This window comes from Lichenostomus cassidix, chromosome 3, assembly GCF_008360975.1.
Source record: "Lichenostomus cassidix isolate B80296 chromosome 3, HeHo_3.0, whole genome shotgun sequence".
Taxonomy (NCBI): Eukaryota; Metazoa; Chordata; class Aves; order Passeriformes; family Meliphagidae; genus Lichenostomus; species Lichenostomus cassidix.
In genome coordinates, this window is record NC_139483.1 from 34653767 (window position 1) to 34774383 (window position 120617).

A 120617-nucleotide genomic window follows, 5' to 3' on the forward strand; every position below is an offset into this window, starting at 1 on the left:
AAAACTAAGATATGCAGAGGAGTAGCCAAAGGTTCACTGATTATCTTCTCTTCACAATTTAAAAATAGTATTTCTGACAGAATTTTTCAACCATTAGCATTTTTGTTACAAGGTTTGTTACAAGGAGACTCTTGTTATTGGTTTGCAGACTGGCCATGTACATGTTACCTTGGCTAATAGCCAGTCAAGGGCATATTCTTGGCTAATAACCAGTCAAGAGCATATTCTATCCACGAATTCTGTAAGTTTTTAATTAAATGACCTCAGTATGCCCACTCTTTGAAGTTGAATCTATCCAATGTCATTAAAACTTACTCACATGCTCTTACTTTGTTATTAAATTCTACTGAATACCTATGAAAGCCTTTCATTCTTCACCCTGAGCAAGAATTGTAATTACCTGGCTATAACAAGCAGAATAATTAACAACTTAGTCTGCCAAAATTTGTTTACTTACCCATCCCAGCAGGGTAGCTTCCAGTATTATGCATATTTTCTCAGTTGTCTAGAAATAAAATTAAAAAAAAAAAGTAAGAGAAACGGTATTCTTGAAAATGCTCAGTAGAACCATGTAATTAACAAGAATTTAATTTGTTTTGCTTCTTAAAATTTAGATAGTAGTTTTTTGAATAAGTGCTTTTGGACCTTCCAGTAAAGTCAAATATTGCATACCAGTTTGATTGGGTTTTTTTCTAGGATAGTAATTTAACTTGATTTTAGTGATCTTAGTAAGTGCTGTCTTGTCCCTTTGAGACTTAAAGTTCTGATTCATAGCTAATGAAGCATAATCAAAAGGAAGGCAAAAAGCCACTTTTTTACAGGTAGCTAGAAAATAAAAGCAAAGATCAAAACACTCTCTGCATTCAGAATTCTTTGAAACTAATTTGACCAGTTGTTATGATATATTAGTGCCTGTGAGCCCTAACTGTACAGTGGATTGTGTGCTTGAATGCTTAAGCAAAATTTCAGATGAGTTGGTGTTTTTTAAGCCATAGGTTTGAATGCTTCAGCTAGGGTTACAGGCTCAGTTTATACAAGTCTCCTGTAACTCTCAGGTATCAACAGACTGAAACAGGCTCAAATATCTGTTCTAGGAGTTACAAGTAGCATTCAAGTACGATAATGTGTACCTTTCATTTCCACAAATGGATGATGCCTTTCAAATTACTTCTCCTCTGTTCCCACAAATACCGTCCTAAAAAGGTGAAATGATTGCAGATGAGACAAAACTTCCATTAAGTAAATTATTTTATAATTCTGTTGTATATGCCGTATGCAGGAGAGATATCTGCCATCATTGTATATTCTGACTAAATTATCTATTACAGCACAGTTGCAATCAAAAGAAGAAACTCAATTTTCTTTGTGACTGTGAACACTCCTCTGGAGTAAAATAACCAGTTAATTAAAATGTAGATAGGCAGTGCTATTGAATATTCTTCAAATTCATAAAATCCCACTTGATATCAGTGTTGATTGAACTGGGCATTATGAACACTTTTTATTGACTCCCCTCTCTGTGCAGAACCCCAGAGGGCATTCCTGTGGGCTCCTTTGCCTTGCAGTAGGAGTGCATGAGAGCCTGTTGAAAGCTGAGATGCAGATTTCAGACTAACAGAAGGATATATTGCTGTGTTGAACAACAAAATTTCCACTTAAAACTCAATGAATACTAGTTTATTGAATTCCTTCAAGTAAAGATTATGGAATACTCCACAAGCAGTCCAGTCTTAACCCTTTACCCACCACTCAAAAGAGAAATTTCCAACTTTGCTTTCTTCCTAGAGGCAGTGTTTTTCATGGTCTCCAAAAGAAATCTCCTCAGTGACTCTCAGATTAATGCTGTTTACTAAAAAACTGTTCCAGGTGCTCCTATATCCTGTCTATCTACAACACCATGCAGCTGTCACTAGGACATAGCTGTAATTACCCTGCCTCATTAAACAGCGTTCAGGTTCCTGGCAGCAAGACAATGTAGTTGAATTACCCAGAAATTTGGACTGGGCTGGAAGTCTGCAAACAAGAGACTGCATGCTTGGTTCTTTCTGTTTTCTCTGGAGAGTCATCCACTATTTGACATTTAAACCAGAGTGGAAGCGACACAGAATGCAGCTATTAGAATAAGTTACTTCACTGCTACAATAGTGTGATTTGCTTACTGAGCTGTAGGACCTTACCCCTCGGCAGAGTCTTCTCTCAGAGTTCCCCATCTTTCTTTTCAGTGACCACTTCAGCACTGGAAGTGCCTTTCACTAGAGCTGGGGTATTTTCACCACTTGCAGTACATGAATTCCTCTAAAGGGGTGCATGAAACAGACTGTGGACCAAGGTCTGAGACCTGCAACCTGCCTGTGGACCGCAGCTAATTCCTTGTGGGTGCAGGTTGGGGCAGCAGGGCAAACACTTCCATGCAGGCATTACTGCAGGGCAGCTGAGGAGACCCTGGGCTGGCTGAACCCCTGGCATGGAGTGAGAACTGGCTAGGAGCCTTTCCTCTTCTGCCTATACATCTTCTGGCTGCACAGATGGCCCCATGCAAACTGAAGATAGCAGTGTCAGCTCTGGATTATTTATAAACACTCCTCACCATGAGTTTTTGGCTTTATTAACAGGAAGCTACATTCCTTTCATTGTAGTTCTTAGATGAGTTTCTTGATACACATGGAAAAATCCCGTCCTTCATGTGCACATGTGGGAGGCATGTTTTACTTTTCCTTAATCTTATTCTGGGCTTTGCTACTTGCATATAGGACATATTATACTATTGCCAGCAAAAGATTTGTGTGACATGTGAAACACTGAATGGAAAGGGAATAGGAGCTAAAATCTGTTACTACCACAGGCCATCTGCTCAGGTATTGACTCTCAGAATCTTTAAATCTCTTTGACTGATGAGTTCAGACCAAGGAATAGTACTTGCCTTTAATGTCATGTTTTGACTTGTCCCTGGAGGATGGAAGACACGGTAGTTTGAAACAGCACTTTGAACTGCACTTGAAGACCAAATTGTAACACTGACTGACACTATGAGTTGCAACCCTTAGAAGAAGATGTGATTATCATTACATCTGCAAGTCCTGGCCAAATTCCAGCTTTAGCACTCCAGCTGTGGGGTTTCTTTGTTTTATGTTTTCACCAAAAGTTCTAAGATTTGTTCTACCTCAGTTATAGATACTACTAGAAAATTCTTTGGTGCACATTTTGCTCTCTGTCATCCAAGACAAACACCTATCAAGGCTTTCATTCCTTATAAATGGGAACAAGTAGTTTGTCTTTTGCCAGAAATGTGATGCTATCAACATATCACAAAATCTACAAGCAATTCACTTGCCCATATGTTCACCAAACACTTTTCAGCCCTATCTGGGCACCCTAGATCTGTCTTAAAGCCATCTGGAATTATACGTTGCCAACTTCTGATCTTCAGTTAACTACAGTAGGAACTTTCTGAGCCTCTAGTTGCTACAATGACTAAATTTGGAAACAGGGTAAAACTGCACTGAGCCTGTTGAATGTTTTAGAACCCCAAAAGCATACTCCAGTGTTTTCTTTTAGTCTTTTTGAAGAGGTATATAAATAGTAAACCACTTGATTTGCATCAATTTCAGAATAACTTCTAAGGAAAATTTTTCCATAATATTCACTTTTTCTAGATCTGCTTTTGCCCATTCTTTATGAGTTGCCTTTTCAAAGAATCTTACTGGCACTTTTAATTTCAAGCTGTCATCTCCCTAACCCCACTTCTTATCCAGTCTTGGTTTACCCACGGTCTATTCATCCACTGACTTCTGCATTAAACTGTTGCCCACATATGGCCCTTTCTATCAATCAGAGCTACAGTCATTAACTTTGAAAGGCATCTCAGGTACTTGTATTTCCTTTGGAAATAACATCCTCTGAAAAGATTTGCAAAGCTCACAAGCCTGTACATGTCATGAGGAACCATAGTTTGCTGGATTCCCCAGCTACAGCCAGTAACTGAGTTATCCTGTCTTTAGCAACTGGAAGCATTTGTGTTTGTAACAACAGCATGAGCAAGTGCTGCTGCTAAGTGATGTTTTGCTTAAATTTTGCTCTCACAAAGCCAAGCTGAAAACTTTGAAACAGCTTTCCAAAGGCGTTGCCATCAAAAAAGTCACTGCAAACTAATGCTGCAAAATATTAATTTTGTCAACATTTTGCTGATGCTGAAGTTTAGTGTAATGTTAATTGAAAAGTTTTTAAGAAGTAAAGATTGTGAGTAGAAAGTTGTGTAGAGAAGCCTATTATAAATGGATTTTTATTGAAATACATTTCTTTAGATCAAGGTCTGTGGTGAGGAGACTTGACTTATTTTGTCTGTAATGCTTCATTGAATTATTATAAATCTGTGAAGATAGAGTTGTAGATAAACAAATAAACAAACAAAAAATTTTTAAAAACTTAAACAGGATTAACAAGTATCTATCCAATTGTCAGTAGCACATTATGTTATGTAATTTATTTCTATTGTTTTTTCATGTTCTGAAAGACTTCATTCTTGGCTCTCTGGAATTCCTTTGGCATACTACCTTTTGTCAGTGAAATGAATGCTGAAAATTTGCAACAAACATTATTCAGCATACGGAGTACATTTCAGGGCTCACTCAGTGGCTGTGCTTGAATTTGGATTTACTCCACTGGCAGAAAAGCATCAGAGTGGAAGGTTCCTCCACTGTAGCAAATCAGGAAGTGCTTTTAATGTCAGTGAGTTGCACTAATTTACAGTGTCTACAAGTTGTGCTTCAAATTTTGTTTTCCTTTTTGTTTTCATGTCAGTGTTTTGAGGACAATAGAGACTATCAATAAACCCAGCCCCAGATCTGTCTCACTGAAGGAGTACATAGAGCTGCTCTAGTCACAGGGGTCTGAGCTTATTTATTCAAAATATTTTTCAAAGACACAGTCATCCCTCCCTCTTAATAATTTTTATATTTAAAAAGGAATGTCGCAAAATTAGAGAATAACAGTCCAAGCCTGTTCAGGAATGCCATTTCTAAGGCACAGATCTCAGGAAATACATCCTGTCCCCAGTCTCAGTTTCCAAAACCTCTTTTCTATGTTAATATCTTCTTACATTTCCTGTAGTTTTTTTCCCTGCCCAGATAACCTCATCTTGTATTTCCATTACCTCATGAGTTCTGTTTTACTCTGACCTGTTTTACTCTATCCCTGGCCTTCATTATGTTTTTGTTAGGGAACATGTATGACCATAAACTCAATTACACGGCTTCTAAGTTGATGATTTCTACTGTTTCTTATTAGAATAAAAATTCTATTTAAGCACCAATTCAGCCAGACTAGTATTTAGGTTTACTGCATATGGAGAATTCCTCCATACACAGTATTCCTTTGGAGGATTTTAGCTGTTTTCTTTCTTCCTGACTCTCGCGGGGGCTGTAGGTAATGCAGTGCTCCAAGGTGGGTAGGGCAAGTACCAGCAGATGGTGCTGAAGAACACGCAGCACATTCCCGAGCTTGGGGTGTTGCTTCCAGCAAGTGGCTGCTGGTGGTAGAGCATACACAGTGGAAGAAAAAAAGCAATCTGGACTTTCATCTTGCCAGAGTAAATTAAAAATCATGCTATTTTCTTCAAGTACTGAGCTTTAGCAAAAATTAAAAAAAAAACAAAAACAAAAACCAACCAACCAAACAAAAAAACCCTGCTTTGTCATCAACGATAGGCTGTTTCTTCCACTGCAGACCTAATGTTAGAACCTTCACCACACTCTTCTTTTTAAAAAAAAAAAATAGACATTTTCATATCCTGACACGGTTTTTTTACTCAACCACTGCTTCCTTTTTAATTTCTTTACATCTCATTCCAGGATATGAGACTTCTAAGCATGCGGCAGCCACTGTGCACAAAATCATTTTGAGAGATTCGTGTCTGCCAAGCAGTGAGAAGAGGAAAGTCCACCTTGGTCAGACCCTCACCCCTTTCCAGCAAATTAACACTGAAATTCCTATCTTTGTGTGACTTTCACTTTGTGACCCGGTTAAAGCTAGAGACACACTCTTTAAGTTTTCACCCATACTGAGCTGGAGGAGATCTTCACTTTAAGAGATAGAAGAGATAACACCACTTTTCTTTATTCAAAACCTAGAAGCCTTGAGGTAGGAGGGTAGGTTTTGGAAGAGGGTGAATGAAAAAATGGGGAAGGAGTACACTTGAAATAATTTAGATTGCTGGTGGTCAAATATATAAATTTGGTGAATGTGATTGAGGCAGTTTAAATGAGTGACTCTTGCTTTGTCTTTTATTCTATTAAACTTAATGAAGAAGAAATTCAGGGGGCCACTTCACCTGCATCTGTTTTTTTCTTGATTCTAATAATTCTAAAATGAAGGAAGCCAGAAATGCTACCAATAAATTATTCAGCTCCATGAAACCTTCCTGTTGTCAGTTAGGGGACATGGTGTCATTTGGCAAATTTAGATCAGTTAATTTCAGAAAATTCCTCTATTCCTGTCTGTCAGAGCTGCCCCCACACACACCCTGCATCCCGCTAGGGAGACAGCACAAGGGAAAAAGCGTGTCATTAACTCCCCAACAACTTACATGCTGGCTCAACAGCACAACTCCCTTTTCCCAGCTCTAACACATTGCCCAGGTTTATAACATACTGCAGCTGAGAGCAAGGCACATGTTTATTTCTGCTCCGGGAGTGACAATCTGTGGAAGATTCCCCAAAAATTCTCTTTGTAGTATAAAGATCTCAAAGGGCTGGCAGTTTCTAGACAATTTTCTGAATTGCCTTCATTTCAGAAGACATGTTCAGCTGTATGAGTGAGCATTAAGGGGACAGATGCACAGCCAAGGAAACCTCTTCTTTAATTCCTCCAATATGAGATGGGCCATCCCCACCAGCTTCTGCCCACTGGGCACAGGGCCAGGCACAGCTGCTCTCCAGTTCCACCACCTGCGCTGAGCATGCCATGAAGTACAGAGAGGCCTTAGTTGAGCCTCAGACACTGATCTATACTGCTCTGCTACAGGATTCCTGGGTGCCAGGGCAGCAAGGGTACCTCATGGTGAAATGCTGTATTTCGGCATTTAGATCTTGGGCTATCTCAGGAGTGCTTGGGGGATGTAGCAGTGTTGCACATGGCCCCTAGTGCTGTTGGGAATGGCACATTTCCCACCCCAGAGCCTGCAGCACTCCTGGAAAGTTCCTCTAGTGCTTGACAGTGATTTGTCAGCACCACCCACATCTGGCAACCCTTCTGTGTAGCTCTGCATGTGCAGTGTTCACACCATTATCCTTCATCTTAGAGCCAAAAGGAGGGGAGGACACACATGGGCCAAAGACCAGACCTGAAGATAAACAGCCTTCCACATTCCTCATAGTTTCGTAACTGCTAAAATGCCTGGAATTTTCAAAAAATACTTAATTTATGCTCTGAGGGGAAGAAATACCTATTTCATCCTTTGTCTGATGAAAGTGACTTAACTTACTCTGTCAAAAACAGTCCCCTGAATGCATGAATATTTTCTGTTTCTGTCTGGTTTATAGTGCATTGTTTGTAAGAAAATTCTGCAGTGGCAAAAAGCATGGTCTTGTCCATAAGCTCAGCCCATTAATAAGACACAAAGATGCACTGTATTCTGCCAGGCAAAAGCACCAGACAAGCTGGAAGCCAATATGGAAATATTTAATGAATTTTTCAGTAGAAGAGCCAGCTACTGTATTTCATTAAAAGGGAGTAGTATTTTAAATGAAATACAGATAGATTTTGTAAAACATGGGTATTATAATTTACACTGGAAATAGTTTGGGTTTGTGTCACTGAAGCTAAGCTATTATTGAAAAAATGAATGTATTTTCATATATGATGGCTCAGAAAATCATGTCTGGATTAAGCTCAACTTAGCACCTCCCTTAAATTTATATACCTGTGCTCTGATCCTGTTCTCATTTTATAATCTATTTAAAATCTCAGGTAAAAATATGGGGAAGTTTGGAAGAAAGTGTCAATTTAGCTGAGTTTTTTTCTTCCTTGAATGAATTTTAGAAGATGCTGTATTTTAGCCAGGAAGATCTACTGACAGCTTTTCTGATCTTTGGCAGTAACAGAAGATACGGAAAAACTGAGTCAATCCTGCAACTGAGAGTTATAACAGTAATCTGAGTCAAATTGTAAACTGTTCTGGGGGTGTATTGCCATCAAAGAGTTATTGGTCAGAACAGCAGAGACTAAGTCTGTGGGAATTCCCCGGGCTGATCAGATCCTTGGGTAATCTGTAAGAAGTGATGACAAAATATGACCAAGCCAAAAGAGCATACATCATCTCTGCTTTCTACCACTGGAAGTGACCAGACAATTGAGCACAGTTGATTTTGGACTTAGAGAGCTGGATATGTTTGGCTTTTAGAGCATTTAGGACATATTTAGAGCTTGATACACAAATTCTGCCCACTCTTCTGCATGTACATACACAGACATACCTTGAAGCATGCTTGTGCAAGCAGTCCTACATTGTTACATGAAAGATTTCTCAGTTATACGTGGAATGATGCTGGCTGCACCATTTGGCCTAATTTATATAATCAAGTGGTATAACATTACACTAAGAAATAACCAAACAATCAATATACCTTTCTTACTAGAGGTAAGTCTCTCTAAAATGGAGGATAATTTTAATTATTTAATGGCATCATACCTTCCACAGGGCAAGCTGAACGTATCTTTTAGTTTTAATGTGTATTCTTCTCTTATGTCTCAGGTACACTTCTGTGTTCACAGTATGAGGATGATCCTCCTGAAGATAATTTAAGACCTTCTGTATTTCTCTCAACACACTTTGCTCCTTGGGAAAATCACTCTTGAAAGCTGTCTGAAAGACAAAATTTATAGTTTCAGGTTAACATGTGCCAAACTGATTTGTCTACAAAAATGAAGTAGGCATATGGTGTAATGGAAGAGGGTTTCCTGGCAACCAAGTGTCATGATAACTGAGTGACTTATAGTGTTACACAATCTTAGGGGCACTAATGCACTGCAAGATAAAGTCCCACCCTTCACAACTCTCAGGAAATGCATATTATATGTGCTTCACAATCTCTCTCTGATTTACTGCTGATATTGTAAAGTGCTCTGTAATCTACATCCAGGCTCCAACTGTACTTTAGGAGTACCATCAAGGAAATTAGCATTAATTAGATAGAGGAAAGATGAAAGACTCTAGGAAGCATTTAGGACCCGGTAATCTTGTTTCCTAAAGAGAGAGACGGTGTGGTCAAATAAAGCTGCTGAATTATTAGGTCAGAGGCTCCTTCTTTGCAAGGGCCAAATGCACTGAAAAACACTGAGCAGCCAGAGCTGAGAGAAGGGCAGCCCTACTCATGATTTACATCTGAACCTGCTCCCTTTTCCTCCCCTACCTTTACCATAGCCACGGTCACAGGCTGTGAATTGGAGGCACCCTCTGGTTGAGTTTGGTGCTCCTCAAAGAAATGCTTTGGTCACACATAGTGTCAGAGGTGTCCAAAATCTGGAAGTAAACAGTAGAAATAATTGCTTCCCCTGGGATTGTATTCTAATGGTTTAATTTCCAGTACAGTACCGTATTTCCCTGTACTCAGTCTGGCTGCAGCCTTGGGCTGTATGTAGCTGTATGGAATGTTGAACAAACTGAGCAGCAGTTCACCGGAGCTTTTCCTGCAGCAAGAGGAGAAGTAAACACATACATGAAACAAGACTTTTGTTGAAACTTAATTTTGTAGATTGTTCCTGCAGTGGTATACAAGAGCTCCAATCACCATAGAAACGACGAGCAAGCTGCATGTATCCTGCAGGAAGGACTCCAATATTTAGTGATGGTCAAAGGGATAAAAGTCATGCTGAGAGCAGAAGAAAGGAGAAACATAACATTTACAGATGTTGAGATGGCTCATGTGAAGTGTCTCCCACTAAATGCAGAAAATGTGCTCAGAAATTTGAAGTCTGATCCTCACTGCATCATTGAATCAGAATGTAGTGTCAGGTAAATCTGATCCACCCAATTACTCCACGCAAAAAATGGAAGTCCCTTCTATGTCAGAGAGGATAAATTAGTAAATAATTGATAATCAGTAGATAATTAGTTGATAATCAAGTGTGCTTTGAATCAAAAAATGCAAAGTATTATCAGCATTTAGCTCTCCAGTAGGATATGACTTAGACTTCAATGTCTAACAGTTCATGTAAGTATATTTGATTTTAATATTTTAATATAATTTTCATTTTGATTTTATTAGACAAAATAAAAAGAGCCCTTTAGCAAACATAGTTTGGTCTAACAATAGAAATGTGACTTTGGCACCAAACTTTAGAATTAAAAAAAAAACCTATTCCCATTACAGTTTTAACATTAAGGCACTATAAATATTTCTACACAGTATTAGAAATCCTAGCTTACTTTGCCTATTTCCATGCTAAGCATGGTGTATATGCCATTCTAGGAATGACGTATTTTCTAGGAGCTGGAAATTTAAGATAGATTGTTTTGCTTTTTAATCTTTTTTTTCAGTCCCATATTCCTTCTTAATTTAAATTTTCTCACTATGTCTTTAAGTACATACCAAAATGCATAATCTATACTTAAAACCACAAACTTCTTTTTGCAAACTAGACACTGATTTTGTGACAGTTTCTCAAGCACTTTTTAGCCAGACTGCTCCATCTTTCCCCTTACATCACTTTGGATGTCTTTACATATGGCTGGCAGGGTAGGAAAGCAGGAATATTTTAAATGATGCTACAATGGCAGTATAGCTGCCAACATAGCCTTTCACTCTACATCTATGAAATTTACTACATTTCATAAAAAATGGTTTGTGTAATTCTGTGCTGCAAAAAGAATGAACATGTTACTATTAAATAAGCTATAAAGATAAACTATAAAAAAGACACACACAAAAAAGTACATTTATTTATTTTTAATACCATGATTTGTAGGTTCAGCTCAAGGTTCTACTCAGATTTTGCAAAATGTTGGGATTGGTAAGGCTAAATGAAGAAATACAGTACCAAGTTATGCTTAAACAGCATTTAGCATGAAAGCTTCATAGTAGCTAATGCTAATATGTGTCTGAGCAAACAGACACCACACTTATGAGAAAACTCATGCTGATTGACTTAATGCACATAAGGAATGATTCTTACCTACAACTATTTTATATTTGAGTAAAACTGCAGAGGAACTGATGATATGTCAGAGAGACCTGCTGAATGTCCAGGGACACAGTGGACTTTTAAGAAGAATGAAATACAATATCATGTGCTGTTTTTAGTGCAAGTTATGACACAGACTAGGTAGAAGGTCACACAGAGTGTATCTAACATCAAAGAAAAAAAACCAGCCTCAACATTTTTATTACTTAGATTCTTATGATTCGGGGAGAAATGATCTTATTATTTTTGGATGCCTGAGTTCTGCAACTACATTAAATAAATTGCACAGTAAACTAGCTCCTGATAAAATTTTAATTGTTATTAACTGTTTTTCTGACTGCTTTTACAGATTTCAAAGTAGCTTAGTTGGGAAGGGAGCTGGTGTGTTATAAAAGCAGTTACTATTTTAAATAAAACATTTTAGTCAAATAAGCTGACTAAATTCCTTAGGATATATGATCTTGGCAAAAGATAATTCTTCCTTTTTAATGTTTATCTTTATTTCTATATGATACTGTTTCTGGAAAAGAATGGATGGAGAACCCCTTTTTGACTGAAAATTCAGAATGAAAGGGTTAATGAAGCAAGACCATGTAATGAGCATAAATACAACCATGATCAAAAGCTATATATATGTATTTAACAAGCTCACATATATGGAAATTATAGCAAAAGCCCTATCTAGGTACAAATCTATCCCATACATCCATAAGCAAAGGGCATTGCACAATCCAAAATGCAAAGGGCTTTTTGTTTTTTTTTTCCACACCAAGCACCAGATAAATGCATCCTCAGCCATGAGAAAGCCATGGGGCAGTATGTGCATTTTGCATAGAAGGCTGCATTCCATTCATGCACTGAAATTAAAGCTAAATAGAAACCGGAGTTCCTCCAGGCAAGAACCATAATTTCTAATTACCAAAGGTAAAAGATAAACTGAAAAAAAACAACATTCTTTCAGATACTGCTAAAATTATGATGTGAGTATTAGAAATATTTATCTTTCCATCCATGAGTGAAATTCTTCTGGTAACTTGGAGTTTTTCTTGGATTCTTGTTGCTGTTTCACAATCATCTAAGGCTTTATTTGTAGTCTTAGTGGTGCTTATATAATTACATAAATCTAAAAAAATAGAATGTCTGATTATTCTAAATTCCAGTTGAAATGAGTCAATTGGAAAAGGAACTATACCTCAGTATTTCAGCTACACTTCAGAGGGTCATATATTCATGTACTCAGCAGGCCACAGAATGAATGATCTTGTCACAGGAGATTATCAGGAGTTCTTTGAGATCTCAAGTATAATTAAGTGTCTAATATGGATTCACAACAGGCCAAAAAGGTAGCAGTGTCCAAATGTCTGGTAGTTCTGAAAAAACCTTAGAGCTGGATCAAGTGAGAAATGAGACTATCTCCAGTGAGAGCTTGTCTTTGAGAAAGCATTCAAGAGAGCCAAGTCTAATTAACTGGAAGTACAATTTTAAAGGTGATTAAATATGTAATTGAGGATAGGAGCAGCTAAACTCTGCCACAGATGCTTTATCTCTGTGTGGCACCACCATACATATTTCTGGGGTTTCCTACACCTTCTGCCTCCCCACAAAGCCCAGTAATCAAAACTAATTCTTCCCATAGTTGTCAAAGTGATTGCCCAGGTCCAAGGAAGCTCTATAACGCACGGGGGGTATATCCCATGCAAACTACCATGCACTGTGTGACTGACATGATGTATAGATCCATACTCTGTGTCCACGCATGGTACAGCTGTGTTTGACCTCTCTATACAAGCCAGGTACAAAACTGCCAACTCACATGTCAGTTCAGGGCATATGCAAAACACCATCTGACCTTTCACCATGGATCTCTAGGAAGGCTGAAAATCCCAGACAAATATAGAAAGTGATAAAAATTTGCCCAGGCAAGATTTCCAGGCAGAAAGAAAGGGGGCACATGCTGGGAAACAGAAAGCAAACAACAAAAAAGGGAACATGCTAGGAATGGCAGTTTTACTGTGTCAATCACAACAGTTTATGCATTCTGTTGCTGTTGGAAATTACTTAAATAAAAATTTCGAAAGTCCTCCTGCAGAAGCATGTCCTGCTACTGGTTATTTGTCACAAATGGGTGTTTTAAGGTCGCATAAGGACTCATGATTACAAATCATGTAATCAAAAGTCTATACTGTATATTAATGACAAGAGTTGGATCAAACTCAATTCAGATTCATTGCATATTTTTGCATGATTACAGTCACCTTCTTCTGTTGATCAGGTCAGGAAGGTCTTATTAAAGGCATACAACTGTAGTTTCTCTTGTTTGAGATTAAAGGAAACCTTAGGAGGAACAGCATAAAACATGCTGAGAAATTCTCTCAGTAGTTGTTCTTTACAAAAACAAAACCCTTACAAGACATGATACAAAATACTGATCATAGTAAAAATGCATGGTGTTTAAAACCAGACATAATTTTCAACCTTTTTGGAGAAGTGGTGGTACCAGTGGGATAATGAATTTCGTAGGCAGAATCCTTCACAGAGCACAGCAAATCTGACTCAACCTTTCAAGATTACAAACTGAGTAACAATAGCTCACATCTTTTCCACATGCTCTCTCTGCTGTGCTCTACAACAGACTCTTGCAGGTGAAAAGTCCCTGAGCTTTTGGCTGGTTTCCAGTCCTGGGATGTTCACTTTCCCTTTCAGTGTAGGCTAAAGGCAAAAATGGCAAAAAGAAAAAAAAAAGTGTAGGAAAATATTCAAGGCATCTCTTGGTACTGGGTCCCACTCACTAGTGTGTTATTGTGTTTGGACTGCTAAAAAAAGAAACTAAGGAACAAAATCAAAGCAGATCAGAAATCACTGTATTTCCATGCTGTAATATGCACTATATGCTACCATGAGCAGCTTGGCCACCATGCCCTTCTCCTTTGGAGAAAGCATTCTCCATCTAGCAAGAATTTGCTGAATGTTGAATGCCTCCCTACAAATTTTGAGTATCTGGGCCAAGAAATGTGCACCTGCGGATCCCAATACGCAGCTGGAGCAGCATTCCAGCAGGCTACTGCAATGACTCACCAGCTCTGATCCTGTTCACCCCTCCAAATAATGAAAAAAAATAGCTTCAAAGTCCAGTTTTTAGCCTTTTATCCAGAACCACTTGGCCACTGCTAAAAAAATTAATTACTTCCTCTGATATGTATGAAGATTCAGGATGTTTTACAGAGAACACTTTTAAAGTATATTAATCTTCACCTAAAAGTTGATTTTCATGTCAGTGCCTTAGCTTAGTCTGTTAACTTAAGCACTTGCTTTTAAAGTGCAATGTTATCTACTTAGTGCAGACTCTTCTATTTCCTTTTTTTATTCATTAGTTTGCGCAATTATCCAAATATAAGGTAGAAGAAAATCTGTACGTACATACCTACACACACACACACACACACATATATATAAAAGTAAAAGAAAACAGTAATTAAGTGATTGTCAATCTGAGACTTTTGGTCTGCACCTTCTTATTCAAACTAAACTGATGTAGGATGGACATGAACACTGTTTCTTATAAATATATAAGATCCAGATATTATCACTGATGGTTTTACATTTCAGTTCCCCTGATGCCCATGGGGTTTCCTTCTGATTTGCACTATGCTTAATGAAAGCAGAATCAGCCCTTTAAAAGATCATAATTATATGAATTTGGCCTATCCCTATACCCTTTTTCTCCTTAACCTCATAGTAAAAAAGATGAGTTCTGGGTAGAGGCCTAAAGCATGAGATTTTTAATTTGAAGGCTAATGAAATGGTAAATTATCTCAGCCTTTCCCTCCCATCAATTAAGCAATACAAAATGCTGCATTATTTGATTATGCCATTTTTTAATGAAACCTATGTTGTGGAAATGAATACTAATCGTCACATTTGGTTGCTGACAAAAAGCATATTAGTGAAAGACAGTTACTGTTGGAATCTTGTCCCCGGAAATCATAGGAAATTCTCTTTTCACTCTTTGAAACTTGGAAAAACAAACAGTGAAAACATAAGATATAGATGACCTGAGAGGAAGAACAAACAGACCTGATAAAAGTTACACAATTATTGCATACAAGAGACATTTAAGAGAAAACACATAAATGTCTGCAGTCAGCCACAGATTTGATCCAGCCCCTGCTTCCCCTCCAAGGTGCCCACAGCACAGCCCCAGTGGTGGCTGATACCAAACTTACCCCCATCTCTCAGCAGGTCTCTCACTCTGCTGCAGGCAGATCCTCAGCACATGGCCAGAGGGATGCCACCATGTGAGGGGGAGTCCTGTCTGCTCCAAACGCCAGGGCTGCACACCATCAGTGCAAGGAGTCCTCGTGCAGCAATCAGGCAATGCCCTGTTCCTACCCACCCACTGTCCCCAGTCTCCCCCTAATCACAGGCACCAGCTGTGGAGAGAGAGAGAAAGGCTGGAAGAAGATAATTTCTGCTGGAAGGTCAAGAAGCACTGTATGGATGCTGTGAAAAGAGCTTGGATGTGAGATGCAACAAAGGTGAAGTGGCTGGTGTTTTGCACCATCAGAGGGATGGCTCTCACTGTCAAATCAAGCAGTTGTAGAACCAGCCTGAGGTCTTTCTGAACTGGTGGATCCAGAAGCACTCCTGATTCCCTGAGTCAGGGCAGCCCAGTCACTTCCCAGCTGTCTACAGGAGATAAACTCAGACACATGCTGTCTCCTCCCTGCCCTGGGTTCTGCAGGAAGCAACATGGAAATGGAGCAGAGAGCTGCCATGTCCTCAGGGCAAGAGGACAGCGCTGTGTGGAGACCAGGATCCTCACTGGATACCAAAGTAGGCATTTGCCCTCAGCCTGGACACAGCCAGATGTGCCAGATGCATTTACCATGGATACTTTTGTTCCCCCGGGAATGGGAAAGATCCTTGAAAACAATGGGGTGAGGTTGGTTTGTAGCAGCTTAGAGCCCAGGGTGACCTAATGGTGCTGCAATTTCACGTACTCACATTCCTCGATTCCAACACACCATGAGCTAATCGATGATCCATTTGTATCCCCATTGGATAGCAAATAATAGGGGTTTAGATGCAAAATAGGAATGCGGCACAACAGGGGAAGTTTAAAGCTTCTATTTATTTGGGACTTCCCATATTGATATCAGCAGTGATAGGAGGGCCAACTGAGCAGGAAGGATATTATGGGCTGTTGCCTGCTTTTTTGCAACCAATTCCTTTCAAATCCGTGCAGGATGTAGCCTTGTCATCCTGTTTGAAAACATTCTTTGCATGTTGGACTTTTCAACACTAAGAGAAAAGGTGGCCAAAGGGTTTCTTATGGCCACAGGGATCAAGAGACACATATATTTGTGAGGATGAGCGTCACAGAATAACTCTTTATGTCATCCTGCTGGCTCACTGCACCTGTGCAGGCATTGTGTTTTTAGGAAGTGTTACAGTTTACAACATCCTGTACTGTGCTGCCGAAGCCACAGCTATTTACAGCACATGGAAATACTACAACATGAGAAGTGCTGGAATCTAGAAGCTCAGTGTTTCTTGATCCTTCTCTCGTGTTGATTGTCATGTCTGCACCCACAGAAATTATTCTTTAGCAGTAAGCGGATTAAGTTTGAATCAGTAATTTCCTTTCAGGTAATTCCTGCTGAGTAGAGTAAAACTCTTATACCTTGAAGAAAAGGAAGTCCCACAACAGCAAGGCATGCATAATAATGTCATTGGCACTATGTTTTGGTGAGACAATTTGATGCCCAGGCAGGACTTTCTGTTTAGGGCACATTTTGCCAAATCTCAGCAGCAAAGTACCAGTAGCACATTACACAGGAGCTAATAATGAACTATAAAGCCACCTGCTTGCATGCTGCATCATTTTAGCAGCTTGGTTTTAATGGCCTTTTCCTTTCTACATTTTTATTTCTAGTTCACTTTGAAGAGACTGCATATTTCAAAATTAATTTCCCTAACTGTTAATACTGTTCATTTGTCCATATCAAGGGGGTCTATTTATTCTAAATAACAGTGTAATTTAAAATTAATTATAAAAAACTTGCTAGTCAATGTGCTCCAAACTTGTAAATCATATTAGACATATTGCCAGGCAGAGGCAATCAACAAACCGAAACCAACAAACTTTCCTTTGAACTCAGGTGGGCTTAAGATTACCTCTCCCAGGCAAAATCCCTGGGACTGCTCCACACTAGGGAGTGCTGGAGATGGTGATTGACTTTACAGACAAAAGCTCTAATTTTGAAGTTTGCATTTTAAATATCCAACAGTTTTCCACATAACTTGAAATATTACCCCTTCTTTCTTGTTGGTCAGTGTGTGTGGAGGGATGGACTCTGTGAGGCCTGTGAGCACCCCCAAACACTCAGGAAGCCTTGTAGGGGGGTGAACCCATACTCCGACAGAATTGCATTAGAAGGATTTGTCAGCACTTGTTCTGTTTCACAACTTGGAAGTGCAGTTCCATGCAGAGAGGGTATTATTAATCAGTGTGCAATTTCTGCAGGATGTCATGAATCACAGGTTGTGGGATATCCTCCTGAAAGGCTCCATAAATTCTGACTCATTTTTAAAATAAACACAAGACAATAGCAAGCAAGACCAAACAAAGGTAAATATGAAAACACTGAGATGCAGAAATTTGTCTCCTCCCAGCTGCTCCCATCCTCCCTTCTCCTAGACACTGGAAGTGCTGAGAGCTCCGCATCCCTTCAGGAAGCATCATCTCTGCATCTTCATGTGCATATCACCAAATCAGAGCCTGAGTAAATCTTTGTTCAGGACTTCAGGAACTGGTTGGCTGTGAGTAAACACTGAATAAGACTACTTCCTTTCTTGATGGAATTCACTAAGGAATTTATTGTAATCTGCTCTGGCATTTTTCTTCAATGATGCATTTATTAAGTTGAACATGTCCTGAGAGAGTCATCACATGACATTTTTCCTCGGTGCCAAGGTCCTGTTTTCCAAAAGCTGTGCCTGTACTGCATAAAATATACAACTGAGATTTGCATATCAGTTAGAAGTCCAGTTAAAAATGGAATAGACTGAGTAGAAAAGTCATCTCTTCAAGGACAGAAATACAAGACAGCCACACATGGGTGGAAATCCAAAGCCGAGCACTAATATCCTAGCTTTAAGTTGATGTGGCTCAAACATTAAACTGACGATTAATGAATGCACCTGAAATATTTTTGAGGAACTTTAAGGTGATGGGAAAAAAGACACTCCCACTTCTTAAAAATCAGGTCAAAATGGAGGAAAATTAGATACTGAAAACAATTTCATTTTTCTGATTTATAGCCTTGAACAGACACACAGAAATCAAATATAATGATTCATGCAATGGATTTTATAAGTATTCAGACAGACTGAATAAACAAACGGTTGCAGAGCAGTGTGGTTTTCTGTTCTCTATGCAGTGTGAGCTCAGATCTGGAAAGGTTCGTTACATTCCATATTGACTGCATTTACAGGATGGCCTGTAACAAACTTTTGCACATTTTTTTAATTCCTCAGATGGTATCAATTCAAACCTATGATCTGGTTTGGGTTGACACATACGTCTGTGTAGCAAACTGAAAATTTAGACCAAATAGAAGTAGCTGGTTTTGGAGGTTTCAGAGCACTGGCCACTGCAAGTAATGAAAATCTTGTAACAAAAACACTCTGTGTGTTTCTAGTAAACTGGCAGATGTTATTAACTGACTCTATTTGTTCCACTCCAGTAGTTTTGATAGACTTAAGTTTAATACACCTATAGTAAACAACATTATTAAAAAAAGAAGACGTCAACATTTAACATACCTGATTCCAAATGAAAACCTCTAAGTGTTGTGGTAACTTAAGAAAAACAAATTATGCCAATCAAGAGAAAGAGTGTTGATTAATGTTTGGTATACACCTTCACTAAAATATGTATTCCAATCATATCAGTTTTCTTATAAGGTTGCTCAGGCCCAATAATTTAGCTAAAACAGAATGGGATTAAAAATATTTGCTAAGTGACAAAATTCCACTGAAACATAAGCACCTGATTCTGCACTAAGCTAGTGCAGACAAAATTCCTACGAATTAATGGGTGTTTTCTTATTACACTAACAATGCACTATTTGCATGTAGTTAATGGCCAGTTTGTAGGCTGTTTAGAAGATTGGTCCATATTTTTCCCAAATGATCTTCCAGGATGACAATATATTTATGTATGTGTGGGATGGCAAGGAAAGGAGAGAAGGAGTTAAGGACAGTTTTATTCTTCAGATAAAAGTATTTTTGTCTGGGGATCAAAACCCACCACTATTTATCACTAGCAAATGAATTTTTCGAACACTGTTACATTATTTCTGATTCAATTTGATCAGTGTTTTAATCACATATGGTATGTTGTTTGTTTAGACAGACGTTGGGTCATCTAATTATATAACAGAAGCATTGCTAAAAACATTACCATAACTGATGTGAAGATTATGGAAATTAAAACATACATAACAGTTATATTTGTTATTAGGTTTCCAGAAACTTTTCTGCAAATGCACTAGGTATCTTATGAAATGGAAGTTTGTTTTTTTTCTTTTTTAATAGTTCAGATTTTGCCATGCAAACCATTTTTAAGGGGTTTTTTTGTATTTTGTTTCTACTAATACTTTTCACTCTAAAATAAACACTAAATCTTTTCTGTGTGTAAGAAAAGGAGTGTAAGAAAAGGTGTGTCCTGAATTAGCTACTTCCATCTTCCTCAAATTGCAGACTCCTAAAAATTTTCCTGTGCAGATCCATACCTACTGACAATAAGCATTCTTTTCTTAATTACCATTCACAAGACCCTCAGACCTGGACACCAGGGCCCCACAGATAATGAGTTCAAAACAAGTAAAAGTAAGGTAGCAACTAACTTCTCTTAACCACTTTGGAGACACTGGGGAACAGAAAACAAGTCAGATCTTCACAGTCTTGGTGGTTTTGGTGGTTTCAAGTTTGGTTTGTGACTTGTGTAAATTGTGAACTAGGAAATATTTGTGGAACTGTGGAATAGGTAATTTTATTTTGCATTTTAAATGCAGACTTTGATATAGCTAATTCCCATTTGTGAGAAGAAATAACTGGAGGCAGACTTGGTTCGAATCTACAAGGCAGAGGACAGGAGCTGCATATGTTAACATCGTTAATACATAGAAAGGCAATTTTATGAAGTGCATTTATTTAAGTGACACCAGCATACAATTTCACACCAGCATCATGTCATTGATATTAATAGCTATTCTCAATTTACAGTAAAATCAGCTGAGAATCAATCTCATAGTACTTAAACAATGTGCGAAAGCCAACACAAGAAAACATGAATCATTCCTGTGTTTCTGGTAGAAACGGGATCTCAGAAATATATTCATGGCAAAAAAAAAAAGGTGTAATTGTTGATTTTCAAGTTCTAAGCATATGAACAGCAGAACTCTGCTCAAGTGTATCTACTCTGGTTCTGTACTGAGTTATGGGACAGACTGTGATGTCTGAGGTTGTATTTCCTGGTTTTAACTGTGTGCTCAATTGCACCATTCCGTGGTATGCTGTGGGAAAACTGGTTTGGCCTTTGTGAGTACCTGTACAGATGACACTTTGTCACATAAACACAGTAAACTACTTTCAGCTTGGCATGTTGAAGTTTTCTCTCTGCAACCTCGGTTCCAATCAGTGGTAAGGCAGGAATCCAACTTGGAGCACTGATCTGTTCCAGCTGTTGGCATTAATGCAACCTTCATTTTGGAACCAAGAGGTAAATGCAAGGCATGAGACATGTTTGAAGGCATTTTGTCAGTGACTTCTTTTTAGCCAGCAGTGTGCCTGGCTAACAACGTGCAGACACAGAGGCAGCTGATACAGATTTTCATAGCTGTGAAATCCCATAATGCTGATCAGTGATGCTGTGGTAAGGCAGTGAGCAGGAAGCAGTGAAACAACCCTGTCCTGCAGACTAGAAAGATTTCAGTCAGAAGAGTCAGATTTACAAGTAGAGGATGGTCCTATGGAGGTGTTGGAAGAGCTTGCCTCTTTACTTATCCAGTTAAGATGAAACTCCCTGCCTCGCTCGGCAGCCTCTTCCTTCTAGCACTATAAACCAGAGTAGAGCTCTAATTCTAATCTGTATGAAAATTAAGAATATGACCCAATTTCGGTTGTCTTGCTGGATTTGCAAAGTGTTTACAAAAGAGTTTAATGGAAGTGAAACTTGGGGAGAAATTGTTTAGCTGAGTGGGAAGGGTATGAGGAATATGGGATGTGCACGTGATATCTGGATTTGAGACTGAAATCTACACTGTTACCTTTGCTTTATCCTCTGTGAACTCTCATTTTCAGTAAGTAAAGGTCATGTAAAATTACTCTTTCCCAGCCCACATCCACACCCAGTCGACTTCAGCATTTCCTAATTAGGTTATATTCAATCTTTATAATGTGCTTGTAATAGATGTGGTACTTTAGCGTAATCTCAACTGATATTATTCACTTCCCAGGAATGTACAGCTGAAGCTGCTCTGCAGGCTCTGACTGAAAACAATGGGTGTGCAGCTGACAAATAGAAGTAGCTATTTTACATGCCCTGGTCTATTTGGATGCCATTGTTTAAGTCATGTCTGCTGAACAGGTATTCACATTAGAAAAACAAGCACCATTACAATTTTCTGATGTGGCAGCTATTTTTGAAACTCATTAAAGTTGCTGGTGCTTTTCCCATGCAATGAAAAACTGGAATTGCCTGTTGTAATATTGGCTGGCAGTTATGAATGGTTTCAGCTCACATTTTATAATGAAGAAGTGAGCTCATGCTATATAATTGTGGGCTATCCCCAAGAATATTTTTATTCAGCGTTATTGTCAAACTAAATTAAAACCGCCAAAGAGCCTGATTTCTCAAGATGCCAGGTGCTCTCAACTCCCACAGTAGTTAATGGAAGAGAAGAGTACTCAGCAGTTTCAGAATTGGTCCCTAAATGCTGATAGTGATGCTCAAATTTTCATATTAAGCAAGATAATTTGCAGAGCTGTTGTTCTTTTTCTTTGTGAGCATTTATTGCTAAAAGTAATATTTATTCTATATCTTATCAGTTCATTACATTTATGCGAGCTACTGCCATATTCTTTCAAATGACTTGCGGTTTACTTTTCCCCCTCTAAGCTTAAAACAAGCATTCATATCTTTTTATTGAAAATTAATTAGTGATGTATTTGAAGCTGCACTAGACATTTGTTTGCATGCCCTCCCACCAAACACAGTGGAATTTTTGTCCTCAACTCCCCGAGGTGTTCTATAAGGAAAAGTGCTCTAAGCTTAGAGGACCAAGAGAAAGCAGATTAAAAAAGGAAAGGAAAATCCCTTTGAGGCAATATGTGAACTACCACCTTCCTTTACTGGCTGAATCACCACTTCACCCCATGCAGTCCTCCAGGCATTACTGGGCAGCCTGGGAAGACTGGGGATGTGGGGGGTAAGATTGGTACCTGCACACACTCGTGCTTCCACTTGGCATTTCCCAATGCAGTAGGAAAATGCAGACTAGGGAAGCCAAATCTTGTGCAGTGTTGGAATATCCAAAACGGTTGAAAGTCAAACATCCATCACTAATGTGTACAAGGTCAGGCAAAACCCTTGCTCAAACTGTAGGTCAATTAGTCCCTCTTTTCTCCCCTGGGTCCAAAGTGTTACCACTTTGAGGATAATGAATTAAAGCCAAGTAAGGTCCTCTGGAAATCAGAGGTCATGGAACATGAGTTGAAAAAATGGGTTCCAAATAGTATAAGTCTTTCAACACCGTTTTCTAGGTATTCTGTTAAATATCCCGCTGGGAGGCTTCTTTTCGTCAAACCAAACCACATTTCTTTGGACTCTCTTCTCTGAGTGATTTCAAATATATAAAGAATTTAGATGAAAAACAGATCTGTATTTTTTCATTGTTTAAAACATGGTAGTAAATGCTCACTTCTCAGAAGAGTGATAGTGATTTTATTTATAGAAATTCCCAAAGTGACAGTTACAGAAATAATCTGTAGCAAACAAGTTGCAGAAGGCTTTTTCCCTCAGTCAGATCATATCCTTGCTTTCCAATGCTGTGTAACGATCTCCAGGAAAAGAAGCCTTATTATGTAGCTCTGATCATTGTTTTCACTTGGTAAGAGCAAACAGTGAGCATAAAGTTGGGGAAAATAACAGCCTCTAAATGGGATTGTTGTAAAGAAGATGGTCTCACTGTTCTCTGGGGTCAGTGAGAGAAGAAATTAGACTAATTTGCAGCCAAGACAGATGTAAGTTGTGTGTCTGTTTGGAAAACAGAAAAAATACAGATAGTGGAAAAAATGAGACTCTGGGGCTACCTTAGGAGGTTGTGGATTTTCCACCAGTGGATGATTTCAGGAACAGATGATAAATGAAGATGTGTAGGAATATCCTGGGTATGTGGTTGACCAATTAACCCACAGCGCCACAGGGATCTGGGAGAGGCTGTGAAAGGTGAGATTTGTATACACTATAGCAGCCATTTTCAGAGAACTCTAGAGGGGCTACATCTCCCCTGGGAAAAGAACATGGCAATAAGAGCTTGGTCCTCTATCAGGGCACAATGTGGAGTAGATTACACCAAAGTCCTTTCAGTTCTGATCCTACAGTTCTATAGTAGTCTATAGTATATTCACCTTCTGACGTAACTTACCAGAAATGTAGTGTGTTTGGACATGTGTGCATTGTAATCCACGAGTTACTAAAACATAGCCAAATATTTAGACCATTTCTAGATAGTATTGCTAAATGCTATTTAGCAATAGTGTTTCAGAATGCAATCTTCAGGAATACTGGAAAATGGAGCTTTTGAAAAAGGTCTTAGTCACATTTTCTTGTTTATGGTGGTAGTATGAATTTTTTACATTACATAATTTAACTTATTAGCTTCCAGAGCTTATGTTAATCATGTGTACTTTAGGGATCATAAAACCTTTGTCGAAGTACAGCTTTTAAACAGACAATTTCAAAGCACAGCGTAACAGATTGCTTAACAATCGTCACTAAACTCATGGTCTAGCTGTAGCTGAAAGAAGAGCAAAAGCACCACACACTTGAGTTGGCGTATATAAATAAACCCCATATTATGACTAATAGAAGTTGTCCTGATTCAGCAAAGCACTTAAACAGATACTTACATTCTCTAGATATCACAGGAACATGAAGTATTCAAGTATGCCTGCCATTTAGGAATCTTAAGACCATGCTTTAAACTCCAGTTCTAATTCCTAATGAGAGAGGTTTAAAATTACAAGGAGAGAGGGCATAAATCTGAGGCCAAAAGAGACAACAACAAAGGATTCCATCACTCCTTCCCAGTGATCAATCCAAAATCAGTATGTTTTTAATAATGCTGATGCTTCAGCTCTTAAGAAGCTGAAGAAATTCAGAATTGAAGTTCTCATAGGAACCTTGGTTCTTCCTCTGGCCCCTACATGTCTGTGCTTCAAGATTTCCCCTAACATGCTTAGCTGGGGAAGGGACTGGCATTTTTTCTGCAGAGAGACTGAAACTTTGCTCTAAACCATTACTGCCTCGAAACACAAATGGTATTGTTGTGTACATATGTAACTTTCCTATTAATATGTCCTTTGACACTACCTAAGAGAACAAACCAGTATCATTATGGCCTATGGTGGGACACTTGGGCGCAGTGCAAAGGATGTGGTCCTTGTGCTGGGGGCTGCAGCCTGCCTTTGATGACCTTGGGATGGCTAACATGGAACTGGAAAAGGTAAGAACAATGATACAAGACACCAGAAATGGCATGGCTGTGTCTTCAGGCCGAATTGTCTTTCAGGGCTAGAGTAAAGCAGTGAAAACATGCATGAATCTCAAATAGGATAAAGACAAGGGGAAACTGAAGAGGAAAAGCTGGAACAGGTGCCACAGATCAAAGGTGCAAGAGGTCACAACATGAAAGGGCACAAGAGAGAAACTTGAGCAAAACCAACTGTGGCACAGTACTGTGGCCCACAGGTTTGAAACCCAGCTCTGAAGAGAAGAACCAAGGAAAGTATTCAGAAAAGGCAGGGATGTTTGACATGACTGGAACAAACTTTTGAGTAAGCTACTGTCAAGTGTTGCCAGCCTGCTATAACAGCAAATGAATCCATGTGTCTGTTTCCTTTGTCCTCAGAAACAGTTGTGTGGATTTTCTTCAGCTTCAGCACTTGGCGCCACACACATGCATGCCCACACACAAGTCCTCTCTGAACTAAAAGGAAGCATGAGCAATGTCATCCCTTCAGTGTCTCTTTTAAAAAGTTTTAAACCACGTAAATTAGGTTCCTAAATGAGAAAGTACTCTCAAGAGTAGAGTTGGTGGATTAAAGGTAGAATGGAGTGCACTCGCACAGGATAAATAATTGAATAATTGCAAAGTTGGAAACATATCCAAAGAAGCCAGGAATTATTACAGAATTCTTTTTTCTTTTGCTTACACAAACTTTATAATAGCTATTTTCTCTGACTGTCCTTTTGCATAAACTGCGAGCAGCCTCTGGGCTGCTCTCAAATTTACTTTGGCTTCTGCAATAGCACTTAAGAATTACTGGAACTGTGCAGTCTCTTGCCATGCCTTCAGTACTGTCGGAGGCTGGGGCACAGAGCCATCCCAATCCCCTGGGCAGCACAGGGGCTGCTGCCTCCAACCACCTGCTCGGTCACTGCCTGCTCCCACCTGGGAGGCTGCACACCAGGCACTGGGAGGGACTGCTCGCACAAAACCCTTGCTCCTGTGGAGCAAGCAACTTCATCCTTGGCTATTAAATATGTGGGTTTTTTCTTTTTCTAACATAGTGATATGTAAATCAAATGGCTAAAAAGAATTTCATAAATTGAAAAGAGTTCAGCAGTTAGAGACTGTGAAAAATGTGAAAGGGTATTATTTTCTCCATAAGTTTTATTTCAGATAGCTGGATTGGGCAATGCATGGCATGATGCTTCCTGCCCAGAGACATCACTCTGGATGCATAAGGGCACAGAGGTCTGTCGGCATGCTTAATATTACAGTCTCAACACCTTGAAATGAACATGTTCTCTAAATTTGGGTACTGTATTTTCAAAAAAAAAGAAAATACAATTACCCTGTGGTAATGTGCTTTAGTGTCAGAGTGCTCCAATGCAAAGAGAGCAAAGGGGAAAATTCTCTCACCCAGATGTGGGTATGTAAACGTATTTTAAACTACGTCTGTGTTTACATACAATGCATCCACTGTTTACACTGATTTTAAAATGCCATATGTAATGAAAATTATGCAAATATTTAGAAAAATACCGTAGACTGGGTAAGGTATATACCACACTTAATATTTCAGTTAAGGGCACATGCAGTGCTTGCATGGCAGTGCCAAAAGTAACATTTTGAAAAATGACCCTTGGATGAAACTGTCAGGCACAGAGTGTTGAGTCCAAGTACCTGCCAACAGAAACCTTTGGGAGGATGTCACTGCGAGAAGTGAAACAATACCGGGGTCTCTATCTGGATTAACCAGGGAACTTGTTAAAAATTTGGCATCAGCGCAGTATTTATGGGCTTCCTAGTCAGTAATCTGCTGGACTGCCAACAGCTATTTTGAGCCCTTTCCCGTCGTGGGCAAGGCAGTTTCACTTGTATAAAACACACGGGCAGGTGCCCTTAAATCTGTCATTAAAGGGCTCTTGGCCGAGGCTGGATGGTCCGCGCCCCGCGCTGCACCTCCGCGCTGCTGTCCCGCTCCGGCCCCGCCGCTGGGCGGGACGAGACGCCCCTGCGCCTCGCCGGCTCTCGCAGTGTTTGCCGGTTACCTGCAAATCGCAGACCGCCGAGTCGTGAAAGCCTGAGCGCTCCGTAACAACGCGTAAATAATGGAGGACAGGCAGGATGAATGAGCACGGCGGGCGGAGAGCGGGCTGAACCTCACCCCTGACGGATCGGGGCGCCGAGGAGGTGAGGGGCAAGAGGGTTTGGGTGAAAAATCATCAGCTTTAAAGCACACCTCGGAGCTGACCGTGCTCGGGGGACGGGGCGAAGGGGGCTGTCCACCCGAAGGCTTCAGCGGGACACTATGGGGGTGTAGGGAGGGCCTCCCGGCGCTGCCCCCAACGCCCCCACCCTCACAAAGGGGGAAAAAAAAGAAAGAAAAAAAAGGTGAGGGCGAAGCCTTTATTGTTATTCTGGTCGTTCCCGGCTTCCCTGCCCGCCTCCCCGCGGCGCTCCGCGGTGCCAGGATTTCCCTGCAGCCCGCCCTCCCCGCCCGCAGCGCCGCCGGCAGCGCCGCCTCCCCGCGGCAGCCGCTCGCCGCCCGCGGCCCTCGCCGCGCCCCCGGGACACGGGGCGCCGCCGCCCGCGCACTGACAGGCGCTCGCAGGTGCCGCGCTCGCCCCGAGTCGCGGAGGGGCGGCCCCGCTGCCTCCCGGCTCCGCAGCCGCGGCAGGGAGGAGCGGCGCGGGAGCAGCGGCAGCGCCGTAAGTCGGGGAGCGGGGCGAGGAGCGGAGCGGGAGGGACGCCACCGCCGGGAGTCCCGCGTCCGGACCGCGGGACTGCCCCTCCTGACCTGCGGAGCGGCGGCGGGGCCGCAGCGCGCCCGCTCGGGGGGCTGGGAGGGAGGGGACGCGTTTCGGGGTAGTCAGAGAGAGTACCATTAATGCTCGTGTTTGGCTAGTCGAGAGGTTCATGCCCGAGCTATCGCTTAGAACGACTCGGGGTGTTTCTACATCACTGAAATTTCGAGCTGAAATTCGCCCCTATATCGGTTTAAATTTCCATACCAGTGTATTTTGGCATGCCTGATTTTATGCCCTTGCCTTGGAGACAGAAGGCATACCCAGCCTACACGCCCCCCGAAACAGGCTGCCCTTCTTTTTGTGCGGCGTGTCCCCTTTCTCCGCGCCCTCCTGCGTGCGGCTAAGAATAACCATGAGCTTGAGTGCGCTGCTCCCTGCCCGGCTGGGGCTGGGGCTGCACCGGGGGCAAGCACGGCGCTGGGGGCAAGTCAGGGCCCGGTGTGATGCTGGTTGTCGAGCTAAGAGTTCAAGTCGGGAAGTCAAATTTGAGAATGTGTGTTGGGTTGCTGATGAATAAATGCGGCCTGTAAATTAATAAGAAGGGCTTGATTTATTTTCAGTTGAAATTTAGAAGAGACCAAAATAGAGGAAGTAATTAATTTAGGATTTGCGTCACTGTAGATTGTTGCTATGTTTTAAAAATAGGAAGAAGACTTATTATGAAATGTTTAATGTAACAAATATGATTCTGATTTCTTATTTTCCTTTGAAAAATATCTGGGGAGGGAGACAAGGACTCCTGCATAGACCATTATTTTCAGTTACATATAGGTTGTAAGAATATAACGTTGTTGAGGAAAATGTAGATGAAAAAATCAGAAGGATTAAGGAATGAAAATCTAAAGCTGAACAATTCTTTAGATACACACTACCAGAAATCTTATAATCCACGTGCCATGGCTCAGATGTCTAGAGGAATGACAGAGATACCAAAAAAGGCATCATGATACTCAGCACAATTCTAGAAACAGAATTTTCTCCTTCCCTACAGAAAAGGAAAACACATTTCTGGAAGCAAAGAAGTGACAGATGTGGCATCTCAGCAGCTGGCTAAACATAAAAGCGTGTATCAGCAGGTGATTACTGTTGCAAGGATTTATTTTTAAAGTGTCTTGTACTGAAAGGCTTCAGCCTTTTTTAGCATTAGCATTAAGGTTTGCTTGCACTCTATGGCATGTTAAAAATAGTGTTTCAGCAGAAACATTCAGAAAAGCAAGAGAAAACTCCTGTGTTCAAGGCACTCCTTGCTTTGAGCATTTGTTTTGCATTACAGCATGCAAAGGAGAGGAACTGAGCAGGTTCTTTGGTGGGTAGATAGTACTGAAGGGAATGATTTTTCCTGGCCTCAGCATAAGCCAACGGTATCTGGGAAGGAAACAATGGAGCCTATCTTCTCCTTAGATTATAGATAATCACAGTTACTCTTCTCTGGGAATCACCTTCTACATCCACAGAAGTAAAAATCAGGCTGCAGAAACTACGTCTGTGGTTCTGCCTCTCTTCTGTGATTGGTAAAGCCAGCCTGAATCACCAGGAGGTAGCCTGAGTGAATTTTAGAAAGGAAAGAGATGGATATCACCTAAGAGGCAGCCCAGAGCCACTCTTCCCCTGAGGCAGTGGCAGCGTGGGCCTGCACCATCCCTATTTGACTGCTGTGGCTAAATGTCTCATTGACTTGAAAGAGGCATCTAAAACTGTTCCAAACCACTTATATCAGCTTTACTGTAACCAAAGCCACGTTCATGGCAAAACATGTTTTGCTGGCAGCTTTTCATAATTAGGTAGGCTGCTTTGGTTTATAGTCTTCTAAGACAGATGGCTTCTTATAGAAGAAATTCTGATCCCCTGCTCAAGTTTTGAGAAGTAGTGTGGGGCAGAAGAGGGAACTTCATTAAAAAAATTTCTTTCTGCCATGCAGAATTTGCCATCAGGTTGTTCTTCAGTGAGGCTGTGTCCCAGGGGCTCAGCAATGCTCTCTGACCAGTTCTTCCTCCTCACCCTAGTTAACAGAATTGTTGTGGATCAGGTCACCTGATGCCTGTTTGGCCTTTCATAATGATGTAAACCACCACAAGCTTTCATCCTCCTGCATGCAAATTTTACTTTATTGTAAACAAACGAAACCATTACTGCTTCCCCCCTCGCCATCCGTCATGATCACGTCAGAGTAAACATATTTTTTCAACATCTGAACCATCTCATGGAGAACTCTTCTTCCCCCAAGTGGTACAACTGAACTAATTGGGTGGTCTGTACCTAATAACCACAGTATCTCCATGGGTGCAGTGCTTACAGGGAAGGCAGTGGGCTGAAGGTGTGTGTCTGTTTGTTTGTTTGTTTGTTTGTGTGATAGCAAGGTGAATTCCCCTAAAAAACTTCAGTCTGAACTTTAAAGGAGGATGTGGGAAGAATTGTGTTCAGGTGTTGGGTGGAGGACTGTGCTTAAATTATTTCCTCTCACTGCGAAGCAGACCGGTTAGTAGGCAGTGAAGGCAGCTCGCGGGTGCTGAGGGATGTGCCTGGGTAGAGCAGTGAGAGCAGATTTGAAGCACTGACAGGCTGTGTGTGAAGCAGGATGAGGTGCAACTACTGAGTAAAGCTCGTGCTGAAGAAGAGACACACTTCTAGAGCTGGGTTGAAATAAGGAAGATTTCTGGATAACATTCATGCAGATAAGCATTGCTTACAATATTTTACAACGTTGTGTATTCACATTCATAATCTATGTTCCTAATGTTGTTAAGATGTTGATCCAGCATGGTGGCTGCTGGGAAGGTGAGTCTGATGGAAGCAGCTGGAGCTGGCTGTCAAGACTAACTTCCTCATAGTTCAAGGGTTAAATCAAGACCTAGTAAAGCCTCAGAAAACACACTGCCAAGATAAAATGAGATGATTACGAGTGGACAAAGTTGTCCAGGGTGACAAGATATATTTATACCTTTACTTAGTTTCATTGATATTTGTGGAATAAATAGTCAAATGTAGAAACAAACATTTGTCTTATGGTTTTACCACTAGTCAAGTCCACAAGAGCACAGTTAGTCATTAATCTTTGTAAGCAACTGTGAGATTTTTCTTTTGAGAGGCTAGTGAACTGCTGAATATATTTTACTCCTTTTTGTGTTGTGCTTTTGTTTCTTAAAGAGGAGAAATAAGCCATTTGCAGGCCATTTACAGACTGAGCCTACAGTCAATTAGCACTTTTAGTGCCTAAAGCTCTGAAAATGTGAAAGTCGTTTTTGAATACTCAAACTAAATTGTATTGTCATGATCTTAGTAGCTTTTTATGCAAGACTATTTTACTGAAATGTACATTTAGCACAAGTAATTTGAATTACAGTTATACTTATCTTTGAAATTAGCAAGTTGTGCAATACCCTTGAAGCTTGATGACCTAGTATCTCATGAATGCCAGGGAGCCACATTAAGGGTTTCAACCCCCACTATGTATGGTAAAACAACAACATACAACTTAACTATGTAAATGTTGTGTTCACGCTGTTTTTACTTGCACTGAATAATAGAAAAATGTTCACCCAATCTAATACACTGCTTTGATTTCTATCATAAAGGTCAACGGGGAGCTAGTTAGATAAGAAATTAAATGGACTGATACTGTGAGTTTTCGTGCTGGGTCTCATACTGAATGATCTAAGTGAACTTTCCTGTGGTTACATGTAAACAGCAGTTGACCTGAAGAGATACAAGAGCTGATGTCAAGCTGAAACTAGGTATGACTTGCTTAGTCAGGTCTGCAAGCTTGTTTAGGTGCATTTACATGGCAATTAATTTTTTTAAGTCAACTGTAAGAACTTTCTAAAAATAAATACTGCTTCATGTCTTTGCTTGGAAGATCTAAAATGTAGGTGTATTTTTTTTATTGTCCCTTTGAAATACCAGATGTTTCAAGTCCCTTTCTCACTGTTTTGCTGTAGAAATTTTATATGTATCTGAGGATTTGTGTTGTGCCTTAAACAAAGGAAACAGGTGTTGAGTCTTCATTCCAAATGTGGGGTTTTTTCCTATTAGAATATTAGGCACTAGTATAAAAACAGTAAATAAAAGCAAACTGTTAGTCTGATAATTTGGTTTTTTTTCCCCGTTAACTTTTTAAGAAGTCTGTACAGTATAACATTAAAGTCAAGCAAACACAAACCCTATAGCCTGTTATTCTGGCAAAAATCAGAAAAAAAAGTCAGAAAAAGCTCTGTCATAGTCCTTTTGGGTGGTGCAGATGGTGAAGGAACCAAATAATGATTGCACAAGTAACCTAATCTTGGCATTTTCTAACTTTGTGTTCTTTGAGTTTGTAACCATAGTGCTCTACATATGATATTTCTAATTATGGGGTTCATAATTCTCAGTGATACTCTGTAAGGAAGATCAAAGGTGCTTTGCTGCCACCACAGTCAGCATCTCTGAAGCGTTTCTCCAGAGGTTGTGAAACCAGCTTTCTAGCCAGCAGAGCTCTGTCATGATCTTCACCAGGAGAAAGCCTGATCCCTGTAATATTTTGAATAATCTTTAGTAAAGAAGAGGCTGATGGATTTTGTTGCTTGGATAAACACTTTCTGTTTTCCCTATTCTAGTGAAGTTCCTTAATTTCTTTATAAGAAGGTGGTTGTCTCAAACCATATGGGTGGGTCAGTTCCTGTGTAATAGACAGGGTTTTTGTGTGGTTATTTTTTCCTGTACTTGAGTGATGCACTAGTACCAAGTGATGTACAGAAACATAATGCCAGTGTTGTGGGGACTCTTGCCCCATATTTACATTCTTGCATTTTTTTGTGTATTTTTCCTCATATTTAATTTATATTCTCAAGAAGTATATGACAGCACTGATGGATTCTTCTCACTCAGAAAGCTTTGAAAATCTACAAAAAAATCAATACTTCAGTAATTTTGAACCATAAGAATCCTTATGATCCCAGAACAATTTTTTAATGTTCTTCATTCTAATACTTCTTGAATCTAAACTTTTAAATTTTTTTTCATCAAGATATTTTGATCAGAAATAAGTTCCATCCTTTATTCTTTCTTATGTGTATCTGCAGTCCCATTTAAGTCTGAATTGTGTAAGTTTATGTACATCTTTTTCATGAAGGCCTACCTATTTATTAGAAACCTCTAATTTTACCTTTTTGACTCAGTTAATATGATTCAGTACATATTGTGATTTAGTTAAATTCTGGTTATTAGTGAGATTGGGTAAATTAGATCTGAAACTCAAGCAAAGATTAGTCCAAGGTCTGCTGGAATTTAAGGTGAATGTTTCAGTTTGTTTTTTCTCTCTCCTTTGCTGTGCTCAAGATGCATACCATAAATATCCTGTCCTCAATGTGGCAGGATCTTGTTCAGGTGCTCTTGCCACTGCTTTTAATGAAATTCTGTAGGGGAATGGCCATCAATATTAATTTTTGGTATTTATTTTTGGATTGTTTGATAAACTGTCTTCTGGGAATCAAAGTATAGTTTCAGTTTGGTAAAATTTGTTTCCAGAGGATGGTTAGATCAGTTTTCTCAATGTTCAGATTTCATATGACAACCTAATCAGTTGGAATTTTAAGAACACCCTGTCATTTGAAGCATTAATGTGACTCACTGGTTCTTTGAGAATTCATGTTTCTGTAACCACAAAGAATAAAAAACAAAAGCATCCCTCACACCAGAAGTTGCACATGCCACAGTGAGGGTGAAGAAAAAGAAGGTGTAGGTTCTTCCTGTTGCAATGTGATGTAAAGGCTAGTCATGCCATTTTCTCCCCAGTGCTGTGGTCTTTGCAAAGGCACTTTTCTTTAGGTTTTCCATGACTTGTCTGTATTCATTTGGAGGATGGTATGTGGCTGTGTAGTGTTTGGTGTTTCCCTTTTAAGGATGCATGGCTCCTACAAATAATGTTAGGGGTTAGCCCAATTTAAGGAAGGCTTGAACTGTAGCGAGAGCTACATGGTGAGTGAAAGAGGGACAAGGGAAGGGTGCCATTAATTGTCCTGCACGTCAGATGCAGCTCACATGTTTCTGCTCCAGATACCAAAGATTACTGCTCTTCATCAACTTTAAGCTGGTTCTTTGCTTGCTCATGGCTCCTGTAGCAGATAACCACAGTTTGTAAGAGGGTAAGATGGGGGTCTCTTCTGCTCAGATGTTTAAAAACCAGATGGGCATACTGGGGTGAAGAATGAGTACCGTGTCCATCATATGTATGGCATACAGGATTATACTTTGCTTTAGTCCAAACAGTTGGCGTTGGAAGGTGAAATAGGAGGGAGGTCATGCTCCTAGCAGTTACAATTCTGTTGTAAAGCAAGGTATTCCTTGCCCCAAAAGATGCAACAACTGAAGAACTGTCTTCTGTGAGATTTTGTTGTCATTTTATGTCTGCATAATTCTTAATATACTAGATAAGTGGCTTGTGATTAAGGGGGTGATGCGACAGTAATACAAATTTATAGTAATTCATTGTTCAGTTTGGTCATCCTGCCTAGAATGCAACTGTAGCATCTAGTCAGTTTGATTAAAGCCTTAAATGAAAAGGTTTGCTTGTTACTGTTATCATATCTGCCTTAACTTGTTTCTTATTAGTGCTATGCAAAGTAATCGGGGGTACACAGAAGATGTACAGGTTGAATAGCAGATCTATTGATAGGAACAAGACAGTGGACTGAGCAGACCAGTAATGCTGCTGGCAGCTGCTCTGTTCTGTATGTCCCCTCCCCACTTGCTTGGTATGATTTTAGTGGCAAGGGAGGCTTTATTTCTTCTGGTTTTCTCTCTGTGTACCTTCAGGCATTATGAATACCCATCTCAGCCTCTGGAGTCTTTCAGATAAGATCCCCTGAGGTCAACAGCAAAGACAGCAAAGTAATCCATTTGATAGCAGTGGACTGTACAGCTCTCCTAAAAAAGCATATTTCATGTCCCAAAGAAGAAAGTTAAAATAGCAAGAATTCAGGAAGGTCATGAATCTGTAGGGGTTCCTAAAGGAGTTTGTGAGGAGAAAAATAAAACCTGCCTTTCCAAATGTAAATGCTGAACAATCAAGTAATTTATGCTGTGGACAGTTTTCACATTTTTGTTTGAGAATTATTTTCACTCTTAGTTGTAGTAATTATTTTACCTTGAGACTACAACCATACCTCTTACGTGGGCACAGGCATATACATTGTAAATAAGGTATTTTGTGGCATGGTATAAGGTTTTGATTACTGGGACATGCTCTGACAGCTGTACAGGAGGAAATGACAGAATTGTTATCTAATGAAGCTACAACAGAGAGGTTGGAAACTTTTTGACACTGCCTTTGGTGTGAACAGTATATCCATTCAAGTGTAAGTCATCTCTGAATATACAAAGCTATAGTCTGCATATAACTGAAAAATCTGCAAGGAAAGAAGCAGGTTTCAATGCCTGAATGAACAATCTAAACATGCAAATTACTCCTATTGCTAAATTCCAACCAATTTTCCTGCATCAAACCTGTGTAAATGTCTGTGTTCCCTGCATCTATGCATAAACCTTAGTCCCTTCCCCACATCCAATGTCCTCCATCTCCTGGTTCCACATCCCTGGTTCTTACACAGAGCTTCTGTCATGGATCTGAATTTGGGTTGATGGTTATTCCTGCCAGCTGAGTTGTTTGTGGGGATGGCACAATGTAAGCATGAAGGCTGGTGTTTTTAATAGAGAGGGTTTCAGAAGATTCCAGGTGGCAGACGCTAAAGCTGCTGAATCTTGTAAAAATTACAGTTTAACACCTTAAAATTGCCTATCTTGGTAATTCAGAATGACAGGAAAAAGACACATTTCCAGGTATGAATTTTAGAGTCAGAACTAGCTTGAAAAGTACAGAAGTGCCAGAACCTGTTAGCAATGTTGTGGATTTTGATGTATTGTGTATCCATGGGAGTAAAGGGCATTATCGTACAGATGGGGAGTAGAAATAGATCATTTTGTTTTACCTCATTAGAGAACAGTTTAAAAACTTTGGTTAAAATTCTCCCACCTCCTTCTAATCCTCCCATTAAACAAACATACACAGATGGCTGCAGAAGAGGATAGAAAATGTTGAATGGCAATGTCAGATATTGATCAACAACTCTGAAAATAAGCCTTAAAATGAAAGCTTCCAAGACAGCTGAAGTGTAGGTGGACGTGTTAAAAAGGCATCATCTGAGAAATGGGGTGTATTTTTTCTGTAATGAAAGAGGTATCTGCGGAAGTAGGAGCAGCTGTCTGTGTGTATGTGTGTGTACATTAAAGATCCATGACTGAAATGGTAGCAGATGATTTTTCAGGTGCTCTGATTCAGTGTGTTCTTTCAGTCCATCTGGTGAGGTAGCTGGCAGTAGTTTCTGGGCTTTCCAAATTTCAAAGTTTGTAGTTTTTGTATAAATATCCTGAAAGTACAAGGGTGGTCCCAAAGTCAATTTTTACAGTAGTAACAATATATAAGAGATGTGAGTTGAAAAGAAGTTAGTTACATTTTCAAATTCAAGAGCTATTTGAATTTTTTTTTTTAGTAAAAGTGAATGAAACCACTTTTATTTTTTTTGAATTGTGCTTTTCTTCAAAACTGAGTATCTGTAGTTGAACATGGATTCTGCTTGGTCATGATTTCAGATACCCTTTTTAGACAGTTGTACTTTAAAATGTTATGTTTTTCGTGTTCATTTTGAATAGGCTAAGTTACTGTGAATTGGGTGCCCTTTTACTTGCACAGTGTCAAAGGAGAAACAGCTTTTAAAGCTTGCAGATCTCAAACTGTTCATGGCGATTTGACAGGAAAGAATTTATTTGATTCTCCATGCAGGATTTGAAGTAGTGGCCAGCACAGAGATCTACTTTTTTTCTTCTTTCTATTTTTTGCTGAAAGATGAGAACTTTCCAAACACAACAGTTTTTATGAGAGCTCTGTTTTGATGACTTCCAGGAGATTTGTCCTTTTAACCTTCATAGTCATCTTGATGGCCAAGGAAACACAATCTATGGACAGAAAGCCTCTAAAAATTTAGTATGGCTTTCCCTAGATAAAAATGCTTTTCCAAATATTTAATTCTTAAAAGAAATGCCATGAATTTAGGGGGAAAATACTGTTCATAGCTGAAATGATAAAAGTCAGAACAGACCACTGGGAACATGTCTTATGACAAGCTGTAGGCCTTTCCTCAGTTGTGACTCAGTTCTATGTCAGTGTGACTCCTGGCTCTGACCAAATTGTTTGAATTAGACAATAGTAATTTCTTTTAAAAAAAGAAAAAAAATTACCAAAGATGCAAATAACAGAGAATCTACCATAAGCCTGAGTAAATTTTTCTTGCTGTTACAAAAAGGTATGTTTTGTTTTGTACTTGCTTTGACTGCCTTCAGTCTAACAAACTGAAGCTAGATAGTTGGATTTCATCTTAAAAGGTCTTTTCCAACCTTAACAATTGTATGCTTCTATGAAATGTAAGCGATAATATCAATCTTGTGTCCTTTCTGGAACTTTCTTTTGTTTAGTGATATCCCCCTGGAATGGTGGCTACAGGGACTGGACATAGTGATGATCAAATACAGAATCACTGGGCCTTTCTTTGCCCTTGCCAGTGCCCTCTCACGCAGCAGGGAATTGAAGTAGCCCCTTATGACTACAATTCAAGAGGATAAGGTTCAGCCTAGTTGTCTCTTCCGACCTCTTATTACTGTTTCTGAGCACAATATTCTTTCCTGGAACTGTGGCCTATATGATTTAGTCTTCCATTTTAATCTTGAATGCATGACTTGGGCTGCTGTTAAAATTCAAGTAGCTTACTGATGTTCTGATACCAGCTTGAAGTGGTTTAACCCAGCAGGTAGCTAAACACAGCTGCTTGCCCACTCTTTCCCCCACCCAGTGGGATTTGGAGAGAATTAGGGGAAAAAAAAAAGGTAAAATTCTTATGTTGAGATAAAGACAGCTTATCAGGAGAGGAAAGAAGGGGATAATAATTAAAGAATTAAATGTACAAAGCAAGGGATGCACAGTGCAATTGCTCACCACCTGCTGACCAGTGCCCAACCAATTCCCGAGCAGTGGCCACTGGCCACCTCTCCCCCTAGTTTATATATTGACCATGATGCCATATGCTGTGGAATATCCCTTTGGACAGTGGGGGTCAACTGTCCTGGCTGTGTCCCTTCTCAGCTTCTTGTGCCCCCCAGCCTACTCACTGGTAGGGTGATAAGCTGAAAAACCTTTGCCTTAGTGTAAACACTGCTTAGCAACATCTAAAACATCACTGTTACCAACATTATTCTCATCCTAAATCTAAAACACCACACTGTACCAGCTACCGCAAAGAAAATTAACTCTATCCCAGCTGAAACTAGGACACAGTTAGTCAAGGTCACTCTGTCCTTTATTTTCATTATCTACCTTTTAATTTTTCCCCTTGATCCTCAGTCTTCCAGTGCAGATCATTGTAGGGTAGTTCTCCAATTGAAATGGGTGAATTGAAGGCAATGAGTTTAAAAAGCACCCCTGGCAATGCAGGCTGCAAGTCCTGCTGAGCAGAAAGCTCACACAAGTCCTAATACCCAAAGAAAAAACCTCCAATTTCTCTTTGTAACATTAGGCTACCTTGGGAGTGGCACTACTTTTTAAGGCCTACAAATGGAGAGAAACTCCAGGCGTGAAATCAGGCGTGTTAAGCTGCTGTGTAAGAGCTCATAATTTGTATTTGTGTTACTCATAATTGTATACAGTAGATCTGTATAACTCAGATCTACTCTGAACTCCCATGACAGGAAAAAAAATGATACTTTTGGTTTTCAGTGGATGTACTGGGCTGAAAGAAGAGCTGTATAAATTGCAAGTTGTCTGTACTTCCATTACAGATGTACCAGTTTTGTATCTTGTAATCTATTTAGTAAAGCAAGAGTTTTGATTCTGATCTGGTTTGCAGTAGTAATAGCCTCCAATAATTACACTGATTTAATTACTTTAGAAAGAGGAAAAGAAAAAAGGTGTAAACTAATGACTCAAAAAGTTCATTTTAGTTGTTTTTAAAGGAAAGTGTTTGAGCTAGGAGCAAATGGCTATTTCCACGTACATAGCAAATTGCAGAATTTCAGTGGAAAGCTCAAGAATATGCTGCCTGAAAAAACAAGTTAAAAATGTTCCATCTCTTCTGCATAAGAAAGATGACTAGCAAGAGGTATTAAGGGAGTTACATTAATTATCAGCCTTAATCAAGTTCCAAAGCAGCACTCCCTTTGTTGGATAGTAAGTCACTGGGAATGGAATAGTACAAGTGCAAGTCAGATTAAGAGTCTCTCTGGATTTTTCAGGTATTCACAATTTTTTGTTTTTTAAAATTGAGATTTTGCTTTAAGATGTTTCAGCCTGTATTGGCACCCTGAGTGAAATTGCTGCATTGTTTCAGACAGTCTGAAGCACTCACTTTGGGAGGTGTGAACTCAATCAGCAGCCATTAACGTGGGAACTTGATGACTATAAAAAGTTAACTGTTCTCCTGCAAGATGCTAATGTGTTGTATTTGGTATTTAGTTTACTGACTAGGTGCAGGATTTTTTTTCTTTTCATTGTTGTTTGCACCTTTTTCCTCTTCCCATGATAAATTGTCTCTGCCTTCTCACTTTTGTCCTCTGAAGTGAATGGGTTATGGCCTTTTTAGGAGCAGCAAAAGTTTAACAGAAGTATCTGTGGCTGGATTTTTGTTCAAGAATATATATGTTTAATTCAAATTATTGTAGGATAAACCCTATCTAGTGCTGTTTTCTGAGAGAACAAACAAAACAACAACAAAATCCCATTTTCCACAAGGATGTGGTTTAAGTTAAGAAGACTATGACTAGACCAGTGGAGGTGAACTACTTTTAACATTGATCTTCGTAGCTGTTGGTGAACAATTTAAAACTTTTGTCTGGTAATGATTTCCTTGGGCTCCTAGGAAGAAGCTCGGGAACACTGCCCACTGCTTCTGCAGCCAGAAGGAGCTTATCTGTGGTGAATCCAGGTAGCACCAATGTATAGAGGGAAAGAAGGAATGCCAGTTGAGTAATACCTTTTAGAAGTTACTGTATGTGTCTTTTGCTGGGATTGTGTTTCAGTTATGGTATTTCTATTCCTTCCCAAGGGAGCTATGTCCATAGAGGCTGTGGAACAGGCCCTACATTATCCATTAATTTTTTGTGGTCCAGCACTGAAGAAGTAACACTGAGATGTTGATGCCCTACTTGGATGCAAGTTCCCTCTTAAATTTCTTGAGTGTACTGTCTCTGCTCTTGTGTGATTCAGGGAGTTAAAGTTTGTTCCTTGCCTGTGTTTCTACTGTTTAATCTCTGTTAAAAGAAACGTAAGGATGAGAGAAGAGAGCCCCACACTGTGCTATAAATTAATGCAATCCTGATGCATTGTTACACTATTATATGTTGTGGGTTTTTTTTTCTGGATATGATTTGGAGTTGCAAATCAGGACCAGGAAATTGACCTCAGTTTCTCTTCCTTTGCCTACACTAAGCAAATCAGGAATACCTGTCCATTTACTAAGGTGGCCTGGTTTCTGATCATCTTTACATAGGTTCTGTTTTCTGAGTTGATGTTGTGGTGTTTGTTTTGTTGTTGGGTTTCATTTTGCATGATTTCCCTTCCCCCCAGCAGAAGTTTTTGTCAGCACTGTAGGCGTGTGCCCTGTACTCTACAACATGTCATCTTTTCTTAAATTTTTGAAGGGTGGTAAACCACACTTAGCAACATATTGCCCCTCCCATGGCTTGAATTTTGACTCCCTGGAGCTTGCAAGAGCCATTAGAATTTGCTTGAAATAGCCTGCAGTAAAGGTAGAATTTCATCTTACCTACTTATTAGAGGATTAAGTAAATAAATATGCCCTTTACACAGGAAAGTAGGTCCTGGAATGATGTTATTTTATTTTTCTGCCTACACGCCACTGCTTTCCATACCAGTTGTATGAATTGGTACATGAAGGACTTGCAGCATGTGGTAACAGCTCATTCTTGGTCAATACCGAAGTGCATCCATGCCTAAAGGCATTGCTGCACCTCATTTCTGTGCTGCTGGAGTTGTATAAACAAGACAAACAGAGCTTTAACAGTCGAGCAGCAAGTGTCACAATGCAATATAAAACCTTGGTATATTGTGTGCTCTGTTTCAGAACCAGCTTCTCTCAACTCTAAAGTAATTACTGCAACCTGGATAAAGTGCAGGCTCCATATACCTAGCTGGTGTTGGTTTAGTCAGACCTAAACATGTGCCTTGTGCAACGCTTTGCTTCTCCCCCGTGTCCCCCAGTACTGTTCATATTATGAGGGGCAAAAGGGTGAGATTCCTAAACGGTGAGCTGAGTCATTACCAAAAAGCCAGCGGTTGTTAAATTTGGGTTGAATTTGGCTGTCAGACACCTGGTACAGGTCTCCTCAGTATCCTGAGAGTGGAATGCCACAGCTGATCAGTCTTAAATCTATGGGCAATGGTTTTGGCAATGGGTTATATATTTAATGGTCAACTTCGGGATCTCTCCCCTTTGATCTCCCTTGTTGGAAGTTCCATAAGGAACAAAGTAACTGGTGCTGAGGAGCATGTTTGGCAGTTACTTGGCATTTGTAAAGGCGTGAAAGGGACCTGCAAATATAGGGCTCTGCTTCTGAGGTAGGAGAGAGGGAAAGGAGTTGTCTTGTTGATGATCTTAAAGGTCTTTTCCAACCTAAATTATACTGTGATTCTATCTGGCCTGTGAGGGCTGCAGAGAGGTGCAGCTGGGTGTTGGCATCTGTTACCTAACGTCTAGCCTAGTTTCTGTTGAAATATCTGATTAATTTTGGGGTTTTCATTAATGTGGGTTTTGGAACAAATTAAATGTGACCGAGGTCCCAACAAGAATCTGAAATTTATTTTCTGCTGAAGAACTCTTTATACAAATGAACAGCAATTTGCATCATTAAGTGAACACTTGGGCTGCCCAACAGGACAGAACACGGAGACAGAAGTTGCCTCATGCAGTGCTTTTCTTATAAGGTGAGAGCCATTTAAGCCCAACTTTAGCCCATGCTTTGCCCCATTTGTATGTTCTTTAACGGCATTTTTGGGGAGGAGGTGGTTGTTTTATGGCAGTCTGAGTTTGGTGTGATCCTCTTCAGAAGGTCCTTGTATCTTGCATTTCTTTAGATACTAACTAGCGACTAGATATTACCCTCCCTCTCCCTAGGCATCTTCCCAGGGATTTACGGTGTCTTAAAGGTGTGTGAGAGGGTTTGTTCGGGTAGAACTCATCATAAAAACTTGTAACTTGTTTCTCGCAACAAAGCAAGTTGTTGTTTTGGTTGGTGTTACGCCACTGTGTTTGTCAGTGTCGATTTATGTCAGGCTTTAAATAGGATACTCTGCAATGAGTTTGTTTTCTGGTAGTTTGTAATCCTTTCAGGCCAGTTAACATTAACGAGCGGCAGCATTTCTGTGGCTGCCTTTCTTTTGATCATGCACAGCCCTAGTCAGGAAATGGGTGAGGAGCATGAGTCATGATTACATTACCCTAATGGGACTGCCCACTAGAAGCCTTCTTTCTGCCGCCAATACGCCTTCCCTTGACACTGCTTCTGAAAACAAAATGTCCATTTTGGAGCACTTTGAAATACTGACCTTTGAGCAGAGAGATTTATGTTCGCTTACAGTCTTGAGGCAAAGCTCTAAGCAGGAGCCCCTGCAGAATGCAGAGAGAAAACGAATACCTGCAAAATGCTTTTCCAGAAGGCTGCAAAGGACAGGACTTGACTTGCAGTACACTGGGTCTGCTTGGGTTCACTGGATACAACATGCTTCCCTGACCCTTTTGTTTTTTCTGTCATGTTGCCTGCACATGCAAGCTCAAAGTCCAGTCTTCTCTTATACATGGGCTGTCATCTCATTCACCATTTGGCTTAAGCTTTGTCTTAGGTCTGCACTTATCTTTTGAAATATGGCTACAGTAATTGGAAAATGAGTGATGAGTACTGGCTGAGGTAAACTCTGAGTGTTGAGAAGGTAGCTTTAGTGGGATTTGAGACAACAGTATTTTGGACAGTTTAATTAAATACATGGGATTTAAAGTTTGAAAGAAATATCAGCTGCTAATCAGTAAACTAGCACCAAATTGCCACTGTGCACTCTGAATATTCAGACAGTACACCTCAGTACAAGCGCTGAGTATATTAATTTCTTTCAAATTAAATTCATTAACTCTGGTAGGTTTTAAGAGCAGTATGTGAAATATTACTATTGGCACAAAGGGTGAATGCACCTGGATACTGCTCGATATATTCCAGAAAAAATGAAGTTTGATCAGCTGAGTACAAGCAACTCAAGCTAACAGAAGCAAATGTCTGTGGTAGAGAGATCTCAGGAGGAAGTGGAGACCCCTGCACTGCTGTCCAGTGTGGTGCATCCCTGTCAGCTGGGGCATGTTGCAGGTGTTACTGACATACTGCAGCGCAGCTCCAGAATATGACGTCTCCCAGTTGTCACTTACTGCTCCAGATTCTTACCTCTGCTCAAATGGTGCCTTCAAATAGTGGAGTTGTTTTGTTAGAAGTAGAATAGAAACTCACAGTGAAGATGTAATTTCTATTTTTTTTCCTTTTGTTTCATATAAAAGTGATAAACCAGTTACTTTAGCTGTGCTAACAATATACTTGAGATGGAATATAGATAACAAAATTTTAGAAGCCCTGTTTGCTCTGTGATTTCAGCCCCATTCTTTCAAGAGAGCATGAGTTGGACCAAAAAAAGTAATTCAATGAGGGTTTTTTAATCTATTGAAGCGTTTCCTTTCTTCCATCTACCCCAACCCCATAACCTTTGATCTCATCTTGATAACCATTCACCTCTCTGAAGGAGGCAGAACTGCAACAGAGCAGAAGGTTCATCCTTCTTCTAGGTAATAAAAAAATTAGTCCTGTGCAACTTTAGATTTTTCTGTATCTTTATATCTCTACCTCACTGTTAGTCTTTGCATATAGAGGGCTCTCTGGCTTTCAAGTTTGTTTTAAAACTAGTTTATCAGCCACTTAAAGATGGTCAATACTTATTTAAAGTGAACCACTCTGAGAATTGAATAATAGAACTGGTGATTATGATATGCCTATGTCACTTGTGTGTTTCAAGGAGATGATAAGGAGTATTTGACTTAGAGATGAAGCATATTTGAGAATTGGAGGTCAGGAGTTCAGGGGAGGGTTTTGTGGGTTTGGTGGTTGGGTTTTTATTGAAACCTTGCAAGATCCTTGTGGTTGAGATTGCCTTTTGTCAGCAGCTAGCAGTTAAGGAAATTTTAAGCTAAGGATCCTTTCCAGAAATAGTGTTAATATCTTAACTATTGTTAGAAAAACTTAATTTCAGTATGACAGCAGTCTTGGGAACCTTAAGGCAGAAACAAGTGGAGCTACATAGCCATTTTTGCTTCAGAAAGTGCATAAAGTCTGGATGTAATTCCATGGGCATTTTTACTTGCAGAAGAGAAAGGATTGCCCATCCTTTCTGCCAGAAGTCCTTGCTTTCTAAGAGTGATGTCTCAAGAGAGCAAGTGAAAGAACTTTTAGCTTAGCACAAGCTTAGCAAGTGAAAGAACTTTTTACATCTGAACGTAGCAGCCTCGCTCCAAGCCTTGTGATTTTACACCCCTTTCCTAGTTAGTTTCCACCTTGTTGTGTGCTGAACTGGCCTGTAAGGGGTCAAGTGTGTGCAGGCAGTTGGGGGGAAGGAGAGAATGCCTTTCTGACAGCAAGTTATATTGGGCTTGAACTCTCTTGAAGCACTGCCATCGGGCAGCTGCAGCTGTTGCTAAGCCTGTCCTGTAAACTGAGTCAGTGGGGAGAACTGCGGCTGTGAGCAGTTTGAAGTGTGGCTTGTTGGCCCGTCTGCCTGCAGAGGGTACAAGGAACTGCGGTGCAGAACCAGGAACCAGCTATGACGAGTGAGGAATCCAAGGTGGGAACTTCTTAAACTGGCTTTGAGAGCAGAGTTGGGCTGAGCAACTACACCCTCTGCGTCAAAAGAGAAAGCCATCTATGCTAGCCTGCTCAGAATCACAAAGGATGTGGAGTATGGATTCATAATCCACTTAAACTGATCTGAGTGCTGCTGGCTGACATCAAAACGGGCAGCTGAGATTTCAGCCGGAGCAGTTAGCCAGGCTTTTAGGTGGTACATCGGCTCAGGTTGTAGGGATTTTTTTTTTTTTGTCCCATTTCATGTTTTTTCCTTTGGCTGAAGAGAACTGATGGCCAGTTTTTTAAGCCTGTCCATCTTGTGGCTTCTGGATTTATGGTTCCCAGCTATTTGCTCATCTGGTGTGTGAGTTGGTAGGAGGAGATGTGTGTCTGTGCTTCAGCGCACAGTCTGTCTGACGTAGCATAACCTTCCCTTGGCTGGCTGCATGAGGTAACGTGCTGCTCTTTGTACTGACATGTACCTCTGCCTAAAGCTGCATGGGCTTGCACTCTCCCAGGTTTTGGAAGCCAATGAACTCTATGGAATTAACTCTGTATATATGAATGTACCAGCCTACAAAGCTAAGGAGAAGGTAATAAAGAAAGACCTGTTTCTGTCCATGGAGCTGAACAACAGAATACAGTGAGCTCATTAAATCCCTGTCTCTGGAGAAGAGGAGAAAAGAAGGGAAGGTTTTTATTGTTCTAGAAAAGATGCTAACTTTTCAAAGCCGAAAGCAAGCTGTGATTCAAACCTGTTGAAAGGTGAAAGAAATTGCTTGATAAAAAAGAGGGAATTATTTAAGATATTCTAATGAGTAGTCATAAGCACAGTTACAAAAACAGACTGTATAAGGCATTTAATTTCATATTGCATCACAACCCGATTTTTAAAATGTTAGTCCTCTACAGTGTCAGCAAAGCATGTATTAAAAACATTTAGAATCTCAGAGTAAATGTCAGAAGTAAGTCAGCATCAAAGAGGGATATATTTCTACTGAAACAATGCAGAAATCTATTTGGACAGCATTGGGCTGCATATTATTTTTATGAAGAGCTTGCAAATAAAAATTGTTATAGTACTATTGTTATAGTACAAATTTGCAAGTGATGGACATTGGTGAGGAAGATGAAGGAAGCTCAACTGATTTATTGATTCACAGCAGTGTTTCTCTTTCTGAAGTATGGCATTGTGTTTTATCCTGAAGGATATAAATCCAGTTTATTTGCTGAAGAATGATAATTTGGAAAGCCTTCCTCCCCCGCTCCCCAAAGGAGTAGAGTCTTACTGGACTGTGTAATTTGAGCGCCGCCACTGGCTGTACTGGCAAAATTTGTTGACTAAATGAATAAATGTGTATGTTGATCCTAAAAAAAATAAAATGGAGATGCTCACTCTGAACCAGTAACAAATTCTACTTTTTCCATTATAGTTTATTCTGCATGGAGAACTTGTTTTTGTTATACCAGCACAAGAATTCTTAAATAGTTTGAAATTTAATGCTACCCTATAAATACAGGAAAATTCCTGTTGTAAGATGGTGAGAATAAGAGCAGAACTATGATCTTGTTTAAAAACAAGGCAGAGATAATGGGAAGAAAGAAGTGATTTTTGTCTTTATATATGCTGTTAGGGAGAATCATATTAAAATATTGTCACTAATTCCAATCTGCTTGGAAAAGGATCTTGGAAAATTGGAGGTAGTTCAAAAGGGAGAGAGGGAAAGACATATCTGAAGGCTTAGAATTATTCACCCACTATCACCACATGAGGAATTCCCCCTGCTCACTTCGATCAAAAAGGATGACTGAGAAACAACTTGGTTAGCATTCAAGTACCTTAACAAGGATGAAGGTTTCTGGTTGATAAAGGGCATTTGTAATCTCAGACTGATAAAGAACAAAATAATAACTGGAGGCTGAGGCTAGTTGCTCATATTAGACCTCTTTTTTTTTTTTTTCTTCCCCCCAAACCAGGTCGGTTCTCCATTGTTTCTTTTTGTTACAAGCTAAGATAAAAACTCTTAAATAGATTATTACTTCATTTCAATATAAAATACAAGTACTTTAGTGCTTTAAAGTTAGTTGGAAGTGCTCCCTGGTTAACATGATTTATGCCAGCTCAATCTGTTTGAAAGGCTGCTAAGCAGAGTGGCAAGATTTAAAGGAGTCAACAATTAAAAGTCATGTCAAGAACTTGTTTTTTCTGTGTTTGTGAACTTAGGTTTTAGGGAGGGGGGAAGAAGAGGAGGGTGCTGGAGAAATGGAAGATCCTTTTAGAGAAAGACACTATGCAGCCTGTCCCTGTCTGTGGTTACACTTAGTGGCAATTAACACTTCTTCAGGTGGACAGCTCACAGCTAGTATACTATTTGTCTTTGATTTATGTGGGAAAAAGTGTTTTATAGCAAGGGAAATGAAAAGGTATCCTTATGTGATTTTCCTTACATTTAACTTTCGCTGTCAAAGAGAACTGTTCATTTAATATTTACTTTGCTTTTTTTTTTAATTAACTCTTCACACCTAGAATGCATAAAATAATTAATTGTATTAATCAGAACCCAGATTGGAACAGGGAAGACTTCAGGTGTATATTCTCTGACCTCTGTGAAGTAAATTCATGTATGTAGTCTGCATGCATGTGAAATTTTTTAGAGCAGGGTGGACAAATACCTTCCACAACTACCACATGAGATCTCTGTCTTTTCAGGACAATGCAGAAATGAATGAACTGCACCATAGGGTCAGGTCCTCTCTTGACCTGTGCTTCTGTAGCTGTGGGAATGATTTGGGATTTTTTTCCTTCATTTTCTAAGAAGTGTATGTGATGACACAATGCAATGGGTTAGATTTGATCTAGGAGAGTCAGCTGAGTGCAGTCGAGAAAATTAGTTGACCTGAAGTATGTTTAGCCTGATTGTTTTCATACAGTAATTAAATCTGTAACTTTAATCAGGAAGGTGCCAATTCTTTGATGAAAGGAGAAGCAAAGGAGACAAGGACTTCTAACCTGATCAAGGAAAGTTGATGTTAATACAGATTCATTCAAAGGCTGTGCCTCTTACAAACAATGTAAGTTTAGATAAACAATCTGGAGGGAGAAGTGGTAGCACCTGGTGTGGTTAAAGCTACTTAGAAGGTGGTGGCTCTGTAAGGGGAGAGCTGGTGGCCTGGTATAGAAGTGGACAGACCTGTGGCCTCTCATCTTCAGAGTCTGGTGGTTGATATGGATACCTAAATCCCCAGGAACATGAGAGGTAAGCTCTGTTGTGCTTCATCTGATGCTTTTCTTGTACCTGAGGACTTGATTAAACTGGAAGTTTGTTTTTCTAGCATTCAGGAATTGTGACTGCATGACTTCAGGCCCTTGTTATAAAACCAGTAAAAATGTGTTTTACACTTGATGTTGTTTCAGATATAGTGAAAGTAATAACATTGACAGGGATGTTCTTAACAGTTTGTTTGTACTGCTGAAAGCTACTGGTAGCTAAAACCTAAAATGAAGCCCTAAAGCCTAATTCTTCTATGCTTGCAGATACTTCATCACGTAGAAAAGTTGCAGCTGCTTGTTTTGTAGTTTGTGTCTGTCTTTTGCTATGTCACTGTTTTCATTTGGACATTTAGATAATGTACAGACTCAGTTTTCTCTTACTGACTTGCTCCACAAGGTAATTCAATGATATTTTAAATTATGCTTTGGAAAGGCCTTTCACATGCTTCTAGTCAGTGATGTGTAAGGCAGAGCCTTTGCAAGGGATTGCCCTGTAGAAAGCCCATAGGCTTCCCAGCACACACAGTTGCTTCTGGCTCAGCTCTGTGGAAATGTGGTTTTCTCTCTATAATTTCTTTGCTTAAGGATCTAGGTCTCTTGGGATATGTGCACAAATAAAAGTTTGCACCTTGACCCTTATTTGTCTCTGGGTTTGCAGGTTTAGCTGTTGAGATATTTGCTGATAGTCTGCCCTTTTAAAATGGACCATGGAATAAGTTAAGGCATCCATGGAAAACTTTGAGCTGTGTGGAAGGTGATGATTGCTGAGCGGACGGAAGGCAGATTCAGAAGTACCTCTAAAAATATTAGTCTTTGTTACCAAGCAAAACACTTACATGAGAGTGTGAAGTGATAGGAATGAAAACGAGCAAGTGCTACAGCCAAACTAAAACTTTAATTTTCACTGGGCTGAAATTTCTCTGGTTTGGCTCATGTTTGGATCTTGTTAGGAGAAGGATATCTTTTCAACTGGAATAAAAACCCTTTCATGTTGTTTTTCACTTAAATTAAGGTCTTCCACTTTAGGCTGGCAGTCCAAGATTATGGACTTCTGGTTTTCTGGTAATTTCTCATTCTGCTTTCCAATTTGGCTATACAATCTCTTAGTTACTGAGCTGAAATTAGTCAAAACAGAGACTTTTCTAGCAGTAAGATCAGAAAAAGGTCTCATTTTAAGACAAGGCAAAATTTTTTGTGTGGTCTGATATTAGGATTTCAGTGTGTTGTGTCCTTTCTCTTAGCCCATGTGCACTTGGGATGCCATTACATCTTGCTGAGTGCAGGGAATGTGTTAAAATTCTTGTGAAAATGTTGTGGACTAATTTTTTAGTTTTCTAGGATTTGAGCTGGAGGCTTAGTCTTGTTAAGCTTTTCTTCATTTGCCAAAGTTTGATTTATATATTTTTTTCTTTCTTAAAGAACTACTATATATGTGTGTGTCTGTATGCTGTATATTATATGTTGACATAGGTTCTTCTTTATTTAATTGCAAATTAAATATGAGCAAAAATATTATTTTAGGCTAAGTGAATATTTATTTGTTTGGAGTAGCTTAAAATCTGTACTCCTTTAGGCAGTAGTTGACCAAGATGATAGATATGCAGAAACAAAATACAGTTCCTCTGAAGCCTATGTCATGTTGTACATGGAAGGCCTGTCCATTGAGAAGGGAGCCCTTTTATTTAAAAGGTGTAATTTGCAGATTTCCAGTACTGTGGCTACTGAAATCTTCAGTAAGAGTGGCTTTTGTTTTCAGCAGACAAAATGGTGCTTGCACTAAGCATGATATTGTGAACTTGCTTCTGCTCAAATGTCAAGCCTCTTGCACTGGACTGCTGGAAGGCAAGGCCTTCACAATTAAAGGGACTGCTGTATAGAGAGGGATTATAACTCTTAATAGTGGAGTCTCTTGTAGCCTCCTGTCAGGCAGTGTGGTTTTACACTGCCCCTTACTGGGGTTCTCTTACAGTGCAAGAAATAAAGGAGATCTGGGTGCCCAAAAGTTTGCACTGCTTTCAGGTTTTGTACCTTTTTCTCACCTGAGCTATGAACTAAATAAAATAGAGTGCTTTTCTTGTGGGTCAAAACAGCCTATTTGTCTAAATGCTATTTTATGTTTTCTTTTTAGCATTTCCTGATGTTCACATGTTTCACTGTGTCCTTCAGGTTTTTTTGTAAACCTATGTGTGGAGTTTGGTGATAATGGTTTTTGATACACATCCTACCTAGTGGAAGCCATGAAAACTTAGAATAAACAAGCATTTGTCTTTCATTTTAAAACTAGTGATCAACAGGTGTGACTTTGTCATTACATTGCCATTCATTCCAAATTAAAATACTTGAAATAATGAGAAATTAGAATCAGAGAGAATTTGTCCTGTTATTTCTGGGAAGTGAGATAGAACTGAGTCCACTAGAGAAACATAAAACAACCTCACCATTTGTCTTTCTTTGATAATAGTCTTCTCTATAGAGTTGAGGTAATTTTGTTTAGTTAAGTGGGTTGCTTGGACAGAATGATAAATGGGTAGAAACAATGCAGTGAATTTTAGAATTTAAAATTGCAAGGTTGATTTGACTTAAAGAGTTCTGTTGCCGTTGCAGGTGGCACAAGTAGAGATCTTATTAAGGAGTTACTTTTGTATCTTGCTGTACTCACATGGAGAAAATGTAATGTGAATCTCCTACTATACTGTAGATTCTACTGAATTACCATTTTGTTGTGTAGAAGGAAGCTTTGAAGTGCTTTTAATAGATTGATGTGATCAACTGTGTTTTCAAAATTGATCTTATACTATAAAATGCCCTTATAAATTATTGAATGTTGAGCTTATTTTGTATTTCAACTTTCATCTGTTTACGTCTGATATATTTTGGTGTGGGGAAGGCTTTTCAACATTTTTTAAGTGCAGTAGATACCTGGTGGGAATCAAAAACCCAAAGCACTGAGCTGGCTAGACTCCCAGCTCCCCTTGTGACGCACAGTTAAGTATCCCATTGTAGGAACTAATTACTGCGGTTAAAGGATTTGTTCAAATGCTTAAATGCTTCTTGACAACCTGGGTGTGTACCTGTACAGTGTTGAGTTTTAAACCTGCTGATTCGTACTGGGCTTAATTTGGTGAAGGAAAAAACCTGCCAGGGCATGGATAAAAGGCAGCAAAAGTAGCTCTTGTTACAGACAGCTTCCCTCCACTTCTGGTATAGAACAGTCTTTCTGTGTAACAGCTGTAATCTCCTTTACACAGTGAGGGTGGTGATGGACAAAGGCTGACAGATTTGTAGCTGAGTATTCTGATCAGGAGGGGTGTTCTGTGGTGTGTGGATGTGATAGAGGAAAGTATAAAAATGTCCAGGAGAAAAAATGCATTTATTCTGAGATTGTCCAAGGGTTAGGAACTGGCACTGTAAGGAAGAAATATACCATTAAAGTATTAACAAAGAGTGTTTTTCAATAGCTTGTTGACTTAATAGCCTGTTGGCCCTTGTTAGCTCTATCAGGCCTGTCAAAGGACAACACTGTTTGCAAAAACTGTTTCAACTGGTTGCACAGAGCAACTTTGAATCACTGTGGCCTCATGGTCTGCATAATTCATGAGCTAGCCTATAACTAATTGCTATGAAGAATTCATGTAGTCTAAAGAATGTAGTCACAAGAATCAGTCTCCTCTAAGGTCTGTGAGTTTGGATGTTCCTAACAAATTGTATAGACCTGGACTAGCTCTTTTTTCTAGTACCTAAAACTATCCATTTAAATGGGCACAATTATCAGAAATGTTATTGGTGACAGTTTGTGAGTGTTCCAGCACTAATTGCAAGTATCTGAATACTTACCTAATTATCCAGTTATTTAATTCAAGGGAGTCTACTCCACATCCTAAAAGGTTTCCTGAATGACTCTGTCAGTCTTCCTGGATCTACCAAAAACTTAATGTTGTTGAATGTTATAAATTTGTTACGCATGTGCTCTCAAAGGTCAGCACTTGGAATGCTATAATAAGGAGAAGATTGAGATAGTGATATTTATCAAATGAATTGTGCTCAGCAACTGTGTCTAAAAAACTCAGACTTCAAAAATAAAACTATGAAGTCAGAGAAAGGTTAGCTAGCCCTTATTAATCTGAACTCTTTTATGCTGCCTAATGAAGGGAAGCAACATCATCAAGCTAATCTGCAGGCTGGAACTGTCAGTACCGTTACTAAGTTGGGAGTTTGGTAAAAACAAGAATGAATGAACCATGAAAAATAAATTAATGATAACCTGATTTTGTGTCTCATGCAGGTTTTCTCAAGTTGTGGAAGTAGCAGGGCATTTGGTTGCTAACTGACTCCAAAACTTGTGCTCTACCTTGCGAAGAGCTGACGTGGAAGACATTTACCTTCACAATTCCACAGTTCTCTGTATCAGAAGAAAAAGACTTTGTGTGCAAGAGTGGTTCCAGATGATGATGTAACATTGTTAACGCTGAAGATCTCGTGAGAATAACTGGCTTTGTAAGAGGCTTCTCCTTCCCTCACCTTTTTTTTTTTTTCCATAACTACTGCTCTCAGAAAGTACAAGCAAGATGCCAGCCAAGACGCCCATCTACTTGAAAGCTGCTAACAATAAGAAAGGGAAGAAATTCAAACTAAGGGATATCTTGTCTCCTGATATGATCAGTCCTCCACTTGGAGATTTTCGTCACACCATACACATTGGAAAGGAGGGACAACATGATGTTTTCGGAGACATCTCATTTTTGCAGGGGAACTATGAGCTATTGCCTGGAAATGAAGGTGAAACCAGAGTTAGCCAGCTTGGTCTCCACAATGAATTCTTAAGGGCAAACAGCACTTCTGAATCCATGTTTACAGAAACTCCATCACCAGTGCTCAAAAATGCTATTTCCCTTCCTGCCATTGGTGGTTCTCAAGCCCTTACATTGCCTTTATTGTCACCAGTGACATTTAATTCAAAACAAGAATCCATCAGGTCATCAAGAAATCCTAGGCTTAGCTGTGAGCCAGTAATAGAAGAAAAACTGCAGGAGAAAAGTAAAGAGATGGAGGATGAAGAAACATACAAAGATGATATATGGGAACAAAATGGTTCTTCTTCACATTTTACCAACGGTAGCGACAGTCACTCATCCAGCTTTTCCGAACGATGCACTGATTGGCAAACAGTTGATTTATTGGATGACAGTCGGCTTTCATGTGAACTAACCAAGACAAAGTCAGAAGAATCCCTTTCAGATCTTACAGGCTCTCTTCTCTCATTACAACTTGACTTGGGGCCCTCACTTTTGGATGAGGTCCTCAATGTAATGGACAAGAATAAATCTTAGAACTGGTACTCCCTTGCTTCTTTATAAGTGATTCACTTAAACAAAAACCAACAAAAGACCACAGTTCAAAAGTAGATGTTTAAAATTCAGCTGTATTTGCAGTTGTTTGACGGGTTTTCTAAAAATATTCTTAAAATGCTATTTTTTTACCTATTGTTTTTCATGATTTTTATTACGCTAAATTCTCATATCAGGAAGGTAAATTTTAATAATAATTTTCAGCAAATACAAAATGTTTTTAAGTACCAGTATTAATGATCAGAAACTTAAGAAACTGCATTTGAGGATGATACTGATTGTGACATTTGGTTAGTTCACTTCTACAGGCTTCTGAATAGGTGAGAATCTGTTAATGTCAGAAAGGAGACTGATATTGATTATTCACTTTTATAAATTATTGCAGTATCACTTTACATGTAGGCCTCTTTCTAGAACCTTGTGTTTGAAGGTTTTATAGTGTTTTTCTTCATTTTCCATAGTACCATTTCTGTTACAAATTCACCCTAACTACTTTCTCAGTTTTATACTACCACTATGAATTCACATGTGAAGAGTTTGAAGGCTTTTTCAGCTTGAATACTTGGTCCAGAGTCTCAGCTGCTTTAAATAAGTATGCACAAATTTACACAAGTTGAGGCTTGGGCCTGACATTGTATATGAAATGTTATGTTGTAAACAGGTGACACATGCAAGATATTATGGTTAAATTATTTTAAAAGTTGAAATATATTTTCTGTGTGCATATTGGCTTTTTACTGCAGAGCCTACACATACAGTATCTCATCAAAATAGTTGCTTGGCATTATTGGTGCTCTTCTGAAAATTGTATATTTGTGTGTTTGAAGAAAAATATGTATTAATAGTCCTTGCTTTTTTCTTCATTTATTTCCACAACATGCTTAAACTTGCAACTGATTATTTTAATTTTTGAAGAAGGCACTGGTTATTCACAATGCTAGTGATGTGTGCAGCAACAGCCAATGTTTGCGAAATGTGGATCCTTCAATACAGTACCTACGTGGATTGCATAAATACCTTGTGCAATACAATAAAAAACCCTTTAAATTGCTATGTCTTTGTGATTCACTACATAGCCTCACCAAAACACAACGTTTTGTTTTCTGCTGTAAGGAAACAGACTAGCTGCAGAAATATGAGACCAAGGGGCAAATCAATTCTAATTTAATTCAGTTGATTTCTCCAATTCAGTTCAGTTCCTGAGGTTTTAAGGGCAAACTCCAAGCACATAGGACCCTCTGGGATATATGTACTGATTTAAAGTAATGGTAGATAGGAGAGTAATACTTTGAGCTCAGTGAGTTTAATGGCAGAGTTCCAGTAGCTTTCACTGAAGTGTTCAGGTAAAATCCCAGCACAGTATGTAGACTGTTCTTCATTAGATAACCATATTTATCTCTATCTTCCTATAAGAACATGCAAATCTTGGATTATTTAATATATAGTATATTTATCCTTAAAATTTCTAGGGCATCAATACCAAATAATAGTGTTCCTTCAGCATGTTTTAGGAACACAATCTTTACCCCTGTTAAACACATTGTAGCTGCATGTCTCATTAATGCAGTCTCCCATATTATTCCTGTAAATGAGGAAATGAGACATAGAATGCCCAAGAACTGTGTTTAGTTTTAAGATAATGTTTAAGTGCCTTAATTGCCTTTAACTTCATATTCTCTGTGTGTAAGCCTGGATCAAATTTTCAGTGCACTCATAATCCAAGAAGAATGGTGATGACTGTAGTGCTTTTTCTGTTTTAGAAAGCAGGTTCAAAGCTCTGCTTGGCCACATTTCTTATGGGACCTGGGGATTTAGAACCTAAAGAGAAGGCCAAATTTAGGCCAAAACTTTTGCTGGAAAATTCTGTCACTCATTAGTGTAGGGGAAGTTTGGTGAAATAGGGAATCAGACATTTTCTGTGTAAACCAGCTTCAAATACCATGATTAGAACATTAAAAGTATTTGCTGAATGGCAAGTCATTATCCTGTAGGGCTTTCCAAGAAATTATTCTCTAGAAAGCAAAACCAGATTCTGTTAGCAGCTGTTGCAGTCATGTAATTTTTGCTTTGTCCTGTTTTTTATACTTTATTTCCTGGCTTAGACTGCTGAAAAGTGTCCCACTATTACAGGATTTTTTGGTCTGTGTTATCCTTTGTATGTCATTGCTCTTCTAAATTTATAAATCCTCAAGTCTTGTGATGAGGGTGGGTGGTCTGAACTAAAATAATAGCCATTGCTCCAGGCAAAAAAAACGACTGTGTTGGGGAGGAGAACAGGACTTACGCACTGGCAAAGCAGATTTTGTATTTCTTTAAAGCTTTCTTGTTACCTCTTTCAGAAGCTGGATCCCTGAATTGTTCAGGTCTGCTCAGCCTGACAATGTAAAGACCTAGAAGATGCAAAGTTGAAGTGTGCTCAGCTTCTGTTCTGACATGGTCTTCTGTAAAATACTGCTTTGTGTAATCCGATCTGGCATCTCATCTGTCAAAATACAGCTTGTCAGATCAAAATCTAAATTTCTGGTTTGTGAAAAGTTCTGCCCTCCTGAAGCCTTGCTAAAGTTCTTAACTGAAATTAGGCTTTCCAAGGAGGAGTGACATGGCAATTTCCTGAAAACCAATATCCTGCTGCAAGTTTACCTTGTGGTCTTTGCATCCAGTGGATATATATATATATCTATAAACACCTATATAGATATATATATATCCAAGTTGCCTTGTATATTGCATTGATTTCATGTCCATGGGAAAAGTGTGCTAACTATACAACTGCACAGAAAATTCCACAGCTGCTTCACAACTCTTCTAGTATGTCAGAAAACACTTCCCCATCACTTCTAACTGCAGATCTACTGTGGAGGCTTAGGGGTGTAATCTAAAGGTGCCAGAAGAAGAAAGCAGAGGCATATGCCTACTTCCTACATGGTTATTTGCTAAGTTTCACATCTGTTCAATCCTGCAAGCTGAACTATACACAGTACAGTAGAAAAATATACCTGAAAGTCCAATAATCATCTAATTCAAGAACCTTTGAATGCCTGTCCCTGTTAACCCTGCCAGCCTAACTGAGGTGATCAGTATTGTGGTGAGGGTGCCAGTGGGAGGTAGAGAGCAGGTCAAATACTGGGAAGTGCACAACCCCACATGGATCTCTGTCAGTTTCTAAGAAGGATCAAATCCAGACACAGAGAAGCAAAACGAGCCTCCAAGCTAGATCTCAACTGAAGGATAGAAAAGCAGCTTGGCAAGGAGGCTAGCAGAAACCCTGAACTTGAATTCACACTTGAAACTTCAGTGTACTGAAGGTATCTGTTTAATTTCACCTGTTTACTTATACCCATAGAAAGTGTATACAGGATGGCACCATCTGGATTTGCTGGCAAATGGATATAAATAACTGTATGTTATGTGTGAACGTAACAGAAAAGGGCAGAAAATCTAAAAAAAATAAGTCCAAAAGCAGTCATAAACAAGTCAAAATCTTGTTTAAGGATGCTTTTAGTCATTTTTCCTTTTTGCATTTATTGGTGTTAACAAGGAAGCTAGTTAAGAAGGTTAGAGCTGAAGGATGTTACCTAATTTGTTTTGGAAATTCTCAACAACAGGAATAGACTAAGGCCAAGTTTCAAAAAAGCTCGGGAGAGAGTGGCTCAAGGTTTTTTTCCTTCTTCCTAAAATTAGTGAGAGAAGAGACAGATTGGGTGGCTCCCTTTTTGAGGATGTCATTCATGAGCAGAATCGGAAGCAGCTGTTTGAGATGCCAAACGTAAATATGCAAGCCTAGCACAGAAGGTGCTGCATCTGGCATAGTGAGACCAAAGAAAGTTTGAATGATGCAAGAAGAAGCTAAGAGACACACAGGACTTCATTCCAAGGAGAGAAAGAAATGGTTGTTGTAAATTAATAAATCAGTCACCCAGCTGGACTGCTTGCATCCATTTGCTTTTCCCTATTAACACAAAGTACGTCAATACATCTGTTTCCTATAATGCTTTCATTTTATGTTTTTTTAAAGAGGTTTCCTGACCCCAAACGTAATGCTGGATCCATCACTAACTGCTTCTCTCTAATTAGCATTTTACAAGTGCTAGAAAATCAAGGAAGTACCTTTCTGTTTACTTTTGAATATTTTAAGTTATTTTCTCCCTATAACAGTTATAAACTGATTGATTGTCTCCCAGTATAAATTAATATTGCTCCAATAACGTCACGGATTCATATTTTTACCAGGGTATTCCCACAGAGAAATAAATTTCCCAGAATATTTATAGCAGAGGGAATGTTCTTTTTCATAGGTACATTGTAGTATGACTTTACACATTGTCCAAGCTATTTATCTTCCTCATTGCCTAAGATATTTCTAGTTTGTGCTCAGAGAAACTAGGACCTCAGGTTTGTGGGTGGGTGACTTCTAGCCTGTGCTGTTTCCTTTGCTTCTTAAGATAATGACATTTTTAGGAACCTTTCTTTGTTAGAACCTCCTGTCAGGGTGAAACATGAGCTGTGGCAGGGAGGGAGACCAGACATCAGTAGGGCAGGGACTGTGGGCCATGGGCTGAGATGAAATGGGGCTCCTGAGCCAGTGGATGGGGTGGGATCTGACTTAAGAACCCTGACAACCTCCGGCAGAATTTTGTGAGTAATCCTTTTGATCTGAGAGATGGAGTTTAATTTTATCTTCAGTGAGTCATAAATAGTCACAAAAGCCATCTAACACACAATTAGATTTTGGTTCAGTACAAATGAAAGAGCCTTGGGCCATTCCCGGTTTGCTATGTAGGATGGAACCATCAGTCAAGTCAAAGCCTTTTGCTCACTTAGCAAATTGCCAGTGCTATTCCAGGGCACTTAACTGCCTTACTAAAATATGCTGCAGTTTTAACAGACAAAGTGCTGGACCATAATACTACTTGATAAGAAAGTTGCATCCACATATTGCAAAGGTAGCTGTATTTTGGTAAAACTCACACCAAGTTAGATACCACATGTCAGCATTTAGCCAAGTAGAGTTTTCATCAGTCCCTGGTGGCCTCCTTTCGGCTCTAAGAGCTTTGAGGTCACAGTCCCCAAATATTCCCCAGATATTGTCACACTATAAGATGGTCTCATGCACTTGTGAAAGGCCAGTGGACCTGGGCCTTTCTTAGCTTTTTGCCAGACTTCTCCATATATACTGTCAGCTCAGTTGCACCTAATGAATGCACGTCAGGCCCACACCCAGAGCCACAGCCCAAACTCAGAGCCACAACCAGCCGTAGTGGAAACTACTCACTGTCATTTGGTCCTCAGGAGCTATGTGTTGGCATATTAGCTGGAGTCAGACAGATCAGTGGGGACTGGAGGGAATAGACACCCAGGAATGGGCCCATCACTAGGAATGTGAAGAATAATGCCATCAATTGTGCCAAACACATATCCTGAGGATCTAGACCCAAGAAGAATAATGACAAGTCCTTCAAGATTCACTCTGAGGAAAGTCACCTTTCTTCAGCTTGGAGGAGATGGTCCTTGAAAATAAAATATTTCTCCTGGATCTCTCTTCACTCCTAAACTGTATCCTCTGGGTTATTTCCGAGCATATCCCTGACAGGTTTGAGTGTGCTCTTCTGAAGTTTAGAGTTGTAATCTTGCTTTTGCCTGTCTCCCTCCTCTCAAGATCCAGAATTTAACCATGTCATGATCATTGCACTTCAACCAAGGCTGTCCCCTAACCTTCAAATCCCCAACAGGCTGTGATCCACATGGACTAAAAATGGACTCTGTATTATAGCATAGGATAAGCTCTAGGTTACTCATTAGCTGCCTACAGATATGGTGCACACTTATAAAGAAAAATGTGCATCAAGAATAATATTATGAAGTACATGCTCACTGCCACTATGTTTAGACAACTGGAAGAAAAAAAACCTTAAATGAAAACCTCCTAAGAAACCTGTCTAAAGGCAGTATCAGAATAAAAAGAAGTAATTTTAAATGCTTGGAGTCCAGAACAGATATCCCTGACATCTGTTTTATAAGGTAATAACTGAATGGCTTGTTTTCTAATATCAATTTTCATTGTAGGAAACAGAGTGCCAGCCAATACTTTCAACTTCTGAATTATACTGTAAGATCTTAGCTCTGTCTCTCAGGGCATCCACCTATTTCTTTTTGCTCAAGCACTGTGCTGCAGTACAGAAGAATTTCTGGGGATACATTCACTTTTTCTCCGCCTTAATTTCTAGTAAATTTCATCTGGTGGGTTGGAAAAATTGTGGGAATATGCTTAATCATAATATTTCTATTTCCTCTCCTGGCAGATGCACATATCTGCAGTTCATGGTTCATGTATTTATGTGTAATCATCAAATATCTTCTAAATTCCAAAAAGCTTCGTGTCACTTGTTACTTTGTCCAAACAGCTCTCACTAGAAAAATGCAGATGGAGACAGTAAATTAACAAACCAACTGTAAATGTTAACCTTCTGCATCCACAGGTTGCTGCATTTGATGTATGAAATTACTTTTGAAAGTAAGCTTCAAATATGCTAAATTTTAACTAGGGTTCTATAGTGAGCCCTATACCCCATGGCAGAGTTGTGGGGGTCCCAGCCACACTAAACAAGTGCACACTGAGGAATACTGTTTCTCATACTGAAAGTAATGTGCTTTCCAGCACTGACAGTTGTGCTTGCACTGTCAGTGTGAAGGGAGTTTCCCCTGGCACTTCAGGGCAGACAATCAGGCGAACAAAAGAACAAAGGGAAAAAGAAAGATTTTTTTTACTACAGCACTTACCTGAACTTCTGGGCTCTCTTGGCTCTAGCACAGACTTGGTCTGTGTCATGAACTTGGGCAAATTAGTCTCTTCAGAGAGGAGACTGACACTACTAGAATAAGAAAGATAACACTGTGCTTCTAACTGGGTGAAATTCTGTCAAATTAGGTGAAAAAATTTACAGGTAAAATGTTTGGAGGACAATGCTTAGCCTAAGAGCATTAGCTGGGGTATCTAAGGAGTACTGTTATGTGGAACTGCAGTGCTTTACTAGACTCTACACGAGATGGTGTTAGAAGTACCTATGTTCAACAGACTGTACAGGATTTCAATGATAAATGCCATAAATGCATATTTTCTCTAAACTCCCATGAAAAGCTGTACCGTTTAAAGGAAAAAATCTAGGCTTTGCTTTCAGTTTGAACAATAATCAACCATAAGGCAATATGATTACATGACTTGGAAAAGAGGGCAAAACAAGATAGTGGTAGCTTCAGGAAATCTAATATTCAAGGATTACAAACAAGGCATCTAACTTATTTGTTTGACTATTATTGTTTGTCTTTTTGGAACTGTGGTGGGGAACAAGGACTATCTCATCCTATGTCTGGAGAGCAGTTAGAATAACCTGGCTGTCATCACAATTCAAGAAATAGTACCACACATGGCCAGCAACAGAGGGATATTTACTGCACCATGACACCTTAGCAGAGGTCAAATTTGTGCAGAATCAGTTAAGGGTGAACAGGTGCAATCAGACCACCATGAAATGGCTCTCTGGTTAAATCATTCTAAGTGAGGCATGGGACACTCTACCCTAATGGTATTTGTAATGTTAAACTATCCTGGAGCCACAGAGTATCTGACACTATTCTTAAAGCAAGCCAGCAAGAGAAACAGACATCCTCAATTACTGCTGCATCATGAAAAATATTTATCTTGTCAATATTGTGGATTGCCCCCTGATGTGGGAGTAACTAGAAAGTATTTTCCTTTCCTACAGTAATTGAATGAAAAGAGGGAACCTATAAGTAGTCTGTATGTGGGGTGGTATTCTTTCACCAAATAATTCCATCAGAATGACAGACAATCATAGAAAAGGGATTACTTTGTATTCCATGCAACAAAAAATTGGCTCTGACATAGCTGTCCCATAACCAGTAGGACAGTTAAACACTGTTAATGAAATCTCAATGCCCTTAATCAACTTAAAACCCCTGTAGGTTTTTCCACTTAATTTAGAAATTTGTTGAGACTATGTTGGCATTGAGCAACAGAGACAGTGCACATGGAAGCAAAGAGCCTTCAGTGGAACAGCAAGCATCAAGACAAAGCTAAAGCATGCCTAGCTCCTCTCTGCCACCTATGTTCTGTTTCTTCTACTGAAAACTGAGCATAGCAAGGGAAAAAGAATGTCTTGCTCTGATCTCAAACAGGATATTGCCAGGGCATACCATAGCCAGAAACCTAAGAGGACACCAGTTTATGCACAGTCCTAAAGCTTTCTCCTGCTGGAATTGTGGGCTTTGCGTCTTCAACCCTGCACCTTGTGAAGTGTTGCAGATGAAATTGTGCCCACTGTGCCTTGCTTTCTGTGAAATGGCACACTTTGCCATTTGTAGGGCTCCTCTTCCAGTTCTAAAAATGGAACATAGATTTAAAAATGTCCTAGTACCTCTCTCTCTCCACTCGTAACTTGCATTTCCAAGGTACATTCTGAAAGCTTCCTTACTACATTAAATCCTAACCATTTAGCCCTTGGCATGTTGGAAGATACATCAAGCCAGTGGGCAAAGCTGAGAAAAGTCATGTGTTGGTGGCTGACCCACTGAATAAAGCAGCTTTTTCTGGTATAGAATAGAACACAATCCCTAACATTATATGCATTTTAAGACAGAAGTATGCACACTCATACAAATAAACCAACATTACTAATGCTTTAGGGTTTTTAGGAGGTTTCATGTCTTTGGGAACAGAAAATCCTGTTTCTGTTCCCAAAGAACAGAATCCTATGTAGATTCTCTCGTGTCTAAAAAGGGCTCCTTTCATGATACATCCTTTTCTGCATTGGGAGAGTACAGGCATACTAGAAGGGTCTCTCTCTGCTGTGTAGCTGCTTATTTTCACTCTGACTGAAACAAGCCAAGGTTTCCAAAAGTACATCAGGATCCCATACATATATGAATCCATACTGAGGCTTCCAAGCTGCATTTCTTTAGAAAGTCAGACTAATTGTGTACTGTGTTGTAGCCCACACAAAAGTCTAGGAAGTCAGGCAAAGTATAAATTGATGCTGAAATTGACTTGCTGTTTTGATATTCAGATGTGTGCTAAGCGGAAATAAATTTAAATACTACAGAGTCCAATTTTGGACTGTTTGTTCATTGTTTCTTAACACATCTTTTAATCTGCTGTGGACAATTCTATCTCTTCCTTTTTAGGAAATGTCTTGAAGATGTAATTTAAACTATCTCATAAAAAGTTCATTACTGTCAGGCAGAGATATGTGCAATTGGGCTTGCGCATGGCTATTTTTTGGATTCTGTGAACTGTTTCCTTTTAGGGGTAAATCTATTGTCAGGGCAAACTTCCACTTTAATCTTCATTCAAGGGAGATGAACATATACTCTTATTGGCATTCTACACCGGTATGTTCATATTCATTATGCTTTCTACGATGTTAAATTTATATCAGAATTATTAGTTGGTATGTCCCAGCTTTTCAGGTCAGCCAGCTTTGTTCATTTTTGTATGCAAAGCATCTGCACATGAAGGAGTCAAAGTAGGGAAGACACACAGTCTGAAATATTGAACTTTGGTATTTTCCTTCTTTAACTCATGCAATAGTTTACTCAATCACATCTGATTAAAACTACATTTCTTTTGAATGTGCTTTCCTATTCAGTTAGTGTTTGCTAGTTACAAATGTGTGTATGGTGTAGGAGAGTTAAAAAAGATGAGAAACTTTTTTCACATTTAGAAAGCTGTGTTAGGGGAAATAGCCTTAGACACTCTAACTGAATAAACCGAGAGTTCATATCTTAAGCTGCAAAAGAACATTTTGAAAAGCAAAATATGACATAGTTTTGCTGGTTTTCCTTCTCTCCACCATGTAAGTTGCTGTTTTAAATAGCATTTTAAATACATTCTATAAAACTCAGTGATATCCAGACATGATGAAGAAAAGGAAAAAAAGAAACAATGAAACATCTCAAATCCATCCATAAAGCTGTAACAATTGACACTTGTGAGGGATTTTTACAGTACCAGTTAGGCTTCAAAAAATTAGAATTTTTTTACTGTAAAAGTGTTTGACCAACTGAAAGCTGTAGACATGGACTGAGGATAAGCTGAGTCCATGGTGCTCCGTGAACTTTCTTTTGACTATCTGTCAACTCATTTTTACAGTGAAATTACATTTAGCTCCTGTGGAATGAAGGAACAATTAACACTTTAAAATGTATTATCTATATGTCTGAGTAGTTGCCAGAATGCACTCAGAAATAGAGCTCTTTCTGGGAAGCTATATGAGTTTATAATGCTCCAGTGATTCTGGGTTTTTCCCCTTCCTCTCCCCTAGTTCCTTGTGTCAAGGCCACAGTAAAGTACTAAATGTGTCTTTCTTCTGGCCACCACCCCTTGAGCAGAATAAGGCACAAGAAATGTTTGCGGAAATGAATACTGAGTTGGGAAATGTTCACAGAACCCCCAGTTATATTTCCAGTAATACATAGGTGGCCTTGGAAGTTTTCCACTCAGCCCAGTTAGGCCATGGATCTGAAATTTATCCATGACAGGATCCTACTCTGGAATGACATCATTTAGTGTACCTCAGAAAGGTTCAGGTATCTCTTGAATGCATAGATAATCACCACTTGTTTTCTATGGTAACTTATTGCTGATGTTTATCTTGGGGAAATTTCAAGATGATCTCACAAGTGTTCTTAATCTCATCCATTTATAGGATTGTTTTTCCCTTCTCTTCTATGCACTGCTAGATCCAACTGGCCCAAATCCTCCCTACAGTAAGTGTTTTACACCAGAGATCATTTTTAATTGTGTTTTATAAATAAATAGTTTAGATCTTTTGGTAAGATTACCCATTAGCTGAATACATTGAAAGAGAATAACTGATATTTTTACAGTCTGCCTACAATCACTTACTGTACCAGATGAACAGTTTCTTATTTCTGATCATGCAAAATATAACAAGGAATTTAAAACCAGCAAATCTAAACCTGAGCATAAAGAGATGTGGCTCCAACACTTTGCTTCTGTCTGTTTAAGATTTGTGAAGAGCCAGTCATTTTAAGAAAAGCCACACACCCAAGCAAGGCCTCATTGTGTTGCATAGAAATGTGGCAGTCAAGCAGACACCTCTGGATCAGCAACACAACAAGAAAAAGACACTGTCTTTAAAGACCCTTTTAACCTGTTCTGACTAGAGGGTTGGAAGGAATTTCATCAATAGCATGAGAATTCTAGGCCATAAGAGAAGTCTAAGATATGGTCTCTGGATGTAGAATAACAGAACAAGTATTCTAGGAACAGCCATGAGCCTGCTAATATGTGAAGGCAAAGAGTTTTTGGCAAGTTATTTATTAATACAGCACTGCAAAACAATGTAGCTTTGAAATTATTTTTCTAAGTTCATAAGATGTCTAAGAACACATATCCTAGGAGAAACAGCTCTGAGGAAATGGTGACAAATCCTTCATTAAAGGTAGATACCTGTCTACATTTCTCAAAAAAAAATTTTTAAACACTTTACAACAGTTATGAAAACCCCAACCACACTCATTCTCCACTCTCTCTCTCTCCTCAGCTGTAGAAATAACAAAAAGGTCATTAAAATCAGAACCTATGTGCCAATAACACTCGCTGTGGGAAATCAAGCAAGTTAGTTTTGTATTTAGTTATAAATGCAGTGAGATCTGAAGCTTGTCCTTAGTTCTACAAGTAACAAATTCCAAATGCAGTAAAGCCAAGTCCATTTTTCTCTTGCTCACAAGGGAGCCTGGATTCATTTCATTGTTCTTGTGGAATTCATCTGCTGTGTGAAGGTCCTGCTCACTGCTGGAGAGGCAGTGGCTGGAGTTACTTCAGTACATGTTTGTTTGTAGACTAGGTCTTAAAAAGATAAAACTGCAATAAAGTGAAGTCCCATTTATAGACTCTTTCATAGCAAGGTCAACCCCATCTTAAACCCTTTGTTTTCACTGCTGCTGTCATAGTTCCAGCATTTTACTCTTGCAGCAGCTTTCTGTTTTCTCCATTCTAAAACCATTCAGGGTCAGTTTGTACCCTTGTGCCAGTGCTGTCTTTTACCCTAAATAGCTTTTTCTCCCAGTGTTTACCCGTCTTCACCAGTGTATTTGTCGTCAGCTTTCATTTTCTCCCTTGATCTTAATTTTGCTAGACTAAACAAGCTGCTCTATTTAAATCTCTTAAAAGGCCTTTCATTCCTTAATGATCCTTCCAGCTCTTTTCTGCAAACACTCCAGTATAAGTTCATCCTTCCTGTACACAGATAACTATACAATTTCCTAAAAGAGATTTCACTAGTCTTTGGACTTCCCAATTTGCACTGGTAGAGCCTGCTAGAGCCTTGGACCTTGATTAGCATTAGTGATTTCCTATATCCTTCCAGAAGTGAGAAGCCTCTATGGACTGCAAATCAGTGAAGTGTGATGCTAGTGCTGACTTTTGTTGAAAAATAGGAAGTGTGTCATGTGGCAAACCAGTTAGAGGCTACAACAGCTGATGTGTTTTTATTTCTACCTAACCATTCCTGAATTCCTGAACTTAGAGATTTCTGTGATCAGACCTACTTCTTAAAGGGAAGTCAAGCCTCAGGCATAAGAAGACATTATTTGGATACCTAATAGCACTGAAATGCTTTAAACAACCTAAAAGTTGTCCAGCACTTGTGTGAATTAAATGTGTTTCCACAGCACTTCCCTCTTCTTGCTAAAAGGCCATGTTTGTGTCTCCCTCATTTCCAGCTGGCTGTCCTCAACGTGGTGGCTTGATCAAAAAAAGCTTTGATCAAAAGCTGGAAGGCTGTGCATTTGAAAGGACGACCCTGTGGACATAGATACTATCCACCAACTATTAGTACAGATGCTACTTTGCTGCACATCCTCCTGACCCAGACTGCAGCAGCAAAACAGATGTTTCTCTGCAGGTCTGTAATGGAGCAGTAGCTCTTGTCTCCAGTAAAGTCTTATGAAGTAAAAGGATGAATCTGAGATACATCCCTCCTGCACATCCATGGAGGCAAAAATCCCTGAGAGTTTTTATGCAGTTTCCATCTCATCCTTTATTGATGAGGTGTTGTGAGGTCCCACAGATCTGGGAATATAATATAGCTGAGCCACTACTGAGGGCTCTCCTCAGTACTGGCCAAAGTGGAAACATATCAGAGACATAGCCACAGAGGCTATGAATGTATTGTGTGGATATGGTTCTCATTTTCTGCAAGATTCTCATTTCCTGACAAAATTTCTCATTTTTCATGCCATTGTGAAGGGGCAAAAAAATCTGTCTTGATTGTATCTAGGCAGATGTAGTTGCAAAATCTGGTGAAAACTCAGCGGCATTTACAGTAATCGCAAAACTACTTTTGATTTTCTTGGGGCCAGGTGGCCTCTATGTTAACCATAAGAAATAATATCACAGCTTTTATTTGTCATCCTCTTTGGTAAGGCCAAAAATTCTGCACATGGCTTATTTTAATGGATTTTAATAGCTATAATGCAAATATTATCATAGAGAAGGTGAATTATTGCAATATGTGACAACTGAGCAAGAGATCTTTAGCTGCTGAGAATTGCCATGGCTTAGCTGAAATCAAATTTTGTTAGCAAATAATATTCACCACACATTTAGGATATATGAGTAGTGAAGGTGTTAGGAACTTTAAATGTGTGTGAAGCAACTCAATGACTCACTTTGGTTGAGTGTTGAGAAGACCCAGCTTTATGTATTACAGAAGTTCTCCAGAGAAACTGTTAGAGAAACTGAATAACGTACTAAGGGTGTAAAACACATCTACTTTGAAAGAATTGAAGCCCCTGTTGTGTCTTACTGACTGCAAGATCAGTCTCACAAGCAAAGAAGTAATGCGGAAAAATTACTGGAAACTCCTATTTAAAACATGATACCTTCCAAAACAATTTCTACAGGCAGTAAGAATTAATGCACTGTGAAAAAAGCAGTGTTTTCACTATAAACCTTCAAAAAGGAAAAAAGATTCAGCACAAAAAGTCTGCAGTTAAATCTCTGATGATTGAGGCTTTTTCAAGTGTTAATAATTTATCAAGAGCTAAAAGTGTTTTCAGAAGAATAACTCCATGCTCACTCATTTTGAAGCAACTTTGGGTTTTCCCTTTTGTTTTTAATTTGTTCTAGTTGCATTCCTTCTGAGTGGGAAAACAAACCAAGTTATTTCTAAGATATAAATAGTTGAGGATGAGATGAGTAATTACGTGAGAAGAAACCAGAGCTGCTTGGTGATAGATCTAAGTGACATTACAATGAAATTCATTCTTCCCTACTAGCTCAGCATCGAGGAGGTGATGATTTTATTAAACAATGCTCCATAAAAATACAATGTATTGCAGAACATTATTATATCTCCGCCAAAATAAAAAGTAACAACAACAACAACAGCAAAATTACCTTTTGTTTTACAAAAGACATGGAAATTGTGGCACATTAGGTCATTTCAAGAGTTTTTCCAGGTGTCCTTGCACCAGTTTTGAACCCTAGGAAACCAGCCAGCCCCTCACTAAATAAGCCTTACTTTTCTCCAGCGGTCACAAACCCTCACTCACCTGCCTGCTTTGGAACCTGCTCCTCCTTCTCAGCAGTAGGAATAGTAGCTGGTACTAACTGAAACATTTTTTCACAGTTTGACACCCTTCTTAGCACCCTTTAATATTTAGGTTTTCCTCCCTCTAAGCATAAAAGTACAAAGCAAAAGACCATCAAGGAACCAAACAGTTATGCCTCCTGTGCAATCCAAAGGTAATAATGCTTATATTCCTCCAACAGAATCAGCAAATAGATGTAAATACATGTCAAATATAAGTATAAATACATGTAAAATGTAAATACATGTATTTGTATTATTGAATTAATTGGTTATTTAGATATGTTAATCTCTATTAAAATAATTATAAACAGAGAATTATTGAAATGAAACACATCAGCTCTACTTGGTATTGCCATATTCCATTTCTACTTTTTCTTCCCTGTAGACTGAGAATCAATGTGTCATTAGAGTGAAATAAAAGAGCTTAAATGAACTGAAAAGAAATTATTAAGGCTCCTTGATCCTCTTTTGCCATCTGCCTCCTTCACATGCTTCCATCTTCCTTCAATGTGAAGGAGCTGTGCTATTGAAGTATACATTGTAACCCACTTTACATCAGTGATGGAGAAAATATTTTAAAGGTTAAACACCAAAAAGTGTGTCCCAATTGAAAGGACCAAAGCCAAATGAAGAAAATAACATAGCATTGTTACTGGGGAAGGGAGTCTCACTTCAGCTGGTAGGAGAATGAAACTCATTTATAAAACCTGCATGCCCTTCCTCAGTATTGTACAACTGTTTTGTAAAGTTAGGTTCAGGGAACAGGGGAAGATCATATTGTTTATTATTCCTAGCTGAGCCATAGATTGCTAGGAGAGCCTTATCTACATTCATTTTACTGCTACAAGGTTTGACAGAATTTCCCTAGTGCAGATGAACATGTTTATTCAAGTAGAACTTATTCTAGAAGCTGTGTTAAGTATCTCAGCATTTCCATGTTGGGTGTACACCCAACAGCCTTTCCTGCATATAACTATTTTGGTGAAACAGTATACCTCTAATCAGAACAGTAATAATAGTAAAACTTTTAAAAGTATATCAGATTTGAATGACCTTTTGATTCTCAATAGTGCCGCAGTGGAAACTCCTCTCTTTTCCTTTTTAGGAAATGTTCATCTAGATTAATTTATCTCATAGAAAGATCATCACAGGGGAAAAATAGATTGGACAATAGAGGTCTTGTGACCTCAGTTGCACAACTGATGTGAATGTCAAATCTATTGATACAAATGTCAACCTGAAAAAACAAAATCAAGAGTGGGAATGCTGGAAGGTTAAATGCAAAAATAGTAATTTTAAGCTCTAAACCAAGCCAAATACTTCTGCTACTTAAAAATACCATTGAAACTATTCAGTAACACAGGAGCACTGTCTGGGTGAAACAAGCTCATATTCATTTATACTACCTCCTGTCATTGTAAAAGCATACTGATAGAGAATATACCGATGGAACTAAATTTGGAGTGATCACCTGCAGAACTTCTAATGGAAGGATTATACCTATCTATAGAGCTGTTCTTTGGGAAAGCTTGTGCTCACCTTCGATTTCTGCTGGTAGAATCATCTCCTTGCCATTCACAGCAACATTTTCTTTCTCATCTGAAATGAAGCTGACTGCAAAAGAAAGGAGACAAATAGTGAAGTTACCAATTTTTGTCAATAGGAGCAAGTACAGCAGTTAAAAGGAGCCTTGTAAGTGGGTTTCTGTGCTCTATCCCAATAAACATTTCAAAGTTTGTGCTTCTCTTTTTTCTTAGTAGCAGAAATATTGCATATATGCCAACCAGTCCATCCCACAGCCTCACTGAAGCAAAAGTAGTCTCCTTAGCAACAGCCTTTGAGACACAAAGAGGAAATTTCCCCGTCTGTCTGACCTGGAGAGTCGAACCCTCCCTCTGGGGGACCAGCTGCCCTCTTTTGTCTCTAGCTTCATTTGTAAAACATTTTAGCCTTGATCTGTGTTTATATTGACAAAAAGAATCTGTATAAAATAAACGGGGAAAGTTCAACTGTATAAACCTGCCGGCTGCCCCAGCAAGAGCCAGAAGCAACAACGTGGAAGACAGAAATCTTAATTTTCATTTAATGCATAGAGACAAGTAAACTGACGTTATTGCTTGTCCTCAGGAGTTGTCACAAACAAGATGAAGTAGGTACTTCCACATGGACAGACAGTAAAGGCTACTTACATTCTCTCTTCTGTGAAGACTTATAGTTTTACTGGACCTGACTTCAAGACCAGTCCTGAAAATATTAACTGTTGATGCTAGGTGACATTTGTAAAACACTGCAAGATCAGGGTACCTAGCATATCTGCCTGCTACTTCCACACCAGCCTACTGCAATATGAGGAACTAGGTCAATATGCCAGTTCTGCTACTGGCTTTTATGTGGAAAAATTCACTAGGTCGTTGAATTTCCACCTTTCTTTTCCCCCCAGTGGCAGTGTAAAAAAAGGCTGAGAAAGAGCAAGTGTAAATCAAAATAGTCACAGTGTCAAGCTCTGGGAAAGCCTTTTAAGCAGCAGGGCTGAATCTCACCTGTATCTCTTTGGTTAGCATCCAGCTGGTAAAAAAAAGAAGCAGCACCAAGAACAGTTGATGCTACTGCTCACAGAAAACTCTAGTCCAAGGAATGCTGACATAGTTACAGTCCTGGCTGAGTGACCAATAAGGGTGAAGCTATCTCATAATGAGGTGTCAGTTGAAGTTTAGAAGCAGGGTCCTAGCTGATGCCTTTTGCTAGGATTCCTCTCAGTGTTGAACTGTCTGCTCAGTTAAGGGGTACCTCAGAAAAGGAATGGCATGATATGCTATCTCTAGTTTTGATGATGCATTGCACTGGCTGGCTTACATGGCAATGAGGAAGCCTGGTCCAATGCCAGGCTTGATGGAAAGCTCTTGTGCATATACATGTTTATACTCTGCTTTGCTTTCTGCCCCACCAAGTGACTGAAGGAGCCAATGCCTAGGATCAAGTTTGTTTCCCTTGGTGGGAGCACAGCAGTAACTTTCAATGTGCTTCTTGTCTCAACATGCTATTGCTTCACTGCCTGAGAAGACCAACAGTGCAGTCTAGTTTATGGCCCTGCTTTTACCTCCATTTCTGCCTGCACTGTTATTCATGAGGTGGGAGCACAAGGCAGCTTACGCAAATCTTCCACTGTGTAAATCATTCTGGCCCTAAAACTGAATGCTAAAATGTAACTTGTAAGTTAGAATATCTAAAACTGATATTGAGGCAGAAGTATAGCTCTGCACTGAAGTGGTTTTGTTAAGAATGCAAACAAGCTAGTATTGACTTGAGCCATTTTCATCTGTTACTTTATATGACTAAAAAGAAAGCAGGCTAATAGTGCTAACAAACATCAGAGCTAAGCAATTTCATAGGGTGATTATACAGCAGAGTTCTGGAAACCTTCTGTCTACTGCAGCTCCTAGATATTAACACAAGCAGCAGACTAAACATTTGTACCCTGTTTGAACTGCCAGCTGACAAATGAAGGTAATTAATGGGCAGCCATAAGGTGGACGAGTCTGGAAAATAGCAAAACTTGTAATCCTGAAATACACAGCACTGATGCCGCAATATTGATTTAATTGCACTACTGTTGCTCAATGATCTTGATAGTTTTATAAATTGATGTTTACTTAGCTTATTATTTTTTCTTATTTCTCTTCTATCAAATTTTCCTTTTGATTATTTATTTCCAGCTGGACATTAGACAAAACGAAATATCCCATATCAGGTGCAGCTATTCAAGTCAACTGGTAATAGAAGTTGACACTTGTCAAGTCTTTTTAATTTAGGTTTCAATTCTCTTTTTATGGGTAACATTGACTCTGACAGTGGATAATTACCGTGAATACGCTCAGTGAAATTAAAATCAATGACATCTCTGTCTTTCCTCTTTGGGGAATTTGCTAATAGAGGTAAAAAAATATTTTCCAAATACTCTTTTGGAAGTAGCCAATACCAAATGAAACTGGAAAGCAAAAGATTTATGACTGTATAGCACTTGCATTACTGTGGGTTGATTACTTTCTCCAAAATCCATAGTCATGTAAGGTGAACTAAATATATTTGGCCTCAGCTGTAGAGTTTCTTCCAAATTCACAGTTTTCTGCAGGCTGCTTGGGACATCTGCTTTTCTGTGGAATCAGGGAACACTCCTGCTTCAGCTTTCAAGTCAACTTTGTAAGAAGACACATGGGTTTTCTAGAAGGCTATCAGCCTAAGGATTGTTAGGTACAGAAGAGAGTTTGTAGTAAAAAATGGTGGTTATAATGGTCTGGCCTGACTGACCTGCCTATCCCGTCTGACAATTTCCATGGTTACTCCAAAAACTTCAGTAGAAAGTATCATTTTATAAAGATAACCACTTGAAATTTAAGGAGTGCAAAACATGCTGAGTTTTCCATGCCTGTGGTAAACTGCTCCAGTAGTTATATACCTCAGTGTTAAAAATGTATTTGATTTCCTGTTTTAAATTTGCTGATTTAAACTTCAACCACTGCATTTTGCTATCCCTATGCCTTTATACTAGAAATTCTTCAATCTGCCTTTAGCACTGATAAAACACATTCTGTCTGTGGGGTGGGAAGAAGGATAAGAGCAAAGCTGAAAGCAATGTATTAGCTCTCTCCAATTTTCCAGGAAAGGCATAAGATGATAGGCTGCATTAGTTGCTAAATTTTGTCACGCCCAAAAGAGCTTTCTGATACTATGCTAATACAAACACTTTATTAGATTAATCCATGTGCAGGTTATAATGCTTTCTCCTGCACAGCATTTCCCTCATGGATTTTTGAGAAATCTTTAAGAAAAATATTCACATTCCACATTTGTATCAGTGTGCTCCCTTGCACAGGGGAAACTAACATTCCTCTCCAGAAGGATGTTTCTTAGAACAAAGCCCTGGGGATGTGCACATCTAGGCACCGTGGCAAGTTCTAGTTTTCATTCACGAAAGTGGCTCAGGTTGCATTTCAGCCATTGTAGTCGAATGGTAAAATCAGTTCTTAAATGTAACAGAAGTAATTCCTGTCCTAGGAGTTTTTTTTTTTTTTTTTTGTTATGTAGGAGACAAAGCTCATTGTTGGTAGCCCTTGTGAGGAGGGAGAGGCACAGTGGTGGATGTTTGAGCCAGGTTCCCAAATGCCGGCAGCACTTGGTTGGCACATAGCAGTGACTGAGGGGAAAGGTCTGACAATGTCAGGCTGATATGCCAGGGTTTCAGAGTTAAAATAAAACAAAAACTGAATTCAATAAACTGAGAGGAGACTTAATCTCTTCACCCTCTTCCCACTTGTCCTGTTCTGGCAGTGCACCTCCTTTCTTACACCTGCTCTGGCACACTTTGGGCCCTGCTGTGATCTAGTTTAACACGCTAGAATGGCAGAGAGCTATTTAATTTTTCATTGTGCATTTTTTTAGGTGGGTATTTTCGCCATTTTAGCTAATGGAGTTGGCACATAAGGAGCTGTGGCAATTGACAGCCACCAGCGTGTTGGTGAGGAGGAGGGAGGAGGCAGGTGAACGCACTACCCGCCCTCGGCAGCAGCGAGGTATGGATCAGCCTGCTGTACCTTTTGGAACCATACCCTTCCGTTTGAATCAGAATGTAAAAAGTACATGTAACACCTTGAAATGGAAGGAGCTGTCATGCTGCAGAACGCAGCAGCGTGGTGGGAGCCTGGAGAAGCCTGGAGAAGCCGGGGCTGCGCGAAGCACGGAGGCAGGGAGAGCGATGTCCCTCAGGGTGTCCCTCAGGATGTCCCTCAGGGTGTCCCTCAGGATGTCCCTCAGGGTATCCCTCAGGGCTCCCGCTCTTTTCTGCGAGGGCCCCGCTGTGCCACTCGCCCCTTCCCCGAGAGAAGCAGAGGCAGCTCGGGAGCAGCCCCACGCACACCAGTAAGAATATTGTAACGTTTTGGGGTTTAGTTTGGGTTTTTAAAAACCCCTTTTAATTTATATTCTTTCCTTCATTTGCTTTTGAGCGCTGTCCGCCCTCACCTCTGTGCGTGGCTGCCGCTCGGGGCCGAAGCAGCAGCTCCCACAGTGGCACCCGGCTGTCCCGGCGGGCTCAGGAGCTCCGGCACGTCCTCTGTGCACCAGGAGCATGTCCTGCGTGACACGGACACCCCTCAGCCCAGCCGAGGGCCGTGCAGAACCACTGCCGGGCTGCCTCCGTGGGTGCAGCCCCGGGGCCTGGCTGAGGCGTGCCAGCGGTGGGAAGCTGTGTTTTACCAGGCGGTAAAAAGCCACAATTCCCGGGCGGTAAAAAGCCACAGTTCCCGTGCACATCAGGCCTGCGAATGGAGACGGGCGACAGCAAGGTCGCTCAGCCTCGGGGTGGTAAAGCTGGCAGCCCTGACAGCACACGGGATGTGAGGGAGATGGGCAGCACGTCTGGATTTGAATGAATTGATGAATTGATTCAGACTTCAGGCAGTTATTTTTATCTTATGTTTATCGTGTTGACCTGCTGAGTCAAAAAACAGGAGTTAGTACAAGAAACACATAGTTGTATAACATAAATGCCTCCAAAACCATCCCATGCTATACATGTAGCTATTACAGAAAGACTGTTGTGTTGGATAGTGAAAATAGAAATTATTTACACAAATTGCAGTCTGGTGTTCTGTGTGTCTTCTTGCTTTTGTTCTGTTGCTATTGCATGTTTAAATTGAAGACCTACATTCCTGGCCATTTTTCATTTTCTCGCTTCTCTTTTTTGTGTGCTACTATGTATTTTGTGTCAGTCTGTTGTTTCCATCAACTTAATGTTTTTGAGGTAAAAACTTATATTATCATTCACTGTCACTAGATATTTTCATAAATCACTGGACATTTTTAAAACTGTCTATAACCACAATTTTGTTGCAGCAGAGGAAAAGTCCTAATTGTAATATCCTACATAAATACTTTGATACAGTACAGTAGCTCTAAGTCATGTGTAAAATGGCTGTTATTCAGCTCTGTGGGTCTGGTGGTGAAACAAACCATGAAAATAAAGTTGACTAAAACCAGAAAGGAGAGACAATAGAGTTCTCGTGCCAGTTTAGATGAGAAAAAGATAGTTATTTACAGACTGAAGACTTTACCCTTCCTTGTGTCCTAATGTACTCAATGCCCTTTTTAGCAGAGCACTGCTGCTCTCATAGTGCATGTTTCGCTAGCATTTGCAAACCACCTCTGTATGTTTTGTAATGATTTTCAAAAGGAGAAATACGAGACCATTATGCTTGAAATCCAAGTCTATGTCTGTTAAATGGAAAATGAACATTATAAACCCAGGAGCAGCTAGTGAGCAATCAGAGATTAGCTGACATTTATTTTAAATGTTACATCAAAGCAGGGGCAATTTAAATTTTTTTAAAATTGAAGAGTGAGAACATGACTACTTTAGGATGTTTTCTGTTGTCTCAGCAATGAGAGCATGCTTGGCTGGACAGAGTGTGAAGAAAAAGACCAGACTGATGGAGAGTCAGGGCTGTTGTAGCCCTGTGAGGTGTTGGCAGGCCTACCTGAACAAGGGTCACGCAAACTGGGTTGGGTTGGTAATCATGGGAGCTAAAAATTGGTAATTATTTTCTACTGTCAAGTTCTCAGGCTTTAGCATATTTATTTTCAAAGTTTTCTCTGCTGTCCTGAGGGACATAAACGTGAGGGTAAGGAAGGTAAATGTGCACTTAATACAATATAGGAGATGACACCAGGACTGAGGGCTGGAAGCACCCTTCAAATATGGAAGGTCTTACAGTAAAAGTTATGAGAATTGGCAGTGCTGGTGAACGATCTGTTGAATTCCCATTCTTTTGCAGGAAGTGCTGTGCAGATAGTGCTCTTTACCTGGGTCTAGTTCTTAGCTACTGCTATTGCTACCACCAAGTAGGTAATATGTATGGTGGGGAAAAGGATTCTAAAGAAAGGCATCTTGTAAATGGCTACTGTTTCTACAAAACGTTGCTGCAAGAGCGGGATCTGTGCACGAAGTCCTGCACATACTTCAGTTTATGGGCTGGGGTACAAAACATTTGCTGTGTATAGCCTTTTCCATGTGCTGAGTATGTCTCTAGGATACTTCATCTTTTGCAGCCTGACATGAGTCTTAATTTACAATTCACTTGATCTTCTAATTCTTTAGAAACTAGATGGGGTTGTCAGTATAGATATTTCAATGCTATGCACTTTATATTAATTGCATGGCTTTAAAAGGCTCAGTAAATGATTTGGACCTTTTGAATAGTCTCTGATTCCCATCTCAGATTTGTGCCTGTTTTTTCTTAAATGTTCCATGAGTGCCGTTTGTAACCAAACACAGAGGCTGTGATTTGTCTCATGTCATTAGTTGAGTAAATAAAGGATAAAATAATTTGCAATCTAACTACTTTGTACACACCTGCATTTAAAAACACAGACACCTCTTCTGTTCAAGATAGTTCCTTAGCTGCTGCTTGTAGGAAGCTGGGGAGGAATGGAGGAAAAGGATATAGTAGGGTGTTTATGTCATGCCTGCCCTGCTTTTGTGTTCTTCTGTAAGAATCTACTACCCCATGCTGGCAGAGATAGCTTTCTGTGCCTAGGAGACAATGGATCTGACCCAATATGTCCATTATTGAGCTTAATGATTGAGGGCATTCTGGCCCTTGACAAGACATTTTTTAATACCAGAATAAATACTGACTGCACAGTTAACCTGAAAGAGTTAAGTTTAATTTAGCTTCTTTTATGAACTGCTTCCTAAAGGCTTTTCTGTTTGCTCATCTCCACTGGATCTTAAACAGAGACATTGTGTTGCTATGGAAAATAGTGAGCAAGCAATAACAAATGCTTCCTCACATAGAAGCAAAGCACTCTGTTAACCATCAGCCATACAGATATGACTGAGAGTGGAAAAGAAAACATGGGGGAAAATATGAAACCAGTTCCAGCTTTCATTCTGTCCTTAAGTGAAATACAACCTTACTTTATTCTTTCAGCACAGCACAGTGGCATTCATGTGATCTTGGAGAAGAGGGTCATTTGCTGATTGCAATTTCACTGTTTAGGATACCAGCACGGTCATGAATGTCAGTCTGAGACAAGAGATTTTGAAAAGCCTCGCTTGAGTTACACTTCACAAATGAACATTTTATACTAAGCCAAAAAGAATAAGGGATTTTGCTTCTATGATCTTCTTCGTTCCAAGAAAATTTCTTCATGAGACATATGTGGGGATATAATACCTTAAATCCAGTCAGACTTCATCTTGCCTCCAGACTCCGAAAGCATTGGAGAGATACAAATTAGAAAAAAAATTGACATTGGCCTTGATCTTTGCTTTGCCACCTAAGACGCTTTCCAGGATCAGCCTTGAAATTCAACACAACACCGTTCTGTTGGAATAAAGCAGAAGTTGCACAGTAGAGCTATTTTGTTTTTTAAAATATTACTGTTACAGCTTTTTTAAAATAGTCACATAGGACCCAACCTGTTTTTAAACAACTAAATCTTTTAATTTTAAATATCTGTTATTTTTCCATCTATCTGCAGTTTTCTTTTTATAATGTCCTTGACTAAGCAGAGTTACAGTCAATACTCAGACAGCATACTGAAGTTGACATTGTAGGTCTTTGTTTCGAGGGACCATTTGTGTTGTGACAGGCAAAGAACAGACCAGTTGCACTGCTGTTTTTTACTGAAGACAGGCAAAACTAGGCCAAATCCTGTAGCACTCATTCACGCAAAACTCAAAGAGAAACTTTGCATCAATTAATCTAAGAACAGTCAGAAATGGAGTTTAGCAGTTCCATATTTTTCATAGTGTACTCTGAAAAGCTCAAATCATCCTTTTTGCAGCTGCTGCTCATGCATAATTCAAAAATGTCTGATTCAATGTAAAAGTAAAAACTCAGCAAAAAGTTCACATCAGAAAATCCTTCAACATAAAGCTCCGACTATATGTGAGATGAAACCTAGTAAACTTAAGACTCTCTACTAGCTGAAATTAAGCTAATTTTTGTTAACAACTAATAATAAATAAGATGGTCTGAAAAGTGCCCAGTGCCTTGTGAACTTAATCTGCAGCAGTTGTGCCACATCAGTCTCCCCGGATCAGCAACATACCTATTTATCAAAAGAATTAAATAATGAAATTCAGAGTCTCTTGTTGTGTGTGTTTCTTCAGTGTTTTTCTAATTCTAGATGGTCATGTATGTGAGTAGCTAACTTCACTAATATCTTTCTTCTGTCAGGAGACAGCATTATATTCTAAGGAGTGCAGTAATCCACCCACGCATGTAAACTTCCTTTTGTAATACATCCCCATTTCATCTACATTCTTCAAGAACTTTCAATTATTCAAAGTACACTTGGGTGGTATATGGAACTCAGCACGCTCAATGTTTTTTTTCCTAATTTCTAGCTGCATTGCCTGAAGCTGAGGATGTCTTGGGTTATGCCTGTGATTCTGGTTTGACTCAGAATAAGAAACACCAGATTAATAGGAGACTTTTACCAATTTAATCACATACATAATTGTATGTAAACAGAAACATTTTCCAGTGAGTGATTTAGACTAAGTTCAAGTTCATAAGATTAACTCCTTTAATTCTGTTTCTTGAAGCAGATATATAAAGTAATCATCATTACTTACCTGGAAGGAAGTGTACCTGTAACATAGCAAGATGATCCTGTATAGAAAGTAATATAGACTTCTCTGGACATCAAAACATGCAATAATATTTTACTTCTCCCTTAGTAGGGAATCAAAGAGAGCCTCGGGTATTCCAGTTCAAACCACATCACAGTTGAAGTGTCCAAAGAGAATCTAACATTTCAGATTCAGCCACTGCTATGTAAAACAATGCCACAGGAACATTCCCATGTCAAAACCACAATCTTTATAGCCAGCTGAATAGCTCTTTCCGGCAATGAGCAATCAGTTCAAATATATACCTTATTCCAACTAAAACAGAGATCCACTATATATCTGTTCATGGAGAGTACTTAGCCTAGACTCTAATCTCTAGAAATTGGCATAATTTGAAGGCACTTGAGAGAACAAACACTCAAATTACAGACTGTTAAAGTAGGAAATATGCTGGATTTCTACTGGCACACTTTGTTGGACACTTCTGCAGTTATGCTACAGTTCAAATATAAATGCATTCTGTATTAGCTTGAAAGGCATTAAGGGTCATGTTTTCTATAGATGAACTGAGGTGTAAAAACATAAAGGATGGGAGGCCTCGAGAGTATGCTTTCTAATCATATGTATGGAAAGCTCTTCTGTGGTTGTACCATGATGGCTATGGGGACAGAGCTGGCTTTACATGGGGCAGTGGTAAAGGTTGGGTCCCCGTCTTCTGTTGATGTCTTGAGCAAGACTCCTACTTGGGGGAAGCCTAGTTTCTCACTAGTAAATGTGATCACATTCTTCAGTACTGTGTTGTGTTTAAAAGATTATTTCTGTCTCTGACAGTTTCCAAGGGCTGATTTCTGTGTGGGTGAGCACACAACACTAGGACTATCTTAGGAAACTACCCCATATGTTTAAATATCCTAATGCCTTAAAATGAAGCAGTTCTGAGTAGAGATAGCAAAAGATGCAACTTTATGCACTTTAGCAGAAACTGAAGAATCATCTCCCATCTAAAAATCCTTTATTTTGTCAAATGTCACTCAGTGGTGTCCTTGGTCACTTTTGCCACCAGGACATATAAGAACTCAAGTTTTAACTTGCCATGCTATCGTTTGCAAGACTGAAAACAAAGGATATTTGTCCTAAGTTTTCCTTACAGACAGTTAAATTTAGAACACCTTTTCAGTTAGCTGTTCTCAAAATAAATAAAAGAATACATTAGAAATTAGAAAACATTATTTGCTGAGAATGCATAAGTTTTGTTTATAACACTTTAAATTCACTTTTCAAGCTGTACAGAAAAAAATACTTTTGTGGATAGGATCTCTGAATGTAAATATCGAGCAATGATGTAAAGCGTATTTTACTTTTAAAACCTCACAGTTGGGGGAAATCTTGCTTAGAATTTTGGAAGGCCTTGAACTTCTCTGACTAGCACTGTCTGCAGTTTCTGGTGGAATTCCCATGGAAGGAAATAAATGTGTCCATGTCCTTTGGTGACCGGGGAGTAATTCATGGGCTGAATTTCCTTCACATAAAGCTGTGCTCCCAATCCTCATACCAAAACATTCACTGCTAGAAAAAAGCTGTTTGAATGGTGTTTCAGTAATTTTGAATAATTCAGGCCTCCACATTCTGGACTCCAGAGCAATTTGAGGTTTGAAACTGGGACATTAAAGCTAAAGTAATATAAATGGAATGACACATGTGCTTTCCAAGATCTGGAAGTCTGCTGCCCTCCAGGTCTCTAGCTTATTCAGGAAATGATATTTTTTTATAATGTTGACATTCCCATATACAAATGAAAATCCATAGTGTTTCCCGGACCTGACACTGAAACTCACACAAAAGGGAGCAGCAGCCTGAGAATGAAATAAAGTGCTAAAGGAAACAGGAATAATAATCTTGAACTTCATTTATTGTACTTCTTTAAATCTTTGTTTGGCAATGTTACTGTGGAAAGATTGAAGTTTAATTTTTCACACATTCAACACCTGGTTAAACACCATGTAAACCCATGGCAGTGGCCAAATACACCTCATTAAGGAAAACTTGTGACTACTGTCCTAATGAAGTTCCAGATTTTTCTTTGCACTGTCATGAATTGATTCTTTAGGAGCTTTTTCAATAAAGCATGTGTCCCAGTTTTGTGTGTCAAGATTAAGTGAAATGCATTTTATTGAATAACAACCTCAGGCTTTGATTCTTCATATAATTTGAAAATGTGTTTCTAATATTGCTGTTTGTAGGACAGCAGAGGGCAAATATTTTTACAAAGTAGACCAAGAACACTGACACTTCTCAAGAAGAGAATTCTTCTTGACACCTGTCAGTATTTGAGCCTATGGCTGACATATCCCTCCCTGTTTCGACTTGCTTTGCATACTAACTTTTGCCAGCATCTTGGAGATATTCTGGCTTCATAGCTGCTGCAAAGTGCTACAGGCCAAGTATCTTACCTCCCTTCTATCATCCCCCGAGGTCAGAAGTTCATTTGCATAGCTTTGGAGCAGCCTACTTCTGTAACAATTGGTGAAACAAGATTACATTAAAAAAAGCAATGTTGATTTTATTGCAAACCAGAGAGAAAAATTAAATGAAACTAAAGTTGAACAGAAGAAACTTTCCTGTACCTGGCAGCTGCACAAAGTCTAGCTCACCAGGTTATAACCTCATAGTTACTACTGATACATTCAAGCACACTAGAAAAATGTAGCTGTGCTTATCTGACCTTTCTTCTCATAATATGGTTCACAGATCTGTTGCTGCAGGAACTTCAGCCAGCAGCAGCTTTGGGGAAGAAGGAGTTCTGGCAGTCATGAACAGCAGGGAAATGCTTCACCTTTTGAAGCTCCCTTCAGCTGAGGAAACTCTCCCTTGTTAGGATCACTGAAATCCAATTTTTTTCAGTGGCTGGTTGTGTTAAATATATTTCAAGGACACAGAACCCAAGCAACTGTTTCACCAACTGCAGTTTGTGGCTAATTCCACCCAGTGATGACAGCATTTCCAAGCCTTTGTGTGAACATTCCAGCTTTTTGCTAGATGCGTTAGAATATGTTGTCCTTATGAACTGAAAAGGGAAATCTTTAGCTTAGCCCACACACACACTTGCATATCTCTTTATGGATGCTCCACTGATCTGTCACTGGGGAAATATCTTCCTCATAGGAGAGAAACAAAATTGTTCTTTCAATACAGTTATTCAGCATTAGGTATATTGTATTTAAGGACGTCAAAGATTGCTGCTGCCATAAGGCAGGACAATGCACAAGCTGAAGCTGGCTGACGAGGCTGCAGAATTTGATGTGCATGTTGCTACACTGTAGTCTTTAATACCAAATGCAAGGATACTCTGCCATCAGATTGTCATTGCTTTTAAAACTGGGTTGTGATGCTTCATCACCAATTTCTTTAGTTAGTGACTGCGAGAAAAAAGAATTGGTTGGCAGAACTAAGCAAGTAAAAGTTGGTCTCATTCTAGAAATCTGTCAACTTCATGTTCAAAAGCCTGAAGAAACAGCAGACATGCAGAAGTACAAATCGTGGATGGGAAGTGCAAGGGCAATCATTGCAGTGTTTCAGCATGAACAAGGCTCAAATCTATTTGAAATTTTGCAGGATTGGAGTAAAGTTGGTGGCCTAGGAAATTCTTTAATACTGACACGTGAATGAAACTGCTCAGGATGGAGAAATCCACCTCTAACACAGGGATGTGTTCATGGGATGTGTTCGTGTTCATCTCATTAAATCAAACTGTCAAGTCTAGCTCCACTGTCTTATCTACTGAAGGGGCTGTGCTGTCTTTCCAGTGCCTGGTCTCAGAATTGAATTGCAGCAATCTCTTCAAAATACCTCATTTTCCACATGTGCCAATTGTGAAAGCACACAAGACGTAACCAGAGCCGACAGGAGATGGCAGCCATGGGGAGAAAAGTGTGACATACATTGTGTTTTGAAAGAGGAATGGAGGGCCAGAAGAGACAGCGAGGAAGAGCAGGGAAGAGAAGGTATGACAGCCTTAAGACACAGCAAAAGAAGGGAGGAAAGCCATGGAAACAATGATGGCAGATAAGGAGTATGAAATGCAAAACAGGGAATACAAACTATTCACTCTGTTTAGGATAGGAAGGAGAGATTCAAAAAGAAAAGAAAAAAAAAAGATATGGAGTAGTGAGAGGGCTATTAAGGTGGTGTTAGGAGTAGTGCAATAGAAAACCACTACGGAGGAAGTACCAACAGCTACAAGAGATTAGAGACTGAGGCAAACTTCACTTAATATGAGGATAGGTAAGGAAGGGAGACTTAACTTGAGACTTGAATTAACTGTTGATAAAAAAAAATAGAAACAGAATGAGGAAAACATTTGGGGAATGATAAAGAAAACAGGAATGTGAAGACATTGGGACATAGGAAAGAAAAGTAAACAGGAATAAAGCAGACAAGGAACATAGACAAAAATAAAGAAAAAAATTTCAAACCCAAAATAAGCCAAGAAAATCCCAATTTCCTTGTCTTAAGCCATCAAGGTAGGAGAAAGAAATGAGGTTGTCATAATCTTTTCTTTTGAAAAAGACTGTACTGTTTGCAAATAACAGAAACAGCAGAGTAACTATAGTTACCACAGTGCATGCTGGTGCAAATCTAATACTATTCTGGGTGTCCATGCTAATTCCTGCAGAGATGACCTTGTGATGCACAGCTACATCAAAGGATCAATATATATGTATTAGAAAATTTCCATTTATCCTCCTAATCAGCTTTATACTAGTAATTTTAGTGATTGACACTTGTTTTGTTTGAACCTTTTTACAATAAACTACTCCAGGAAACCAAACTTACCTATCACCCACTTGTATTAGTTGGCATGTTCACTTGAAGTAACAGGGACATAAACACAACATAATCCTTGCTATGTAATATAATCCTCAGTGTTATGGATGAAGAAGTTGATTTAGAAAGGCATTTGAGGACAAAGGTATTTTATTGTAGCCTAGAGATTTAGGCAGATGACTCTACTGCTTCTGATTATGATTTTGCCATCCATTGGATTCATTGCCCTAGGAAAGTTACTTTCCATTTCAGGTTAGTGAGTATATTTTGATTCCTACATATTTCATAGGAATGCTGCAAAATATTCCTATAGAGTAGTTTTATCCTGGAACAAGATAAGAAAATGCAACTTTTAAGTTAAGTAAAAGCAGTGTTAAAGGGAACATTTCTGCAAAGAACCCTCTAACATTTCTGGACATTTACTGCCTATTCAAATCTTTCAAGCTCTCTGCATTGATTTTAACAGGCAATGAATTAGACTGAAAGTTAAAGCCTGAATGAAGCATTCAGTTAGAAAAATATGCTATCTGTGAACCACTGCATTCTGAACATTGTGATCAGGCCACAAAACATGTAGCTTGAAACAGGTGCCAGACATTTTTGTAGAAAATCGGTGCAATTTCAGATGAGTTTAATGGGGCAGCCATTTCATGAAGCAGCTAACCAGCTGCTCACAGTCCTATTTCACTCATCTTAACAAAATTTTTCAAATCTTCAGTGTTTTCTACTAATAATTTACAGAACCACACTTTCAAATGGTCATGCTTTGTATTTAATCCATTTTTCCTTCAACTGTGCAAACACACGATATTCGGTGCAGGATACTTACTATGTAGAAAGCCATAAAATGGGCAGCAAAGTTGTGTGGTACTTAATCTGTCCAAACATGGTAATATTACCTACTAAAAATAAGCTGCAAAATGAGAAATGGAAGAAAATTACTATAAACTGAGTGTAAGTATACTAACTATAAATGGGATTAGAGGGTAAAGAGGCTCAAATTTTTCCTTCCTCTCCTTAAGAAGCTATACTGAACTCAGTGGGGTAACTCAAGGTAGAGTTCCTAAGTGAAGAATCATGTCTTATTGTTACACATTGTTTCTTGGCATGGAACACATGTATTTTTTCCCACTAGACTGTTTAGTAAACCACAATTATTCAGTTAATGATCAAACCTTAATTAGATTACTTACATGCCAGAATAACCCCAGTTACTTGTGTGAACCACATTAACTTCTAATAATTTAGAAGGAAATCACAGGCACTGAGACCAGCTTCCTCTCTCATGAATGGGAGAGCAGCTGCCTGCAAGATCATGGTTGTGCCAAGGATGCTTTATGCTCTGCAGATGGTTCCCTTCCATCTCAAGTTTGAAGATAGAGATGTGCTGAACAAGCCTTTTTTAACATTCCTGCTGAAAAGTTAATAGCCAACAACTAAATCTGAACAAAAAGCCAGCAGTGGAAATGAATATGAAAATCTATCGATGGCCTTTTAGCAACAGCAACTAATTTGGTATTTCCTAAATAAGGACTTGATTAATGATACTTGGAAGGGATAATGTTTTTAAATGTTAGAACTGGAATGGAATTAAATCACTGTTGATTGTAGTGCATTCCTGCTCACACCAGTTATCATCCTCTGCCTGTCTGAAGATTAATACTCTGTATATATACTGTGAGGGGAGAAAGATGGAGCAAATTCCTTTCCAGCATTTTTTCAGTTTAGTAAGATAAATTTTTTTCCCTGGTAAAAGATTCTATGCCCAGCATTTTAAATGAAAAAACTCCAGGAAAGCAAGTTTAAAAAACCATGGCTCACAATGAGTTGCACCTTTAGTCACAAAAATGGGAGCATGTGCAGCAGAAATTTTCATAATGCCTGATGAGCAGGGCTGCACTCTCTTGTGGAGGTGTCAGACTGCATCACTGCAGCAAGCTTGGCCTATGCTCCATGTAACTGGAATCTTTAGGGATCGTGTGTGAGAGTAATGAAGAGGCCTGACCAACGGAGTGACCTTTTCCTGAGGAACTGAAAATAATCACCACCTGAAGGCAGAAGGTGGATTTTAGCAGCTGTTCATACAGGTTAATTTTTGTTTTCTTTTCTGATGGACATTTACAAAAAAGTGACATAGGGTAGCACCAGTGCTTCCTATGGCTTCAAAATTAAATGGGTTTAACTTTTTTTTTTTTTTTTTTTTTTTTTTTTAGCAATGAGAAATACACCACAATCATGAAATGCTGTTGGAGATCTTGCTAGCAGAAATAGGGAAAGAAATGTTCTTTAGCATTCTGATTCAACAACTGCCTCTGTAACCTTAATTTGTGCTTGAAATCACCATTGGCTTTAAACAAATGGGTGGCATGAATGAAAGGCACTGGACAGCTGGTAGGGAGAGTGGCAGAATGGGGTGTGAGGGGACACCCTGTTTATGAAAGTTACCCCACACCACTCTCATTTGTAAACGCACAAAGGGCCTGCAAACTCCAAAACCTGAAGTCCTGCTGTTAGTACTGTGTTTTACACATTGAAGAAGCATCCCGATGGGTGTTCTTAGTGAGTTAAAATGGGATAATAGTTATAACATGAAAATAAAGTAGCCTCTGCTCCTCTGCAATGTGTAGACCTAACTACTTTGGCACTGAATAGATTCTATCCATATATAAACAGATACAGATGGCAGGATTTCAATTCTTTGTTGGTTTTGCTGGTCTTTTCCAGAATTTTGTAGATATCCATTTCTTAACAATTATCCATTCAGTGTTATTTCTGATGAGAGCATTGCCTCTAACAGATCTGCCTATGTACTGCAAGATTTCATCAAATTGCCAGAAGTACTTCACTCTTGATTTGAGCCTTTTCCCACTTAATTTAGGCAAGATAAATGCATTGGCATTCTCATCTGCATACATGCATACAGATTTTTTTCATTATTTCTAGCCATAAAGAATATTTTTTGGCTCAGCATTCAAAAAAATCTCTTTTCTATCACATGTTAGGGCAACCACAATTGTAGATATAAACTGACAGCCTAATACCTACAAAGTCTTATGTAATTGATTTTACCCAGCAAGTGTCATATACATTCCCTTGAGATAACCATGTACTTCATCTCAGGGAAGAAAGGAGCTCTGCTTTTTGAATTTAACAATATACAAAGCAATGTTTTGTCACAGTATCTAAAAATATGTATGGAAACGGCTCCCCTTCTCTATGCCATAATATAGGATCTCCTCTCATGTTTCCAAGGTCATAAGGAGGGGTTTTGCTAATGGCCCACAAAAGCAAAAGGGATATGAGATGCATCATCCCAAATCTGTGAATAAGAACCTAACATATTTTGCATATAATTTACTGAGTAGGCCACTAAGATAGACATAAATTTTACTATTTCTTATTAGCTGGGATGTAAGGCCATCGATCTCTCTAGCAGTCTAATCCTTAATAACTGAATAGCACCTATTTCTTTAACAGTATCTTTTCTTGACCCAAAGTGAATTTTTGCTTCTGCTTGTTTTAAAAACATTCTGGCTTCATACCTATGGATGGCTCTTTCAAGCAAGCTGTGAGATGTGGTCACTCTATTTAGGGCATTAATGAACTACATGTCCTGGGCTTTGTAGGCAATTGTTTAGTCATGTAGATCTCTCCGTTTTCCATTTCCAAAATCATAAAGAAATACCGGGAGAAAGCAGCAATGGGGGTTGCTCCAGATTTACACCATTTAGACAAGCTTAGATTGCTTCTGGTTTTATTCTAAACTAAGTTTCCCCATATTTAGGATAGCACACGGTGGAGGGGAGGGGGGTTAGTTCCTAATGAGTTGCACATTTTGGAGAACAAAGTAAAAATTTCTTTTTTCTTATTTGCAATTTATGGCTTTGTCTCATTGGCAAAATCACATCTCAGTATTACGCAATGACATATTTCTAGTGTTTGTATTGCTGAATGCTGGGTAGAACAGTCACCAAATCAGTCATCTATGAAGATACTTGGCAATCACTAAAAATCAGAATAGAACTCCCAGAGGGTATATGTGCTTCAATTTAGATTAATATTTCATACTAAGAAACACATTCTTGTTCTATTTTGGTTTTCAGGATGCCAAAGAACATGTTCTGGGCATGATTTGCGCTGAAAACCAGAGAAAATTCCACATTTTCCTGTGCCATAAACCTGCTAATCTAATTTATAGATAAGATCATTAGAGCAAACTCAAGTCAGAGTGCAGGATGTAAATCTTTGTGCCATTAGTCAACCATTTATGAAAATGTTTGTTAAAACTCTCGAATAAATAACATAATGAGGTCTAGCAGTGTGTCCTCATTTTCCTTCACTTTTCCTCTTAAAAAAGGCCAGTGGAAAGAAAGGTTGATTAAAAGTCTATCATTTATAAGACATAGAGCTACTTTCCAAACAATGCTTACAACACAAGAAATATTCCAGAAAGATGATTTTATGATAATTATGTAAAAGTCAACTTGTTCAGAGCTCCTAGCAATTATCACTCCCAATCTGTGGAACAACAAAAACCATTAAGTAGCTAGAGAAGCTTTGATATAAAAAACAACTTTTGCACAAGTGATATATATATATGCATGCATACACATGTACAAATACAGGCAAGAAGGAGGGAGGGATGTCCAGTGTTTGTGGGTTTAGCCTGTGTTGGAATAGAAATCTCCTATTTAATTTATTGTGAGCACCAGCCTAAATTTTGGAAAGTGACAAATTAGCCAAATTCAAGGCACTAAGAAGATTTTGATTTTCAGATGGAAGTTCAGTTCGCAAATTAAGTTATCAGAGCCACCTCTTCAAAGTGCTAACATCTAAAATACATCTGAATCAGGTATTAAAACTGAGGTCTGTGACTAAAAGTTCTGATGCAGAAAGACCAAATTTTTGACATAGTGTAGAAGACAAATTGCACATTGCATACACTTTGATGTCATAGAGAATTAACAAAATACCATTGCATTTTATTAATGGAAACCCAATTGTCATCTAAAATCCAGCTAAAATGAAAATGCAACTGTAAAAAATCTTCTATAAGAAGTTCTTGCTTCATTTAAAGCTGTTCTTAAAAATAAAAAAGATTCTCTGGAAGATCTCTAGATTAACAAAAAAGTAGTTTTAAGCAATTAGTAAATATACAGTTGTCTTTTTTTTCTTGTTTCATACACTTTCTTTTCATTAAAATTTATTCTGCTTTCTTATTTCCATTCATTAAGCAGCCAAAATCAAAACATAGTGAGAACGTACAAATCAAATAATATACAGCAAGTTTCCATTCTGTAGTGAGAAGAAGCCAGACTATTCTCTAGGCTACAATATTCCCAACAGCATGTGAAGGCCGAGCCCTATCTGCTGCTGCAAAGTGAAATGCTATTAAGAGAAGTTTTGAACAAAGAGAGACATTCAGTGTCCTTCTCCAAATACAGTAGAATTAGTGTAGCAGTCAAAGTTAATTTTCACATGGTCCCTGTGTTAAAATCGTGTGCATTCTGGGGGATTAAAGCCAAATTCTGATCTCACTGATGTCAGATGAGATACCCCAGTGATGAATGTGGTTCTTGGCTTCCCAAGCAGCCGTCAGACTCAATGTGTTTCTAATAAGATGGAGACTCAGTGGGGGCCAGGTGCTCTATTAGTTTAAACTGTTAGAGTAGCAGGAGCTGTGTAGAAGGTTAGTGGATGGAAAATGTTTTATGCCTCCCCTAAGTGCGTACTCCAGGTCCAGAAATCCAGTTGCTGCAGCACAGCATTTGTACTGGCTGAGCTTCTGACTGAGGCTTAAGTCATAAGCCTTCTATGTAATAGCAATAAAGCAAACACTTGATGTTGTATATTTGCAAGAGAACTTGGTTTCAGATGTTTAACATCTCACTTATTTTGGTTTGGGACAGAATTCTACCTGTTTCCTTCTAAGTAATTATTTTCTTTGTATTTTCAAAAGTACTCTTGTACCTGCTATTTAAATAAATCTTTAGTTCATAGGTAGCTGATATTCATTAAATGTAGTACTGAATGACATACTTCGTTCATGCCTAACATAAAAACTGTGTCTTGGTAATAACGCTGTAATAGAAAAAAATGTTGTGTTACAAGGTGAAAATTAAATGAACCTTCACAAAGCCAGGTATGAGTAATTTCAGGTCATGGATTAGTAAAGAGGCTGCTGTTGTATGGATGTCTATCCTGATGGACAGATCCTGGTCGCAACTGGTAGTCCTTCCTCAAGCACTTCTGGCAGCACTGCAGCACCCCAAGGACCACTGTTGGGTAGTCTGCAACACTGTTGGGTGTCTGCTCTTTTTCCAGAATAGAGAGGGCACTCACCAGTATCTGGACTTCGGGATATGTGGTGCAGGCACAGCAGAGTGGGGGTTTTCTTCTTGGACACCACCTGCAGCAGTGCTCAGCATCCCTATTCCCTCAGCAGTCCTCCCCTGACAGCCAGGCTGTGCAGTGAGTGATGCTACGGCCCTGTGCTGTTCCTCTTGGCTTCATGAATCCTGCACATTTTCAGGGACCCAGAAGAAAGAGGCTGGGGAGAAAGCGGCAAGTATACCCTCAGGCAACACAAATTAAGAAAATCTCAGTTACCAGTAAAGTCTCTCTTTCTTTGAAAGCTTATACATGTATTCACACAGTATGTAACTGCAGGCAGCACCTCCAGCATACTGCTGTGTATCTGGAGAAGTGCCCTGGAGTCCTTTAAATAAATCAAGACAGAAGGAATCTCTTTTTCATCACAGAGCAGTCTTGTGCCTAAAAGTATCTGTATTTGTGTAGTATTGTTACAGAGAGGGTGAATGGAGTCCAGATGGCAGCTTTGCAATTTGCAGAGATGAAAACACCCTACAGAGAGGTCACTGGCACCATCTGAGCTGTAATGGAGCTTCAGATCATACTGTGCTGCTCTGCCTTACTGATGCTTAACAGGTTTTAACATCATCTGTAACCCACTAAGACAGTCTCTGTGCAGAGATAACTGACCCTTTACAAGCCTTGAAACACAAATTTCAAAAGACAGGAAGAATTCTGTGGTTTTCATCCTTTCTAGATCATTTAAAAAATACATGGATTATACCAAACACGCAAGAATACTTTAGGCAGAAAAAAATCATAGATCAATTTTTCAGCCAGGATGGAAACTTGACTTTTTCTCAGCAAGACACTCAGAAGTCTTGAGCATGACTTTTTCAGGGAAAAAAAGACTATTTTCACTGAGATGAAGGAGGGAGCTCCATGCTGACCTGTCAGGGACAGATTCAGCTCCTCCAAGGACTAGGACTGCTATCTGGCAGAGACCCTCACTGTCACATCAGTGAATTCTGCTGTAGTGGAGCAAGACAGGCTGGAGCAGCACCTTACTGTGGGAACTGCTTTACTTACTACAAAGATCCGCTGACTACTCCTTGCCTGGCTTATTTCTCTGCTGGTCAGCCCCAGTTAAACACAGGCTGGGTGGTTTCATAGCAAAAACATGCCAAACAGAACATGAGATCAAGTTGGCTTTGTAGGCATATATAGATATAAGCATTTCAAATACTGTCAGCTAAAGCAGCTGCCATGTGAGATGCTCATGTGCTCTGCATGTGAGAACTAACAAACCTCAGTGCCATCACAGGAGGTGCTGCTCTTCAGGAGTGCAGACAGTGGACCTACAGTGAGAAGGTCTGGTAGCAAGAACAGCTCCAGGGTAAGCCACACGTCTAATAGGAGATGACAATGAGTGTGAATGTTCTGACTGCAAGTTCTGGAAACAGTGCAGCAGCCCTGCTCCTGTGGCAGGGAGGAAGACACCATGTGTTTGTACATATAAAACCAGACAACTACTTGAAAAAGAGAAGGAAAATAACAATCTCACTTGTATGACAAATTACCAGAGTCCCCCACATTAATACATGCATTGCTTTGCTTTTGTTAGCCTATATATATTTTTGTGTGTTTTCACTTAAAAGTAACTAGTTTTACATGTAAAAGTACAGAACAATTAGTTCTGTATCAGGACTGAGGAATTAGTTCCCTTCCAAAACAGTTAGCTCTTATACCAGAAAGTAAAAAGATGGGAAAAAACAGGTGTCTATATCTACCTACATTTATCTCTATCGCTATCTCTGTCTCTGTCTCTATCTGTATCTCTACATCTCTATCTCTAATTTCTATCTCTTTTCAGGAAAGCTTAGGAAGCTTTTCCAGTCCATGAGTGCTAACTCTAAAAGCACATAGACATGTATTCTGCACATGCTATATCAAAGTCTCAAAGCCCAGTTCAATATACACACTATAAGACTGTTTTTGTCCCTTTGGTTCTGAACACAGACAAAGTAGGAAATAATTTAATTTTTTTCATAAGATGCACATCTTGAAAAGCCCTAGGAACCAATATCCCATGCATTGAACTAACTTCATACTCCTTTTTAAATTGAAAAATGTAAAAGTAATTCCCTGCTCATGATAATCTCTTTTCTGAATGAATCAATTTTTAGACAGGGCTCACAGTAGGTATCCATGAAATTAAACAAAGAAATTCAAATTGCTTTATTTCTGTATGTCAAGGGGCTAGTTAGGGGCAGGGAAAACAAAAAATCACAGGAAGAAGAATAAAAATGAGAGATCATTAGTTAATCTTAGTAAAATTTTATTTGCTTTGGGAACAGAATTTCTGTTATAATATCTTAGAAACACTTGTGTTTAACTATATTTTTTATTACATGTGTATGTGAACATTACAACATTATCTTGTCTAATCTCTTACTTGAATATAAAAGCTAATTAATTATTTGAAATCAAGTTAAAATATTATTATTTCATGATTGCATACAACTATTAAAATGTGTTTGTTTTCAATACAGCTTGGTACTCTGTAAATGGAAGGCATAACTATTTGGTCTTTGGAACCAAGCATCTGAAAATTACGAAAAAAGTAAGAGGGTAAAGCCCTCCAAGCTACACTGTTACTAACTTTCATTGAAAGCCACTATATAGAATGGCATGTTTTCCCTCTGGAAAAGGGTAGCTCAATTATCACACGAGACAAAACAAAACCTAAACCAGAAGGAAAATATCTACTCAGCTAAATCTTCTTATTCGGTACATGATTTTCACACACATTATGAAATGGGACAAATTGACTTACCCTTCCTGGAGGAACTGGTATGAAGTAAGAAAGCCTATCTAATATAAATATCCAAGCAATGACTCTTCTAGAAAGCACCAGCCATGTGCTGAATGGTATTACAGAGGTTAGGGTGCCAAGGATTTCAGAAGTAGTTGAGGTTGAAAAACAAGTGCGTCTGGAGATGTTTAAGGGAGAAGTCAGCTATAGGTTTCCAGATGTCTGAAAAATAGAGATGAATAGAGAGAATAAGAACTGGTGTCCTTGTAAGAGGCATCAAATAAACTAATCAATCACAAACCTCATAAAGTACAAGTTTACATTGGAGAAGGTGTTTAGTTCAGGGACGATTTTTACTTTATTGAAACCATTAAGCTTAGAAATTATTCAGGGTTTACTCTTAGGCTTTCTCAAAATCACAGAAACTACTGTAAGTCAAGATCACACACATGCTCTTTGCTGGTGAAAAACAGTTGTCCATTTGTCTGGCTGATGTGAATAAGGTCAAGGGAGTTCAACACCTGCTTTAGGAAAACACGCTCAATAGTTACCACATTTTTCTACAATAGGTGCTGAACTCATCTAACCTAGGTCATGTCAGAAAGACAACTGTTTACAGCACTATCTGATGGAGAAATAAGCTCTGGTATGTTTATTAGCAGAATTTGTTCTCTGGTTACATCTTTGCACTCTTCTGGAGATGAACAGTTAATGGGTTTGGTGAGGCAATTGAAATGTCTTCAAAGGGAATTTCTTTTGGCCTAAACCCTCTGTATTACTTCAGGATGGGTGAATGAGGCTGATAGGTGTCTCTAGACATACTTGTGGAAAATGATCCCTAGAACTGTCTTAGAAGCCACGCTGCCATGTGGAACAAGAAAAGGTGCATCTCAGTTGTGTAGCATGATGCTCTAACCCACAGTGGCACAGCACTGTAAATTGCCTAGTCCCATTAGAAAAGTCATAAAAAAGAAAAAAAATTTTGCAAATAAGACTACTAAATTACAATTAAGCATTGTCACAACCAAATAGCTCATGCACAACTTCATAAACGCTTCAACTGGTGCTCTTAAATTTCCAGATATATTTACTTTACTCCTCTAAAGCACATTAAAGAAAAAGTGTTCTTTCTTATCTGGGACTATTTGGAATCTTCAGCAGTTCACTTAACACATCATAATGTCTGTCATAGACTTTCCTAAAACACCAGGGAAAACACATACCTCAGGAGAGGAATAAATCTCTTAAAAGGTATTAGTGTAATTAAGTAGGTCACCCTGTAGAGGTGAAGTGCCTGTTACTATTGGTGGATTTTAGTCCTGCTTCAGCAGAGTGCTTAAGCAAGGTCCACTGAAATTTGTAGGCAAATATGTATGCAGTAAATGCAAGTTTTTTTCTGAGACATGGTTCTACATGGTTATTATGCTGGTTCTGGGGGATTTCGCCCTTTTCTTCCTGGTGGAAAGCCAGTCTTACAGCATGTGACAGAGACAGATGTCCAAACATAAACTACACCTGTGTGTTTCGAGTTTATTGCTCTTCTCTTGAGTTGTCTCAATATAAACATCCAGTCCCAAAACCACATGCTTGAGAGTTGAGTTCAAACCCTTGTATATCCTGAAACTAATCTGTGAGAAGGCAGAGCAATGAGTTTACTATTTGCAAGCCTGTGAACATTTGCAAGAGAATCACAGAGAAGGGTTGAGTTTGGAGGGAGCCTTTGACAGCTGTTTCATCCAACCCTCCCTGCTCAGAACAGGGCCAACTAAAGCAGTTTGCTCAGGGCTGTGTCCCATGGGGTTTTCAGTTCTCTCCAAGGATACAGACTTGACAATCTGCATTGATAACCTGTTCCCATGTTACACCAGCCTTACAGTAAAAAAACCCTTTCTCTTACATTTGAATGGAAATTCCTGTATTTAAATATGTGTCCCCTTGCCCTTTCATTGGGCACCACTGACAAGCCTGGCTGTGTATTCTTTGTGCCCTACCATCATATAATTGCACATACTGAGAGGATCCCTCTGAGCCATCTCATCCCCAGGCTGAACAATCCCATTTCTCTCAGCCTCTCCCTATACGTCACAGCCAGGAAATAAGATTAGGCTCTTGCTGTCATGTACGAGGCAGACGCTGCTTGCCTGAGGGCCCTTGCCTTGGAGCAGGCATCTGTAGTGCTGAGAAAGGTTTAACTGAAAGCTTCTGGCATGCAAAGACAGGACCTAAGGGGAAACAGGTAATTTTTTCCAGGGAATGCTAATTTAGAGAATGGACTAAGTCATCCTGGAAGAGGGATTCTAGGAGTGTTCACCTGAGGCAGAATATGTGATCTGTCTTTCATGGTGTAATCTTATTGTGGTAGTTTTTTTAAATGGAAGACAAACTCTGTGAAGATGAGTAATTTCCACATTGTGGGAGAGCACTGGAAGATTGAACTGTCTTTCACATACCTTACTGAAGTCTGAAAAGTTGTTTGCAAAGTCTGTTTCTGAAGCATTTCATTTCAGCACAAGCTTTGGAAGTAAAGAATGGATAAGGGGAGGCAAGGTTTGTGCAGCACATAAAGCACAGACCATCAAAACAACTGGCTCATGTACTATTATTTTAGCTTCTAGATTCAAGAGTCCAAAGGGTGTTTGCCACTCTGACAGCTGTTTGCATGATTCTTACAGACTCCTGTCTCTGACGTTCCTTGTTCAGGTATTCCCTGGCCAGTTACAAATCTTTATTTTCTACTTTTCATTGCTAAATCCATTTTACATTGAGAAATTTTGAAAGCAGTGATGTAATCTGGCTCTGTGATTACAGCTGAAATTAATTTGCCTGCCTGATATTATACTGCAATATTATTTAAATTCACAGGGGGAGATAAAGTATGCTTCCTTTACCTTTCTGTGTTCTGGATCCTCATGGACATGGCAGGGGAATTGGTTTCTGATGTCCCTGTAGGTAAGAGCAACCTGGAAAAAAAGATAGGTCCCAAAGTCCTGAACAAACAAACTGAACAGTCAGAGGAGCTGATAGAGCAGCTGTCACTGCACACAAAAGCCAGTGAAGGAGAAGGTATGTGGTGAACTCTTCATTGGGCTGCAAAATTCTCATTGCTGTTCAGGCAAGGAAATCCTTTTCTTTTTTTTTTATCCTAAAACTTAAATAATAACCACTCAAATGCAAGCATTTTAAAACTTAGTCATTCTAGAAATGGCTGAAGAACACTTACACAGTCATGCAAGACATACATACAGCCATGCAGACAATCCCTTCTAAGCATGCAGGTTTTTCAACTTCCTGCTTTCCCAGCACCTGAGAGCCTGTTCAAGTAGGAGAACAGATATTCCTGTGTCTTGAGTCACCTCTTTGCAGGGTATTTGCAAGGGCTCTGCATACTGGAGGTGCTCCAGTCACATGAAGGATCTCATGCAGTTGCATGTTGCAGTTGAGGGAAGTGGGTTTTTGTAGGCCTGTTTTCCAGAAAGATCTCACAAACCTGTGAGTAGACAAAAAACTATCAAATTAATATCAGTGTGAGAACTATGAAGTAATCAGTCTCAAGATAAAAATACTCTAAACTGTGCTTATGGGATTCTGAACTTGCAACTGGCAGTGATACCTCAGAGATCTAGAAATCATCACCAGCATTTCTATGCAGTCATTAACCTAAGATATAGTAGCAGTCAAGAGGGAAAAAAAAGGTGAAAATTCACCAGATAGGGCATTGAGAACATAATACAACATAATTTTGCTGCAATACAAAATCTCACACATCTTGGGCACTGTCTGATGTTTGATCCTCACATCACAAAGAGTCACAGTGGAGTCAGAAAAGGTGCAGAGCAAGGCAGGACAAGTGATCAAAGATGTCAAGTAATTGTATCTTAAAGGGCTAAATTCTAAACTTCGAGTGGAGAATTTTCAGTGAGAAATGTGAAGGCAATCAAAGTGAATGCAGAGCTGCTAATTCACCAAACCTTTCATCATCCCAAAATTGGTTGCCACAAATTTTGGAGACAGTTTCAGCAGAGGATGCAAGGAATTAAGAACTCCTGGAAAGCTAGTCTAATACTATATTAAAGAAAATTAACATGAATTCCTTAATCAATGACTCTGGACATGGATGTAGTGATAGGGAGATAGTGGCGAAGAGCACGTGCTCTCCCCAAATGGCCTCTCCTAGAGTGGTGGAGGCAGAATACTGGTCCTGAATGGTAGGGTGTTTCTTACTTTCTTATTTTCAACATTGAGATGTAATTTGCATCTGCTTCAGAGCATCCTAGTCTCCTCCCATTTCCCCAGCCTCGTGCACAAGAGCCAGCTGGGCTGCAGATTACAGAGCAGTAGGTAGGTCAGGCTAATGCTTCTGCTGTGGGGGGTGACAGAGTGGAAGAGAGACTGCAACAACATGCAGGAAGTGCATGAGAATCTCAGGCATCTTCTGGAGAGTGAGAGATGTAGTCAAATTATTAAGTCATCTGCTCCATATCATGCCTGGCTGTTTGAGGTCTTCTGTCAGAGGAAAGCATTGAGAACATCAGGCTGATAGGCAGTAATAACAAAAAAATATAAATTGTTCCTTCTGATTCCTTCTGTTCTCTTTTTGTCTCCCACAACAGGAATTGCTGAGAGTAGGATTATCGGAGGCCATGAACAAGCTTAAAATCTGTGCCCTACTTAACCACCTCTGATTTTTTATGTGGGAAGGAAGTGGCCTAAATCTGACCCATCTAATATATATAATATATTCCATGGCATGTAATGTTTTGACAGCTTAAGTAGATATACGAGCACTGAACTGGTAACTCATTCAAATTGAAATTGGTATGCCTCCTATCTAAGTATTGCAAGTTCTGGTTTTATTCAGATAATTGTGTTTATTTTTTCTTTTCCAACAAGATAATTGTGCATATTACTTCAGTCTCTGGTATGTGTTAGTCTTGTCCAGGTTTTTTCTAATGCAGTCTCATGAAATTTTAGATACAGATATCATCTGTATCGGCAATGGGGAATGTAGGTGCTGGACAGGAGCAGGAAATTAAGAATCTACTTTTCCTGCCTCACAAACACATTGTTTATGTCAAATTTGCTTTTCCCCCCAAGTGTAAAGCTATGTGGACTGTGTGAACACATCATAAATGGCCTGATCTTTGTAATGTGTTTGCTAAAAACCTTTCACTTTATACATCAGGAGCTAAGCCACTGAGAAATTTGTGTTTTATCAGGAGAACTCAGTGGCAGAGAGAAAAGGAATGGTTCTTATGCAGTGCCTTAACCTCAAAGCTGCTATAGATCAGTGGAACTGATGGGCCATGGAGCTACTCATCTGGTGAGTTTGACACTCACCTGGTGAGTCCTAGAGCGCTTCTTGGAACACAGTCTCAAGGAGAAAGATGAGTTTTATCTGCAATGTCTAATCTCCTCTAATAATGATAAAATTGAGCACACAATAGATAATTTCTATTTAAGTATTTATAGTATTGAAAGCCCTTCAGCATGCCTCTTACAGAGGTAAGTGGTATAGTAGGAATTATACCACTGGGAATCTGCACAAGGAGAGAGGCTAGGTGTGTTTTTAGGAAAGCTCTCAGTAGATCCCTGAAGCTTGGACCTTCAATCTTTTGTTTTACTCACATGAAAATTTATGAATTAATTTTTTCTTCAGTGCTTGCCTCCTCTTCCCTTCTTCTCTTTTTGCATTTCTTTCCTCAGCACTGTTTTTCCTTTGCCCGATAAATGTCTGGTTGCTCTTGACAGCTCAGCCTCTGAGTCTTAAACAATTTTGTGTCCCTGCTTCTGAACCCTCACTTGAGGTCTGGCTGATGGGGAAACCTATGTTAACACTCAAGAATATTGTTCTCATACTGCCCAGAAGGAGAACCAAGGGGATAAAGATTCATGTAGAAGTCTGACAGGCAAATAATTGCTGCCACTGATCACAGACAATTAATTAACAGCTTGGAAATAGTGCTTCCTGCACTCCCACATCTTGTCCTCAGGCATCAGGATCAACATGAATTGTGAGCAGATGTGCTTGCAAGTACTCTATTCTCATACCAGCCTATGTTCTGCAACAATGCTGTAGTGTCTAATTATTACTGAAAAAATTTCTACCTGAAAAATGTTACATTTATCACTCCATAAAAAATATCTTCCATTCTTAAAGAAGCACCAGGAATACAGATCAAAAATTTACTGTGGAGATACCAAAGACTGGGGAAGTGGGCTGTTACCTTTATCAGTGGCTATGTTGATGGCCAGGTAAGAAGCTAAAAGATGTGGACATGATTTTGCAATACTTAATCCCAAAACTTGAGTTTAGCTGCTGAAAGCCATCTCTGTCTAGGTACAGTCTTTGCCCTTTCCCTCACTGGTCTCTTTTGTTGCTGATTTTATCCTGCCTTTTGCTTTTCTTCTCTCTCTTTTTTTTTTTTTTTTTTTTTTGCCATGTGTATTAATTCTCTTGCCAGAATTTGATAGGCATTGCAATGGAGGTCCTCTGAGAAGACTGGGAAGTCAAGAAAGGGTTTGAGACACATTCTGCAACAGACCTAAAACAGAGCTGTGGAAGTCACTGAAGGATTCTTGCACTCATTTGGTTTTAGCCTTGAAAGCTCTGTTAAGCTAGTCATTGCTTTGGGTTGCAAGAACACAGAGGAGGGCCAAAAGTGATTAAGTGGATTTAAAAAAATGAAAAATTATTTTTGTAAACAGATGTTGGCATAGGTTTCTGGAAGAAACCCCAATCTTGCTATTTCCCAAAACTATGAGAAGGAGAATGGCTGAAGGAACATTGCTCATTCACAGACTCTAATTAATGAGTGCAATTTTACATCGGGTAATGGCTGAGATAGGATTATGTGTGTCACTTTCTCCCATTTAATGACTCATGTTAGTGGCCTATAAACAAGCTTCCTATTGCCTTTAATTTTCTCCCCCTATTATGAAGGAATAATACATTTCATAGTAAGATGAGTTAAGTTATTTTGGAGTAAATCTGTCCTTTCAGCCCTTAAGCAGGTAAGCATATATTGTAATCTGAAGTTCTGGGGACTCAAAAAGGTCACTCTATTTTGCAAGCAGTCAAATCCTTGACTTCATGTTTGGACACGATGTCATTAAAAACAGAGTTGAGCAGTTCAAAAGATTACAAATTAAGAGATGCAGATGCTCAATTTCTTTTTTTCTGTCAACACAAAAATGAAAGCGTAAGTCCAGTGGGAGCCTATTGTACGTGCACATAGTTGTAGCAAAGATCTTAAGCATACTAATGAATTTCTCATGTATTTGAAATTGTATGACCTTACTGCAGACTACTGAAATCTTTGTTTAACAAAGCCCGGAACCAAAGAAAAGAAAACACAAAAAGAACTTGAAAATTCCCTGTTATATGATGCACAACCCAAGAGCAAAGATTGTAACTCAAGGCAGAAAATATTTCATTCTCTCAGATGATCTCTGAAGGAACAGATGAGGAACAATAATTAAGTACTAAAGCCTGCTTCACTATACACTCTCTGTATAGTGTATTGAGATGAGAATTTCTCAATACTGTAGCCACAAAACTACAGTAAAAGGTGAATTCTGACATGCTTGTTAGAAACTATGTGACAGAAAAGTTTTTGTTACATATGGGTAAAAGTGAAACACCATCTCTGATGGATGATCTTTACATCTCATTTCTACACAAGTGTTTTTTGGCTGCGTAGTCAAGTCTAAAAGATCCCTTTGCAGCTTTCTTATTTAGACTGTTGGGTGTGTATCTATTAGTCATTCAAATTTTTAAGATGGCCAAGGACTCAAAGAAGTAGAATGTTCCTAATAAACTTTATCTTTTGTTGCCATTTATGAAATTGTTTTGATGCTATGAGGATTTTGCTTGTTTTTTCCTGTCAATATCAGGTCTTACATATATTATCCTCCTGACTCCAGCCCGGCATTGCTCATTCTACTGCAGCACCGTCTATGAAGATGAAAATGTAGATATTTAATGTATGCATCCTGTTCAAAAATCACCAACTAATCTCCATCTTTCCCTTAAAAAAATTTCAGAGATCCAGGCACTCTTATGTCAAAGAAAGTTTTATTATATGGAAAGTGTTCAAATAGAAAACTATTTAGGTAGAAGCTAAAATAATGTGATCATTAATGATTCTTTTGAAGTCACAGTATATATCTGGTGTATATTTTAATTAATCAATATGCCTTTTTGTTTCTGTGGTTACTCAGGCCTTCATAACAATAATTTGATGTGAGCTAAGTCTGAATCCTTGCATATACAGATTTCAAAATGAGTTACAGCAGTGCATTCAAATGCTGTCAGGAAGCCATCAGACCTAGCTATGCTGTCTGTGGGGTAGAGCAATGAGTCTCTTTCAGACCAAATTCACTGTCTAGAACCTGAAAACATGGCCCGAGATATGATGGGACCATGCCTGATGGAGCATGCAAGCTGCTGTGTACCTGAGCACTTGGAGTGAACTCACACAATGCCAGCATGTCCAGGCAGGCTGGCTGCTGCCTGCTTGCAAGCGTCCACAAGTCACCCTTGTCTGTAAGAGATGGGCAGGTTCCTGCATGCTCACAGCCCTTTCCAGAACTGCTTTTAGAAGAGGTGTGAACATACCTACTAGGGGTGATTCATGGCTGCCTCTTTTCAGTTCATCATTGATGCAGTCTCATGTGGCTGGCAAGGAGGGAGCTGGTGGGTAGCATGAAGAATGAAACTGATGTTATCAGAATGATGAGGAAAAGTGAATAGATAAACTAATAACCTAGTAGCACCTGTGTTATATGGGGGTGAAAACAGGGAAGCGTGCAGCATGAGGCCAGCTGGAGAGCTGGCATTGAGAGACACTGAGCATCTGTACAGGGAAGAATGACTTGCATTTGTCCAGGTTCATAGTGTTTTGCACCAGAACATGCCAGTTCATTAGGATCCCATTAAGAAAGGTGCTCAGGCTCTGTAAAGTATAGCTTAAAATTCCTGTTATTTGGGTGAATGCTATAAAGAAGAAGGTTGGACTTGATTATCTTAGAGATGTTTTCTAACCTTAGTGATTCTATGATTCTGCGATAGTGATAAGGGAACGTGTGTCAAACATGTTCAGCCTTGGGTGGGCAGACAAGGAGTGATGTGTATTTTCTGTGATGTATTTTCCGTGTGTCTTGAACATGTAGCAGTGACACCTGAAAAGTCTTCAGTGCAGCCACTCTCACCCATTTGTGCCCTTCTGTCACCAACTCTGGTGTCAATCCTGCTGTGGCTTGTACCAGGGGGAGCTGAGTGGATCCTTCAAAGGCAGCCTTATGCCATTTTCCCCAGTTTCATGGAAAAAAAGAAACATAATGTTCCTCTTTTAAAAAGAGATAGGTTGACTGAACTTCCATTCGCAGAAAACTATCAAACTGGGTATTTAAGCAATGTATTTGTAATTACAAGAAGGCCACAGGGTAATAAGTTAATAGCATGGTGAGTTTATAAAGAACAAGTGATGTAGTACTAATCTAATTTCCTTCCATAACACGGTAATTTGCCATGTGGATACTAGAAAAATAGTACATGGTTATCTTAATTTGGTCTTAGATGATATAAGCAACTTGGGGATATATGGTAAAATAAATCTCATAACAGGGGAATTGGAAAACTGGTTAGAAAACTGTACCCAAAGGATAGTTATTAATATTGCTCTTTCAAAATAGATGACTGTGTTAAGCATGTTTAGGAGGGTCTTTTCCTAGATCAGTATTTCCAGTATTTCCACTAGTGACTTAGATGCTGGGGAAAAAAGTATTTTATTTTAATATTGAAATACTAAATAAATAAATTATGTTTCAATAAGGACAAGCACAAAGTAGTAAACATTGAAATAATTATTTTGATTATTAAAAGATGCAGAACAAATAATTAAATGACCTTTCTAGGCAAAATGGTTAGGAGATTTAGTAGATCACAAACTGATCAACTAAATTTAGTAGATCACAAATTGATGCATTAATGACTGATGCACAAGAATGAGTTAGTCACCTTAAAATTATTCATTGTAACTCTCCCAATTAGCTCTGGCAAGACCTCACCTGGAGCCTTATGCTCAGCCTTGAGTAGCCCTTTTAAAGAAATGTTTGAACCAGAGGAAAGCAGCAAACCTGCCCAGAAAATCTGACTTCTGAGACTGAAAGGATGAGGTTTGTTTAGTCTAGGGAAGGAAGAACTGAGAAGAGATGTGAGAACAGTCTTTAAATACATAGAGACTGCTGTGGAAAGGTTAGAAACAAATTGTTCTTCTTATGTACTGGAGGTCAAGAAAAAATAAAATGTGCTCAAGCTGCAGTGCAGGAAATTCAGGTCAGACACAAGGGAAGACCTCCCAGCTGTAAAATGATTAAGCACTGGAATAGATCCCCCACCAGATACAATACTTCAGGCCCCTTTGATGCACTTCCAACTTTGTTACATGGCATGAAAAATCTCTCCCCAGCAGTTCAGTTTAGGAAATGTTCTGTGTAAGTAGAAATGAGAATCACCAGAAGGCAAGGTGTGGAGACACATTCATATTTTGGCTTAGATGGAGAGAGCTGGGTCAGAGGAGAATTCATGCGGGAAGAACAGTGTGAGCAGTTGGCGTCACTCAAGAGTAGAGGAGAAGAAAATGGATCTAAAACCAAATAAGGTTTCTGCCAGGGTTTGAGCCCCACCCTGAGTCCAAGTTAGGAGAGGAAGTGGCTGACTACACTTGATACTTAAGTACCTACCAAAGAGTTCCTCTGAAACTGCACGTGTAATTAACATGTATTGACTTTTCTAATTTTGTGTCATTGCCCAAATAATGCACAAAACATTTCATAAAACTGTCTTCAAATACCCACTATTTGATTAGGTGGCTCTCAGTGGTGTGTTTTGTGGTAAAGGTCAATTGCATTTTGTTTCATGAACTTGTTTGATAGAAGAGGTGCCAAAAAGATCTTACACAAGGAATGATGTCTTAAGAACAAAGCATAGGCTTTTGTAGACAGTATTTCCTTTCAAAATGCTTGGAGCATGCATGCTAGTGTACACATTTGTTAACTTGTTCTGAAAGATTTATCTCCCATTATCTCATATGTTGTTGAAGCTCTTTGGAAATTCATGCTTTGTGCATTTGGCTGACAAAACAAGCTTTTGCTTCAGGATTCAGTATTTTATGCTGCTTAGTGCTAACCACAGCTGTCCAAGGCCACATGGTAATTCTGGTCAAAAAAATTAATTGAACTGCATCAGCAGGATATTCCATGGACATTCATTATGAAATCCTAAACTTCATAAACTTCCTGGGAAAATTTGCTTTCTGCCTAATTATCTCTAGTGCTCTAGTACCAAAATACTATTTTTCTTCTAATGGTGAGCTGATAATAGAATGCTACACAATATTATAGTGGAAAGCTACAGCTGTGGCTAAGTAGAGAAGTTACAATGTTTTACTCAAATCCAGCTAATCCAAAGATCTACCTCTCAAGTGAACATAAACTTCTCAAAATATGACTAAAACCAGAAAAAGCCAAAGTAACAGGAATGGAGTTTAGACCTAGCTGATGATGTGATGGCAAGTAACCTGTACTGTGAATATGTTTAAAAGGTTATATTGAATATGTATTGATGTGTGATAATTGTGCCTAGAAATCCACTCAAAAATGTGTCCCTGGCTAAGTGTGTTTGCATAGCAAGAATGAGTTTCTGCCTCAAAGTGTTTTCATACTAAATAAATAAGAAAGGAAGGCAGTGGAAGTATGCAGAGAAATGAGCCTGTTCAAGATGTTGCAACCAGGGAGTTGGAAATATTATCAGTAGTGTTTCTGAGTCCCAGCTCAGTGACTCAGTGAAGCACATCACCTGAAGAAATCTACGTTTCACATGCAAATACTTCTTGAAGGTCTAACTGCATCTGGCTTGCTCCTAGTATTTGCCTTGTTGATTTCAAAAGGCTGCTTACATGAATAAGGCAAGACAGTCTAGCCCTAGAGTTTTCTGGTTTTTCATCTCTAGGCTGCTTATATCGCTTCTTTCTTTGGTAGATAGATCAGCAGATCTTCCCCATAAAGACACCTTGTGAAGGCCATGAAGGTCATGAAGGTAGTAAGTCCTCATCAGACTCTCCTCACTTCTCTGTCATACTATTCTCCCTTTCCACTGTCTATTCTTGTGTAAGTAATTATGCCAGTTTTCTGATGACATGGGGAATCTCTCTGCTCTTTATTACAGAACTTCTTTCAGTGTTACTGTTTCCCTACAAATAGTCCTTTACCATTTCTAGTATTATTTCCTCCTGTTGCGTTCCATGTGTTTTAGATTATTTTCTCTCAATGTGTTAGCTTGTCAGACACGTTCATTTTACAGTTGTTTTCTACCCATGATTTAGTTGTGGTACTGTTGATCTGTCTACACTGTTATTTGTATCTCCTAGCAAATTAGAATCATATTGTGGCATTTTACCAGACAATGAGGATTTTTAAATCCTTAGTCAGGAAACGTGATGGCTTTGTATCTGATCTCATTGGTGTAGCAGATACTACTCCTTAATCTCCACCTTTGCTCTCTTTCTCCTTCCTCTTCCTAATTTCCTCTATCTCTCTTCTCTGCTGCTTCTTCAAATACATGCAGATGTCACTGTGCATGTTAAAAAAACCACATCTTGATCTGAACTATTGTTTCCCTACTAGTCATGGCTTTTTAAAGGTAACCTGAAACTAATCTATTCTACCAAGGTTTAATATATCTCCATTTACTCTAATTCATGCATTTGTCTGTCAGTCACAAGGTTTGTATTAAATCTTTATATTGTCACAGTCCTGAGATGATGGGTTTTGTTGGGTTTTTCCCCGGGATTCTTTTGTGGAATTGAGCACCTAAATCAGTGCTGTGCACAGTCACAGATAATGAAAATCTTCAATAATCACCAACATTCATCTTTCACTGAAAATAAGGCCACTAAGCAAGGTGATGCACTTTAAGTAAGAGTTTCACCCATCAAATCTGCACCAATTTTCTTCTGCTTCTGTAAAACTGTTACAATGCAGAGGAAAACAAAGTGTAGGGCTCAAAACATTGCATGTAGTGACCTGGAGAAGAGAGTCTGATCCCAATGGTCATCCTTTTTTTATGTTTAGTCTAATGTAAAATACTAACAACTTAACAAATAGTAACAAAATATTTGTTAAGAAGCTACTAATTTATTTGGTAATTATTGCCCATAACTTCATCTCTTGTGAATCTTGTGTTAACTGGAAAGTAAAGATTGAATTACAGGACTGCAGTAAGTATATTCATCACTACTATGACCAGTCACAATCACACTGCTTGTATTAAAGAGAAAAATGAGTTTGTGTTTAAAGACAAGATTTGGAGTCAGACCTGGGTTCAGCTGATGACCGGATTGTACACTCCCACAAAACTCAGTGGTGTCCCCCTTAGAACTTGATTCTGCCACCTACACACTGAATAAAGGTGTTATTCTCACAGCAGTAGCCATTTAGTGGTTGCCTGAGGGCATGTCAGCACCGAGATAGGTGAGAGAATGAAATAAAATAGTTGAAGACTGAGCACTGATGAGAATGGTGAGTTAATGAGCTCAGGGACACTACAGTGTTGCTGGGAACCCAAGTGGAATCACTGGATCTCCAGGCAGAATTAGTTCACACAGATCTGTCTTAGGCCTCTTTCCCAAAGCTGCAAAGGTCTGAGTGGTTAATCCTGGGGTTTTGCATCTCTGAACATTAAGGTTCATCTACTTTGGCACTTCGGTGCCAATCAGGAATGCACTTGAGCAATGGATCTCCTCACAGCCCTCGCTTGTGCACATTGGTTTGCATCGTGGAGAAGCTATGGAGTATGCAAAATGCCATTCTTCTGGATGAAGCCTAGCTGGGAAGCTCTCCAAGAGCACATCTAATGCATTTGAAGTGCTAATAAGCATTCAGTCTATGAGGTGACACCAGTGCTGTGTGTGAAACACACAGTATTGAAGTTGGACCCTCTGCAGTGTTTTATTTTGCAGACCCAATCCTATTGCACTGATTGCTTATATGGACATAGCCAAAATTATCCTTGCTCCCTAATTTGTGAGATTTTGCTACAGCAAATGCATTAAATCAGAAAAAAGTATTGAGATGACTTTGTCAATGACAGAACTCTACAGTTTTCACTGGCATTTCATCTGGGATGATAGTTAACTGATGACAGCATAAAATGTGTGAATGTGGATCAAATCATTAATATAGACAAAGCTGATATAAAATTATGGCTCTTTAACTATACATCACCTCAAGAGAGTGAAGTAAATATCTTCCAGTAATATAATTTATTAACTAGTGAGTATTACATAGTACTTGTGAATACAAGACATGTGTATATATATCTCAGTTAGAAAGCCTATAAATCTGACAAATTCTGTTATGGGAGTTATGAAACTACTGCTAAAAATATAAAAACCATATTTAATAAAGCAGAAACAATGCTTAGATATGAGATTTGTAAATCCTTGTCATGACATTACTCATCCTCTCCTAGGAAGAAAAATCCTGAATGCAATGTAAGAGATTTGATTGACCAAGTGACTGCATTTGGAGCAGATTCATGAGGAAGTTTGCATCCCTTCAATGAAGTGGCTTGGAGCATGGTAGGAACGTGTTCAGTAGATCTGTGTCAATGCAGAGTTCAGTTCCTTTGTCTCTCAGATATGTGGGCAAGAAATATACTCAGCATAAGAAACTAACTGGGCATCTTGGCAAGCAAGGTAGCTTTAAACATTCTTTGCACCTTTCAGTGACACCCCAGAGGCTGAAGAAGTGTTTGGTTTAATTTAGACCGCACTGTCTGTAGTTTCCTAAGTATTGCACGGCATTAAACCTCTTTGATCTTACTCTTTCTAACCTCAGAGTGCTTCTTGTGCTTCGAAAAAGTCCTAAAGGGAAACTTTTACAGCAGCCTCTCTATATTACTCAGGGAATTTCTTCCCTAGACAAACACAAGAAGTTTAGTCTCTTTATATCACCTGGAACTTTTATTTATTCTGACCCTTGCATTAGAAAATCTTGCCTCCTAACCATTAGATATTGGCCACATTACAACACCTTTGCTGTTTTTACTAGATTGCATATTCCTGGTCCTTCCCTGGTAGTCTCAGAGAATGGTAGTCTCTTCCCTGGTAGTCTCAGACATGGCAGAGGATGATCATCTTTTTATGCAGTATTCCCCAGATTGTTTAATGAAACCTAGAGAGAAGAACTTCTTCAATCTTAATTTTTTTTTAATGTGTTTCTGTCTTTATAAAAGCCTGTTAGCTTTCTGTCTCCTTATATTTTATGGCTTTCCCACAAATACTTCCTCAAATGGGGGAAGAATAATTCCTTGGTGTAAGTTCCCAGGTTTGTTAGTACTGTGTGGAACTAGACAAGGAGGTTCCACTCGGCCTCATAGAAAAGTCCTAAAAGTTTAAATTTAATTCTGGCCTAATGCTAGAAAACATCTGAGGTAAAAAAAAAACCCAAAAAAAACCCCCAAAACCAAAAAAAACCCAGCCATCATTACCCCCAAAGATGATTTAATATTAGCACTGAGTCCTATCTTTCCAAATACTTCTACAGCCTAATGCTTTGCTCTCCCACTCAGCTGGCCTATAATTCTCTGTTCTATAAAAGAGGCTTTGCTGTCACTTTCCTGCATTTTTTCCTCTTTCTCAGGCACCTCCTTGAGCTTTGAGCACTGCACTGCAAGCTCAAGATCAGATCCTGCTTTTGCATACAGCTCAGTGAGGAGATTATGGCCCCCTCTCCATAATCTGCAGCTTTCCCATTCACTACAGCTTTCTGAGCAGTGCTGTTTCAGTAGAGAATCTGAGTCCTGTGTGGTGCTGCTCTCATCACATCTGGTCATTGCCACCAGGGCAATGTGACCTCATGGAGTTCTTTCTACAGACTTTGTATCAGTGTTGCTAACAATGTAAAGGGCAAAAAGCAAGGATAATTTGGACCCAAGTGTACTGAATTCTCTTACTTGTATATCATGCAAGCACACTCAAATTTAAGATTCAAGAACTGTATCACACATTTTCACAGGAGATCGCCTTAGGCATGAATTGTACTTTCTCTTCTTGTGATTTGCAAAATAAGCCCCTTGCAAATGCAAATTGGATGGCAGTAAATAAGATAATTTAGCAAAATCTAATTCATAAAAATGTAAATGTATACTCCCTTCCCTGTGGCAATATACTCCAATGTTTAAATCAAGCTTCATGTTTCTTTTAAACAATTCTTTAAATCTGTCTTAATGGAAAAGTTATTCAAGAGTTTGAAAATATCCTCTATCATATTATTTATGAACTCCAAATATTTTTCTAGGACCATAAATTATTTCTCAGCTTGTTTCCCCAGGAGTCCCATTATGAAATGGACTTTAAAGCTAGAGTTGGAAGGTGAATTTAATACTAGTCATATAAAATATAAAGTTCCAGCCCTGCAAATGCATCTGTGTCTTACTTTAAGGCAATGAATATTTCTACTGACTCAGTGGAAATACTCCCACTAAAGTTAAGTTCATCTATTAAGTGTTTGACGGCCTGGATCTGAAAGTACCACAATAATAATCATAAGTAAATATTTGTACAGCCTTTCCTTTCTCTAAATGTTTAATTCTTTGAGCATCTTTAAGATTCCTAGCTAAGAAGTTTGTTTTGCAATATTAAAAGTTTTGGAGCAAACCCAAAAGCTGCAGACCTTGCCAATTTTGATTTACACGGGTATCAGCGTTTTCTGGATACTTCAGTTCTGGTTTGTATCCTTGCAACTTAAGATTAGTATGCTGTGTTCAACTAATACAGACAAAGAAAATTTAGTATCTTCAGTTACAGCATTATGAAATCTAAAAGTGTTGGTTTGGGGCTTGATTGAAACCAGAAACTGGACAAATAGCTGCTTATTTGGAAATTCTTAAAGGTAGGTCAAATGTAGGAAAAAAAAGTTTGTTTTGGAGAGGACAATGTTTCCAACTTGTCTAGGCTAGAAAACCAGACTTTGACTGAAAACATTTAAATTCTTCTACAGACAGAAATTTGCAGTTAAATAAGTATAAACACAGTTTGACACCTTTTTAAGTGTGTTTGTCAGCAGAAACCCACATTTCAACTGTAACTGCCAAACTGTGTCTCAAATATGGACTGTTTTTCTTATCAGAGCCAAAAGGAGACAAGAGGGAGGAGAGTGAGTCTTCCTCAACAGTACAGGCACACAAACATACCAGCAATTCTCCTTCATAAGGTTCATTTTAAGTCAGAACTATTGTGTGTTACATGTTCAACAGGTTTAGAAATGTGTACTCTTTTATTATATATTCCGTATTTCCTTGTGCTCTGCCAGCGCACGTGTGATGGACACAGCCCATCAGCATGAGCATTTCAGAGACTGACAGAAGTTCACTGTAGATGGGCTTAAAACATCTACAGCTTTTGTGGAAGAAATGCAACTGCTTTGCAAGCAAGTCCAATATATGAGACTTGAAAGCAAGTTGCTTTCAATTGGACCACCAAGCTTGCTACCATGGTCCCAGCTGCGTTCATAGGTAAATCAGTATCAGCTTTTGTAGAAAGTGCTCTGCAAACACCAAGGTGGAGCATATTTCAAAAGGGGCATACAGAGGACCCACAGATCTGTCAAAATGTCCTTTCCAATGCCAGAGACATGTGTGAGTGAGGATTTGTTAATACAAAAGTGGTGAGAGAAGTATCTTATTTTCAGGTTTTGGGGAGTGGGAAGGATGGTAGCAGCAAATGAACCAATTTCTTTTGGAACAAAAGTAATGCTGATGACAACAGGAAGCATTCATATACATGTGGAGACAAGTGTGACTCAGTAGGTGGAAGTTAGCTGTGCACATCTGGGCAGCATGCACTGACCAGGGATCAGAGAGGTCATTGTAATAGGAATTCCACCTCAGTTTAATTTGCTGTGTGTAACTGATGCACAAATACTAGGAAGGAATGGAATTTTAATGGAAAAAATATAAATTATCCATTAAGAATCACAGTGTAAATTTGTGAACATTTGCAGTATGTCATTTGCTGCCTTTACTTTTAGGTAAATTGGCAGCTTAACTTCAGCTTAACACATAGAACTCCAAAAGATACCAGAAATTTATTTATAATAATACTATATTTTAAATGGCAGTAGGAAAGTTAAACAAAACATAAGCAGAGGAGACATTGCATTACTCCCATAACATGAATTCTAACATCAATTAAATCAAGCTCAACTACCACATTCAGGGTTTGCAATAAAGAGGAAAGAAAGTATCCATTTGGACAAATCAAGTCATTATCACATTCTTTAAAAAACAAACAAACAAACAAAAAAACCAACCCAAACCAAACAGAGTCACATCCCACAGTTGCCATGATTTTGTAACAAAAACCTGCTTCAAAGCTACTCTAATAATGGAATGAATTGTCATAAAATAGTTTTACTCAGTGAAGAATTCTCAGCCCCCTGAAGCATGCAAATGCCAGTTAACTTCAGATGCAACGTTATATAGAAATCTTCCTTCCCCTGGCACACCACTGCTCCTCCCTACCACGGTTCTGCACATAGATTGAGAATGCCTCTGATGGAGGCCCTGTTTTAGATTATTTTTATCCTTTCATCAGGCTTCTAGAAAGAGTCTTTGTTTCTGTGACCATAACCAGGGTTGCAGTAGCAGACAAGAAGAGGAAAAAATCCCAGCACACAAGTCAGGAGAAGCTAGGGTTGACAAAAGTCTTTCTTCTTCTTTACTCACCTTTTCCATGCTGAGTTTTATTATACCCTGAGATTGGCCTCCTTTCCAGAAAATAAGAAATGTAGGACAAACACTAGGATGCCTTGTGTGCCCAAGACTTAAAAAAAACCTGTCAAACCAACAGTCTGGGAAATAGCCAAACAAATGTCAGTTTTCCCAGTTTTGTTTCTTATAATTGAACCCAAACTATAAAAAGTTTGTCCTAGTAACAAAATTCAATCTGCTTGAGTAAAACTCTTCCTTGGAGCAAAAAACCTATCTTTTCTCCATCTCTCAAATTAATCTTCACCAAGAAAGTATACATAGCTCAAAAGTTAAACAAGATATTTTTGTTCCTAGCTACCCACAAAAGAACATCCTTCAATATTGTTTTGGAAATACTGCAGCACAATTAAGATAGAGTGTAAATCATAGAAAGAATATTTCCTGTAGCCTTTATTCTAAAGCAGCCTGAGTGAAAGCAAAGCCCTCTACTGTTGCTTAATGCCAAGTGAATGTTCCTGTCCAAGAAACCAATTTATGATAAAGATCTCACCCAAAAAAAAAAAATCTCTCTTGTGTTTCAAAGACAGAAAATATTACAATGCTTGCATATATTCTGTTTAAAACAAAACACCCAATAACTGCAAACAGGACTTCATGACCCACTGGGAAAGTAACAGCTTTGGGCCATGTTCAGATTCCAGTTACTTTAAAGTGGAAAGGAAATTTTGGGGCAAAGGAAGGAGAGTCATGAGAGAACAATGAGCAGGGTACAAAGGGTTTCAATAACTAAGGGCCTCAAAAAGATCCTGTATTTCAGTCTACTATGAGAAAAATGTGGGAAATGAAGAGAGCCTGCATTTTCTCCCCTCTTCACCCAGCCAGGTTGTCTGAAGGAGCTCTTGAGGACAGAGGAAATGGTTCAAAGGTCCTTTTGTGGAGGACCTTGATCTCCTGACATCTATCAGATTGCACACTGGCTCAGCTTATTAACACACAAGCAAACCCATGTTTGCACTAAAGTCAGTTGTCAAATTCCCACTTAATTCCCTGACATTATCAAAGGTACTTCAGGAGTTTATCTCAAGATATTTGGTAGACGCAGAAGGTTTCCATTCAGACTCTGTAAGTTCTTGCTTCTTGTCTGAGCATTTGTTCTCAGAACTGGCTTAGTAGATACACATATCTCCCCTTTGATAAGGAAGACTTAAGAAATGCCACTGGAACATTCTCGTTTCTGGCTTTTCCATATGTGGAAGCTTGAATCATTGTGTCTGAGGCAAGGAAATACCATGTGAGTAAATAATGGCACTGGATCCATAGAAAGAATGAGGTCAAAGGGCTGACATACTTTTTAACAGCTTAGAAGGTGCCTACACATTATTACACCACTGGTTTTTTAGCTGAGGTAGTTATGGAGACAACAGCCAAAAAACCAAAACACACACACAAAAGAAAAACCCCAACAACCTCTGGATAACAGGAGGTACTTCTGAAGTTATATTGTATTTTCAATTTATGCAAGCTGATCAACAGTGCACAGGCCTTCATTTGTTAGAAGTGGAGAAATGAGAAAATGAAGACAGACACAGTATCTCCTTTATGTAATAGTCATTTGATGTTTTTAATAGTATCATATAAACAAGCAGTAAAGTGATCAAAGTTCCAGTCTTTAAAAGTGATCAGTATAGAAGCAACATTAATGACGCAAAGATTCTTCAAATAAATGTCCTGAAATTATGAGTTTAGTAAACATAAATGCTCTAAGTTAAGTGCTCTGGTGCACTTGGAAGCTGGACAGCTGAGACATGATTTAGAAAAGTATTCATAGCTAGATTCCAGACATTTTGAAATGCAATCTGTCCTGTACTTACATTTGTATCCAAACATTGCTAACAGTGCTTTTTTAAAGATGTATTAACTATGTAAAATAAAGTTGATTCAAATGGAAATGGCTCAGAACCCCAAAAAGAAATTACCATGTTAGAGATTCTTTCATTGTCTCATAGTGAACTACATTTTATGTACAATAGCACATTTATTTTCCTAATCCTTGAAGTGGGATATTAGAAAAGGCACACCTTATGCAGGCAATGCAAATATTGATTATCTTGTATTTTAACAGAAACAAAATATTTTCACTTAGAAGAAGGAAAGAAAGCAGGAAACCATGACATAAAGTGGAGAGCATGTAACATGGGTTATATGAACTAATCTGATCAAAATTAAGTTCCCAGAAGCTCTTTCTAACATAATTTTCAAGAGTATTGTGCTTATTTCTTTGAATTAACAATGCTTGTTCATTTTTGGACCTGATATTATCAATTAACTTTGATGGTCTGACTCCTGATTAACACAGCTCTCTATACTTCTAGTTATGCCTCTGGGTACTGATGGCATTAAAATGTGAAGAAGAGAAATAGGAAGCTACTTTTCAATTAGTGTGACAAAAGATAGCATAATAAAGTCCTAAATTCTTCAAAAAATCCTACCAGTATTCCTATGAAGAATAATACTTTTTTCAGATGACATACCTGTCATGACATCTGGTGTCAGGAGACTCTGAAACAAAACCACAGCAGAACACATCTGAAATAAATATCATGTCAGTTATGTCTTCTTCAGAAAAACACACCAGTGAGAGAGCTCTGAAATTGTTTCTGCAAAAGATCCTACACTGTCAGCCTAATCCACTAAAATCTTTAGGGATGGAATTAAAAATAAATAGTAAATTATTAGTCACTGCAATCAACAGGGCTGGTCTAATAATGGGCAGCAAGCTCTGCACCTTGCAGTTTGATATTCCCAAAGTGAACAATAAATACAGAAGTCAATGTTCACTTTCTAATGCTACCACTCTTTCCTTCATTTTCTTTCATGTCAGGGCTGAAGGAGGCTATAGGTGTCAATGACATTTGTAAGCAATACAGCTTTTCTTTATCACTGTTTCCAACTCCAAGAAACCTGAGAAATTACATCTGGTGCCCTAAAAATTCCCTTCAATCACAGCCACTTTGCAATACCAGCCCATTTTTCTGAATGTAATGTATTAAAGTACCAAATGTGAGTAGCTGCCTTTATCTCTTCATGTGTCTTGCAGCATAAGAAATATGGGGAAGCTGTGCAATCTGAGGATGGAAAATAGTTTGCTCAAATAACTCAGTGCCACTTCAGCATGAAATTGAACCCAAATTAAAATAAAAGAAAAAAAAGACAGAATAAGCATCAGTGACTAGGTGAAAGATGTATTTCTTCTTATTATTCAGATAGTCCCCAGTCACTTAAAAAAAACCACTTGATAAGCCTAAATGCATCTTCTCTGGCTAAAGACTGGGAAGAAGGGAATTGCTTTCTCACTGAAGGTCTGCTCTGCATGCTAAGTCAAACAGGAAAGGAAACCTGCATGGAAGTGTTATTTTTAGCAACTATAGAAAAGCAGTAAGGCATACTCAGTCATCAACATCAAGACCAAAAAGCCTCTTTTCTCTTGCTGTTCTTCAGGCTCTGCACAGCTTGGTTTCTTTCCCCTTCTTGCTCCCTGGACAGATGCATGGGGAATTGATGAAGATAACCATGACGCTTTTCAGCCAGTCCTTTGAACTTGTCTTATAGTTGAGTTATTAGGCTTACAATATCAAGAGCTTTTTTTCATCCATGGAGAAAAGGGCTGAATTTCTTCTAAAAGCCTCATAAACACTGACTTGTAGATTATTTTTCTATTTATCAGGAAGGCAGCATTACAGGAGATGATCCCACCACCCTTGAAACTATAATTTCTTACTACTGTTTATCATAGTGTGGCATTTTCATAACCAGTTACTTCAACACTAGCCATTTAAAAATAGCTGCTTTTCTATTTTCCAGGGGCACAGCTGTCTCACATCAGAAATGCTATTTTGTGAGAGGTTTCAGTTGCTCTGGCAACAGCTTTTGACAAGTTCTGTCTGTGAGGCTGCAGAGAAGAGAAATTGCTCAGAGGAGAGGTCCATCCCTTCCCACTGATGCTCTGACTTGGCCATACAAATAGAACCATGTCTCTGAGACACATGTGTAAGTATATATCAAAGACTGACCTTCTCTGACTGCCACTGAGTACTACAGGGAAAGGAATTTATGGAATAAACTCACTGGGTAAGAGTTAATTGGTTCTGATTCAACCGCATGCAATACACGAAGAAACAGAATTAGGTTGTTATGCACACTCTTGCCTGAAAATGCCACTCAAAAAATGGTGGTCATACAGCTGCCAGGTTCAATATTGGTTTTGTATTAATACCATCAGAGCTGAAGGGTACACAGAATGTAAATAATAAGCAGATTTTGAAGAGGTAATATCATGCATGTTTATTGTTTAAATTTTTTGCCATCAGAAAAGTTCGTGTTTCTTGACAATTTCTTTCCATTTTTTTAGGCAGTGTGATAATTGTGTATATGTGTTACAGAACATCAATCCAATCTAATTTATTTGTAACTGGGGTAGACAAATGTTTCTTTCCACTAATTACTGTTAGCTTTGGACAGTATCTCAGTGAATTTGCTTCTTCTACCATGATCATGCCAGGTTAGATCCCTCCAGATTACCTCTTTTTCTTTGGATTTTAGGTTGTCAAAATCATTTATTTATGAAGCCTCTTGCTACTGAAGCCCAGGGAGCTTCTGGAAAGTGGGTGTTGACTGCAACCCTTCAGTTGCAGATTTGTGTATGGGTGGAGTCCCTATGCTTCTAAAAGTGCTGCCCAAAGATTATCTGTGACAATCCTTAAAGATTATACAGAAGCCAGTTTTGGCTAGGTGACTGTACAAACTAGAGATTCCTTCTCCCAGTTTTTCATTTTATTTCATCTGCTGACACAGTCAGAAAGCAGCTTATCTTAAGAATATTTGAGCTCTCGGGGCTTAGAAAGTATCCACAGGATTCTGGTGTCACCTAGTAAAGTCAGTGACAAGATTAAAGAACATGAGATCATCATCATGCTCTTTTCTGAAAGCACTAAGCTGCAAAATTAGTTCTTGGCTAGATGGCAAATTTGGGATCAGGAAAAAAATTGGGTAATTTGGTGAGGAATCTATGGCTGTCTGATATCTGTCAAGGTGATTCAAACTGTCAACAGCTTTATGACTGGAAGTTGAATGTAGGATGTAAGTAGTTGTCATTTATCATTTTGTTTGGTGATGTTGAATACAATGAAAATATTATAAATTCAACAGCAATAAGCAAAAATCTGTTTGCCATTTTCAAATTTGCTGCCTACCAGACTGTAGCTCCTGTCCCATGGAGTTGCACAGAAGAGTCCATTTGGGATTGAAACCAGTGTGAGCCCACAGTAGATGTTACAGCAATCCAGATCTTGCTTCTTAAGTAATGTGATAAAAGGTTTTTTTCCCCTGTTCTTCTAGAATGAATTGTTTTGCTAACTTGCAGTAACATTTTCAAGTTCTTTTTGCTTCTGTCTTTCTATGAATTTTTCTCTTCTGTTTTACCGTGCTTTATGTTTCACAATAAAAAGTCATGTATCAAATATTCTTACAAACTGAGGTAGATCCCCCAGAACTGAGACGGGCTTTCAATAAAATTGCAATCAAAAATATTAATGGATTTATATTCTCTTAAAATGTTTCTTGCTATCAGAATTTTAACACTGCATTTTAAAATTTTAACCATCAAGACTGGAATGCTTGAAATTTTCATCACATTTTTTCAGTAATGAAAACACCTTCAGTCCTTAAGTATCCTTATTATAGCATTTGAGAATCTCAGGGAACAACAGCTACTGCAGGACTGTTAAAAAAGTTAAGAATTGAAAGCACTGATAATAGTATTAATTTTACTAGTGCTGAATCCTTACAATTAGATTTCCAACCAGCAGCGAGAACGGAAGAAGTATAATATGGACATTGTCTCTAACTTTGCATATAAATGAGTGGCACATTTACTTTATGGTACACATGAGTATGAAATCTAATATAAATAATTCTAGCACTGCTGCTGTATAATCAAAGTAAAGAAGCAGCAGAAAGGAGGTCCTGGCACTGGGAAAAGATTACTGCTGACAGTGTCTTAGAGCATAGAAGCTATAATAGGTGCTGAAAACTGCTATATCCATTCTACCAGTAGATACCAGGGGGTTTGTTTTATTGAAGATGATGTTCATGGCTCACCACTGGTTTCAACAGTGAATATGTGACAATTGAAAGTCTCAAAGAGCATGGCATTTATGGCAGGCAAAAAGCGAGGTTTGCTTATTCATAGAATTAATTAGATGTAAATTGAAGGCTCCAACAAAGATTTTGACCCCACCCTGGGCTTCAGAAGCCCAGCTAACAAAGGGTTTTGCAGACTGCTGCTGTGAAAAATCAGGGAAAATGAGCTTCTTTTCAATAGGTTAAGGTCTTGCAAGGCCAGCAAGGACCTAATGAGATTTTTAGAGAAGTCACTGACAAATGTAATGACACACCAGGCTGAATGAAATGGAAGCCCTGCAGAATATAATCATATGTGAGCTTCTAATTATTGGTACTATATGGATATGAAGGGATGGAATTAAGGATTTATAGACAACATTGTTGTTCCTTTGGTCTAAGGCCATCACAATAAAACTTAAATATTCTTTTATATAATTTTCATACATTTCTTACAGTTCTGTTTATTATCTTTAGTCTGATAACTGTTCCAGCAATGTGGAAGTGAAACTAGAAATTATACAAGAACAGAAGGTTTGTATTTCATTGTTGGAAGGCATATGCTTATAATGATTCTTAGATTATTCTCGTCTTAATCTTGCATGTGTACAGGCAGAATAAAACTGTAGGAATAATTACAACACTGACTGAAATATCAAAACAAACTCATGTGTGTTGTTTCAATAAATCTTAATGATTTTTTTAAATATCGTAACACTGGAGTGAAGTTTTAAGATCATTAGTACTAAGTCTTACTCTTTATAGGTGGTCTTACAGAAATTCATAGTGACTGGATGTATAACAGAGAATTCAAATTTGTGAATAATCCCAGTGAAAAAATAACAAATTCAACTCAAAGGTGTCATTTGGCTCCATTGTTTCTCTCTTTCTCATAGACTACATGTTGTCTTCTTCCCCAGATATGCTTCCTGGACTTTTGCAGTCCTGTTAACCCTATCTAAGTGCTAGCTATATGTCTGCTCTATCATGTTCCCAGAAAAGAGAAAATTCCTCCAACATGATGAACAAATATAGAAGTGAGTGATGCAGGCAAGGAAAGGTGAGCAGACCACCTAGGCTCCTTTAAAACCCTCTGGGTCTCACATGTTTTGCATTACTTCAATTTCTAAGAATGTTTTTCGATCGTGACTGATAGGCCTGATGACTGACAAAGACAAGAAATTCAAGAATACATACTTGTATTCTTGAATATATTCTTGTATTGCATGTCAGCACTTCCAGGGATGCAAGTTTGAATACAGCTGCATCAGGGTTGTTATTTTTCCTACTCACATCTATACTTTACTTTTTCCTGCTGAAGAAGTGGACAATGAGAAATGCATTGGCAGTTTATCAAATGAAACGTCTGACTATGTGCTTTGTACCTCTAGCATATTATAGCACATGGACATTTAAGTTATGAAAACTTTGCAGCTCTATTACAACAGAAGAACACAGTAGGGTCTCCTATTCCCCAGCAAGTTAGAACTTGTTAGCCCATGTCTTTCCATGACATTGGTTCTTGGCAATAATTTTTTGTATCCCTGTGCTAATGGTAGTAAGAAGGTTTGGTCAAATCAGCCCAAATATTCTAAATGCAGTTGTTCTGAACAGAAATTCAGTCATGCTGAACGAATTTTGAGCTTATTTCTCCTCTGATTAAATACTGCAGTTTTCCACCATTTTGAAGGAACAGACTACATGAACCTTTGCCACAAACACAGATTTGTGGCATAAATTAGCTATTCCATTTTCAGTCTTAAACAAGGAAGCAAATTGAGGCATTTTGTGTTCTTTTCCAAAATGCTTTAAGCTTGTATTTCAGCTGTATTCTAGTGTGGTTTCAGTCTCCTGCTGCTAATTAGAACAATCTTGGAAGCCATCTTAAAAAAAAAAAAAGGGGAAAAATGAAAGACTATTTTATGGTTTTCTTTCTGGGTGTAGAATCAAGAGCTTTAAGAGGGAGTGCATTTTTCCATGTGGCTGATAAGACTTCATAATAAGTTGCAGTGAGAAGTAGCTAAGTTTAGTCCTTTAAAAATCCTAAGTTTGATCCTAAGTTTCTTCATTTAATAGTTCTCTTTCTTCTCTCCTTTCTGTTACTATTGCATCTAGTAATAATTCTAGAAATGTGAAACACATTGGTATCTTCTATCCTTACAAATGTGTGTACCAATTCTGTTGTAGAATTGATCCTAGAGATCCCGTGTAGTGCATGTAGAATCATAGAATCACAGAATATGCTGATTTGGAAGGGACTCACTAGAATCATCAAGTCCAATTCCTGGCCCTGCACAGGACAGACCCAAGGATCATATCTTGTGCTCGAGACCATTGTCTAGATGCTTCTTGAACTCTGCCAGGCTGGTGCAGTGACCACTTCCCTGGGGAGCTGTTCCAGTGCCCAACCACCCTCTGGGTGAAGAACCTTTTTCTCATATCCACCCTAAACCTCCCCTGACACAGCTTCAGGCCATTCCCTCAGGTCCTGTCACTGGTCACCACAGAGATCAGTGTCTGCCCCTCCTCTTCCCCTCATGAAGAGGTTGTCAACTGCAATGAGGTCTCCCCTCAGTCTCCTCTTCTCCAGGCTGAACAGACCAAGTGACCTCAGCCACTCCTCATGCAGCTTTCCCTCAAGGCTCTTTACCATCTTTGTTGCCCTCCTTTGGACACCCTCTGATAGTTTAATATATTTCTCATACTGTCTCACCCAAAACTGCCCCCAGCACTCGAGGTGAGGCTGCCCCAGTGCAGAGCAGAGCAGAGCAGAGCAGAGCAGAGCAAGACAATCCCCTCCCTTGCCTGGCTGGCTGAGCTGTGCCTGATGCTCCCCAGGACAGGGTTTTCCCTCCTGGCTGCCAGGGCACTGCTGGCTTGTGTTCAGCTTTCTGTTGACCAGGACCCCCAGGTCCCTTTCCTCAGCACTGCTTCCCAGCATCTCATTCCCCAGTCTGTACATAGGTCTGGATGAGGTTTACAATATTTCAGAACCATTGATAAATCATTCTGTTAGTCATATAAAGCTATAAATGCTCAATATGGCGTTGGTAAGACATTAATCTTCTTACCAAATCAATGCTCTCACA

The 120617-nt window shown here is 39.0% G+C and overlaps 1 protein-coding gene and 1 long non-coding RNA gene across 6 annotated transcripts; one reads left to right on the forward strand and one right to left on the reverse strand.

Annotated features, from left to right (window-relative positions):
• Positions 1–392: 392 nt before the first annotated feature.
• On the reverse strand, positions 393–73788 carry LOC146439446 (uncharacterized). Its single transcript, XR_014851254.1, has 5 exons — positions 73636–73788; positions 69532–69606; positions 8684–8857; positions 1131–1195; positions 393–505 (listed from the first exon to the last, which is right to left on the reverse strand). It is a non-coding gene; the product is annotated as an uncharacterized LOC146439446 (long non-coding RNA).
• Positions 26894–54409, forward strand: CDC42EP3 (CDC42 effector protein 3). 5 transcript variants are annotated; one of them, XM_085055252.1, is made up of 3 exons: positions 27513–27682; positions 28773–28857; positions 52294–54409. In XM_085055252.1, exon 3 carries the CDS (start codon positions 52577–52579, stop codon positions 53336–53338), a length of 762 nt encoding a protein of 253 aa, XP_084911378.1. In that variant the 5' UTR covers positions 27513–27682; positions 28773–28857; positions 52294–52576; the 3' UTR covers positions 53339–54409. The 5 variants fall into 5 exon arrangements, with proteins under 5 accessions (XP_084911377.1, XP_084911379.1, XP_084911378.1 ...); XM_085055251.1 differs by lacking the exons at positions 27513–27682; positions 28773–28857 and adding an exon at positions 26894–27164; XM_085055253.1 differs by lacking the exons at positions 27513–27682; positions 28773–28857 and adding an exon at positions 27189–27365.
• Positions 73789–120617: the final 46829 nt, after the last annotated feature.

What these genes read in the sequence shown, in the direction of transcription:
- CDC42EP3 (XM_085055251.1), top strand. Translation starts at nt 52,577, where the DNA reads ATGCCAGCCAAGACGCCCATCTACTTGAAAGCTGCTAACAATAAGAAA.